Source organism: Prionailurus viverrinus, chromosome B4, assembly GCF_022837055.1.
Source record: "Prionailurus viverrinus isolate Anna chromosome B4, UM_Priviv_1.0, whole genome shotgun sequence".
NCBI lineage: Eukaryota > Metazoa > Chordata > Mammalia > Carnivora > Felidae > Prionailurus > Prionailurus viverrinus.
In genome coordinates, this window is record NC_062567.1 from 90,402,764 (window position 1) to 90,526,874 (window position 124,111).

At 40.4% G+C, this 124,111-nt stretch overlaps 1 protein-coding gene and 1 long non-coding RNA gene across 3 annotated transcripts; both read right to left on the bottom strand.

Moving 5' to 3' along the window:
* Nucleotides 1–35,204: 35,204 nt before the first annotated feature.
* On the bottom strand, nucleotides 35,205–68,565 carry MDM1 (Mdm1 nuclear protein). 2 transcript variants are annotated; one of them, XM_047868039.1, is made up of 15 exons: nucleotides 68,389–68,565; nucleotides 67,248–67,362; nucleotides 63,332–63,699; nucleotides 61,870–62,004; nucleotides 57,186–57,353; nucleotides 54,892–54,995; nucleotides 54,711–54,810; nucleotides 49,791–49,820; nucleotides 49,274–49,449; nucleotides 47,696–47,995; nucleotides 46,827–46,939; nucleotides 46,628–46,737; nucleotides 39,325–39,577; nucleotides 36,937–36,996; nucleotides 35,205–35,662 (listed from the first exon to the last, which is right to left on the bottom strand). In XM_047868039.1, exons 1-15 carry the CDS (start codon nucleotides 68,404–68,406, stop codon nucleotides 35,550–35,552), a joined length of 2,163 nt encoding a protein of 720 aa, XP_047723995.1. In that variant the 5' UTR covers nucleotides 68,407–68,565; the 3' UTR covers nucleotides 35,205–35,549. The 2 variants fall into 2 exon arrangements, with proteins under 2 accessions (XP_047723995.1, XP_047723997.1); XM_047868041.1 differs by lacking the exon at nucleotides 49,791–49,820 and having other exon boundaries at nucleotides 68,389–68,564.
* A 1,015-nt stretch (nucleotides 68,566–69,580) lies between these two features.
* LOC125171013 (uncharacterized) lies at nucleotides 69,581–73,438 on the bottom strand. The gene is made up of 3 exons (XR_007154165.1): nucleotides 73,322–73,438; nucleotides 73,000–73,204; nucleotides 69,581–69,852 (listed from the first exon to the last, which is right to left on the bottom strand). It is a non-coding gene; the product is annotated as an uncharacterized LOC125171013 (long non-coding RNA).
* Between the last annotated feature and the right edge of the window lie 50,673 nt (nucleotides 73,439–124,111).

A 124,111-nucleotide genomic window follows, 5' to 3' on the forward strand; every position in this document is an offset into this window, starting at 1 on the left:
ATTTGGAACTGCCTTTACAGTACTTCTAAAGTTGGGGTTGGTGTAGTACTACTTGCCAGCTTCATTGTTATTCCTGAATAGGGAATAAATAGCTGTGAAACAAAAACAGAGTGCCAGAAAATTGCAAACCAGTCTTTAACAGCAGCAACATGCGTGTTATTCACTATCTAGTCCTGAGGGACAAACATCACAAAGATAGCGTTGGGACACCTGGGTGGCTCAGTGGGTTGAGCTTCCGGCTTCAGCTCAGGTCATGATTTCATGGTTTGTGAGTTCAAGTCCCACATCAGGTTCCCTGCTGTCAGCCCAAAGCCCACAGAACCGGCTTCAGATCCTCTGTCCCCCTCTCTCTGCCCCTCCCCCACTTTCGCTCTCCAAATAAATAAATAAATAAATATTAAAGTGCTAATGGAGCCAAGATCTTAGTGTTCAGTGAACTTGACCAAAACCCGCTAACGTGAAAATCTGCTCTAGGATTGCTGAACAAGAAGTCTCAAAAACCCTTGTTATTAGGAGAGGTTGTGGATCCAGTATAAAACTGCTCCTGTGAAAAAACAACTGGAGACAAATGGGTGCTAAATAATTTCAGATCATGAAAGGCCTTCTCTTCAGCTGTTCCCTTGTGAATTTTCAAGTGTCTTCCAGCAGTCACCCTAGATAAACAGCAACCCTGGCTTCCCAGACCCAGACAGACATACCCATTGTTCATCTTTGATTTATGCAACAGTTTTCCTGCTCTAATGCCAGGAAGGGCTAACCGGAATCCCTAACCAGAAGGTAGCCTTCTCTGTCTCACTCACTCTACTCTCCCTAGCACCCGGAATAGTGCCTGCCACATAAATATTCACTGCATGATGAAACTATTTCTCAATTCATTGACTGATGCTCAGAAATCCACAATGCATTCTTTTTCTTTTTAAGTTTATTTATTTATTTTTAGAGAGACATAGCACTAGCAAGGTGGGGGGGAGAGAGAGGAAGGAGAGAGAGAATCGCAAGCAAGCTCCACACTGTCAATGCAGAAGCCAGTGCAGGGCTAGAACTCACGAACTGTGAGATCATGACCTGAGCCAAAACCAAGAGCCAGACGCTTGACCAACTGAGCCAACCAGGCACCCCAAAACAATGCATTCTTTTAAAGTATACGTCTCTCTGGGGCGCCTGGGTGGCTCAGTCGGTTAAGCATCCGACTTCAGCTCAGGTCACGATCTCACAGTCTGTGAGTTCGAGCCCCGAGTTGGGCTCTGGGCTGATGGCTCAGAGGCTGGAGCCTGCTTCGGATTCTGTGTCTCCCTCTCTCTCTGCCCCTCCCCCGTTCATGCTCTCTCTCTGTCTCAAAAATAAATAAAAACGTTAAAAAAAAAATAAAGTATACATCTCTCCAGGAGAAATAGAACTTCAGGTGTCTGGTAAAAAGTTGTGTATTCATCATACTCCTCAGTATAACACACATGATCATTGTTCCCTGCAAGTTTCTCTCTCTCTCTCTCTCTCTCTCTCTGTCCCACTGTGTGTGTGTGAGAAAGAGAGACACGGAGACAGAGAGAGAGAGATCTCACCCTCCTAATCCTCCTTCCTTCTGCACCACACAACATCACCACCTCCACACCCGCCATAGGTCATTGGGCTAATGTATTTATACACATTTCTGAATCCTTGTAAAACGTCAAGTGTTGTTGAGCATGCGTAGGTATTTTTATTTTATAGGAATGGTTCTCTTTCTTAATCTTTCACTCAGCACTGTGGTCTTGTAATCTATCCGTGTTGCTATGTGCAGACCCTTTTTCTAACATGCCACTCAGGAGGGTATATCCACACTTTACTTATTTTTCCCCCCCTCAGTGGGCACCTAAACCGTCTCCAATTGCACTCTACAGACACTGCAGCACTAAGCAACCTCATCCAAGTCACGTAATGGTATATTTTTGAGAACATCTTCGGGATAGTTACCCAGGAGTAGGTCTACCTGGTCTTAAAGATAAGTTCATTGCCTTTTTCTAGATACTGCCAAACTGCTCTCCAGAAAGACAGCACTAAGGTTTGTTTTCTTTGGTTTTCTTCGATTTTGAATCCAGCTTTTTTTTTTTTTTTAATTTTTTTTTTAACATTTATTTATTTTTGAGACAGAGAGAGACATAGCATGAACGGGGGAGGGGCAGAGAGAGAGGGAGACACAGAATTGGAAACAGGCTCCAGGCTCTGAGCCATGAGCCATCAGCCCAGAGTCCGACGCGGGGCTCGAACTCACGGACCGCGAGATCGTGACCTGGCTGAAGTCGGACGCTTAACCGACTGCGCCACCCAGGCGCCCCTGAATCCAGCTTTGATTTTGCCAACTTTTGGAAGTTTAAAACGCTATCTCATTATTGTTGTAATTCTTTTTTCACACACTTGGAGCCTCTTGAGTTTCCCCCCCTCTCTGAATTGATTGTTTACATCTGTTGCCCATTGTTCTAGTGGGCTTTGGGGTTTTGTTGTTGATTTCTGGGCGTTCCCTGTATATTTCATACATTATCTTCTTTGCTTGTAGGCATAACAAACTCTCCTCTCAACGTGCATTCTACTAACTTCATTAGTTTGGTTTTTGTTGAATAGAAATTTGATTTGGATGACATCTAAGACATTATTTTTTATTACACGGTTTGCACTTTCCAAGGCTTTGTTTGAAAAGTCTCTCTCCACCTCTAGGTCACAGAGATATTCTTCTGTCTTTTCTTCTATTTATGGTTTTACCTTTTACAATCAGGTCTTTAATGGCTTTTTGTAGATGACGGAAAGTAGGGAATCCAGTTTACTTTCCTCCACGTAGCGAGTCAGTTATCCCAACACAGTTCACTAAATGGCGAGTCCTTTATTATGTACGTATTTCCCATATACAAATAGCTAGCTCTGAGCTCCCTGTTTTGTTCCATTGGTTGGTTGGTTGGTTGGTTGGTTTACTTATTTATTTATTTATTCTTGAGCCAGTTCCATAATATTTTTATTACTGAGGAATATCTTTATATCTGGAAAGGAAATTCTGCTCTCTTTGCTCTTTTTCAAGACTGACGTTGTTATTCATGGGCTTTCATATATTTTTTACATAAATCTTATAATAAATTTGTCCAGTTCCGGAAGGGTGGAGACTCAGAAGAAACTTTGATTGGGCTATCACTTAATTTGAGGAGAATTGGCAACTTTATAAGATGAATTCATTCCATCCAAGAGCGTTTACCTGTTCTCTACTGCTTAAGATCTTCCTTCATATCCTTTGACAGTGTGTCAACATTTTTTTCATTGAGGCCTTGTGTATTATTTTTAACTCCTAGTCACTTTATAGGTGAAGTAAGACGTTAAAGTGTTATTAATCATTTTCCCCTTGGTGTGAATGAGTACCAAGTTGGATTATTGGGATATTCATCTCCTGGGAAAATGAAGAACGTATGCTTTTTTTCACGGTCAGCAGAGAGGAGAGTTAGAGGTAGCCAGCAACAAAGCTAGAGATATTTTACTTCCCCATTATGCTCAGAGCTGACCCTGCCAGTACTTAGGCCAGCTTTCTTCCCTGCCTACTGCACCCTGTGAACACCCGGCCCAAGGGCACTTTTCAACCGTAGCCACCTTTCTCTTCTTCCTAAGGACGAAATCTTGTGAATTCATCTTAAAGGGGAAGACTATACCCCCAGGAATGTGTCATAATATAAATGAGTATATTTTCCTCTCTAGTAAGACCAAGGACTGAAATCAATTTAAATTTTTTTTTTTTCTTTTTCAACGTTTTTATTTATTTTTGGGACAGAGAGAGACAGAGCATGAACGGGGGAGGGGCAGAGAGAGAGGGAGACACAGAATCGGAAACAGGCTCCAGGCTCCGAGCCATCAGCCCAGAGCCTGACGCGGGGCTCGAACTCACGGACCGTGAGATCGTGACCTGGCTGAAGTCAGACGCTTAACTGACTGCGCCACCCAGGCGCCCCGACTGAAATCAATTTAAATGATAGAAGGAAGCAACATTTATTCAAACGCCTCACTACTCCAGCACATATAAACAATTCGGCATCAAAAAAAAAAAATTAAAAAAAAAAAAAAAGGGGGCGCCTGGGTGGCGCAGTCGGTTAAGCGTCCGACTTCAGCCAGGTCACGATCTCGCGGTCCGTGAGTTTGAGCCCCGCGTCAGACTCTGGGCTGATGGCTCGGAGCCTGGAGCCTGTTTCCGAGTCTGTGTCTCCCTCTCTCTCTGCCCCTCCCCCGTTCATGCTCTGTCTCTCTCTGTCCCAAAAATAAGTAAAAAACGTTGAAAAAAAAAAAAATTAAAAAAAAAAAAACAACAATTCGGCATCAGCTCCCTAATGTCTGTCCTCTACTGTGATTGATGTTGTTTTTTTTTTTAATTCATTTTCTTAAAGTTTATTTTTATTTATTTTGAGAGAGAGATAGGGAGCAAGTGGGGGAGAGACGGAGAGAGAGGGAGACACAATCCCAAGCAGGCTCCGCACTGTCACTGCAGAGCCCAATGTAGGGCTCGAATCCATGAACTGTGAGATCACGACCGGAGCTGAAATCAAGAGTCGGATGCCCAACTGACTAGCCACCCAGACACCTCTACTGTCAAATATTTTTAAAATCTATATGTCTCTCCCAGTTGCTCACTTATTATTTTGACTAGTAAATAAGTTTAGAAAATCGTAACTCACACTTAGATGTTGATATTCATAGTTAACTATTATCAGTGAATCTCTTATTCCAATTCTCTAATCAATTTTAGAATTATTAATGCTTCTCACAATCATTTCCACAGGTTGAGTACTATTTTTAAACACAACTTTTAAAAATTTTTATTCAGGGAGCACCTCGGTGACTCACTTGGTTAAGTTTCTGACTTTGGCTCAGTTCATGATCTCACAGTTCATGAGTTGGAGCCCAGTGTTGAGCTCACTGCTGTCAGACAGAGTCCCCTTCGGATCCTCTGTCTCCCTCTTTCTCTGCCATTTCCCCACACACGCTCTCACTCTCTCTCAAAAAAATAATAAAAAATTTAAAAATTAAAAATTAAAATTCTTAGGGGCGCCTGGGTGACGCAGTCGGTTAAGCGTCCGACTTCAGCCAGGTCACGATCTCGCGGTCCGTGAGTTCGAGCCCCGCGTCAGGCTCTGGGCTGATGGCTCAGAGCCTGGAGCCTGTTTCCGATTCTGTGTCTCCCTCTCTCCCTGCCCCTCCCCCGTTCATGCTCTGTCTCTCTCTGTCCCCAAAATAAATAAACCTTGAAAAAAAAAAGGGCAATTCTTAAAAAAAAAAAAAATTAAAAAAAAAAATTAAAATTCTTAGTCACCACTGTATCTTGGTACAGATTTACTAGACTCTCTTAGTCTCTGAAGGAAAATTGTGGGCCAAATAAACTAGATATTTCCTACATTCTCACCACCCTGTTGAAAGTTTTAAAATACATATAACCATAGCTGGGGAGAGTAAGACAGTTCCAATTCTGAGGGGACTTGGTTTTAAAATCTCATAAACATCATCGTGAGAAAATATTCTTTTTCCTTTTTCTTTGTCATTATCCTAATTCAAAAGCTTTGTACATGCTATTAATGGAGTGAAGTATCACTAATTTAGTTTAGTTGGAAAAGATGTCACCCTGAATCGATGGTAAGTCTAAAATACAATGTGTTTTTGAAGAGGTATATTTTGGGGGCACCTGGGTAGCTCAGTTGGTTAAGCATCCAACTTTGGCTCAGGTCATGATCTCACGGTTTGTGGGTTCAAGTCCCGCATCGGGCCCTGTGCTGACAGCTCAGAGCCTGGAGCCTGCTTTGGATTCTGTCTCCCTGTCTCTCTCTGCCCCTGCTCTGCTTGTGCTCTGTCGAAAATAAATAAATAAAAAACATTAAAAAAAAAAAAGCCTAACAAAAAAGAGGTATACTTTTGTTATCACTTCCAAATTCATACAAACAAATCAACTAGGCTAATAATATTTCATTCTATTTAATAAATATCTATTTTGTTGTTTCAATATTTTACCACACAGAGGTTCTTAGACTCATGTTTAATACTTCAAAGAAATACAGTAATAGGTGACATAGTAATTGTGTTGTAGCAGCCTTAGGATTAATCTGAAGTGGGCTTACTTTTGAGAGAAAACATTGAATGTACCTAAATACTGATTAGAGAACTGCAATTTAAGTTGTACTCATGTTAGTTAATTAACCTGATTTTAGAAAAATTAAAGATCGACAGGTACTTGAATGAGTAGGGAGGGAATTAAATATAAGAACTGGATAGAAATAGTGCTTGGTACACATAATCGGCTGACAAAGGGAGGAGTTACAATAAATGATAAAGCCATAGATAAGTGGGATCATTTGTTAGAATACACGGCTTAAACGCAGGAGAATAAGAGGAAATGCCTGGGTGATGTTTGCCAGGAAATAAAACTGCAACAAAGAGCTATTCACAGGGTGCCAGGTTGGTGCTGGATGAGAGAGAAAGGGGCAATATGCTTTATTCACTCATTTAGTCATTCATTCCTTCACCATCAGATCAGCTCCATAAGAGCACAGACTCCCTCTAGCACAACCCTTAGAACATATTGAGCCCTCAATAAATTGTAATCAGATGATCAAGTGAATTACAAGCAAAGGTGACCTGATTATTGTTGCAATATTTATATGTTGACTTTGCAATGCATTAAGCTTCTAGAATAGTGCCTGGCATCCAGCAGGGCACTTAATAATTGTTCTCTTAGTTGAGGGGACAAATGAACATTTATTGGGAAAATAACTCTCAGTACTTTTCTGTTTTCTCATCTTTGCAGCCACCTGCTAGACACCCTAATGTAGGAAAGACAAGCAGTTTTACCCCCTTTACAACTGGGAGAGTAAGATTTGTTTGCGACCTACCCAAAGCCACAGAGTCATCATGGGAAAGCCAGAACTTGAGGTCAGGTTTTCTGATTCAATGGCCACTGTTTTTACTATCTATCTCTTTCTCTTTCCATTCTCTGCAGTCTGGTTTCCTCAAGTTCATTGCTGAAGATGGCTTTGGGCTATACATTTAATAAGACTGACATTTGATATGAATTAACCAACAAAAGTCCCATGGTTGACATAAGGTCAGCTTCGTATAGCAGGAAGGCAACCATTGAGAGTATAGTCTCTCTAGTCGGTCTGCTTAGATCTGAATCTGGCTCTACCTCTTACTAACTGGATAGCCTTAGCTAAATTATCTAAATGTTCTGTAAAAAGAGAGTAATAATAGCACCTACTACATATAGTTTTGACAATCCGTATGAAGTGCTTGGACTTTGTTCAGAAAACATTTGTTATTGATAATAATTATTATTATCCAAAATATGAAACAACCAGGAGAAAGGAATGGAGATAGTCATAAGGTAGCCAAGAGTTGGGAAACAGAGGTTCAGTAACTTCACTAGATGTTTACCTTGCACAGGCCAAGTCTGTCGAATGAATTAATGCACCATTGTTCTTGAATTCAGATTTTAGCATGAGTATCCCTTCTCCTTCATCCACTATGGTCAAGCTGTCCTAAGTCCTTTTTTTTTTTCTTTGAAATATCTCTCAATTTAGGGTCTTTTCATAAACATCTACTGACACTTGTAGTAGAACCACCACAAGTGTGAGTTGTTAAAAACAATTCCAGAAAAAATATTTGTAACATATCTGAATTTCAGAATATGTAAAGAGTTCTTGCAAATAAATAAGAACAACCCTAGAGGTGGGGACAAAGAAAAAGACAAGATCTTGAACAGATGTTTTTCAAAAGAGAATATGCATATAAAAGGGGTAAGACTTCATGAGGCATAGGGAAAGGCAAAATTAAAACCACACACCCACCAGAATGACTACCAATTGTTGGCAAGCATTTAGAGCAAATGGAACTCTCATAAGCCACATGAAGAGGTATAAGTTGCTACAATCACTTTATTTTTTTACTGAAGTATAGTTGACATGCAATGTTACATTAGCTTCAGATGTACAACAGCAATTCGACAAATCTACATGTTAGGCTATGCGCACCACAAGTGTGGCTCCCATCTGTCACCATACAATGCTGTTACAATACCATTGACTATATTCCCTACACTGTACCTTTTATCTCCATGATTTGTTCATTCCATAACTGGAAGCCTGTACCTTATATGTAATATAATATAATATAATATAATATAATATAACATATAAAAGTATATATCTTTTTGAATTAATGTTTTCATTTTCTTTGGGTAAATACCCAGTGGTGGAATTAGTGGATTATATGGTATTTCCATTTTTAACTTTTTGAGGAAACTCCACACTGTTTTCCACAGTGGTTAAACCAGTTTGCATCCCCACCAACAGTGTCCAAGTGTTCCTTTTTCTTTGCATCCTTGCCGACGTTTGTTCATTTGTTATTGACTTTTTTATACTAGCCATTTTGACATGTATGAAGTGATATCTCATTGTGGGTAAAACCACTTTAGAAAATTGTTTTTGCAATAACTACCAAAGCTGGACAGATAGATGTCTATGACAAATTATTTAGTTTCTAGCTACATACCCAACAGAAGCGAATTTGTTAACAAGAGACATTCACAGAAATATGCATTGTAGCATTCTTTACAACAGCCTGAGCCAAAATCATTAGAATAAAGTATAGTTATATATTGGAATACTACACAGCAATGACAATATACACATAACTACAGGCATGAATCTCACAAATAACTGAGCAAAAAAAAGCCAAATACGGAAAAATATAAACTATGTAACTCCTTTCATATAAAGTTCAAAAGCAGACAAAATTGGTCTATCAAGTTAGAAGTCAGAAGAGTCACCACCTCTGGGGGTGGTTAGACACTGAACTAGGATGAAAGGGCACGTCTGGGGGTGCTAGTAATGATTTGTTTCTTTATCTGGCCGATTATTTGGGTGTGTTTATCTGGTGCAAATGTATTGAGCTATGTATTTATTATTTATTCATTTTCTATATATATTTTATAGTCTAATAAAAATGTTCTTCATGTCATTATTCCTCAAAGTCAGCTAACCTTTTCACTTGTGGCCTTGTTCACATTTTCCCTAATTGGGGCAATAATTTCCAGGGCTTCCTCTGCTCAGTTGTGTACTTCCTTGGGTATACAGCCTGGAGTAAAATGAAAAAAAAGAGGAATATAAGAATATAAGTACTCTACATAACTTCCAATAAATTATATGACTATTCAAACTCAACAGGAAGGTTTTTAATAGGGAAACTCCTCCTTACTTTAGAAACAAAGAGAGGATGGCAAGGAAGAAGAAGTGACCCAATGACAATGACTACCCAAAGTCACCACTGATCTGCTCTTTCCACATCAGTGGTGGAGCCACCCTGAGGGCACTCTAGATGAAAAACCTCTATGGCAACCACACACCTCTTTACTAGCTCTGTTTTCCTCTTGCTCTGCCAGCCCTGGTCACACTTATGTTGACCTCCATGCTGTTCAGGCTCTCCAATGCCTCCTCTATAGAAGCACAACCTCACTAGAAGCACCCCATGCTCTGGACCTTCCATCCTGCCCCCAACCTTTTATATATATATATATATATATATATATATATATATATATATATAAAATCTACCTAGCCTAAGTTGCTACTACCTAAGCTACCTAAAGTAGCACCAAGTAAATGAGACTATCATAACCAACTAATCCATACCTAGGTATAAATAACTAAGAAATTCTAAATGCAGACAGGCATTTTTGCAGGATTTTTTTTTCCACATCTTAGCTCAAAGGAATGACTAATGAGAAATTTGGGGAAAATGACAGGCTTATAGAGGAAAAATTGGATAAATATCTCTTGGTAACTCTTTGTCTCTTTCACATATGTTGGGCTAGGTCTTACCTAGCCCTGACCCTGTGACTTTCTCCTAACATTAAAACTTCTGTGACCTCTTTGGAAATATTTGTGGTTGGTTACACTCACTGTAATTGAGAAAAAGTAGAGAGTGGTTTTATAAGTTTTGCATAGAATCCCAGAATATATGTTATTTGGTACCAGGTTGACTTCGGGGACCAACAACATAATTACTACCAGGTAGCCATTAATTAACTCCCCAGGGATGTCCGGAAAACCTCTCCCAGGGACTCCTCTGAGGACATGTTCTCATATCATGTTTGCCAGTGGGATTCCCCTGTATCACCCTGGTGGTTTAGTATTCTCGACAATGACTTACAAAATGAAAAGGATTGAGGGAAAGAAGTGGAAGCTAGCATCATTTTACCTCAAGAGCCACAAATGCTTCCTTCTTTCATTTTTTGTACCCACAGATAGAACCAAAACTCTACCTTGATCTTTTGAAGTAATCCACTTTCCTAGATGTCTACCTTTGTCACATTGTGTTGCTAGGTCATTTATTTCATGAATTGGTGAAACTCCAGTCACGCTGGCAAGAGCTTTGTTCATCAAAATAAATTAAAAGTTCTGGCATTCTGGTAGAAGTTCTATCCTAAAGTCCTAATCAGTCCACAAAGTGCCTTTCCATGATTTTACCAAATTCCCCACAAGTCAGTCTCTCACAAGAGCATTTGCTGCGGGAATTCTATGTGCCCGGCCCTCTGCTAGTCTTTATTATGCAGGAGAGAAGAAACATAGGGAAAGTTCATCATTTTATAATTGAACTAGTGAGACAAATGCAACAAAAAAGCGATTAGGGAGCATTGAAGTAACAAAAGGTATTGACCTTAAGTATAATAGAGATTCGGGTCAGAGTGAGAAACAGGTACATATACAGATTTCTTGTTTAAGGTCCCTCTGTGTTTAGAACACTGCCATCTTCATTTTTCTGTTTCTATTAGAAAAAGAAATTTGTCTTTCAGGGTCCCAAATGAAGCTAAATATTATCAGTGTCTGTTCACAATTCTGCTCTGAGAAACACTAATACAAGGTTTCAGAATACAATATAACATTACTTTGGAGTAACGGCCTTCTAGGCCAGCAGAAAGTCAGCCAAAAACACAGGCTCTCCCTTGATTGACCAGGTCCTGAACACTGAGAGAATAATCCAGAATCATTTGAAATTGGCAGAGAGTGGAAGCAGTGTAAGAACTGTATACTTCTTTGAGTTGTTATCAACACAGAATTAATAGAAAGTTAAAAGCCCTTGGTAGCAAGACCACCTACATTTGTCAAAATTCAAAGAACTGTACTCCTAAAAAGGATGAATAATATTATGTGTAAATTATACCTCAATAAACCTAATGAGGAGGAAGAAAGAAAGAAAGAAAAAAAGAAAGAAAGAAAGAAATGAAGAGTTTGGCTAGTATTTGTTTCTTGTGTCCTAAAATATCCACCTAATTGTGATTGAAAAATTAAAATGGGCCTTACCCAGAGAAGGTACTAATCCCCAATTTTGCCAGTTTTAAAATAAGAGTTTTCTCCTAAGTAGAACTGCTCAATAACGGATGGAATGGACTGTGTTATAAGAGAACAAACTTCCTATCTATCACTAGAATTTGGCATTGCTTATGTAGAACTTCCCCTGCTGGGTGATTTACATAGCCCATTTATGATCCTACCATAATGCTCCAAGGGGGAGCACGTTACAAATGAGCCTCAGAGGGTGTGTGTGCCTATCACTTACAGCTGTGTCCTTCAGGTGTCCGTGACAAGGCTCCCTCCTGGTGAGGCCTCCACCAGCCACCATGGCAACTGCCAATACTTCCTAATACATATATTCACTATTTTCTTTTTGTCTTAGTCACCAATTGCCGTATAACAAATTGCCCTCAAAATGTAGCAGCTTAAAACAAAAACATTTGTTATCTAATATAATTTCTAGGCATCTGGCTCTGGGTCACTCGTGATGTTATAGTCCAGATGGCCAGGGCTGCAGTCATAGGAAAGGTTGGCGGGGCCCAGAGGATCCACTTCTAAGAAGGCTCATTCATGTGGCTGCTGTTGGAGGCCTTGTCTCATTACTATATGAGGTTCTCCAGAAGGCTGTTCGTGATACGGTCTCTAACATCTCCCAGAATGTGAGATCTAAGACAGAGAAGTGGGGAGTCACAGTGCTTCTCACGACCTAGTCTCCAAAGTCACACACCATCACTTATGACTTACCCTATTCATTTGAAATGAGCTGCTAAGTCCAGCCTACACACGAGGAAAAGGAAATTAAGCTCAATCTCCTGGAGGGGGGAATATCAAAGGATTTGTAGACATATTTAAAATCATTACATCTTCCATGATATATTTTCCTCCATGGCATTCATTACCATCTGACATAACACATTTTATTTATTTGTTATCGTCTGCCTTATAGCACTGGCATATAATCTCCAAGGGACTTTTCTCTGTTTTATTTACCGTTGAGTTCTCAAAACAGTGCCTGGAACACAGTAAGCGCTCAATAAATATTTGATGAATAGGCTGATAAAGGAATAAATCAATGAAACAAAACTGAAGACATCAGCAGAGGCTAGACTGTGGAAGATCCCTTAGACCATGTCGAGGAGTTTGGACTTTGCCCTAGAAACGTGGGAAACTATCAAAGAGTTTTAAACAGGTCATGTCATGTCCTGGATGTTACAGAGTGATTCTTGCATCGGTTGTGGTGTTTGAACTCCATTCCTCTCAGGTCCTTTCTGACTCAGAGTGTGGCCCAAATTGCCATGACAGCTCTCCTCAGCTTCACTGCTGGAGATGGGCCCACCCGCAGAGATCCACCTACTGTTGAAGTAGTCTCACGATATGGAAATTACGTGTTATAAGTAATTGACAAACTTTAGTCTCATGATAATGGAAATTGCGCGTTATAAGTAATAGACAAACTTTAGTCTCACAATATGGAAATTACGTGTTATAAGTAATTGACAAATAATTTCTGGCAAATTATTATTGACTGACTTCTAAAAGTCTAAGACTTTTACAATATAATCATGTTATTGTTCGACGTTACAAAAAATTTTAGAGTAGGAGAATTCACAAATATAGACTCTGCAAATAATGAGGATGGGCTGTACGTATATTCAGGAGAAGGAATAGTCATTCTCGAAATCAGTGCTGTGGAAGACTATCAGTAAAAGGGAAAAGCAAATAATTGTGGCACATTCCACATAGCATTCAAGTAAAATGAAGACTGAAGTCTCAAGAGTCCCCTGGATGTTGCGAATACAAAGTGGCTGGTATTTCTTAGAGCACTTTCACCGGAGTAGTTGAGACAAGGATCTGGTTGCTATGACTTGGGAAATAATTAGGGGGTGGAGAAATGGAGACAAGGAAGATGCAACTGTTTTAGGAAACTTGGTCGTGCACATCAGACTGGAGAATATTCACCATTGCAATGTATGTTCTGTGAGGGTAGGAGTTTTCTTCTCTGCCGTTCATTGTCGCTTCCTCAGCATTTAGGACAGCACCTGAGACACTGGCGCTCAATATAGTTCTGTTCCCGATAGGCTTGGTCCGATAGAGCTGGGAGGGACCTTTGAGATCATGTGCCCCACCTGCTGACTTTACAAAGAAGAAAACTGAGGCCAAAGAGACTGAACAATTTGCCTACAGTCCCATGGCTAGCCAGTGGCAGAATTATAGCCAGAAATCCGAGACTCTTTAGCCTTATTTCAGTGTACTTTTTTTGGCTATACTATGGAGCCAAAAATAGGAGAATGGAAAGGAGAGGGAGCAAAAGTATTTGGCCTCATTATTACAACAGGGATTTCAGCACATGGAGAGGCTGGGAAGTTCTCTTCAGTGAAGAAAGCCAACTGCAAAACAATGTGTATAGCGTGATTCCACTTTTGTAAAATATGAACAATCTAGCCAGCATACCCTTTTTGACAAAATGGGGAGTACTAGACTGTTAAAATGGTTTTCTCTGCAGGGTGGGATTACAAGGGACCGTCACTTCTAACAGTACGTATTTCTGCAGTGTTTGGGTTTTATCCAAGGTATACATTATCTTTGTTAAGAGAAAAATGAAAGAAATACTTTTAACGCCTACGAGAAAAATCCGCTGCTGTTAGAACAGTACAACGTTGGCTACGTAGAAGATTAGTGGACCTCTGGCCAACGAAGAGAACAAGTTTTGTGAGGACGCCTGCCTGGAACCGTCGCTTGAGTTTTCTTCAAACAGCAGAGGGATCTAGAAGGAGAATGGGAGAAGATAGAATTTCTATGCAAAGGGGGAGAAAGAGAGGTGGGGGAAAAGAGATAGGGAGGCATTCCCACTATGGCAAGGGGGCCGAGGTATGCTAAAAACAAACCACAGATAATCTAGGAATTAATAACATGGGCACCTACTGAGAAAGAAAATGACTCAGAGGTTTGCAGTATCAAGCACAGAGGGTTTCCTGCCCGCTCCCACATCTTGCTCCGCTCACATTCACACATGCACGCACAAACAGCTCGGGCACACTCCCGCTGTCTGCACCGTTTATAAATTACCAAACCCGCAGAGCTAACTTCATCATCAAGGCTGCTTGAGGAGCCAATGAAGTGATGCATGCAAAAAGTAAAGCACAGCGGCAGACTCATCAGCACAGCTGTTATCATGGTGGCTGAATCAAAAGGCGATCCTCGGAATGCATACACCTTGGGGAAATGCACAGATTGCTTTTCTGGACACGTACGCTTTCTCTTAATTAAGCACCGTTGTACAGCATTGTCTGGAAGTGGGAAATGTTGGGTGTATCCTGACTGAAGATGATGCTGGAAAGTCTCCCAACAGGCAATTCTACTTTTTGAGGACCTGGTAGACAAGAGAGGATTTAGGGGGCTTTTTTGGCCAAAGTTCAGGGAAGCACTCTCTTTTCTTTTCCAGGCTGTAAAGTAAGAGGATCTTTTTAAAAGTCGGTGAGCAAAAAATTTAAAGCTCTGAAAGACAGGCATCAAGCGTAAGACTTTCAACTTAGATAGCACTTGGGAGTGATTAAATATTCCCTGAGTTGGCTTCTCAGCGCTCCTCCAGGGAGGCTCCTTTTCAGGAACTATTTCAAACATCCAAGCAGAGCAGGAGATCAACACCTCCCTCGGCCCCAGCCCCAATACTGGATGAGTAAGCAAACGGACCAATGGAAAACAACGGAAAGTCAGAATTAGAACCAAATTCTTACAAGGATTTGGTGCATGACAAAGGTGGCTTCTCAAGTAAAAATGGACTAGTTAATAAAATTGCTGGGGCAATCGGGTACTCACCTTCAAAAAGACAAGGTTAGATCCATAACTAACATAACACTCATCAGAATATCACCAAATAAAAATATATACATGGGTGGAAAACAGAAGAAACTACAGAAATATGACATGAAAACACAGGCGGAACATCAGAGTAAGAAAGGCTTGCTAACGGTGACTCAAAATCCAGAGGTTATGAGAGAGAATAATGATGCCTTCAACTCTATAACCAACAAAAGCCCTCTGAATGGCAAAAGAATAGCAATAATAATGATGACAAGGGCAAAATCAAAAGATAAGTGACAGATTTAGATATGTGTCCCTCATAGGCAACATAATCTCCCCACTACATTTTTTTTTTCACAGAAAGGAAATACAGTGCCCTTAGACGTATGAAAAGATATCAACTTTGGTCATAAAAAGAAAAACAACAACTGTAAATCAGAACTACATTAGAAAACCATCTCTCGCCTATCAGATTGGTAAAAATCCAAGAGTGTGATAACATACGCTATAGGCCGGGCAGTGGAGAAAGAGGTGCTTATGTAATGCTGGTGGGAGAGTCCTATAAGGGACAATTTGACAATAACCATCAAAAATGCATTTGGCTTTCAACCTACCAATCCCACTTCTGGGAAGTTATCCTGCAGATATAGCTGCATGGAAAAGAAATGCCATTTTTACAGGTCTATTCACTGCCATGTTGTGTATAATTACAAGATCTCAAAAATTTTAATATCCATTTAGAGTATCTTAATGCTCTGAAGGCCCATTAATTGGGACTAATTAGATAAATCACAGTTCAGCCACACAATGGAATACTACACAATGTAAAGAGTAAAAAGTGAAATTTGCACGGAGTACTCAATAAGTCCTAGAGATCTAATGCACCATAGAGCGACTATAGACAACAATTCTGTGTTAGAATTATCAACTTGCTAAGAGACTACATCTTAACTATTTCAACCACTAAAAGGAAATGATGATTATGCGACATGATAGAGATGCTAATTATTGCTACAATGGCAACCATATTATAATATCGAGATGAATCAAATCAACATGTTGTACCTCTTACATTTACACAATGACATATGTCGAATATATTTCAGTGAAAAATAAAAACACATGCAATGAAAAAAAAGAGTAGAAAGTAAATGTTTTCCACGTATTAATATAGAAAGATTACCATGTGTAATATTGCAATATAATTAGAAATATATATTTGGTCCCTGGCACAGATCTCATAACACCCTTGTAATTTCCTGAGTGATAAGGGTGGTAGGACCATCTCTTCTTATATCATTTGGTTTTTGTCCCTGATTCCTGACAGAAGACCTTCTAAGACCCTTGGAATCTCCAGTGATGAGTCCTTTTTTGAATGCTAATGAGTTGACTCCCGGTGGGTCCCTTGGTAGCTTCAGGATTGCATGCTGGTGACACAGAAACCAGACCAAGGGATGATTAGAGGATTGAAATGTTCAACCCCATCTCCCAAACCTTCAGGGAGGAGAGAGGGACTACACATTGTGAAACTCACCAATGGCCAAAGACTTAATCAATCATGCCTATGTAATAGAGCCTCCACAAAAACTCTAAACAAAGGGGTTTGGATAACTTCCAGGTTAGTGAATGTGTCCATGTGCTGGGCGGAGTGGCATATCCCAGACTCCATGGGGACAGCTTCTGTCTTCTGTCCCAATCTGCCAGATAGTGCCTTATGTAACCCTTTATCTGGATGTTCATTTATATTCTTTATAATAAACCATAATAATAAGCAAAGTGTTTCCTTGGGTTCTGTCAACCATTATAGCAAATTATGGAACCTGAGGAAGACTACACAGCCACTATATATCTCCAAAAGAGGGAATCGAGGCTATCTTGTGCACGAAAGCTGAACAAAGCAGGACTCTCTATAGTCAAGGGATGCAGCTTGTAGATTCAGTCCAGCTGAATCAATCAGTCCATTATTGGTTACTTTTTCTGAAAGGCAATATGTCATGGTGGTAAAGACTGAGATGTCCAAAATCAGTTGGGTTTGGATTGAGCCCCAAGTATACCATTTATACCGGATGTGAACTTGGCCAAGTTACTTAATTTCTGTAAACCTCAATTTCCTCATCTGCAAAATGCAGGTGATAACAGGGAAGATTATCCACCTATGAGCACTTGGCACAATACCTGGCACATAGTAAGGGCTTAGTAAGTGGTTACCATGAATATTATTATTTGGCCAGGGTAAAAGAGGCCTGTTGTTCCGTATCTCAGCAGGCAAAATGTCATGCAGAGTCATTACAGTTTTGAAGGAGGGATAGCAAATATTTTCACTACCTCTCTTTCCTTTTATGTTTCAGTTCAGCTCATTTAAATTAAGAGGCCCTCATTTGTACAGTTCTTATGGGAGACAAGTGTGTAAAGATATGAGTGTGAGTGCGGCAAGACTTCCAAATGAACCCACCCTATGTTCCAGATGTAGAGGGCCACCCCTTACAGCGGGAAACAAGCCACTTCTAGCGATTTAATCATGTGTGGGAGAAAATCTCAACTCTACTTGGACGTCTTTGATTGAAGTCAGCAAACCTTTCAAAAGCAGTTAAATCATTTGGCTTCAGAAAATCTTTTCAATACAGGTGCAAATAGCAGTTTGGCCTTTTTTCCCCCTACTTTATTGTGATATTGTTGACATATAACATACGTAAGTTTAGGGCGTACAATGTGATGACTTAATATACATATATATTGTGAAATAATTACCATGATAATGTTAGTCAACACCTTCACCCCTTCACATAATTACCATTGTGTGTGTGTGTGGTGATAACAGTTAAGATCTACTCTCTTAACAACTTTCAGGTATATAATACGGCATTGACAACTGTAGTCATCATGCTTTACATTAAATTCCCAGAACTTATTCATCTTACAGCTGGAAGTTTGTACCCTTTGACCTTACATCTCCCCATCTGCTTCCCCCCCCCCCCAGGCCCCTGGCCACCATCCTACTTTCCATGAGTTCTGCCTTTTTAAAAAAATTTTTTTTCAACGTTTATTTATTTTTGGGACAGAGAGAGACAGAGCATGAACGGGGGAGGGGCAGAGAGAGAGGGAGACACAGAATCGGAAGCAGGCTCCAGGCTCTGAGCCATCAGCCCAGAGCCTGACGCAGGGCTCAAACTCACAGATCGCGAGATCGTGACCTGGCTGAAGTCGGACGCTTAACCAACTGCGCCACCCAGGCACCCCAGTTCTGCCTTTTTAGATTCCATACATAACTGAGATTACACAACATTTGTCTTTCTCCACTGACTTACTTCACTTAGCATAACGCCCTCAGGGTCTATTCATGTTGTTGCAAATGCCCAGATTTCATTCTTTTTACGGCTAAATAGTATTTACTATATATAATAGTATATGCTATATATATATATATATATATATACACACACACACGCACAGACACACTACATTTTCTTTATCCATTCATCTATTGATGGACACTTGGCTTGTTTCCATGTCTTGGCTTTTGTCAGTAACGTTGCAATGAACATGGAGTTGCAGTACCTCTTTGAATAGTGTTTTCATCAGGGCACCTGGGTGGCTCAGTCTGTTAAGCTTCCAACTCTTGATGTCGGCTCAAGTCATGATCTTAAGTTTCATGGGTTGGAGCCTGCCATTAGTGCAGAGCCTGCTTGGAATTCTGTCTCCCTCTCTCTCTGCCCCTCCCCTGCTTGCTCTCTCTCTCTCTATCTCTCTCTCAAAATAAAGAAATAAACATTTAAAAAATCTTTTTGAAATAGTGTTTTCATCTTGGAATATTTACTCAGAAGTGGAATAGCTGGGTCTTATGGTGGTTGTATTTTAATTTTTTGAAGAAACTCCATACTGCTTTCCATAGTGGCTACACCAATTTACATTCCCAGAAACAGTGCACAAAGTTTGCCTTTTCTCCACATCCTCCCCATCACCTGTCATCTCTTGTCTTTTATTAATCACTTTCTGGCAGATATGAGCAGTTTGGGTTCAGCTCTTGTTCACCATTTTCATGGTGACAGAAATATGTATACCCTATGAGAAGATTCAGTAAATACTGTATTTGGTGACTAAGAACTGAGCTACTACCCAAAGAAATCATTTCACTGCCACATCAGTGCAGGGGTGTTTATCTGTTATCTTCTGAGACATTGTGAGCTCTAAAAGGCTGGTGCTTATCTGGGAATCTCATTTAGGGAAATCTAGCCTATTTAAGTCCAGCGCTATTTCTATGGGCATTTTGCAGTATCACAAAGAGGAATCAAAGTTAGTAAGACCTTTGCTGGAACCAATGCACTTGATGCCTAGTTTCACAAGCAGTTTGGCAACTCTGCATTTTCAAAAATCAACAGCATTTGCAATTAATGTCCATGCAAAGATGTTTACCAAGTCCTTAGTGAGACTGGCTGAAATATCAGAGAAGATGAGGGGATGCTCTTTGATCTGGACAGGCAGGATAGAAAAGGCAACAGAATGAAATAGAGAGCTAGCTTCCTACTTAGGCACTGAGGCCCCAAACTGGGTCAGTCTCATTTCAATCTGCTCCTCTGCCTCTACTAATTTTGAGAACCTCAGGAAATGTTTGAACCTCTTGCACCTTGGGGGTCCTCCTCTGAGGAATGAGGACATTTATCTTATAGGTAATAAGTAGCATTTAACTTATAAGTAATGAGATCATTCACGTAGAACATTTAATACAATGCTTAAAGCTGCTGTATACAAGTTGATAAATTTTCAAATGGAAGTAATAATAATTCTTATTCCACACGGTTATTGTTGTATTAAATGAATTAACATACTACCTCGGACGCAGCAATTTCTTACTTGATGTGTCACCGAAGGCAAGGGAAACAAAAGCAAAAATGGGACCATTGGGACCTTATCAAGATGAAAAGCTTCTTTGAATATATACATATATACACAAAACACTTAGACTAGAACTAGGGGCATTGTAAGAGTTCAACAAGTATAAGTGCCTGAGACAACAAAGCCTCCTCCTATTGCTATGATTATTGTCCAGTCCTATTTTGGGAAAGAAGAGATGTTCATCAGGAATCAAGATTTAATTTAATCAATAGTTTGAGCCATGTGAACTGTTAATATTTGATGATTCGGGACCTGCAGATATGGTGATTTCTTAAAGTTCAACCTAATAATTTAAAGCCTTTTTAAATTTATTTATTTTTTTTTAATTTTTTTTTTCAACGTTTATTTATTTTTGGGACAGAGAGAGACAGAGCATGAACCGGGGAGGGGCAGAGAGAGAGGGAGACACAGAATCGGAAACAGGCTCCAGGCTCTGAGCCATCAGCCCAGAGCCCGACGCGGGGCTCGAACTCGCGGACCACGAGATCGTGACCTGGCTGAAGTCGGACGCTTAACCGACTGCACCACCCAGGCGCCCCAAGCCTTTTTAAATTTAAACCTTGCTAACTCAAAGAAGCAAGTGGAACTTTCCCCATTGCAACTCAATCTCCCCTGTGATGTTATGGATTGTACTTTTTTTTTAATATGAAATTTATTGCCAAATTGGTTTCCATACAACACCCAGTGCTCATCCCAACAGGTGCCCTCCTCAATGCCCATCACCCACTTTCCCCTCCCTCCCACCCCCCTTCGACCCTCAGTTTATTCTCAGTCTTTAATTAAGAGTCTCTTATGGTTTGTCTCCCTCCCTCCCTCTCTAACTTTTTTTTTTTCCCCTTCCCCTCCTCCATGGTCTTCTGTCAAGTTTCTCAGGATCCACATAAGAGTGAAAACATATGGTATCTGTCTTTCTCTGAGGATTGTACTTTTAAAGACAACCTCCTTAGACTCAGTGTTTCCATTTAGGTCAACATTTTGGCGTTTATGTAGCCACCACCAGATGAACAGTGATAATTAGCCTCAACCAGTTGGGCTTTCCTTGGGCACGGATAAAAGATAACTATATTAAATACCCAGTATAATTATCAAGCTCTAACTACTTAGCAAAAACAAAGAGGTATGCAATTTAGAGTAAGATATTAAGGTATTTGTTAAAAAATAAATACGTGGGTTCACTGTAACACCTTTCTTAGACAAAAGCGGTTGAACTGGTATCTTTGCCTATTTAGAATAAACTCTTTTTCTTCTCTAATGAAAACCTCTTAGTTTTGACTTATATTTCAAAAGTCAAAAAGAATGTATATAGTTTCTCATGATTTTAGAGTCAGAATCTCCCACAGGCCATTTAAGTCTGCCATTTGGCTATCAAATTGAGTTGAAAGAAGTCTGTAAGTGCCCTTTGTCCATTTTTCCATGGCAGTGAAAAGGATTGTTAGAAAATTAGTATTTGGGGGGCGCCTGGGTGGCGCAGTCGGTTAAGCGTCCGACTTCAGCCAGGTCACGATCTCGCGGTCCGTGAGTTCAAGCCCCGCGTCGGGCTCTGGGCTGATGGCTCAGAGCCTGGAGCCTGTTTCCGATTCTGTGACTCCCTCTCTCTCTGCCCCTCCCCCGTTCATGCTCTGTCTCTCTCTGTCCCAAAAATAAATAAATGTTGAAAAAAAAATTAAAAAAAAAAAAAGAAAATTAGTATTTGGATTTCAACTTATCTTAGCCTCAATTTTCTTACTGAGAGAAGGGAGACAACACTCATAAGATGGTTCAGGAACATGAATTAAATCATGTAGTCAAAGGACAAGTCACATAAAATGCATCGATCACTGTTACTTCCCTTCTAATAATAGCTAGAGTTAACTGAACGTTTGCTGTGTGCAGGGCACTAGTTAAGAATCCTTAATGGACCTACTCATTTTATCCTTGTAGGAGGAGCTAAACACAGGCTTGGAGAAATTCAGCCACTTGTCCAAAAGATGACATCAACGTGCCAAAGCAAAGATCTGAATCCAGAAGGTCTAACTACACAGTTTATATGCCTAACCACTGCACCACTCAAAGAGATGCTTTTTCCAAAATATATCACAAGTTGGTGAATACCATTTGTTTTTACTTATCAAAAGTTTACAACTTTTACATTGAAACAGCTTGGAGAAGGGGTTCTCAACTGGTTCATGCAGACATCCCCCAGATGGTACTACAACTTTCTTAAGAGTTCAAGTGGTAAGTATACAGTTCAGACTACAAGATCAGGTGTGCAAAAAAACATAGTTTCATTTATTTTTTGTCTATAATGGGACTTAACTTTCTATCAAGTGGGTGGGTGGTAGAATGGAGTCCAGGTAACTGTAATCAAGAATCCCTTTCACTATGCCTGATGAACCTAGATACAAAAATTCTCAACAAGATACTAGCAAATCAAATTCAACAGTACATTAAAAGGACTATTCACCATGATCAAGTGGGATTCATTCCTGGGCTGCAGGACTGGTTCAATATTTGCAAATCAATCAACATGATATATCACATTAGAAGAAAGGGTAAGAACCATATGATCCTGTCAATAGATGCAGAAAAGGCATTTGACAAAATACAGCGGTCTTTCTCAATAAACACCCTCAAGAAAGTCAGGATAGAAGGAACATAACTTAACATCATAAAAGCCCAATATGAAAAGCCCACAGTCAATATTATCCTCAATGGGGAAAAACTGAGAGCTTTCTTCCTGAGATCAGGAATATGACAGGGATGTCCACTCTCACCACTGCTATCTAACATAGTGTTGGAAGTTCTAGGCTCAGCAATAAGACAAAAAATTGAAATAAAAGACATCCAAATTGGCAAAGAAGTCAAACTTTCACTCTTCACAGATGACATGATACTCTATGTGGAAAACCTGAAAGACTCCCCCAAAAAGCTGCTAGAGCTGATACATTCATCAAAGTCACAGGACACAAAATCAATGTACAGAAATCAGTTGCATATCTATGCACCAATAATTAAGCACCAAAGAGATATCAGGGAATTAATCCCATTTACAATTGCATCAAAAACCATAAAATACCTAGGAATACACCTAACCAAAGAGGTAAAAGATCTGTACGCTGAAAACTATAGAAAACTTATGAAAGAAATTGAAGAAGACACACAAAAATGGAAAAACATTCCATGCTCATGGATTGGAAGAACAAATATTGTTAAAATGTCAATACTACCCAAAGCAATCTACACATTCAATGCAATCCTTATCAAAATAGCACCAGTATTCTTCATAGAGCTAGTACAAACAATCCTAAAATTCGTATGGAACCATAAAGACCCTGAATAGCCAAAGTAGTGTTGAAAAAGAAAACCAAAGCTGAAGACAACACAATCCCAGACTTTAACCTGTATTACAAAGCTGTAATCATTAAGACAGTATGGTTTGGCACAAAAACAGACACATAGATCAATGGAATAGAATACAGAACCCAGAAATGGACCCACAAATATATGGCCAACTAATTTTTGACAAGGCAGGAAAGAGTATCCAATGGAAAAAAGATTGTCTCTTTAGCAAATGGTGCTGGGAGAACTGGACAGCAACATGCAGAAGAATGAATCTGGACCACTTCCTTAAACCATATACAAAAATAAGTTCAAAATGAATGAAAGCCTAAATGTGAGACAGAAAGCCATCAAAATCCTACAGGAGAAAACAGGCAGCAGCCTCTTTGACCTTAGCCACAGCATCTTCTTACTTGACATGTCTCTGAAGGCAAGGGGAAAAAAAGCAAAAATGAACTACTGGGACCTCATCAAGACAAAATCTGCACAGCAAAGGAAACAATCAGCAAAACTAAAAGGCAACTGATGGAATGGGAGAAGATATTTACAAATGACACATCAGATAAAGGGTTAATATCAAAATCTATAAAGAACTTACAAAACTCAACCCCCCACTCAAAAAAAGTAATCCAGTGAAGAAATGGGCAAAAGACATGAATAGACACTTTTCCAAGAAAGCTATCCAGATGGCTAACAGACACATGAAAAGATGCTCAACATCGCTCATCATCAGGGAAATATAAATCAAAACCACAATGAGTTGTCTATCACCTCACACCTATCAGAATGCTAAAATTAACAACTCAGGAAACAACAGATGTTGACGAGAATGTGGAGAAAGGGGAACCCTATTGTACTGTTGGTAGGAATTCAAACTGGTGCGGCCACTCTGGAAAACAGTGTGGAGGTTCCTCAAAAAATTAAAAATAGAACTACCCTATGACCCAGGAATTGTGCTACTAGGAATTTATCCAAAGGATACAAAAATGCTGATTCAAAGGGGCACATGAACCCCAGTGTTTATAGCAGCACTATCAACAATAGCCAAATTATGGAAAGAGCCCAAATATACATCAACTGATGAATGAATTAAGAAGATGTGGTATATCTATCTATCTATCTATCTATAAAATGTAATACTACTCTGTAATGAAAAAGAATGAAATCTTGCCATTTGCAACAACATGGATGGAACTAGATGGTATTATGCTAAGTGAAATAAATCAGTAAGAGAAAGACAGGTATCATATGATTTCACTCATATGTGGAATTTGAGAAACTTAACAGATGATCATAAGGGAAGGGAAGGAAAAATAAGATAAAAACAGAGAGGGAGGAAAACCACAAGAGACTCTTAAATACAGAGAAAAAACTGAGGGTTGGTGGGAGTGGGCTAAATGGGTGATGGGCATTAAGGAGAGCACTTGTTGGGATGAGCACTGAATGTTATATGTAAATGATGAATCACTGGGTTCTACTCCTAAGGTCAAGACTATACTGTATGCTAACTTGAGAATAAAAAAAAAAAATCCTTCTCATTTCTCTATCATATCTGGGGGCATCTCCACATTCTTGCCCACCAATGGGAGCAAGGAGGAAACTTGTCCTCTGCTGTCACCTGTCTACCTCTTCCATGCTGAGATGTACATCTTCCTGCCTGATTGTTGATCATCAAACCCACAGGTATGACTCCATTTCAATTACTTCTGAGCCACTCGCAAAAGTACGGGTCAAATTTGAGTGGTCTTCCATGCCCATCTGTGGCCATGGAAAATTCTGGGATACTGTCTTACATCCTTTCTGCTAAGATAAGCCACAAGTCATGCAGCAAAAGCCATTTGTACCTTTTTCCAGATGTAGGGTAGGCATGTGATAGATTTCCAAAGCCTTGCCACCTCTCTAGACTCAACCTGGGAAGTGAAGCAGAGCTCACCTTTATCCTCAATAGTTCCCAAACCAGTGATGCGCTGGTAAATGTTTACCAATCAGTTCTCCAAGGGGGGGAAGTCTTGATTTGTCTCTGTTTACCAATTTCTGTGCTGTAGAGATTCCCACCATGGCCAATTTCAAGCTCCTAGTGAAAGAACACTGAAGGGGGAGTTGGAAAGAGATGCCACTAGTGACTTCCACAAGCAGGTACTGTGGTTCAGTACACCATTGCCTCACCTGAACTGAAATGCCTGTAATCCTCACTCATTCAATCAGCCCATGTCTCCATCCAGAAGAGTCTCAAGGAAGGATCTTTTGTCAGCAGCCCACCAACATCAGTCCTGTCTCCCTCTCATTTCCACCCCTAGTCTGACCACTTTGAGTCTCCTGCAGGCTAGAAACACTGGCAATGCCTGACTCCCAAGTCATCCAACTTTTACCTTTCAAAAACAAAATCCTAAAGCTTAACTTTCTATTTCACTACTTACTCAGTGACAACCTTTTTATAGGTAATACCAACTTGTGTTCCAGTGCTAAACTGGAAGAGAGAAACCGTTTAAAAGAAAATGCCAGACTGGGGAATGGGGATAAGAAAGATATATAATGACTGTATAGACATAATAGCTCACTACATTATAAAGAATTCACTCCCTCTCTCACCTCCCAAACCCCTACCTGCACTGGGTGCCAAGGATTATTTTCTGGGTGGCAAAGGCGTGGCATATATTTCAGAGCATGAAACACAATTTTATTTATTTTTCCCTATAATGAAAATTATTATTTTTAGGATGACACCTTGGCCAATTTATTAAAATTTAAGATATATATACTCTGTAATCCCATAATTGTATATTTCTGACATATACCTATTATAGGCTGAATTATGTCTGCCTCCCACCACAAATTCATATGTTGAAGTTCTTACCCTCCAGTACCTCAAAATGTGACTGTATTTGGAGACAGGATCTTCTTTCTTTCTTTCTTTCTTTGTATTTTTCTTTCTTTTTTTCTTTCTTCCTTTCTTTCTAGAGGGAGAGAGATCATGAGTGGGGGAGAGGGGCAAAGGAAGAGAGAGCAAAAATCTTAAGGAGTCTCCATGCTCCGACCTTGGTATCATGACCTGAGCTGAAATCAAGAGTTGGATGCTCAACTGACTGAACCAACCAGGCACCCCTGGATACAGGGTCTTTAAAGAAGTAATTAAGGTAATATGAGATCATCTGGGTGGGCCCTAATCCAATATTACTGTGTGCTTATAAGAAGAGATTAGGACGCATAGGGAAGATCCTGTGAAGACACGGAGAAGAAAGCCATCTACAAGCCAAGGAGAGAGGCCTCGGAAGAAACCAATCCTGCCAGTGTCTTAATCTCAGACTTCTAGTCTCAGTCTGGGAGAAGATAAATTTCTGTTCTTTAAGCCACCTGGTCGCTGGTGCTGTGTTATGGCAGCCCTAGCGAGTTAATATGATACCCTAGAAAAATACTTGCACATTTTCACAAGGCAGGTATTTGTGGAGCAGTACTCAGACCTTTAGGACTTGCCTGCAAGGATTCCGAGTGACGGAGGACAGGAGAACACAGTGCTGCAACAGACACTATGAGTGAGCATCCTCTACCCACCACCCAAGCCTTTAGCGCACCTCTGCTGATTTCCAACGGCAGCACCTGCTCTCCTCGGCTTGCCTGTCACTTCCACGACATGTGTTGCCAGGGCACTGAGGCCATTGACGTTTGTTCACTTCCCTCCTCATCCCAGCATCCTTCACCCAGTGACTGATGGGAGTTCCCTCAAGCCTCAGTGCTGAGATACAAGCTCCCAGAGTTTTCCCAGCTGTGTTAAGCTCAAGTTACTCAGCATGGTAGCTGGTTTAATAATACAGCCCTTTACTGGATGCTTCTGTGATTAATCTCCAGGGTAGACGCATTGCTGTAGTTGCAGCTTTCAATATGAAAAGCATCCTCTCTCTTTTCTCTTTTTTCGAACTTCTCTTTCAAGTCCCATTCAGGTGGGTGGTAAAATGCTGTCTGCAGAGAGCATGCTTGAGGTCCAAAGTTACCAACGCACCGTGGTACATCTATTAGGGTTGGCTCTCCCAGCCTCAGGCCACTGCCCAACTTCCTGTCTCACTAGCTCGTTAAAATTTCTGAAAATACTAAATTAAAAGTATTTTTATTCCTCCCCATGTCCTTCATCTGCCTTAAAATAGAGCAGTTTTGGAAAATGAGATAGAAAATAAGTGATGGTTGCAATTATTGAACTCTAACTCTGTGCCAGCATTAAGTTGCTTCACATGCATGAAATTATTTCATTTGCACAAGAAACATTTAAGACACCTTATTATTATCCCTATTATTAAGGATAATATCCCTCACTACCCCTGTTTATGATCCCTATTTAACATACTATCAACTAGAACTCAGAGAAATTAGGTAACCGGCCCAGGATAACACGGCTAACAAGAGGTAGAACCAAGATTCAGCCATCCTATTATCTGACCCCAGAGAGAAAGCTCTGTTTACAATGAACATTGATGGGTGTTTCTTTTTTCCAGCTTCTCTGGTCTTCAGCTTGCTAAATAAAATCTATTGTAGAAAGGCTTGGGGAGACTGATTCCTTTGCCCAGAGAAAAATGTGGTAACATACTCTACCACATTTGACCATATGTCATTGCCATTTCTGGATGAGATGCCTTGCAGAAGCCAAGGAAAAGATGCATTCTCTAGAATCAGTGCCCTGGACCCATGGAAAACCAGAAGACAAAGATAGGACAAATGTTCTTTTTTTTTTTTTTTTTTTTTTTTTTTGAGAGAGAGAGAGTGCACGGGGAGGGGCAGAGGGAGAGAGAGAGAGGGAGAGAGAGAGAATCTCAGGCAGGCTCTACACTCAGCACAGAGCCTGACGCAGGGCTTGATCCCATAACCGTGAGATCACCACCCGAGCCAAAATCAAGAGACAGACGTTCAACCGACTGAGCCACCTAGGCGTCCCAGAGCCAATGTTCTTTAAAGCAGATTCGTTCAGCAGAGAGAAAACCATACAAGATTTGTTATATTTTTATTTTACTCTTCATGAACCAAAACGAATGGCAATAAATAACACGGCAGTGTGCTGGTGTTATCATTAACACACATGCAAACACACGCTTGTGTACACACACAGACCACACATACCATATTTTCCAGTAACTGAGATGGACTTTTTTGCTGTTAGCAACTAGGAACGAGAGTTTAACAAAGGGCATCTGGCAGAGGAAAAGGGAAAACTCGCTGGATGGCTACGCTGCCCTTAAGAGAAAAGCAAGTGGAAATTCGTTGCCCAATAAATTTGAAAATTTGAAAATCCATAAAGCATACGTGGAAAATTATCTTTCTCCTTATATGGAATTAACAAAAAACAAATAGCTAAATGTCTAGTAGATTATTTTGTAAATTGTAAACCATGACATGTTTAAATGGATTATTACCTAAAAAGACACTAAGATTAATGTGTGTAATTTAATCTGTGTAGCTTTTGCATGCATTTTAATGAATGAATGAATGAACATATTCACTTGTATTTGTAAAAGAGGAAGAGTTATCAGATATTTTCCTAGAAGCTTCTCCAATCACATGTATTCAGTTTCTACATTTTATTTTTATTATATTATTTAAGTAATGATTAAAGAACTGTACATGTTGAATATTAGTCTCTGGTACCCTGTATTTTTATATTTCTTCCAATTATAAAAATAAATCTGAATAAAATATCTTTTCCTGGCCCCCACATTTTGATTCTGAATGAGGAAAGAAAGTGACAACTTCTTAGGTCATTGATCCATGATGTTTTAAAGTCTTAGCAGCTATCCTTCATAGTAATTCATTTTAAATGATCAGGCTAGGGTGTTTGTAATGCCAGAGTATGCTAATTTGCAAAGCACTCTGGATATTTCATCTTCACAAAATTACAAGTCATACCTTACGATGTTGTTTGTTCTTTATGGAACCAAAAAGTGTGTGCTGTCATACAAACCTATTTTCCACTTTTTTCTCTTTGTCCAGAAAGTTCACTGTTTTGACCTGAATAATTTTTTTAACAAGAACATCAAATGCTAAGGTACTCATTGTGGGCAAAATCTTCCTGAGTAACATGCCCAAGCTCTGACTGTAATTGAATTTATGAGTGTAAAGCTCCTACGTTTTCCCATAATGTGTGGCATTTAGGTTAGTTTATATTTTCTTCTTGAAATTACAAAACTCTGAGTTTTATATCATCGATCTCTAAATAAAAAAAAAATAACTCATAGCAAACATAGGAAATCTTTGATATTGGCCGGGTGTATTCATTTACGGACCAACCTTGCCTATCTTTCCTTTCATCAGTAATTATCGTGGGTCCTTTGTCTCTGCATTGTTTGACTCATACCTGATAACATCTCCAATTCATGGTTACACTAATACAGTTTGCATAGCTCAGGTAATTGATTCCACCTTCCAGAATTGCTGAGTCACAAGACTGTAGTCAGTCTTTTTTGCTTTACCACATAACGGAAATAGACAAATCATTCTAGCATCTCTGCGCTAAACTGCCTCTGTGTGAACTGAATGTAGGTCATCACAGATAGGGCTTTGATGCCAAATGCCACAATTTCAGGATACACTGCCCCCTCCTTTCTAGATTTAAACCTAACCTCTCTAAAACACGCCTGTCTACCCCCCACCCCCATTACTTTAAGGAAAATTTGCCTTCAACACAACAGAACGTTTTGAACATCTTAATAGGGGATGTGAAACATCTTTAGAGACCTTAAGCCATGGAATCTTAAATCTTGCAGATGAGGAACACAGGGTCAAAGAAGTTTAACTGGCTTGCTTGCTCAAGCTAGAGTTGGAATTTAACCATAGGTTGCCATAACGCCATAGCCAGTTTAGTTTATGGCTAAACTACCCGACTATCAGAATCATTTGGAAGATTATATATTCTCTCAGGACCTTTCTCTGGGTAGTTCCACGGACAGAACATGGATAGTCTGCCTCTACAATCTATAATCTGCTATTTGTTGTTTATTTTTATTTTCTACGTGGACTTCAGCCAAGAAAGGAAACAAACCAAAGTATTTTTATTTTTTATTCGAGTATAGTTAACATAGTGTTATATTAGTTTCAGCTGTATAATGACTCAACAATTCTACACATTTCTCAGTCCTCATCATGATAAGTGTATTCTTTTTTTTAATTTTTTTAATGTTTATTTATTTTTGAGAGACAGAGCGTGAGCGGGGGAGGAGCAGAGAGAGAGGGAGACACAGAATCCAAAGCAAGCTCCATCCAGACTCTGAGCTGTCAGCACAGAGCCCGATGCGGGGCTTAAACTCACGGACCGTGAGATCATGACCTGAGCCAAAGTCGGAGGCTTAACTGAGCCACCCAGGTGCCCCAAGATAAGTGTATTCTTAATCTGCTTTCTCTCTTTCGCCCCGCCCTCCCCCCCCCCCCCACTACCTTCCCTCTAGCAACCACCGGTTTGTTCTCTGTATTTAAGACTGTTTTCTTGTTTATCTCTTTTTCTTCTATTTGTTTTGTTTCTTGAATTCTACATATAAGTGAAATCATGTGGTATTTGTCTTTATTAACTAAGGAAGGTGTGAATGGTTTATAGCCACTTCTCTTGGGCTGCCTCTTCTCCTTTCTGAAGTAGACTGCTTTCTATCAGGCAAATGATATGGAAAGAAAATCAGAGACTGGTGTAGTGGTTGCAGTGGTGGGCTTGAAACTGCCTGCAGTGGTGGGCTTGAAACTGCCTCCAGTGGGTAAGTGGGGAGGAAGTCCTAATTTATAGCATTTGCTAATTTCCATGGTATAAATACTCCCCCAGAGCCAATTCAAACGAACAACCTGCTCACAGTATTTCTGAATATTTAACAATTGGCCCCAAAGCCAGCTCCAACGTACTAGTGGGTGTATAATAATGGGGGGAAAACTGAACAATTTTCCGATATTACCTAGATTGTCCATTATGCGATTCAAATTGGTGTAATCTCCCTGAACATCACTCTATATGTTGGCCTCATGCTCTGACTTCCAAAGGCACCTCAGTTCTCATCTCTCACTCAGTTTCCAAGGACACACTCTGATATGGGTTTGGAGCATAATGAAACCATGGATGGGACTAGTGGATGGAGCATTTAGGGAAAGAGAGGTGAGACCACCTTTAGGATGACTACTGTTTCCCTCCTACCTGCCTTATTAAGCAAGGGTAGTACTATGGGGGAGCTGCCCTCTGCTTGAGAGAGGCTGCCATCCTTAGTGAGCTTTGCAGGGTCAAGTGGGAAATGAAACATGAAATAGGGTAATAGGAAGCTTGGCTCTCAACCTGAGAGGAAGAAAAATGGCTGGGTCTTTCTATGCGTCTACTTACCCTAGGAGAAAGACCCGTACAGTCAAATCAGAGTGCAGGATCACCATTAGCATGAAGTCTACTGGAACAGAGCTGAAGATAATACCCCCAGCCTGCTTTTCATCCATGAGGTAAGCTAGAGGAGCAGGCTGGCTTCTCACATGACCAGGCCTGGCGGAGCACAACTCTAGTCCAATGATAGAGACTGTGCTTTTGCCTGGAGCAGCCTTTGCACAACTGACTCATCTTGGGAACGTGAGTAATGGTGCCAGTTGGACAAAGACTGAGCTCTGAGCACACCAACATGACTATCACCAATTCATGTAAAAGTAGCAAAAACATATTCCAAGAACAAATGTAAATGATTCTAGGATCACTTTCCATTTTAGATGATTTGTCCCTTTTATAAGCTTCCAGAAGTCAGGATAAATATTTTGGGGGTGTCTACAACTAAAGGTAGATACTCCACCCTTGAGCATCCTGGGTAGCCGACCACACCCCTGCTCCATAAAAGGGCAAACTTGCTTTGCATATTGACTCACTTTCATTCTGGTTGAATCCATTTGTACAATAATTCAATGCCCTCATACCTTTTTCCTGACCAGAAAGGTAGACACTTCATTGATCTTCTACGATGGAAAAGGTAACTCCTAAATGAGTCAATCAGAGAGAGAAGTGATCACAGTAGGACTCAAAATTTTAACATAAACTCTCTAAAGTAGGCAGTACGGGTAGATTTCAAGTAAGAATGCCTAGATTTAATTAACCAGATATGAGGTCTTGGCCCAGTCATTTTACCTAATGGCATTTTCCCATCTGAAAAATGAAGATATTTGTGCTTAAATGTCATGGTAGCATTTCCTACCATGTACTAAGCATATTTCTCATGTTCTTTATCCTTAACCCTCAAAATCAGCTTTCAAAAGTTCTTAATATGGAGTTCAGACTCTTTTCAAAGAGATCCAGAAGTGATACCAGAAATGAACATCCAAAGCCTACCATATATGCATATTTGTGCATTTTTATCTGGGTTCTCAACCAGGGACGCATGAGAATCTCAGCATCTGGGGTGAAGCTGGGAGAAGGAACAGAGGCACAGGTGTGTGCATTTTGGAAAAACCTTCCATTGCGATTCTGATGTTTGCTCCCCAGTCTAGCTTGTACCAGTTTTGACAAAAAGGCCAAACCACCAGTTTAACATATTGATTTGCATGTATACTCAAAGTAGAAGTTATATGAAGGATGAACAAAAACCGAATTACCTATTTTCCAGAGAAATGAAAGCATATATCCACACAAAGACTTGTAACTATTAATAGCAACTTTATTCATTATGGTCCCAAACTGCAAACAATCCAAAAGTCCACCAGGGGTGAAGGGATTAAAAGGGAACATAAACATCAAAACATAGAAGACTTCCAAAAACACTCTGAGTGAAAGCAATATAAAAGATGGCTCCATGTATACACAGTTCTTGCAAACCATCCTGACACAGCAGATTAGCGATCACCTTGGGATCAGAGGTGGAAGGAAGGATTGAACTGCAGAGGGAAATGAAATTTTTAGGACGATGGAACCGTAATAACGTATCTTGGTTGTAGGGTGGTTTCACAGATGTATGTGTTCTTTCCAAACTCATTGAGCTGTAAATTCTTAATGATCGCTGTTTATTGTACATAAAAGTATGCCAAAATAAAATTGATTTAAAAATTGAATTAACAATGCCAACTCCTAAATGTCAGCACATCTCATGGAATATTTCTCACGTAACTAAAACTACTTACCCACCAACTCAAATGCCTATCCTTTAAGCTGTCTTCAGTACAAGTGGTGAAACAGGACTAATCTCTCAACACTATTCTCTCCCCAGGGCCACTGCGTAGGGCTTTTAAGAGGCAATCAGCAGTATACTACAATGCTAAATTGTCACCCAGAGTGGGGTAATGAACTCAGCCTCATCAGAACCATACCTTAATCCATCTAACATCTGACAGAGCAAGTTCATGTGGTGTGACTTATTCCAACAGATGTACCCATATTTTACAATGTGTACCTTGGGTAAGATGCACTGTGTTAGATACACATTCCCTGCAAGCTAGCTGTCATTCCTTTCTTTACCGTAGATCAGTGATCAGTCATTGAAAATTCTATCCTAACCAACCAAACTAACCAACTTTAGAGGAAGAGGATGATGATACCCCTAAGCTTCAAGAGACACAGTATGTTCCAACTTTATTTTACAGCTAATATGCCTCAGTACGTGTATAGAATCCAAATGATTGTGTTCTAAAATCCAATTACACATTAATTTCTAACTTTTATTTCCATCTTCAGTGCCTTAAAAACTTTATCAACCAACAAAAGTCAGTGAGATGTAGGCAAACATGTGTATGCCCAATTATTTATAACCTGATAATGTAAGATCTTTAATAAACTTATTGTGAATCAAGGATTTGCAAAAGCACTTTTGACCAAAGTAAGTACTTTTTTTTTTTTTTTTAAATTTTTTTTTTCGACATTTATTTATTTTTTGGGACAGAGAGAGACAGAGCATGAACGGGGGAGGGGCAGAGAGAGAGGGAGACACAGAATCGGAAACAGGCTCCAGGCTCTGAGCCATCATCAGCCCAGAGCCCGACGCGGGGCTCGAACTCACGGACCGCGAGATCGTGACCTGGCTGAAGTCGGACGCTTAACCGACTGCGCCACCCAGGCGCCCCCAAGTAAGTACTTTAAAACAAACTGCTCATTTGTTTTCTAACCAACAGGCATGAATATTCCATATATTTTACCTTCGGTACCTTGTATGTATGTAGTCTTGTACACATCACATGTCATATTTATGAAATTCATATTTTTTAGGAAGTTAGATATATTATGATTTGCAAGATTAAGTAAAGACTAGGAAAACAGAACATGTCCTATGAATGAAGGAATAGTCAAAAAGTATGTGTTAAATTTTTGAAAATGAGTCTGCCTTGGAAATCTTGTATTTTTCCTATATTCATTCAAAATTATTGTGAACAGTTTTGTTGCATTCTGACAGCTGGAAAAGAAGTAAAACATTTAGTTAACTTGTTATGAGTAAAACGTTTCTAAAAGGTAATTGTTTATTACTAATTGTTTATTACGTGTAATAACTTTCTGGAGAAGCCAAACACTTGAAACACTTCAAACAAAAAGAATTAAAATACTTGATCAATTTTTATTTCAAAATGTCTACAAAGTATTAACTCTCCATTATACAAATAATTTTTCAAAATTGAGACATTATTCAAATGTAAGCCAAAGTCCTTATACAAAAAGAATACACACAAAGATCAAAAATATACATATTCTCTCAGCAAACTTTGTTACATAAATAAGAAAAATATATACAGCTCATATTTTCAATTTAAAGTACAATTGCCTTAACACTGCAACCACATACAGAAGGTACTAAAATAAAAAGAAATACTACAGCAAAAGTTACGGGAAGAACAAATTCATCTTATGACATCTACAGATTATAAAGATACACAGAGCCAATAATCAAGGAACATACACTTCACATTTAGATCTTAATTTTTACTTCACTTTATTTTTTAGAATATCCTCTGGATAGGTAAAATTCACAATTTTACCAGCTACCCTTAATACAAAAGTTAGAACATGTGAAGAAACCTATGTCTTTGTACTTTGGGATAGGTGTCAAAAGAATTCTTTAGGTTGAATTTGTATGAACGAGTGTTAACATTTTCCAAGAAAACTGAATTGGCTATTGAAAACTCAAACAATTCTTTTTAAGTAGGAAATGTGGGGAAAAAATCCAAATACTTTAAAAGTCTTAACATAGTAAAGCAATAAGGAAAAATTATGCTAATGGTTCCCTAGATTGTTAGGCAACTCAACTAGATATATGGTAATTATGTTTTGCCCCAGAAATTCTCCTTCCTTTTCTGAGCTCGTGCCAGAGTTTGAAAAGCCTGGAGACTAGAAGCTGCGGAGCGAGCAGAAATCTCAGATAATCTGTCTTCATCTGCAATGAAAAAAGCATAATCAGAAAGTATCTCTAATATAAACACAATGTTTTATAACGTGAACAGAAAATTAAAAGCATCAGGCTTTGTGATGTCAATATTGACTCTGTCAGAAAAAATTATTAAAATAAAAGATCTTAACATTTTCAAGAGAGTTCACCACAATTTCCCAAGTTTACCATATTGAGAAATCAAACACTTTCGTGTCAAATGAGCATTGTTTCCTTCCTGAAATCCCACAATGACATTATCTAAACACATGGCCTGTGATTTCAGTATTACTTGGAAACAATTCATCATCATACTGTCTTGCCCTACTTTAAAAAGCACAGCTCTTCTGAGCAAAAAGCTTTTTCAAGCTTTTTAAAAACAAAATGCCATGCCTTAATACAGTACTTAATGTTCACATTTCCTAAATAATCTCACTTCATGTTTGACTTTAATATGCTACCCTTCATTAGGACAGAAATTCCTCGTTCTGAGTAAGCAAATATGTTACAAGATTATTTGTAAACGCTATTCTTCCACTAAGAAGAAAACAGAACTGGATTCGAAGTGTCCGGATATTTATATTTCAAAACGTAATAACTTGATTTCTGGCTCACTGAATTCTGAAAAAAGTCCCAAGTTTGTTAAGAGGAGAGAAAATCTTCAATGTGAAAATCTTCAGTCAGTTCCTATGTGAACTTATATAAAGTATTCATTCAAATTTATTTTCAAATCCAAAATTTATAAATTCAATAATTTCATACATCCTAGAATGAGTTAAAATAGTAACTTTGATTGCTCACATCAGGAATTCAAAATTCCTGTTACTGCTATTAAAAGCAAATGAATTTTTCAGAATGAATACAACACAAGAAAAAAAGCCCATTTGCCCTAATCATATTTTTTTTTGATAATTGATAATTGAAAATTGAGCATTTGGAAAAAATGATACATATAATGCTAGACTGGATTCCTGAGCCCACAGCCAGCCAGGATGGAAAAAAAGAAAGAGTATTGACCTCAGGTATGATGCAAGGCACACTCTCTTATCATCTGTTTGCCCTAAAAATTTTTTTTCAAGACTTAAGTCCCAGTTTACTCATTTGTAAATGGGGATAACTTTATCCCCCCCTCACAGGGTTTCATGGATCTAATGATATAATATCTGCAGAAGTACTTTGTAAACTATAAAGTGCTAACCCAATGTTAAAATCATGATCTACTATAAACTACCATATAATAAAACCTCATACTTGGATCTGATGTTATTTCACTATTGAAATACCTTCATCATTAAAGACTTCATGCTGAGGCAGCTGGAAATTGTTCATCCTTGCTTTTCCCACTTAAAAAAAAAAAAGGCAGAAAAATCATCCTTCAGAGCCATGTAACAGTATATTTTGTTTATAGGAAAACCTTAGTGAAAGATGGTCAAAACTTTTATTAATTTTATATCTTTGATAGAAATTATTATCAATGGGCCATTCACTAATTTATAACGTGCTTAGCAAATATGTAAACAAGCAATGGGAAAACTTCTAGAATTCTTTTCAATAATAATATTGATCTATTCTAACTTTAAAGAAATGCAGTAGGCTTCTGTTTAAAGATGGGAGATGGGACAACACACATTTACAAGAACGACATTAAACCCACAGGACAAGAAAAATGAAGATAAGAAAACAACAAAATTTTGGAAACGGGAAAGCAGACAGAAAAGCAGTGAGTATATGAGACACCGGCAGGGCTCAGTTGGTTAAGTGTATGACTCTTGATTTTGGCTCAGGTCATGGTCTTACAATCGTGAGACTGAGCCCTGAGTCAGGCTCTCAGGCTGTGTGAAGCCGTTTAAGATTCTCTCTCTCTCCCTCTTTCCCCTGCTTCCATGCTCTCTCTCCCTCTCAAAAAAAAAAAAAAAAGCTTAGAAAAGCAGTGTGTTTGTTACCATCATACCTAAGCTGAATCCTAAGTCAGCAGAAGAAAGAATCCAAGAAGCAACCAATTTGTTCTCCTAACCTAGCTCAAGTTTAGGAGTACTAAGTACCCCTGAAAGTTGGAGTGAAGATAAGCCTGAACCAGGAAACTGGTTGAAGTCTTTTACAAAACAATTAGTCTGCCAAATCCTTCTTTATATTTCCACAGCTGGGTAACTGACCTTTCTCACAAGAGAGGAATGGAGGTTTCCTCTCTAAAGGTTTATCAGAGCTGCTCTGACTGAAGAACACCAGGTTCAACTGAGGGCGAGGGTAACCATATTCAAAACAGGAAAATTATATATATCATTTATCTTTTCAAAAAGATAAAACATGACATCCATAAAATAAGAACAGAATGCTACATAAAAGGAATATACAGTTAAAAAATTCTTAGAAATTAAAAAATATAGCAAAAATTTCTTAAAACGCAGAAGGGGTGAAAAATAAATAGTAACCCTCTCAAATTAAAATAAAAAGACAGAGATGGAAAATAGGAAAGGTAAGATAAGAAAATAAGATCATGTTCAACATGGCCAACATTGGAATAAGAGGAGTGTCAGAAAAACAGGAATCAGAACACGGAGGGGAAGAAATTACTGATGAAATAATTGAAGAAAGTGAGGAACCAGGCTCCCCGACTGAAAAAGTTGAGTACTAGCAAAACGAAGACACCTGCTTTAAAATTTCAGAGCATTAAGGGTAAAAGGAAGATCCCCAAAGATGCCAGGGGGCAAAAAATCCATATACAATGATCAAAAATAAAAAGAGCACTGGGGCACCTGGGTGGCACTGTTGATTGAGTGTCCGACTTCAGCTCAGGTCATGATCTCATGGTCTGTGGGTTCAAGCCCCACCTTGGGCTCTGTGCTGACAGCTCAGAGCCTGGAGCCTGTTTTGGATTCTGTGTCTCCCTCTCTCTTTGCCCCTTCCCCACTAACTCTCTCTCTCTCTCTCTCTCTCTCTCTCTCTCTCTCTCTCGCTCTCTCTCTCTTTCAAAAATAAATAAACATTTAAAAAAATTTTTTAATAAAATAAAATAAGAGCATTAAGACTTTTCAACAGTAAAAGTGGAAGCTAGAAAAGAGCAGAGCAATGCCTAATAAAACTAAAGGAAACCAATTCATGACCTTGAATTCTCATCTAGGCAATGTTTGGCAATGTCTGAAGACATGTTCAGTTGTCACACCAGGGGAAGCGGTGCTACTGGCATCTAGTAGGTTGCCTATTGTGGAAAGGACAGAACTTGGAGGAAACCTCACGCTGCCACAAAAGTACTGGGGTTGCCACACAGCTCAGTGTTCCAAAGATGAGATGGAACTTTTCCTATTTAAATTTTTTTTTAACGTTTATTTATTTTTGAGACAGAGAGAGACACAGCATGAATGAAGGAGGGTCAGAGAGAGGGAGACCCAGAATCCGAAGCAGGCTCCAGGCTCTAAGCTGTCAGCACAGAGCCGGACGCGGGGCTTGAACTCACGGACGGCGAGATCATGACCTGAGCTGAAGTCGGCCGCTTAACCGACTGAGCCACCCAGGCGCCCCAGGACTTTTCCTATTTAAAGAAATGTGTTACATTAACTAAAAAACCCTGGATAATAAACACAAGTTATTAACATACAGTACATACTTAAGCCTTTGTACCCATCAGGATAACATTTTTGTTTTAAAAGACAAAAAATAAAAACCAAAATAATTACCATTATGTTGAAATTCTGGATCTCTGAGAGAGCCCTGAATTCGACGAGAGGGATGCCAGTAGGATGGAGCACAGGGTGGGGAAGGAGACTGCCCAGGTGTGTTTGCTGGATATTCCCGAATTTTTGAAACTGGAAGAGCTACCTCAGCACGTCTGGGGATACTGATTTCAGAATCTTCCCTCAAAGGCAAGGGATCAACTGTTTTTATACCAGCAGCTGGAGAAGTCAGGAGGGCTATAGCACGACTTTCTTTCTAAGTGATTAAAAAAAAAAAAAAAAAGATACATATATGTGTCTGTATATATATAAGTAAAATCTTTAAATACACAAAAAATATAACCACAAAAGCAGTAGGAGAAATTATGAAAAAATTCTATGTAACCTCCATGTGAGGAAGATTTTACATGCCTAACAAACAATATTGGTAAATATATTTAGCTATATAAAAATATATAAACATTAAAAAAATTTTAATCACAAATTTGAGGAACATATACAACCTATATATTGACAATGAATGACCATTGCTACATAGATATTTCTTTAAAAGTAGTAAGAAAAAGACAATCAAAAAGTAGAAAAGGGATATACATAAGCAATTCATATAGACAAATTACAAATAGCGAAAATACCCTACCTCACTAGTAATCAAATAATTTCAAACTAAAAGCACCAAGGCACTAATTTTTCACTTACCAAATTACAAAGATTAAATTTTTTTTGTCAAAAACACACTATAATACTGATGCTGACAAGACTATGGAAACACCGGCACTCTCCTAGAGTCCTGGGAGTATAATCTTCCCAGGTTGCTGGCAAAACATAGAAAAAGCCTTAAAATTTTGTGTTCTTTGGTCACACAATAATACTTGGAGAGTATTTATACAAAAAGAGATAAAATGAACAAAAATGCAGTTGAAGGATGGATTTCTTTCCAGCACTTTTTCAAAACAGAAAAATTAATAACTATAGGCATCTAATTTTTTAAAAATTGCTTTCAATAATAAACAGCCTGCATAACTATACGTTGCATATCCCGTTGCTATTAAAAATTAGATCACAATATTTAATGATATGTAAATATGTTAATTCATTGCCAAGTGAGAAAAAATAGATTAATCTTACCTACAGCATAATAAACAAATACACTATACACCTAAAGAACTCAAAAATTCAATATGGCTGCCCTGAACAGTAGATGGAACACCACTGATTTCCTTTTTTAGCTGGTATCTTCTATTTTCCACAATGATAATGTATCACTATCTTAAAAGTCCTTGTAGAATTTTCCTTATTAGAAGAATGCGAACCAGTAAAATCAAACACAGTTCCAAACTTTCCTAATTATTTCTTGTAAATGTGGCCTTTATTTACTAACTTTGGATTTATTGATGCAATATTCAAAACAATGCTTGCTGACCTTTGGTATCTTTTTCTGTAATTAGAGAGCTTACTGCTTCAAAGTGGAGAGGCCTGGGGTCTTATCCAACAAACATACATGTTTTTCACATCAAGATCTAAAATAAAACCACAAATCTTCCTCTTGCTTCCCTTTTTAACTATAAGTATCACTTAGGAAAAATGTTCTTCTGATTTACTTTTTCTTTTTCTACATATATACACAGAATCTGAGATCTCTGTCAAATTGGTATCACTATTGCTTAAAAGGCCTGAATGAAATCTCTCTTACAATATTTGTAACATGGGGTTCCCAGGTATAATTTAATGGACTTTGCAATCTGTTTTTGAGGCTAAAGTCTTCTCAATGGCCTCCTTCCTCCTCCACCCCATACAGCCCATTCTGCACTGAATAGCCAGAGTGATTTTATCATGTAAACCAGATATTTGCTGTGTGGCTTTACACCCTCCCAGGGCTTCCCCGGGCCATCAGAATCATGCCCCCACTCCTCACCCACCCTCCCTTCCCAATCTCATTTCTTACCTCTCCTCCTCCCTCTTAGGACCCAGTCACACTGGTCTTCAAAACTCTCACTGTTACACACTTGTACTTACTGTTCCTTCAAACAGGAAAACAATCTCTGCTCATCTCTGCCTGGGCACATACCTCATTAGTCAGTTCTTAGTTAAATTGTCACCTCCGCAGAGGTGCCTGTCCTGATAGTAAAGCAACCTCACCCATGACTTGGAGGTTACTTGTGGTTTTATTTAACTCACAACATTGATACTACCTAAAATTATCTTTTTAAAAAATTATCTATCTCTCAGAATGAAAATGTAAGCTCCATGAGGGCAGGGATTTTGTCTTGATTACCAAAGAACCCCCAGATCCCAGAATGGTACGTGACACATAGAGCACATTAAATATCAAATTGAGTGAGTGAAAGTGAAATTCCTGATATTTCCCCACAAAGATGGTTTCTGTCCAGAGTTCTCCTACTCAGTGCAGGGCATCCCCCATCAATCCTACAAGGTAAGGCAGAAACCTAGAAGTCATTCATGGTTTCTCATCCACCATTATCCAACCCAGCACCAAGCCTTGACTTTGCTCCCCTTATTCACAATTCTTCAGTTTCATCCACTTCTGTCAATGTCCACCCTCCTCAGTCCAAGCTATCAACTTGTCCTACCTAGACTACCACAGTGACCTTCTAAGGGTAACTAGTCTACTCTTGCTTTCCATGGCAGCCAAAAGGTCTTTAAAATATTTCAATGACTTCCCATTGCTCTCAAGATAATGATAAAAATTCTCAATGTTGCTATTTTTGCCAGATTCATCTTGACCTACTCCCTGCCACACACTATACTTACCTTTGTTTCTTAGAACCCTATGTTCTTTCTCACCACAGGATATTGGCATATGCTATACTTCTCCTCCCCACCCTTTTTACCTGGTCAACTCTTCCTCTTCCTCAGTTTCTCAACCCAATTATGACTTCTTTTAAGAAGCATCCTTGATTTCCAAGAAGCTTCCTGACTTCCAGGACTAGGCCAATTCCTTTCAAAATAGCACTATATACTGCTTTGAAACTCTTAATTAGTTTTAATTTTACTTTTTTGGGGGGTATGATTCTTTGATTACTGTGTATCTCTTTCGCCAGACTGTAGGTTCCATAAGATCATGAACTATGTCTATTTTTTTTTAACTTTATTTATTTTGGAGGGGTCGGTGGGGAGTGGCAGAGAGAGAAGGAGAGAGAGAATCCAAAGCAGGCTCCATGCTGTCAATGCAGAGCCTGACGTGGGGCTCAATCTCATGACTGAGAGATCATGACCTGAACCAAAATCAAGAGCTGGTTGCTTAACCAACTGAGCGCCCCATGTCTATTTTTGTTCACTATCTTTATTGCATGTGGGTAAACAGATAAGTAACATCTGCTGCATGAATGAATAAAGTGAGCTAACACACACTTAGCTTTTTAATATCATTTATAAGATGTTAAAATGGTCCTTGACAATTAAACCGATACCATGAGAATTCTCCTCTGAATTTTGTGAGACAGTGTTATTTAGGAGTTAAAAACGTGGGCTCTGGGGCGCCTGGGTGGCGCAGTCGGTTAAGCGTCCGACTTCAGCCAGGTCACGATCTCACAGTCCGTGAGTTCGAGCCCCGCGTCAGGCTCTGGGCTGATGGCTCGGAGCCTGGAGCCTGTTTCCGATTCTGTGTCTCCCTCTCTCTCTGCCCCTCCCCGTTCATGCTCTGTCTCTCTCTGTCCCCAAAATAAATAAACGTTGAAAAAAAAAAAAATTAAAAAAAAAAAAAAAAACGTGGGCTCTGAGGACAGACTGCCTGGGACTAAATTCTGCCCCACCAATTGGCAGCTGTGTTTCCCCAGTTTCATCTAAATGAGAATAACAATACCAACCTCCCGGAGTCATTATGAAGACTTAAGTTAATATATGTACAGTACTTAGCACAGGGCCTAGAACATAGTTAACCACTCAGTTAATGCTAGCTATTATGATCATCCCCCATGTTTTTAAGTTACCCAAATTGCTGCTGCCCCATAACCTTCCCACAATTAAATGTCACTAAAAGTTAATATTAAAAAAATTTCTGGATATTATAAACATATTCTGAATCTTATAATTAAAAAGATGTACAATGATATTGAGGGAAATTGAATACTGGAAAGGATTTATTGGAAACTGTATTGTGTGTATGATGAGGTAGAAATTGGCATTAAAGAGCAGTATCATTCTATTTCATTAACTATTCAATAATTAATTCCACAATAAATGAAAATGTTACATATAAATCCAGATGCCAATATGGATTAAGGCTACTCTTTTTAGCTGAGGGTAGTCAACTCTGTGTGGGCAAAGCTGCCTAGAAGCTCACACCTTCCAGGTAGCAACCTGGATCCTGGGATGAGAGGGAGTGCTGGGGGTGCAGAGCAGCCCATGGGGGCAAGAGATTCTTAATATCTGATTCTGATCAGTCCTCTGTATTCCTTTTGTCATAAACCAACGTATACACATTGGTTTAGATTCTGTCATTCTAATAATACTCAGTCAACGCCTATTTAACGGGTACCTGCTATGAGGTGACTTCGGTACTGGGCTTTGGGGACAACTGGGCTCTGATCCCCTTTCCTACCTCTCCCCAACACCTAAAAAGTTTCCCCTGGGCCACACCTCTGAAAATTCATGAACAGCCATCAGCAAAATCCCCTGGAGAAATGCAACCTCTTCTCTAAATGTTCTCTATCCTACTTCAGCCACTTACTCCCACGATTATATGTTAAGCCTTGTCATTACTGCTAACTGCAACCTCTCCACAATTCCAATTTCTGACTACCACCTCCTGACTTTAAAACTACTCCCTCTAGGTACTCCAATTTCAACAAGTCCTTAAGTTGGCCAAGACCTTCCATTGATCCTGTCACCTCTACACTGTGCCTTACCTTCCCAAGTCCTATTTTTCCTGCTCTAACCAACTCAACTTCCATGGCCAATCATTATAATCACTCCCCTACATGTACCTTAACTCCCTGACCCCCTTTCTCATTTTGTCTTACTCCCTTGACAAAACATGAACCCCAGTTAAATTCAACTCTCTAACTTATCCTGCACCTCTGTAACCAAACATGGCTGGAGAAAAACACACAACCCATCACGACTGCTCTTACGTCAAATCTGTGACCACTAGCCTAAAATGGGCCCTTTATGTTGCCCTGCGTTATCTCACATTTCCCTGGCCCACTCCCTCTCCCACTCTCTGAAAAGACTACTTCATGATTTCTTTTCTTTACTCAAACCTCCAACCTCTTCATCCCCAGCCTCGTTCTTGGCGAGGATCTTTCTTCATGTGCCACCAGGAAAAAATCCGAAGAGACTTTCCCGAAGCTCCCAGCACATCTCCCTATTTTATTAGCAGTGCTCACATATTCTGCCTCCTCTGTAACAATGAAGGAGATGTCACAGTGCCTACAATCAACCCTTCCACTTCTCCCCCAGATCCCATGGAACATCTCAAGTGGTGCTCGGCACTGAGTGCACAGGGGCAAAGTTGCTGGCTGGGCCTGCATCATTTTTCTCTCTCTTTAAAACCATTCTTGTCAACACATAAATGTGCTGTTATCTCCTTCATCTTGACCTCACTCCCAGCTGCCATTTGTTACTCTGCTCCCCTTCACGGAAAAGACTCTTAAAAGAGTTGTCTGTGATGACTGCCTCCAATTCATCTCCTCTCCTTTCTCTTGCACTCACTTGCATTTAGGCAATTATCCCTCCCCACCATCAAAACTGCCCTTTGTCAAAGTCACCAATAACATCCATGTTGCTAAATCCAATCATCAGTTCTCATATCTTATTGATCCATCAGTAGCACTGACACTCCCTCCTCCTTGACACCTTCCAGATACCACAGTCTTCTATTTCACCACCTCACTGGCTATTCCTTATCATTCTCTTTGCTGGTTACCCCTCAACTTCCCAATATCAAAAAACCAGGGCTGACACCTGTCTACACATACTCTTCCCTCTCTATACCCACCTCCCCTGATGACCTCCCCGGTCTCAAGCCCTCACATACCTGTGCACCTGTACAATAGACACTCAAATCTGTATCCGCAGCCCAACCTGTCCTCCACACCTCAAACTCAGAAAGTCAACTCCCTATTCAACGTGTCTACTTGTACCTGTAATAAGCTTCTCAATGTAACATGTCCAAAACAGAATTCTTCATCTTCCCTGACAAACCTTTTCCTTACACTGTCCTCCCCATCTCAGGTAAACAGCAACTTCATCCTTACTGCACAGGCCAAAAATCTTGAATCCTTGATTTCTGTCTTTCTCCCATGCCACATCTTAACCATCAGCAAATGTTGTCAACTATACCTTCAATGCACATCCAGAATCAGACTTCATCACACGACCTCCACCGCTACCCATATGAACCAAACGACCATCACCTCTTGCCTGGATATTGTAATTGACTCCTATGTAGGCTCAGGCCCCTGCTCTTGCATTCCTACTGTCTGTTCCCAAACAGTAGCCAGAGTAACAAGGAAAAACCTAAGTCAAAACATATCACTTCTCTGCCCCTCCAAAGACTTCCGATTTCATTCAGAATAAAATTCAAAGTCTTTGCTATGAACTACAAGGCCCTACACAGTTTAGTCCCCCCATGATGCCTCCTAACTTATTGCCCACACTCTCCCTGTCTGCCTCTCTGCTCCAGCCACACTCACTTTCTGGCCAGTCCTCAAGAAATCAGGCACCTGATCACCTCAGGGACTTTGCACTTGCGTTCCTTTTGGCTAGAATGCCTGCCTACATATGCATATGGGTCCATCTCTCACCACCTTCAGATTCTGCTCAAATGTCACCCTCTCAGCAAGAACTTCCCTGGCTACTTTGTATTCACTTCCCCTGCTTTACTCTTCTCTTTAGTACTTACCACTGTCTAAAATACTCTGTATTTTACCTAGTTATCCTGTTTATTGTCTCTCTCCTCCACTAGAATAGAAGTTCAATAAGGGTCAGAATTTGCACCTGCTTCTTTCACTGTTATATCTCCAGTGCTAAAACAGTGCCTGGAACATACTTGAAATACAACTGCCACCCAGTAGATGCTCAATAAAAAGTACTGTTTCTCTTCTCTCTCTTCTTGCTGAGTCACATTTGACAAGATTTAAAAACACATCAGAAGTAGAATGCCACTACCAGAAAAAAATAATTCAAGGCCTTTGCCTTAATAAAAGCACATTAATAGCATCACCTCCACATACAATGCACAGAATTTTCTAAAATCTGAACCTATCGTTCATTCATTCGTTACAGGTGACTAAAATAATCGCTTCCTAAAAAGATATTTTTCCCCCAAGATATAAATATTTACCTTCCTAAAATCATTCTTTGAAGTTTCTAAGCCATCCTGAGAGGACACTCGTTTCCTTTGTTCTGGGACTGGAGGCTTCACTTTAGATGGAGACACTAGAACAGCACCACCTAGAAAAATGCAGAAGACGACAAGTCTCAAACTAAATTCTCATGCAGAAAAAGCAGGTAAGATAAGAACTACAGCGTTTGCCCATTACCAACAGCTGGAGTGGTGAGATCATGATGAGTCCTCTGGATTCCACCAAGTTCTCTCAGCTTTGGAGTAGGAAGCCTGCCTCCTTTTCCAGAAGATACAGAAGAAGAATCTGACCTACAAATCCAAACAATCTGCTATGATGCATTTCCCCCCAGCAAACAGGATTAAAAATATTTTATCATTATTATGCAATAATAAAACAAAATTTATAGGGTCATCTGTTTCTAAAAACACATGCCGTTAAGAGGGACTGAATATCGGAAAAGACGGAAGGTCACTGCAAGTCAGCAGCAATAGACCAGAGAATTCTTCCATTAAATCATCTCCTAAGTTTCCCATTAGTTGCAAAACTCATGACAGAATGATAAGGGATTTGGATGATGGACAAAAAGCACCATTATCAGTGGTAGAGAACCACTCCCCAAAGCAATGAACACATAAATCAGCAACAATTAGCTATTTGCAGATATCACTTATTTTAACATTACAAAACATTATCTTTCTTTTTTGGTGAAACATTTGATATTAAAGAATATCAGCTATTTTCTTAAATCACAAAGAAAGCCATTCCCTCAGACACATTAACAAATCTGCCAAATCATAATTAGTGGGACATAAATGAAAACAACCTTAACTGCTTCCTCCCCAAGTAGCTCAGTGTTCAAGTGTTCAACTACCAATTACTGGTGACTCAAATACCTGAGTGAATCAAATTATAAATTGAAATGTCTGCTTTGTGACATTAAAGTAACATCTGCTCTTTATTAGTCATAAAACCAAGAGTGTAAACCACTGTACTTGGTGACAAAACAAAAAAATATTAACCGTGTGCATAATGCTTCCATACACTGATTAATTTAAAACTCTCACCCTTCTTTTATCTTTTCTGCCTTAGATTTTTCCGGTACTGCGACCTTCTCCAGCTCTCCGTTATGAACCTGCCTGTCCTTTTCTGTTTCTTCCTCCTCCTCCTCTCTCGGCTGTTTCTGCACCCCTTCATCTGTGTTCTCTGCGTCCCACGCCAGGCGCCTTCTAACGGGCAGGGTGGGAGCATCTGACACGCCCAATTTCTCTGTGGTAGTTTTCTGCGGCTGCTCTTCCAAGGCAGGCTTTTTCTCTTCCAGTGTTGTAGGAGGACATTTCTGCAAAGTCTTATGGCTTGTAGGATCTCTGCAGAACAAAAGTGTCAAACTGGAGTTTGAGGTTTCTAAGTTTATACTCATTTCAGTGAGTCTGTCATTCCCCTCCAGCGTTCACAACTTTATGTCCCACAGGTACTACCTTGCCCAGATAACTGAAGAAAGAAACCTAATTAAGAGTTCATTTGACAGTATCATAAACTAAAGCTACAATTTGGACTTTCTATTAAAATACTCCATGGGCACCTGGGTGGCTCAGTCGGCTGAGTGTCCGACTTCTGCTCAGGTCACGATCTCATAGTTCATGAGTTTGAGCCCTGCATCGGACTCTCTGCTGTCCATGCAGAACCTGCTTCAGATCCTTTGTCTCCCTCACTCTGCCCCTCCCCCGCTTGTGCACGCTCTCCCTCAAAAATAAAAATAAAAACATTTAAAAAGTAAACAAACTTTAAAAATAAAGTACAATACTCCAAAATAAAATCTACATATCTTCTCTTATTTCCACCTTCACACACGCGTGTCTGTCCCGCTGCTGACAACAGTCACATGTGTTCCCTTGACTGGCATTTACACACACAAGCAAGGACTGCACATGGTCTAACTTGTTCGGTTACTCAGTTACAGTTTATGCACAAATTCAAGTGTATTTGTAGATCAAGCAAACTGATTCCAATTTTATACTTCAGATTGATAAGTGTTTTCAAGACATTCTTACAGAATGGATTTTGTAATCAATTTTTAAAGAGGATGTCACATAATTAGAACTTACAGTTCAATTTGGCATAATAATTATATTACTATAATAACTAAAAATGATTTTATTTGCCAAAAATCAATGTGCTATTTCTTTTATAAATAGTTAAATAATTTTCACTTTAAAACCCAAAAGAGCAGAGACTTTGCCCATAGAATCAGGGCCTAAGTGTCGTATTAACCACAGAAATCCATTAACGAATGATTATAGGATGTACTACTAGCTTATGTTGTCTAGGTTTTTATTGTTGTTGGTACCTTTCCTTCCTGTTACTTTCTAAAGTTCTTTTCCATCTACTGTATAATCATCCCTATTCTACTCTTGTTAAAAAATATTATAAAATCCAGCCTTTCAGATTTACATTATGTATTATTTACACACAGCTTTACTTCTCACAGAGAAAAAACTAGTAATAATGAAATGTAATAAATGGCTGGCATATCTCCATTTAACCGGAAGACAAATTTTGAGGGGTCATGTCATTTACCTATAGAATTCCATGATCTACCTAAGCTACAATATACCTTCTCACCATCCACAAAGAACATATCTTACCCGGCAAGATCTAGAGCTCTAATGTTACTACTAATGGTTCCTTCTGAGCTTGTGGTTGAGGAGACATCCCAACAGCAGTTGTTATCAGACAGAAGCTGATTCAGATGGTCCCGAGAAAAATGTGTTCCTTGAACTCGTTTCCTATAAAATTCAGCCTTCTCTCGGAGTTCTTTAACCTATGCAGGACAGTTGAGACACTGTGTATTACTTTAAATACTCCTTTGCAAATACCACCATGTAGCTTACCAAAGATACTGCACAAATACAGCCAGAGACCAAGGAGAAAGGAAGGCAAAAAAAAAAAAAAAGCCACAAACGTTCATCAGACTGTGTGCATTTTAAGCAGAAATTAAAACAGTCAAGCTAAAGCACAATGCAGTTATTTTATTTCAGACCAGCAGGCAGGAAGAATTTGCAGCAGCTAAGAAAAATATTGACACCTAATTCTTATTTCAACTGAAATTACACAAGTACTCTATGCATTATTACAGGTTTTAAAAACTCAAAAGCAACCAACCTCCGCATACCACATGGCATTTAGAGAACCCTAGGAGAGGAATACAGAAACATACTTAATGACAGGTTAATGCCATAGTTGAATATTAATGGGAATCAATGAAATACCTTATTATTCTTCCTTCTAAATATATAACAAACTTGTCAATCAATATTTTTATTATTTTTGGTAATATTTAATTCACTAAGTAAGATATCTTAATATTACCATGAAAACCAGCCACATTCTTGCATGGCTGAAATGCTATCAATAACAGGTAACCTAATTATTATTCCTACTTCCCCACCTCTGGAAGGGTAGTGACATGCCAGGAACCCCTACCCTGTCTTTATTTCCTGGCTTTATACAACAGCTGCTCCTACTATAGAAGCCGGCAGTGAGAGAATTATGAAGCTTCCCTCTCCAAATTCCTGAAAATTCCCTTGGCATCAGCAAAACCTCAACTTTTAAAAAATGTATTACATAAAAGAATATCCCACAAAATAATAATTATAATATATTCATCAAACTGACAATACAAAAATATGTTCTGATGGACTATAAGGTAATGTGAATTCCCTACAATGCAAATAACATCTGTTCAAATGGAGAGGAGCCTTCTATACTCTTCGAAACCCTTTCATGTTATACGTCATACTGCCACCTGCTGGCTTCCCTAAATTCAATTCCACAATGAAAAAAAATTAAGCTGCAGCTTAAAATTCTTTAAAATAATCTTTATTTACTCTTCAAAAACTCAATAATTTTTCCTATCATAAAGATGGAATTATAGCATTAAAAGGATATGCAGATACCGTCCGCTATAATCTTTCACTTACAGGCAAAAAAGCAAATAATGAAACTTTGCATTGCAAAAAAAAAAAAGTAACCAAAGAAACACATCCTCAGTTCCTCAGGGAGACACTACTGAATGCAAAGGGATGAAAGTGTTACATCTGTAGGGAAGTAGCCAAAGCAAAGGACAGCACCTGTCACGGTGGCATAAGAAACCATATAATCCCAGCAGAGTCTCACTGTTCTAATGAACCAAACCTGAAACATTCCTAAAGGATAACTGAAAATATATTTTCTTCACTGCCAAGAAAAACTGAGCCATGTTCATTTATCATTTCTGTTAATTCCTAAACTTTAAAGAAAATTACTAGTTTTTGCATTTAACATGTAGAACTGAGACATACAGTTTTTGTCTGTTGAACTACTAACCAGGTGTGTTGCTGTTTTGTTTCTTTGTTTTTAAAGTAGGCTCCACGCCCAAGGTGGGGCTTGAACTTAAGACCCCCAGATCAAGTGTTGCATGCTCTACCAACTGAGTCAGCCAGGCCCCCCCCCCCGCCACCAGGGTGTTGTGAATACACAGAGGCCTTGTTATAAAGTGCCCTGATATAATCCAGATTTTATTTCTACTAAGTCCTCTCATGCTTCAAATGTTTCACAGCTGCTCCAGCACCTACATGATACAATCTTCAAGCTTTAGTACAATTTCCTCCTCTGTCTTCAAAGCTCTTCATGCACATCCCCATTAGTACTTATTTCATTCTAGAAATAAGTGGAGTTAATTTCTCTTATCATTCTCCCCCATTAATCTATAAACTCCACAATGTGAGGGAATGTGCAGCATTCAAACATTGATTCCACAACTTGATCTGAGTGTGGACTAAGTGCTCGGCTGGAGCTGGATGGCTGGTAGCCAAAGATAAACAAGAAAGTCCCTGCAGCACTCAGTGTGCTCACAGTTTGATAGAGAAAGCGGACCTCCTCGTCCTGTATGATACGTTATCATCATAATATTGGTATGGTCTATGCTATAATACACAAAAGAGATATAAGTGGAAGAAGTGGTTCAAAAGGGGCTCCATCGGTCCTGCACTGAGTGCGGGGTGGGCTGGGAAGGAGCAGCAGAGAAGGCTGAATTCCATCCCTGCGGGAGGGCCTACTGCTTGATGAACGGGAGGATGGACAAATAGCCCCTCCATGTGCACGGTGACCCAGTTTTGTTTGTCAACCAGATTTTTTTTTAAAAAACAGATACTATGGAAATTCTGTATAACTTTATTCAGTTCTATTTTTCACTGACATTCAAAACGCAGTAATTGAAATTTACTTTGTCAGCAACCTTTATTAATAATCTTCGTGCTAATGTTATAGTGTTTTACAAATACATAACTTTAAACTTCTATGATCCTAAACTAAGATGAAAAAATAGAAAGCTGATCTTTCCTAAAGCAAGTTGTTCTACAAGAAAGAGAAAAAAACTAATGGTACGAACTTAATACCTACAACCAACAAGCAGAGCCACTAAAAAGGATATGAACTTAATTAAACTCAATTAAAACAACACACATATCCCTTTCCAGGTCAAGAAACACCATCAGCATCTAGGATATAAATGCTGTAAGTAGAATGTTTTCATTTCTGAATTTCTTTTCCCAAAGTAAGAATTCAACTAAGTTGTTTAAAATTTATATACCAAAAATTCAAGTTCAAAAAACTGAGAGTATAAAAAATTTTTCCCCAAAATCATCCCCCTCAAAATGAGTCATCTTAGGCCTAGCTGTCCTTACAATGTTTGTCAAATTATAGAACATCTCTCAAATGTACAACTTTATCTTGAAATAAAGCCCCATTTGTGAAAGACACATTAGAAAAGAACATCTCAGCTAATGTAAGTTTGGATGATTAAAAGATCACCTAACAAGAAACGAGAAATGTAACACGGATTCAGTAGTTATTGTAAGGATGAGACCTAACAATTGCAACTGTTGGTTATTATTAAAAACCATCTTTTAAGTGAGCATTTCAAAAAGCAACAGTGCCAGTGGTTATATAATGGAGATAATAAATATACAACCACTGGACAAATAAAACCAAACACCCTAATGTTATATGAATAGGTACTTGGATCTTAAGATAAAATACCGAGGCACTAGACTATAAATAGATTCAAAAAGTTTAATATTTCAAACAACACAGGAGGAAATGAAAACGATATATGAACTAGAAAACTATAACAGGACTCAAAGTTACCATTCTAATGATAATAAATTCACTGATGTCCAAATGCGTTTGAAGAGTGTGAATAATATTCCTCCATGAAACATTAGTAGAAGTGGGAAAATGAAGGAGTACCTTATGCTTAGATATCTCATAAGCAGCCACATAAGTAAATGTCTTCAGGTTAAAAATAAAATCTAAGATTTAAGTAAAACATGGCCCATATTAAATATCTATGACCTGATCAACTGAAATGGTTATCAACATCAGTGATAAGATTTAGCTAAATGTCATATTCTTTTCTAACTCCGATTCACTTTTTGAATTTTTTTGCCCACACAGGTTAGGCAAAACGGTATCACTGATTTAAACATTAACAACCACCATTAACAATAAGCTTTTTTAAAAAGCCCAAAAGTCACCTTCCCAAGATGTTATAATAGGAAACCTTGAAATGACAGCTCTTAAGTTAATGTCAACAAAAATGTCGTTTTCCATCAGGGCAGGACAGGGACTACCACCTTATCGTGACTCCAGACAAAACAATCCTCTTGGTCCACTACATTTTTAGATCTGAGGCCTAAATACCAACTCATCTTAATTTAAAGAAGTATCAGAGACTGAGAGATAATCTTTCTAAAACAAGGAGCCTCTCATGAGCCCAACCTAGTGAAGTCCCTAAATACAATAGGTCAGTGGCCTACACCTATTAATTGGCCACACTAGCCCTCTATGGCCACACTCTGTGCTCTGCTTTTGCCCCCAGCTTTTCCTCATTCCCCATCAGAGCTCCTGGCCAAGGTCTGGCACGACCATAAACTGTTCAAGGGTTTCACAGACTCAATTCTTTGCTCCATCATGCCTGCTCTCGATTCTTATATTTTTAACTTTATTTCACTAGGATATGAATATCCCCAGCAATATCTGGAACAGCTTCAAGATTTGCCTTTTACTCTGCCTGGATTGCTGAGCCACTCTCCAGTAGGGAAGGAGACAGCACGAGGAGCAGCCACGGTGGAAGGAACCAAGTGGTCTCCCAAAACAACATGCGGGGTACAGGAGTCTCACCAGGACGCCGGTCTGGGAGGTGCCAGCGCAAAGAGCCAGCAGCTCAAAGTGCCAACGCCTTCTTCCAGAGGCTCATTACATATAACCATTAGCCATGGTTTCAAGTACGGGGCTGAATAAAAGATTCATTCCCCACCCAAATGATCTCTCTCTTCCCAATGATGGGAGAGGGGGGTGTTTACTGAAGTCTACACTATTTTACTTCTGCTTGTTCACACAGAAAAAAACAGGAAACCATCAAGATGTGGTTTAAAAGATGGTAATTGTACAATAACCAGAAAAGCTCCACAGTTCATCCTTTGACTGTAAGAAGCTAGTGCTGAACAGGCACTTCCCAATTCTAGGATTACCCTTTCCCTCAAACCTTCATTTCGGTCCTCAGAATTGCTCCCATATGTCAGGGTACCCCAACACTATAACGCAAACCTCTCTCAGCACAGGCCACCCCTCCCAGATACTGATGGACTCTAATAGTACAAACTGCCAGTGGACGCCACAGTCAAACTAATCTTGAAAATTTATCTTCAGTTGAGAGAGTAGAGGTCTGGATCTTATTTTCAAAACTACAACGCAACAATTCTACAAACATAATGAAATACTGGATTATAAAAAAAAAACATTTTAAAGACTTTAATGATAAAAATCTCCAGTTGAAAAAGGAGCTATTTGATATTAAAAAAAAACGGTAAACACACTGATAAATTATATCCTAACATACAACTTTAAGTTCCTGATACTTCCAATGCTACTATTATATATCTTTCAACTGTAGTCTCTATTACTAAATGAAACTCATTGTGGCATTAAACTGGGATACAGGCTCAAAGAAAACATGGGCATACTGAGCTTATGTATACTCACCTGATCTGGTATGTTTTCCTTCACACGGGTCCAAGCCCCGGCTTTGTATAAATACTGGGCTGGGCTCAGAAATTTTGCCCTATATTCAGAATTCACCTTCCTAACAGAAATGAAAGGAGAGTAAATATTTCACCATGTTGATCTTCTAAATACCATGACATTTTTCTTATAAAATACATACCCAAGCCTTTGATGTCTCCAAGGAGTAAGCTTCTTTTTAGGCTGGTTTGACTCTTTTGATTCCATCTCTGCTTCTAATTTTAAAGGATCATCTGTTTTATTACACTAAAATGGAAATAATTTAAACATTTTATGCTTAAAATATGTTATACATTAGAGCAAAAACATAAATGTTATAAAGTATAATTGGGTACTGTATTACAATTCTGTTTGTGGAAGTAAGTTTTAACTGCTAAAGATAACCTGGAAATCACAAGCAATCAATAAACAAGTTTTGAAACTACTGGATCCGGTTGGGTTTTTCAAGTATAGCTCAGGTTTGGTTCATTTATAACAATAAAATTTATATCCTTGGCTACAAAAAATTTTTCTAATTAACAAATAAACATGTAAATGAATAAACTTGACGTTACCACCTATTAAACAATGTTTTTACATTTGCCTTTGATATTCTAAGTCCACATTTTATTGCGTTGCAGTAATTAAATATAAGGTTCCAGTGAGTAAGTTACCAACCACATTGTTTTACTGAATAACTTAACCCTTTTTTTTAAAATGTTTGTTTATTAATTTATTTTGAGAGGGAGAGTGGGCGTGGGAGTACAGAGAGAGAGAGAGAGAGGATCCCAAGCAAGCTCCACACACGTGCAGGGCCCGATGTGGGACTTGAACGCGACAAACTGTGAGATCATAACCTGTGAGCTAAAATCAAGAGTCAGATACTCAAGTGACTGACCCACCCATGCACCCCACAATCTCCCCATTATGGTAGATCCAAAAATATGTATATATGTGTGTGTATGGAAACAAATATATGTATAAACCAATTTACTTTTAGTCATAGAATTTCTATGTTTAGAACCCACAAGGTATTAGTTCTAGCATTCCAGAAGATTTAAAAATAGGACTTCTATCCCATTTACCTATAATTTACAATCATTTTAACCTGAATCTGTAACTTAAATAGCTACAGTTCAAATAGAGGCAAGTGTTTGTATGTGCTGATTATGGGGTGCATGGGTGGGTCAGTCACTTGAGTATCTGACTCTTGATTTTAGCTCGCAGGTTATGATCTCACAGTGTATCGCGTTCAAGTCCCACATCGGGCTCTGCACGTGTGTGGAGCTTGCATGGGATTCTCTCTCTCTCTCTCTCTCTCTCTCTCTCTCTCTCTCTCTCTGCTACTCCCACACCCACTCTCCCTCTCAAAATAAATAATAAACAAACATTAAAAAAAAAAGGGTTAAGTTATTCAGTAAAACAATGTGGTTGGTAACTTACTCACTGGAACCTTATATTTAATTACTGCAACGCAATAAAATGTGGACTTAGAATATCAAAGGCAAATGTAAAAACATTGTTTAATAGGTGGTAACGTCAAGTTTATTCATTTACATGTTTATTTGTTAATTAGAAAAATTTTTTGTAGCCAAGGATATAAATTTTATTGTTATAAATGAACCAAACCTGAGCTATACTTGAAAAACCCAACCGGATCCAGTAGTTTCAAAACTTGTTTATTGATTGCTTGTGATTTCCAGGTTATCTTTAGCAGTTAAAACTTACTTCCACAAACAGAATTGTAATACAGTATCCAATTTAGGCTGGCTGTAATTTGGCATGCTAAAGCTTTGGTTTAAAATACATGTATCTAGGGGTGCCTGGGTGGGTGACTCATTTGGTCGGACCAGGGGTGCCTGGTCCGACTTTAGCTTGGGTTATGAGCTCACAGTTCATGACTTCAAGCCCCACATTAGGCTCTGTGCTGACAGCTCAGAGCCTGGATCTTACTTGGGATCCTCTCTCCCGTTCTCTCTGCTCCTCCCCCGCTCACTCTCTTTCTATTTCTCTCTCTCAAAATAAATAAATAAACTTTAAATAAAACAAACAAAATACATGTAAGTATGCATGTTTCTGTTTGACTCCCATTATTTAACTTAAAGTGTGTGTTTCTATCACTACTGCTACTCCTATAGCTCACATCACTGTAAGGCTAATCATTTGCTATTAGACATAGCAGACTTACCTTCTGTGTTGTTAAGCACTTGTCACATATTACATTTATTTAGTTACAACTCTGTCTCCTGTGTGGGGTTTAGTGCGGTCATCGTTGTATTTTCAGTACTTACCCAATGCCTGGCCCCCACTAAGTGCTTAGTGAACATGTGGCACTTAATGGACAAACAAATGAATAAACTAGCTGAAACCCAAATTCTCAGGTGGTATTCAGTAAAAGATAATGAGTAGAGTCTAAAATCATAAGCCTTTTATTTTGTTTAAAGAGTTGACGAATACCTTCTTTTCAGGAGATACTGTTTCAAAATTTCCATTCTCTTTCAAATCATTTCTTAATTTTGGTTCTTTCACTGGAGATAAACCCTTGAAATTTCTTCTGTATTCAGTTTCATGGATGACTGAGTTACCTTTGAATTGTGGAACAAATTTGCTTTTATTGTGGAAAACCTTAAAACAAAAATTACTGTAGTTTAGTTTTCTTGTTGGTTAAATACACAAAACTTAGTTTCTGAACTGCTTTAAAATTTCATATATAAAATTGAATTATAGGATGTCAAAAAAGTGAAATTATAAGACTCTTTATAATTTCGTATTATTTCATATATCTAATTAACATCCAAAAAACAACAAAAGCAAAAATAGACAAACTAAAAAGTTTCCATACAGCAAAGAAAACAATAGGGTGAAGAGGCAATCTTGGAATGGGAGAAGATACCTGCAAATAGTACATCTGATAGGGGTTAATATTCAAAATATATAAGGAACTGAAGCACCTTGCTAGCAAGAGAACAATCTGATTTTGAAAATGGGCAAAGGGATACATACATCAATGGAACAGAATATAAAGCTCCAAAATAACCCTATGCATCTACAATTATTTACAACAAAAAAGCCAAGAATATACACTTGGGAAAGTATAATCACTTCAATAAATGGTGTTTGAAAACTGGACAGTCACTTGCAAGAGGATGAAACTGGACCCTGGAACTTCTGCACTATTTAATCGGTACCCTGCTCCTCCTAATCGCCTCCATTGTGGCAGCCTCCAAGAGTTACAGCCAGAGTGGACTGGTAGCTGGAGCGATCTTCGGTTTTGTGGCCACCTTCCTCTGCCTGGCGAGCATATGGCTGTCCTACAAGAACTCATGTGGGACCCAGTCAACAGATGCCGCTGTCTGAGGACACCCTACAGCCAGGCCCAAGGCAGGCCCTGAGACGGGAATGTCGGGGGGCCGGCACCCAGGAGGGGCTTCTGAACTTCTGCTCCTGTGCCAAAGCCCTGCCCACGCTGCTGGGCACAAGAGGGGCCTTCGACATCCTCCTGGGCTCCTGAGCCACTCTCGGCCTCTCTTTCTGGTCTTCCTTGGAGAACAGTCCTCCCCGCCTGGGAACAAAAAGCAGTCTCCAGGGAAATCTAGTCTCTTCCTCCTGCTTTTAGAAGCAACCATCTCAGGGACTGATGACCCCACTTACCTACCACAGTCCGGGGGGTGGGTCTGAATACTCCTGCCTAAATCTGCTTCTACTCCACATTCCTCAGGGGAATGAAGCTGTTCTAAGTCCTCTTATAAAAACAAAGCCATGTCCAGGGCACCAGGGTGGCTCAGTCGGTTAAGTGTCCGGCTTCGGCTTAGGTCATGATCTCATGGTTCATGAGTTTGAGCCCTGTGTCGGGCTCTGTGCTGACAGCTCAGAGCCTGGAACCTGCTTTGGATGCTGTAGCTCCCTCTCTCTCTGCCCTCTCCTGCTCACACTCTGTCTCTTTCTCAAAAATAAATAAATATTAAAAAAAATAAAAACAAACAAACAAACAAACAAAAAATGGGCAGAGGAATTGAATGCATATTTTTCCAAAGACATACAGATGGGCTAGCAAGTACATGAAAAGGTGTTCGATATCACTCATCATCAGCCAAACATAAATCAAAACCACAAGACATCACCTCACACCTGTTAGAATAGCTATTATCCAAAATACAAAAGATAGTGTTGGCAAGGATGTGGAGAAAAGAGAACCCTTGTACACTGTTGGTAGGAATGTAAATTAGTACAGTCATTATGGAAAACAATATGGAGATTCCTAAAGAAATTAAAAATAGAACTACCATATGATCTAACAATTCTACTTCTGGGTGGATTTCCAAAGGAAATGAAATCCGTATCTCAAAGAAATATCTGCACTCCCATGTTCCTTGCAGCATTATTCGCATTAGTCAAGATATGGAATCAACCTAAGGGTTCACCAATAGGAATGGATAAAGAATGGTAGAATGGATAAAGAAAATGATACACACACACACACACACACACACACACACACACACACACACACAAGAATATCATTTAGCCTTCAAAAAGGAAATTCTGTCACTTGCAACAAAATGGATGAACCTGAAGAACATATGCTAAGTCTAAGCCAGGCACAGAAAGACAAATACTGCAGATTTCACTTATATGTGGAATCTAAGTAAGTGGAACTCATAGAAGCAGAGAGTAGAATAATGGTTGCCAGAACTAGGGGGTGGGAGAAATAGGGAGATACTGGTCAAAGGGTACAAAGTTCCAGTTTGCAGAATTAATAAGCTCTGGAGATGTAAGGTGCAACAGGATGACTAGAGTTAATACTACTAAGAGTTAATACCTGAAATTTGCTAAGGGGATAAGAGCTTACAACACACATACAAAAAGCTAACTACGTGAGGTGTTAATGTGTTAATTAGCTTGATTTTGTTAATCATTTCACAATGTACAGGTACATCAAAACATTATTTACATACTGTAAATATATAATTTTTGTCAATTATACCTCAATAAAGCTGGGAAAAAACCCAAATATCAACTTTCTACACTCACTACTATGTTGTGAATAATAGTTACTATAATAAAAATAATGTTTAAGCCAAAAAAATAATGAGCCATATCTTTTCTCCCCAGTTTCCTACTCCTCCCTCCCATCAGTTTGATAATGGGATAAGTACAACTGGCATATTTAAGTGAACATAGACATTCACTTTATAAGGCAATTCTGTTGTCAGCTCTACCAGTTTTTTTTTTCCTTCCTTGGCATGATTTTTTTTTCTTCCTCCAAAAAAACAGAAGATTCTTAACATTGTGAATATCTGATGTGTTCTTTTGTTCTGTTTTTTTTTTCCTTTGCTTATTTTTAGCTCAATGCAAGGGGAAAAAATCAGGTTATAATGATGTTTCTGTTTTTAAATGTTTCCCTTTATCCTTAGTATTTTATAATAGGGTTTCTATTTTATGGTATATTATCACTGATTACAAAGAAAGCAAAAGGAAAAGATGTGGACCACAAATAAGGTATATTATAGCTTTGCAATGCTGAATAACACATCTTCATACAGATCAAATCCAGAGTATCTTTTCCCGAGTATAGCCTCAAGGACTTTTCTGCCAAAAATTATTCAGACTCCTTTACATATTAATATAATACATCTTTTTAGAAAACAGGTGTTTGATAAAATAGAGCTGAATAGCTCCTTCAGAAGTTCCCTATCAACAAGCATTGAAAATTTCTGTCACAGGACTCTTTAATCCACAGACCCTGAAAATTATATACTTTGAATTGACAAAGAGCATTTACTTTCCCCCCAAATTCTCTGAAACTCCCACTAATGAAAGCAGTAAAACTGCTAGTGAAGGTTTGCTAATGATTTATTTTATATTATACTTTGGTCCTATAAAAAGGGCTTTTCTATACAATGTCTCCACTGAAATATATAAAAGCTGTCAATGGGGCTTTGATTTGAATTAGCTTTAGCTTAAAGATGAAATGTTCTACAAAAACTGAACAGCTACAATTTTCAGGGAGTGATTTTGTAGATACACACACTTACCATCCAAGAACACTTGTGAGCCAACAAAAGAAGTACTGATCCTCTACTGGGTTCATGAAGGGGACATATGTTGCCTTAGCTATTTTATATGCTTCTAAAATGTTCTACAAATTTCACAGTTTTTTTTAGAAACCTGAATAACAAGTAAGCCCAAAGCTGCCACAATTTTTAGGATCACTAGAATTATGACATTAGTGGAAGAGGACTGATATTATTGTCTTGTTGAATCTACCCTCTCAGTCCTGAGGGGTATATAAAGTTTACAAACGAATGTTGAGATACAGGAGAAAATGAGCCATAAGGGTGTATGAAGGGATGTGTATGTGTTCATAAAGAAAATGCAAAGATCTAGGAGAAGAAAAGTCTAGGCTGTCCTGGGCCTCTGAAGATATTCTAAATGCAAGTATTTCCTTACCCAGGCCCAGAAGGATGGTTAAGAATATAAATGAGAGTTAAGAGCCTAAAAACTGTCTAGAGGATGACAGTAGTAAAATATTGAGTGTTTATTAGTAATGGTGGGCGAGCACCAAAAAACGGTACAAGATACAAAGAAATCTAGGAGCACACTTAGGTACCATCATAGCTTTTGAAGTTTATAAATGTCATCAACATGACAATTTCTATTACTGCTCACTTGATACAAAAACAAGATTATGTATCTTGTATTATTTTTAACATATTTTGTATTTTCTTGAAATATTCAGGGTAGTTAAGCCTTTCTTATCAGACAGAAAACATGCAACATATTAGTCAACAAAACACAGTATTTTAGAATAAAAGCAATTTAATATTTTTTTATTAAATAAACAAAATCTCGCAGCATGCAATAACTTACCAGTCCTCATGCTTCATTACCCTGTCTCATATTTAGCGTACGTGATGGATCTGGCAACAGTGACCATCAGTGGCCTAGGATAGTGTCATGTTACTACTATAGATCGAAGTAACAGAAGGATGTTAGAAAAACTCTTATTTTCACTTTTCTAGAACCTACCTCCAGGCTCACTGAAGAAGTACCTAATTTCTTTTAGCCCTTAGTTCTGTGTAAATCTGCATTACTAGATCAGAGGATGATACTTAAAAATATATTACATCCATTCAACTACCTGATTGGCTGTAAAAACTGGAGCGGCTTCTTTAGGGGTCTTCCAAACAAACTGCCTTTGATATTCAGAATTTCTCAAGATATCATGTGAAGGAACAACAGTCAGTCCTGCTTTCTTCCGAAGAACTCTATTCAACTGTTAGGGAAAGAAAAACCCCACCCACAGTCATTAAAAGTTTCTGTTCAAACTTTTTCTTTTACTGTGGTAAAAACAAAAACCAAAAAGACATTATAACATATTTCGTATAACATGAAATCTACCCTCTTAACAAATTTTTAAGTATACGGTATTGTTAATTACATGCACACCGTTGTACAGCAAACTCTTTTTAATTGATGATCTCTCTTTTAAACTATTTAAAATTTCTTTCTGAATATTGTCAATGAATCATTGTGCATCCCAGAAAAAGACAGCACCTCTCAGTCTCTTCCTACCAATTTTTCACAATTAAATCTATGACTAAGAAACAGCAGCACCTTGCCTTATTCACACATTGCCTCTGCGACACCCCTTCCCTTGCCCACCACTTACACATCACCTTCCTTGATTCTACTGTACCCCCTGGTTTTCGCAACGAGCCACAGATTCTTCACCAACGCTTCTGAATGCCTCTCCGTGGTTCCAGTCCACAGTGGACACGAAATGGGGAAGAGGTAGTGGACTGGAGAAAAATGTGGGAGGCAGTGAGATGTCTGCACAGGTCCCCAAAGCCTATGCTTATGTGCTTGCAGGGATGTTCCACAGGCCAGGTGTGACATAGGAGAGCAGAACTCCAAGATCTTTGAGATCCTGCCAGAACTGCCCTTCCTTTTGCATTCTGTCAATTGAGATGTTGTTTGTGTCCACAATAAGAAATTGAAAAGGGCCTAGGTAGAAGTCAGCTCACCACCCCTGCCAGAGGTAATGGCTTACTACTCCCCTTCTCTGTCTCAATTTGATCTCTCCCTTAGGACTCTGGTGCTGATATTTGATGAATAAAATCCAGAGGCAGGCTGCCCATCCAATGAAGAGATATCTTAGTATAACCAGTACAAACTGGCAACTATTAAGAATAGAACTCATAAGAGGCACCTGGGTGGCTCAGTCGGTTGGGTGTCCGACTTCAGCTCAGGTCATGATCTCACAGCTCATGGGTTTGAGCCCCGCATCAGGCTCTGTGCTGACAGTTCAGAGCCTGGAGCCTGCTTCGGATTCTGTGTCTCCCTCTCTCTCTCTCTACCCTCCTCCGCTCATGCTCTGTCTCTCTCTGTCTCAAAAATAAATGAACATTAAAAAGAAAATTAAAAAAAAAAAAAAGAATAGAACTCATAATAACTAAAGTCAACAGCCTCTTAACTATTCTATAAGATATTAAACAATAAAACAATGGAAAAATTTTAAGCATAAAATGTAGTATTAGTGAAATGATGACATTTACAAAGAATTCTACGCTTTTGAAAAGAAACACTGTGAATATACCTACCCCATTATCTACATTTTCTGAAAGCAGCTTGGTAGAATGCTCGAGTTCCTCATTTTCATTAACCGGTATATGACCTTCTATTACATCCTCATTATTTTCCACAATATCTGAAGCCCCTTCAGCTCTGGAGTCTGTAGAGTGAGACCTGGTTCTTTTGGGAACCCTGGAGGCTGCTAGTGCAAGAACTCTTTCTTGGTTAACATCTTCTTTTTGTTCTGCTTCTTGTAATTCTGTTTCTGCGGCTTCAGGTTTTGGTGATACAATACCATTCTCTGAGATGGCTCCATTCCACTCAAGAGATTTTGAAATTTGTGGATCATGATAAGGGACTCTTCTTTTTGAAATAAAACTTGGCTCTTTGGTGATTCCTACAAAATATAGTATACAGAAATTGCCATAAAGCTCTACCATAGCATAAAGTTACAAACACAACTTTTAATAACACTTAAGAGAGGAGAAATGGAACTGAAAAATCCCAGGTGAGATACACACAATGTCCTTAAAGTTGCAAGATTAAAAAAAAAAAAAAATAGGTATAGTTTGTTCTTCAACATAAAATCTTTAATTTTGCTTTTAAAAAGTATTAACGTTTTTTTGACATAAAAAAAATTAAAAATTGGGGTCACAATGTTCGAGTTACCCCAACACAAGTCACTAGAATCGCAACGTGACGGGCCTGGCAAAGCCAGCAGGACACGTTGCCTCCGTTTCTAATTACTTTCCTGTGCTACTTAACAGAACAATGGGCCCTGGTACTGTCAAAATTTGGAACTTTTCACAAAGCTTCTCTTATGCACAGTAGACCAAGGTGAGAAGGGATGAGATGTCATTATGCTGGATCTTGGTTCTACATTTGCTTTGATTTCCTGAGAATTAAAGAGAATGAACCCTTTTAACAAGAGCTAAGATACTATTTCTCTATATTTCTGTCTGGCAAGCAAATGTCCAAAAAACTTAACCTTCTACCCAAGTAAGAGGAGCTCTGTGGAATGACAGCCACTGAGACACTGTCCTAGTTTGGGGCCATTCTTTAAATAGAAAGAAGACTTAGCAGGGTGGGGAAGAAAGAGTAAGACTAGAGGGAAGGAGAGGAAAGGTGGACTGAAAATCTGGCATGAGTTCTTTAGCCTCTGTCAAGGATGATTTGGCCATGGAACCCAGGGTCCCCTCCCTTACAAGACTTCCTTAGATTAGTGGTCTTCAAACTGGGTGCATATGTGTCTGGAGGCATATGGAGACATTCTAGGGGATAAGCAGAAATGGGCCGCGTAAGGGAATCATTTTGCAGATCTTAACTCTGTATGCACTATTATCCCAACGTTGGTCTGCCTGAGATTTGCACCTGCTGTCTGCAGTCTTCGTTCCCACCCCCGCCTTCCCACTTCACAAAAGGAAGACACACCTCTCAGCCAGCCCCAAGGAATAAAAAATTCTCGTAGGTGGGAAAGACAAAGGGACAATTCAAAAAAGTATAACTACCAAGAGAGAGTACCTGACAGCAAAGCAAAGAAGGCAGAGATGACAAATAACAAAAGAACAGTGCCTTATTTCACCCATCTTCACACTTTTCCCATCTAACTATCTTAGAATTAAAACTCGGGGGTAAGAGGGTTGTCATGCGAAATGAATACATGTTAACACATGTTAACACATTTATAGGGATTGAAAAATAAAGTTAGACTTTGTTCTCACAGCAAATAATTCTAATTTGCCTGATTAGTTTGCCAATGAGGACTAACTTTACCACTTATATGATGAACATTTACCGTAAAGTGAATCAGCTATATTGGCTGCTCCAAAGTTTTAACAGAACGTAAGTGAAACATATGCATGATATTCCATATGCCAGAAATCACATCCTTTGATTTCACTTTGTTACAAACTGAGTTTGTTACACTTATGATTAAAAAAATTAAATGTCAACTTAAAAATGTGAGGGCCACCTAGATGGCTCAGTTGGTTAAGCACCGACTTTGGCTCAGGTCATGAACTCACGGTTCACAAGTTCGAGCCCCACATAGGGCTCTCTGCTGTCAGCACAGAGCCCACTTTGGATCCTCTGTCCCACTCTCTCTCTGCCCCTCCCTGCTCGCACACATGCACTTGCTCATGCCCTCTCTCGCTCTCTCTCTCAGAAATAAATAAACATTAAAAAAATGTGAAAGGATGCAAAGACTTTCTAAATACTTTTAAGGGATATGAAAGCAAAAATTTGAAGACCATTGCTCTAGACTTCTCTCTGTTTCAACATAGAGAGGCTTCTCGTAGAAGAGCAAAATGAAAGGGGAAGATTCTCAAGTGGTCTGCCATAATCTCTGAGCACCAGCAAAAATACACTAAGGGGAAAAAATACACTGTTAACAGAACACCCAGCCAGTCCTAGGTAAAATGGCTGTTATTCCTCCCACCTGCCTTTCTGAAGTTCTCATTCTGCCCCTCCCCCTAATCTAATTATTTCCCATTCACATATCTCCCCTAGACCATTCCTGCTTTCATAATGTACCATACTCTAAAGTGGCTTTGCTCCCAGTCTTGTCTCAACATACCCACCCTCAAATGTAACTGATCTAAGCTACAATGTTATGGGCACAACAGTCTGGTTAACCAATTCCACAGTATCATAACAGGCCATCAGTGGGATATATATACTTTAAGATTTATTTTGTATGAATCTAATAGAGCCTCAAATTTGTAGAATTTCGAGTCATTTGGAGGACTGAGCACCATCTTGCCCAAGAAGCAGAGACATCCAGTGTTTGAAGTCAGGCTCTGGGCAAAGGATCCTGATGCTTCAGAGGAACCGAGAGCCACTGACTCTAGCCCACTTTTCCCTTTTTTCTCCAAATCTAATCCCAGAAACCCTCTCCTCATTTTACTAATTTCCCAGGCTTGGGAAAATTATGCTTATTTCTCATACATCTTTTCTTTTCTTGGCTTCAAATATCTAATATTTGAGGGACATACATACCATGCATAAAGCATGCTCACATGTGAGGCCCCAAGCACTCATCTGTATATATGCACCTGCCCCTTAACAAGGAATATCTCATTTAATCCCTCCCAGCAATCTTGTGCAATGGGCTTCCTAAACCCCACCTGGTAAAACAGGGCAAATTTTCCCAAGATCAAAGCTAATGGAGGTCCAAACTCACGTTCATTCATTCAAATACTGGTTTGCATAAGCACTGGAGGAGGTGTCATCTACTAGGCAGTAAGACAACCAGAGCCCTTGCTCTTCGAGATTTCTATTCTAGTGAGGGCCAGTGAAACAGGCAGGTAGGATAAAGTCACTCTGTTTCTTTTCCTCTGCACCGTTCTCTGGGAAACCTTGGCCTAGGGCTGACTTCCCTGGGATACCAGGAGGAAACATGTGTGATGACAAAAATACAGCCTCTGAACTCATGGGCTTTCAACAAAACAGATTTGATTTCACATCATGGTTTTGCCATTACTAGCTATGAACTTTGGGCAAGCTACTTAATCTAAGTTTCCCTTCCTCAAGACCTTGGGAGAACACCTCCCCAGGCTTGACTGCTCTCAGCCGTCCCATCTCAGCTCAAGTATGACTCCTCAGAAAGGCCTTTCTTGACCACTGAAGCTAAAGTGGCTTCCTTCCAACCCACCCCTCCCCCAAGTTATCTATATGCTAGCCTATAACAACTTGAAGTCCCCTAGTTTATTTATTGAGTTACTTGTTTAATTTTTTTGCCCACAATTAAGGGTCTTTGTCTGATTCAAGGCTATGTCCCTAGAAGCTGGGAATAGTCCTGGCCTATAGCAAGCCCTCAGTAAATAGCTGTTAAACAAATATGTCAACCAGACCAATGGAACAATGCTTCACAAGTCTTAATCATTTTTGCAAACTTAACCCCAAGCTTTATTTAAGTTACAACGACTATTAGTTTGTTCAGCTTACCTAATTGATCCGATCTAAGTCCAGCCCATGGGTACCTTCTCCCCACCGAGGGATTATAGGACTCTGACAAATATGACTTTTTCCACAGAAAGTTTCTCTGGTATTCACTCAGCCCCTGAGATACAAAATAAAATTTAAGTACAACGCAATTAATGGACATTGTTTTAAAAAAAAGACATCAGTAAAATAATTTCGGAACCATGAAAAGAGTTGAAAGCCTGGAGATTGATAAACACAGAAGAGCTCCCTAATAACAACTAATATTTACCCAGCCCTGTGCTAAGCAGTTCACACGTCTTCTATCCTTTAATCCTCACAACCACTTGAGGCAGATGCTGGCAGGAATCCGACTCCCTGAGCAGCTACCTTTTTGCTGGTTGTCTGATTCCAAAGCCTGAGCTCTTGTCTGATAACAGGTGACAATCTAAATCCCCATCGCTATAATTATCCTTACTGAGTACGCCGGCAATGAGTACACAGTATCAGGTATTAGGCCTAGTACCTCTCGCAATGTTGTAAAGTCAACCAAAGACGAATTCCCATCCCGTTCTGGATACAAGCCCTTAAGATAAAAGAATAAAACAGGGTTTGTGGAAGGCTGTGGTCAACTGTTATGCTGATGGGTGCCTGACCCTGACACCTACCACCTACCTGAAACTTACGCACAACTATGAAAACTGTATATTTCTTACACCCTATCTTTACCTAGCCAGGGTCCCACTTCTCGATCCTTTAAAAGACATAGGCACTTTAAAGTTTTAAAGGGCAGGTAGGGGGCGGAGGGTAAAAGGCTGAGATGTGAGATGGGCTACAGGTGTCCCAATCTGAAGCCACCTTAGATCCCATTACAAAGCGCCCTCCTTCCATCACCACTCCCCTGTGCCCTCCAAAATCAATCTCTCTCAACACCACCAAACGCCTCCATACTGCAACTCGGAAATGTGTGTGAGCGGAAAGGGAGCTAGGTGGAGGAGACAAGCATCCCTCAGGATCTTGGCAAGCAGGCTCGGGAGCTGACAGGCATTGCGGGGCCCAGGAGCGCCGCGCAGAAAGCCAGCGCGGCCCCCGCGCCGGCCCCCGCCCAGCCACGGCTCCCCCCCCTCCCCCCAGCAGACTTCGGATCTGGAGACCACGGCCTCACCTTGAAGCGCACCGGCATGTCGCTCGGCGCTAGAGCCCCCGCCACTCCGACAGTTAACGGGACAAAAAGCCCCGAGGGGGCGGGGCGACAACAGTCGGTTCCCTAGCAAAATCCTCAGCCTGGCGTCCCCGACTACGCGCCGGCGCACTCCGCGCTTCCCTCCTTGAGCCCCTACGCTCTGCCTTTCTCCGCCCATTCTGAGGTTTAAGAACCAATAGAGACCCCGAGAACTTCTTGCCGTCATTAAGATTCGACCAATCAGTGCCCGAATGGGGGACGCCCGCCTCCCGTGACAAATCCCGGCGACTAACAGAAATGGCGGGCGAAGACTGGCCAATGAGGCTCCCGGAACCGGGTGGGTGGGGCCCCGCGGGAGCTTCGTCCTGGGGAGAGCTCATCGGCTGCTGGTATTGAGGGTCGTGTGCGGCTGTGGGTGTACCTGCAGGTGGGATTCGTATGTCACCGGCCTCGCTGGGCCGGGTTCGTGACGTCAGAAAACATGAAGGTGTGTTCTTAATTCCAAATCTGTGACGAAACCGAAATGTTTTCTTTTTCTGAAATGAGAATGTTCAGGTCTGTTCTCCTGAATATCAGGTCCTACAACTGACAGCCATGTTACATCACTTACTGTCGCATCAAAAGGGATAGGCTAAAAAGAAGTATTGCTTAGGCAGGCAAAAAAAAAAAAAAAAATTATTTACTCTTGAAAGATAAACTGCTTACTTTCAGTGATGTTTTTGCCTCCCACTACCCCGCCCCCGCAAAAAAAAAAAAAAAAGTATATATAGCTCTTAATATTAGAAAACATTAATGATGCTTGTGAGTCTCAGCTTCTAAAGTTTCAGCGTTGTCTCTCCTCTCATTCATTTAAAAAAATAAAATTGCATCTGATTTCAATAGACTTGCCATCATCATCAGTAAGTATTTTTTGAGATTCTCCCATTGACAGAACACTGTGCTGGGAAAGAAATAAATTGTCCGGACAGTTCTCTAACATACTTGCAGAGAATGAACATATAGTTATTCAATAATGTATAATGTATCATTGTGCTAAATTGTCAAATGGCAGGTATGGTGATAAGGGCTACAGGAGTTGGAGGAGGGAGTTGTCCTTCCTTAAGGGCAGAGATGATGAGAAGAAGCCTCAGGAAGAAATATTCGGACTCACCCTTGGAGATTAGAAGGACTGAAATAAAGAGGAAAACGGGACGATCACAGGGCAGATGTCTGAATGGAATACTGCCCAGTTTCTTCCAGGAACAATGAAAATAGTGCCTTTACTTTTGTCATTTGTTGACTAAAGAAAAGTATACCCTCTTTTAAACTTTCAAATATTAATAGCAATCCTTGATGCTCTAAGCATTTTCTGCAAAGACTTGTCTTCCTGAATCCTAATTGATGTCTCTGTTCTTCTTCATCATCACTGAGATACTTAAAAATTCATTTGAAAGAGCCACCTGATACCTGAAACAAAGAGAATATTAAATTAGCCCCTATGTGGCCATGCATCCAGGGGGCCCTTGATAAATGTTAATTGGTGATGACAGCATCTCTGTCGTGTAAATTGAGAATGGCACAAACAAGACACAGCGGAACATAAACTGAAGGAGGTCCTCTTCAGGAAAACAGTCCAGATTGCACAGAGTAGGAAAAACACAGCTCTGGTTGTATATACAGCTTTGTTAGGACAGAAGGCTGAGGCGAAGTCAATAAAAACAGGCATGTAGAATGTAGCCTGTCTGCTAAACAAGGACCATGGTAACTGCAGTAGGGCTCTGCTGAGAAGGGAATAAAGGACAAGAGCGGCAGATGGGAAAAATAACGGAGTCACAACCGGGGTTGGCTGAGAGGGGCTACAGGGACTCAAAGAAGAAGAGTACTTTGCCTTGTTATTCTTAAATGAAAGCCTCCTCAAGTTTATGAGGCAAAGACGTAGACATGCAAAAAGGGACAACCTTAGTATATGAGCCTATAGCCTGTGTTTTACCAGCTTTTACACTCTCTACTACTGCAAGAAACAGACCCAGCACCTACAAAGTTCCACCCAAGTGTTTGGGGGAGTCCCAGGAGGTGTCTCACATGTGCTTACAGCTACCACATACAGTACGCAGGGCAACACTGCCTCTCATTTCAGTAGCCACACATCTGCATGTGTCACTCTTGCTGCTGGCCACCACAGCCACAAGTGCTGAGTACTCAGCCTCCACTGGGCACAGCATGAAGCCTTCTCCGACTGCCCAGTCCTGCTGGTGATCTGTGACAAGGCACCTCCCTCTCCTTTTTGTGTTACCCTCTATTAAGTGAGTATCAAAGTGTCCTGGAGGGTTTTTCCATTTGTATTTCAGCCTTCCCTCTCTCCAAAGGGAATTCCATGGAGTCTGGGCCAGAAAGTAATCCTCAAGTGATAGGTTTCATTCTGTGTCATTCTATGACATTCTATTCTAGATGAGCTTCTCCCTTCCACAGCCAAGCCTCTCTTCCTAGGACGAGAGTGTCATACCTGGCTCCCTCTTCCCTTTGTTGATGTCTCTGTTTCTCATGCAAATAGATTTCTCTTAATTCTCTGTGAGAGATTAAATTGGTACCACCTCTAATGAAGGACAATTTTGCAGTCCTTTGACCCAGAAATTCTACTTTTATAACTTTATCTTACAAATATACTTGCCCGTATGTGAAAATTATCTATTGAAGGTTTTTTACTGTATTGGAAACAACTTAAATGTCCATCTGCAGGGGACTAGTTAGATGTATTGTGTTTCCTCCAGGGCCCAGAGCGAGAACAGGCTATGCAGCAGGCCCAGATGACAGTGCAGGCCGCTCTGCTCCCTAGGGCTTCCACCCCAGCAGGTCCAGGTGGGTCGGACCCGCTTCTGGTGTCAAGTGTTATATCCATCAGGGTCTGGCTGGGAAAACTGAAACTACCAGAGGCATTTCCAAAAAGAAAGCTTAACATAAACTATTGGTTAATGAGTTACTAGAGAACTTTGAAAAGATAAAAGGAGAAACAGGATAGTAATTCCAGAAAGCAGCTCACACCCCTGAGGTTGGAAAAGCAAAGGGAAATGTTGATGTTACTGAAACACAGAGGTTTGCCCTAGAGGCCTCGGAGTTGACGAGACCTCTGCCCAGCTGGTACTAGTGCCTCTTAGGGAACAAAGTGAAGCTGCCCCTGGGAATGACAGAAAGGGAGGGAAGGAAGGAAGGAAAAGAGCGAGAGAAAGAAAGAGAGAGAGAGAGAGAGAGAGAGAGAGAAAGAAAGAAAGAAAGAAAGAAAGAAAGAAAGAAAGAAAAGAAAAAGTTGGAGACTGAACCAACTACTACCATGGAGAAAACAGTCATCATTAAGGTGCTGCTGAGAGCAAAAAGCGAGTGAAAGCAGGCATTCTGGTCTCTAGTGTCCTCTCTTAGCAGACCTAGAGGGAGTTAGTCAGCAGGATCCAAAGGATCTGCACAGCCCAAAAGGTAAGATTGAAAGTGAAAGACAGTAACTTAGTAACTTCTACCTATCCAACCCTTTAAAAGAAAGAAGCATTTTTTTTTTTAATGAGCTAACATGGAAGGAGTTCAAAAAAAAGGCAAGTTACAGGTGTGTATAGTATACCATCAGTTGGCATAAGAGAAAGACAAAAGAAAGAAAAATGATGTTATCATTCACAGACACTTTTTCCCTCACTCATAAGTCCAACTCCATTAGTAGCAGCTATGAAGATGAAGAACATTTCATACAGCTTATAAATATATGGAGACTTTAAGGTATTGATAGCTACTACAACTATTCTCTTCGCATGAAATAACGCCTTTGACCCTTTCTAGATTTACTTTGATTTACACATATTGCAATAGGTCTGTTTTCTCTTTTAGAGACAAAAATATATCAAAATCCTTTAAAAACAACTTTTATTTGCACTTGAGATATAAATATACTACCCATTAAATTAAAAACAAGAAGTCAATCACTCCACAAACCTAACAATCTCCTATCATTTTCAAAGCAGCAATTGAAACATTGGAGAATTTGTATTTGTATTCAAATTTGTATTTGTGTTGAATCTATATGTGCCTCTAACCATATTTTTATTTTACAAACAAAAATACACTGCATATAAGCAAAATACTATCAAAGGGTTGAAGAAAGAAGATACAAAGAAGAGTAAGATACAGCCCGTTTCAAATCTGATTACAGTTGAATGAAGGAACAGACATACACACAAAGAACACAGGAAATGATAGAAGGATTCAAGAAAGGGGCTAAATGTGAGCACTCTGGTATTCTGAAGATGCTTTTAAATCTAGTGCCAGAAAGTTTGATCCAAGACTGCAGACTAAAGAGCAGACAGGATAACAGAGCTGCTTTTAAGTTCCATCCTGGGAAACACCTGATCGAGAGAACCTTTCACTTTCTCTTTTGTTCTGCCCTAGGTAGCTGAATCCAGGCCAGAACTAACATTTGCTCAAGATTGGGTCTCAAAAAGGTAAGTTACTTGCTCTCTGTTATCTTATTTTCCCTGGCTGCTTTAGAAATCAGAGTAAAGCTGTTTTAGAAACCACCCTACAATCAACACAGTGATGCATCAGCCTATGTTTGCGTATATGTGATTTTTTCTGAAATACCTTGCAACTGAAATTCCAGTTTCCAGGCTTAGTAATGCTCTTGAGCTCTGTAACTTCCTCTTGGGTCATATACGTGGGCTTTCCTTGGTAAATCTTGATCTCAGTCTCTGCCAAAAAGCAATCAGTCAGACAGCCGCTTTCTTTGGCATTTTTCCATAAGTTTTAACTGCTTTTTCCTCACATGAATGAATTTCTGATTACACGACTGAAAAGAAAAATGACAAAATTAAATCAATGGATTCTGTTTCAGAAGCAAAATTGCTGATACTTCACATTAGTTTCAGTAAGAATTAAATAAACAGGGTGTGTGATTAAGACTTACCGATGAGCCAAGTGCAATTTATCCTCCAGACTTTTCGCCGTGGGATGCCTTTGTTGACAAAGAAGTGTCTGGCTTTTGAATCAATGGGGCACCTTTTGGAGGGACTCCAGGTTCTCTTGACAACATGAACTTTTTTTCCTTTTTTTTTTTTTTTTTTTTTTTTTTTTGGTGAGCCTGAGGGACTTCTAGCCATACAAGGCCATGACTGAATAAAGAAAGTAATTCTTAGTAAGGCATAAGTCACTGCAAGCCTCACATACCATAATAACATGTTGTGCCTCCACTGAACAAGACACAGAGAACAAAATTTGAAGGCACATAATTCTTTTCATTTTAACGCCTTCACTGTTGATGATTTTGTTATCAAAAAATTGCCTTCCCTTTTCGTCAGTGATTATTGTCCTAAGTCACCATCGCTAGGAAAGTATCCACAAGGACACAGATTTTTCTGGAATCACTAACTCTGTAGATTTGGAAGCATTAATTCTCTGACCACTTAAAACCAGGTGTCGTGTCTTAAGGTCAGACCAGAGGACACTATCCACTGTCTTCCTGAGAACCTTCTAAATCTCTACCCTACTCCAAAATAAATTTTGAAATATTGTTTTATCATGTAGTATATAGGCACCTTAATAACTTCAGGTCAAGACCAAACGCCTGCCATTATTCCTACTGAAATCACTGTTCTATTAGTAATGCTATATCAAATACCAATAAGGGACTAAGAATTTTTCAGAACATAAATCAGTTTTCCTCTCCTTAGTGACTTAATAATTGTTGATTCCCTTAAAACATTCATTTGGGTTTTGCTGGAGCAATGAGTTCATAAAATCTTAGTACTATGTGGTTCATTCTCTCAGCTTCCAGTAATTGAATTAATAATGTTTGACAGTATAGTGATATGCCAATTGTAAAATACTGCACAATGAATTTAAAGAAATTGTTTCAATATCACGGAGCACAACTTACAGAATAAGTTTCAGGAATCCTTTTCACTTGAGTTAATCATAGCTGTGGCAGATACTGAGGCTGACACTCCAAATCCATTCCAGCCTCCTTCTCATGCACTGCAGAAGCTAGAAAGCTAAAGTCCCTTTGACACTAGACCCCTTTGCAGCTGATGGTCAGGTGTAACTTACATTTTGCTGATGAGAAGCACTTGCATAAATTGAATTAGATGGGAGAAAGAAAGACAAAGCATAAGCAACTGTTGTGGTTATGGTGGTAGCAGCAGTAAGTTATGGCAGTAGCAGCAATAGCATGGTTATGAAAAGGTAGCTCTATCAGCAGCTTCCTGGTCACCACAGCAGTGATTGATTTCTGGAGCCAGGGCTTAGAGAGGTGGCTTATTATTAACTTAGCATTGAATTTCCTGGTTCTACAACTTCCTGACATTAGTGAGTCTATCTGTCTCTTCTAGAATTTACTCCTCTGCATTCCCAAGGATTCTGTAAGCCACTTTGTGTCAGTCATCTATTGCTACAATAATACTGTATAACAAACACCTCCAAAAGGAGTGGCTTAAAACAATAACCATTTAGTATTGCTCTTGACTCTATGGGTCAGTTGGCCAGTTCTAGTAGCCTAGGTTGAGCTTGGCTGACCTCACTGAGCTTGCTCAGTGGTTATTTGGTGGGTAAACTAGAAGCTGGCTGGTCTCCAACAACCTCAAGTAGGAAAACTCATCATTGCTCCCTCACCTTCCAGCAGGCCAGCCTGGATTATTCTCATGGGATAGGAGGGTACCAAGAGGGAGAGCAAAGTGTGCAAGGCCTCTTGAGGATTCGGTTTAGAAGCAGCACACCACCACTTATCCCTTCTACCACATTCCATTGGCCAAAGCAAGCCAAACAGCCAACCCAGATTTAAGACTAGGGAAACAGGGGTGGCTCAGTCGGTTAAGCATCTGACTCTTGGTCTTGGCTCAGGTCGTGATCTCACGGTTTGTGAGTTCAAGCCCCACATCGGGCTTCGCACTGACAGTGCAAGGTTGGGATTCTCTCTCTCCTTCTCTCTCTGCCTCTCCTCTGCTCCTGCTCTGTTTCTCTCTCAAAATACATAAACTTAAAAAAAAAAAAAAAAGAGTAGGGAAACAGAGTCAACCCTTGATGGGAGGAGTTACAAAGTCACATTATAGAGGAGGAATGAAAATTTAGTTCTATTTTTTCAGTAAATCTGCCTCAACACTGAATACCCTGAAAATACCGTCTCTGCTTTAAATATCTGAATTAGTTATGTTCTCTGCAGTTTAACTCTGACCAATACAATGGTGGGTTATATATTTGCATTTATCTCTATTCCCTCTCAAAACACTATAAAATGACAGTAAATGGATAAACCAGGTATAAATTGGTGAGGTCAAAGAGAATGGCAGAGGAGACAACTGCAAAATAGAGATGTGGACAAATATTGGTGACATGGAAACAGAGTCGTACAGGCTGGGCTCTGTGAGAAAGAGATGGACCCTGAGATGAAGTTGAAGGTGTTGAATGTTTATTACTGAAGGCCCTTGGGATCAACATCTGTGGAAGGGAGGGCAAGGGAGCAGGACTGGGTAGAAGTCAGGTTTAAAGCAGCCCTGACAACCTCAACTAACCCCATGGGGAGTCCAGAACTAAAAGAGCCTGTGAGACATGCCCTGTGCTGGGCTATTTAATGGGCTTCCCTAGAAAGAACATGACCTTGGGTAAGGCAGCTCCCTCCAGTGGAGGTCACAGTATAGCACACAGACAGGAGGCAACTATCCTTCCCTAAAGTGCAACATGGACAAGTGCATCACCATAAGCATGTTCCTACTAAGCAATCAATGTTCCTAACAAACAACACGTATTTGAAGCCATAGGCAAAAATATCTCTGTTCCTATTGGGAGCCAGTCTCAATGCAGCTGTTAGAGTTTTAGTCCCCAAATCTTCAAGAGTGAAGGAGGGTCCCTGTCAGCACTGGTACCCTTAGTTCTGGTTCAGAACTCCCACAGACAAAACACTGGGCCTGAATCTCACTGTACCTTTTCCCTTCCCTAGGCTGTCTCCTCTATCTTACCCTGTTGTGGTTCACTTTGCACCTGCATTAGGACATCCACAGCCTTGTGCTTCCAGAGAATCTGGTGGTGTTGGTGCCATGCTAATGGTTAGGAAAGCCAGATACAGGGGCCAGCAGGACATTCTGCTTGTGAATTTCCCAGGCAAAGGAAGGATGGGAGTTGGAGCTGGAGAGGAGCACAGGAATCCTGACCTTAGAGGGGAGCGAGGGGAAAAGGAACTGGACCTGAGGAATTGGCCTAGAACTTGCCTTTTTACCTCAAGGTGTATAAAACCCACATTCAAAAATATTGTCACCCATAACCAGTAAAGAAACAATTAGGAATCAAAAATCTCCCAAAAAACAAGAGTCCAGGGGCAGTTGGCCTTCCAGGGGAATTCTACCAAACATTTAAGGAAGAGTTAACACCTATTCTCTTGAAGCTATTCCAAAAATTAGAAATAGAAGGAAAACTTCCAAACTCTTTCTATGAAGCCAGCATTACCTTGATTCCAAAACCAGACAGAGACCCCCACTAAAAAGAACTATAGGGGCGCCTGGGTGGCGCAGTCGGTTAAGCGTCCGACTTCAGCCAGGTCACGATCTCACTGTCCGTGAGTTCGAGCCCCGCGTCGGGCTCTGGGCTGATGGCTCAGAGCCTGGAGCCTGTTTCCGATTCTGTGTCTCCCTCTCTCTCTGCCCCTCCCCCGTTCATGCTCTGTCTCTCTCTGTCCCAAAAATAAATAAACGTTGAAAAAAAAAATAAAAAGAACTATAGACCAATTTCCCTGATGAACATGGATGCAAAAATCCTCAGCAAGAGATTACCCAACTGGATCCAACAATACATTAAAAAAAATATTCACCACAACCAAGTGGGATTTATACCTGGAATACAGGACTGGTTCAATATTCTCAAAACAATAAATGTGACTCATCACGTCAATAAAAGAAAGGACACGAACCATATGATCCTCTCAATACATGCAGAGAAAGCGTTTGACAAAATACAGCATCCTTTCTTGATAAAAACCCTCAAGAAAATAGGGACAGAAGGATCATACCTCGAGATCATAAAAGCCATATATGAAAGACCCAATGCTAATATCATCCTCAATGGGGAAAAACTGAGAGCTTTCCCCCTAAGGTCAGGAACAAGACAGGGATGTCCACTCTCACCACTGTTATTTAACGTAGTATTGTAAGTCTTAGCCTCAGCGATCAGACAACACAAAGAAATAAAAGGCATCCAAATTGGCCAGGAGGAGGTCAAACTTTCACTCTTTGCAGATGACATGATACTCTATATGGAAAACCCAAGATTCCACCAAAAAACTGCTAGAACTGATTCATGAATTCAGCAAAGTTGCAGGATATAAAATCAATGCACAGAAATCAGTTGCATTCCTATACAACAACAATGAAGCAACAGAAAGAGGAATCAAGGGATCGATCTTATTTACAAGTGCACCAAAAAACATAAAATACCTAGGAATAAATCTAACCAAAGAGGTGAAAAATCTATACACTGAAAACTATAGAAAGCTTATGAAAGAAATTGAAGAAGACACACAAAAATGGAAAGATTCCATGCTCCTGGATAGGAAGAACAAATATTGTTAAAATGTCCATACTACCCAAAGCAATCTACATATTCAATGCAATCCCTATCAAAATAACACCATCATTCTTCACAGAGCTACAACAAATAATCCTAAAATTTGTATGGAACCAGAAAAGACCCCAAATAGCCAAAGCAATCTTGAAAAAGAAAACCAAAGCAGGAGGCATCACAATCCCAGACTTCAAGCTGTATTACAAAGCTGTAATGATCAAGACAGTATGGTAGTGGCACAAAAACAGACACTCAGATCAATGGAACAGAATAGAGAACCCAGAAATGGACCCACCAATGTGTGGCCAACTAATCTTTGACAAAGCAGGAAAGAATATCCAATGGAATAAAGACAGTCTCTTTAGCAAGTGGTGCTGGGAAAACTGGACAGCGACCTGCAGAAGAATGAACCTGAACCACTTTCTTACACCATACACAAAAATAAACTCAAAATGGATAAAAGGCCTCGATGTAAGACAGGAAGCCATCAAAATCCTCGAGGAGAAAGCAGGCAAAAAAACCTCTTTGATCTTGGCTGCAGCAACTTCTTACTCAACACATCTCCAGAGGCAAGGGAAACAACAGCAAAAATGAACTATTGGGACCTCATCAAAATAAAAAGTTTCTGCACAGCAAAGGAAACAATCAGCAAAACTAAAAGGCAACTGACAGAATGGGAGAAGATATTTGCAAATGATATATCAGATAAAGGGTTAGTATACAAAATCTATAAAGAACTTATTAAACTCGACACCAAAAAACAAATAATCCAGTGAAGAAATGGGCAAGAGACATGAATAGACACTTCTCCAAAGAAGACATCCAGATGGCCAACTGACACATGAAAAGATGCTTGACATCATTCATCATCAGGGAGTTACAAATCAAAACCACAATGAGATACCACCTTAACACCTGTCAGAATGGCTAACATTAACAACTCAAGCAACAACAGACATTGGTGAGGATGCAGAGAAAGAGGATCTCCTTTGCACTGCTGGTGGGACTGCAAACTGGTACAGCCTCTCTGGAAAACAGTATGGAGGTTTCTCAAAAAATGAAAAATAGAACTATCCTATGACCCAGCAATTGCACTATTATATATTATTACACAATTAATTATATATTAAAAATATATAAGTAAATATATATTATAAATTATACATATAATATATATACATATATAATGGAGTATTACTCGGCAATCAAAAAGAATGAAATCTTGTCGTTTGCAACCACGTGGATGGAAATAGAGGGTATTTATGCTAAGTGAAATTAGTCAGAGAAAGACAAATATCATATGACTTCACTCATATGAGGACTTTAGGACACAGAATAGATGAACATAAGGGAAGGGAAGCAAAAAGAATGTAAAAACAGGGAGGGGGACAAAACATAAGAGACTCTTAAATATGGAGAACAAACATAAGGTTACTGGAGGGGTTTTAGGAGGGGGGATGGGCTAAATGGGTAAGGGGCATTAAGGAATCTACTCCTGAAATCATTGTTGCAGTATATGCTAACTAATTTGGATGTAAATTAAAAAAAATAAATTAAAACAAATTAAAAAGTAATATGTGAAAAAAAATATTGTCAACACTAGTGAACCAAGAAGAGAAAAAAATATTGACTCCCTAAAATTAATTCCAGTTACAGTCATTTATAAACTGGCTGCTACCATTTATGCCTGATTACCATACGGCACAATAGCAAGTGTACATGTCATGAAGTATGTGTTCAGTAAATTGATTGGAAAGCTAAACTTTCCACTATATGGACAGCTGTTAGGGTTTGTTACTTCTTCTTGGTGATCCCATAACACTGGAGGGCACATGAGCCAGAGGGCAACTCCATTCTCTTGTGATGAGAGAAAACTCTGGAACAAATCCATGTTTCAAGTCAATGTAACATAAGCTGCTTTGTTATTTGAATCATGATGTTCTCTTGAACATGGGCTTTTATTGTTAAGAAAACAAGTGTCCATTTCCAATATATGCTTCAGCTTAGCCCAGTGCAGTGAAATATGTGCAAATGCTTCGTGAATTGAGAAACATTACAGAAATGTTAGTAGTTCCTGGTATTAGGTGTTAAGAATGATCTCCTTTTGTACCATTTTTGGGTTTTTTTTGTTTTTTTTTTTTTTAACGTTTATTTGTTTTTGAGACAGAGAGAGACAGATCATGAACGAGGGAGGGTCAGAGAGAGAGGGAGACACAGAATCTGAAACAGGCTCCAGGCTCTGAGCAGTCAGCACAGAGCCTGACGCGGGGCTCAAACTCACGGACAGTGAGATCGTGACCTGAGCTGAAGTTGGACGCTTAACTGACTGAGCCACCCAGGCACCCCCTTTTGTACCATTTTGTACCACTCTTCATCTTTGTTTTTCCTAAACAGTGGAACTCACGCAGCCTAACATTACTAATTAGTCTCTAATTTATTATGAACAATACCTTTTCTTGTTACTTATTTTTTACTATTACTTATTACTATTGTTATTGTCTAATATTTGTTGAGTGCTTGTTACATGTCCTAAGCCTATATATGTTGTGCCAGAATGGTTTCATCAGGAAAACAGGGCCACTGTAAATGGTATAGGAATAAGGGGCTTCATATAGAAATGACAGCTTACAGGGGGGGTGCTTGGGTGGTTTAGTCAGTTAAGCATCCGACTTCGGCTCAGGTCATGATCTCCTGGTTCATGGGTTCAAGCCCTGCTTTGGGCTCTGTGCTGACAGCTCAGAGCCTGGCGCCTCCTTCAGATTCTGTGTCTTCCTCTCTCGGCCCTTTCACCACTCACACTCTGTCTCTCTTTCAAAAATAAGATAAACATTTTTAAAAAATTTTTAAAGAAATGACAGCTTACATAAATATGAGAAGACCTGGAGGGTTTAAGGTCTAGAAGGTGGCAGCCAGAGCAGTGGAGAGTCACTGATGTGTGAGTCTAGGGCACTAGAGTGTGGATGGAGAGACTCAGCTCCTGGGGTATGTCCAAAATTCCTGCCATAGCTATGGAGTGAGGGCTCACAGAGAGGGCTGTGAGGCCTTGATGAGCCGTAGCAACTATTATTCCAGAAACATTGGTCTCCCTTCACTTTTGCCCTCCAAGTCTTGCGTAAGTCACAAACTCAAAGTCTCTTTCACAAACTCCAATCTGGAACCACGTAGGAAAGGAAATTCTGGGAAAGGTTGTTCCCAACCTTAGATAGGAGTAATGCTGATGGTGTCAAGTTACCATCAGGCAGTGCAGCACACAGACAACTCTAATATCTAGGAAACAAGTGTTACTGTTAACATTTTTTTTTTGGCAGTTAAAATGCTGAGATGTTCAATAACTTGCCTGAGGTCACATGTTAATAGGTGGCAGAGCTAAAACTCAAACCCAGGTCTGTCTGATTCTCTTGATCATACTTTTAACAACTGTTGTTTAGTGGCCCTTCAAAATCTATAAATACTGATTATCTGTCATAATATTTAACATTATTTCCTATCTCCATGAGTACCAGAGGCAGAGGTTTCAACTATTCTAGAACACTGTGGTTAAGAGATACAGATATCAGAACTAAAGTGATGTGTCAGGGATGCAAGTCTCCTTTGGGGCCAAGCTGGGACATTTCTGCTGCCCGAGGTATCAGGTGTTCCACAGCTTAGGAGCTACACCATTGAGAAGTCTCATTTCTTCCTCTGGTTGGAGAAAAATTAATCCCTGCACTCCTTAATTCTCCCATCTTTTCTATATACTGTGCCCAACACAATGACACCTTGAACCCTCCTTTTGGGAGAGAGGGAAGAATATGTTTTCCACTACCCCAAGCTGAGTGAGAAGAGTTTCAAGGGAACATTTGAAGAGCTCGACAAATGTTTCTTGGACTTTGTGAAACAGAATGGCTATTATCTAATTCCAGCCTGGGGACAATGGTGAAAGATTCCAGGTAGAATTGCTGGTTTATGGCAGAATGACAAGAGGTGAGTGCATTAGGAACAACTACACTTCTGCCCACAGGAGGGCAAAAAAAAAAAAAAAAAAAAAGTTTCCTTGTGGGCCAAGTTGGACAGCTGGGAGGGAGCTCCAACCTATGAGTATAGCCTGGAGGGGAAATGTGACCCGCAGGTGGACTGTCAGAGGTCCAGGTGCTGAGGGTGGGATCTTGGTGGCTCTTGAGGTGGAGCCCCGCCCACATCAGGAGAGCTGCAGTCAGAGGCCCTTAGTGGGCACACCTCCAAAACATCCCTCAGGGGGAAGAGCCAGCAATTGTGCACCTGCCACCGCAGAGGAAATCATCAGATTACAGGCTACACAAGCCACAAAAAGTCTTTTTCATTAATCTCCTCTCCTCTGAGCCTGGCCCTGCAAAATAGGGAAGAGGAGACAGACAAAGTAAAACAAGCAAGCAGAGAAGTCAAGTATGTGTGTCTCTCCAGCTGGGCACATTTGGGGGGAGAAGGGGCAGAAGAAAAGGAAAATAGAACTGGGTTGGAGTTTTATACTACAAGGGAACTTTACAAACCCCAACCAGAGGCTGTTCTTGTGACTATAAGTAACCAAGGGATTTTTTTCCCTATCTATGAGTAACTGAAAAAGTTTGGATGCCAAGACTGTATGCAAGAATGGGATCTAACAGGGACAAACAGGAAAGAATGAAGTTGGTTTCGGCATGACCCTATTAGGTCCAGCTTGTAAGTAAAATGATTATACCAATATAATAGGAACAACGGGACAACATAAAAGAACTCTTAGCAACTAAAAATATTATAGCAGAATCTTAAAATGCCATATGGGAGTTATAAAATAAAGTTGAAGCCATCTCCTGGAAATTAAATCAAAAAGAAAGAAAAGACAATAAAAATCAATAGTCATTGAGGAGGTCCAAAAGCTGACATTATAATTGGAGTTTGTAGAAGACAAAAAACAGGAAAAAAATGTAGAGAGAGAAATTTTTTAAAATTTTTTCAAGAAATCTTCCCAGAACTGAAATGAGTTTCTAAAATAAAATCATATGCATTAATTATTCAGCAAATATCTGAAAACGCCTTTTATGTGCTAGGCCCTATTCTAGAACTACAGCAAGGATGAAAACAAAGTCCTTACCAAGAGCTTGCATCCTACTAGGAGAGACAGGTCAAGGACAAATAGTGACATGTGTCAGATGGTGATAGGTGTCATTAAGGAAAATAAACCTGGATAAAGGAATATGGAATAATGAGATGGTGAGATTTTAGGCCAGGTAGTCAGGGAAGGCCTCTCTGGTAAGGTGGCAATTGAGCAGAGGGAGTGAGAGATACAGACATGCTGGAAACGTAAGCCCAGCAAAAGCAGTTTCCTTGTTGGCCTTGTTTACTAATGTATCCCAACTATCATAGTCACATTTGTTAAATGAATGAATCAAGGCATAGGGGAAAGGCATATGTGAAGGCCGTGAGACAAAAAAAAAATCCTTGGCTTGTTCAAGAATGCCTGTGTGGCTGGAGCAGTGGAAGCTTGTGGGGAAATGGTAGGTGATGACCTTGTAGGTCATGGCAAGGACTTTGGATTTTATTCCAAGACAGATGAAAATCCACTGCAGCGTTCTGGACGCTGCTGTTAAAGAACTACCCTTGTTTCTTGAGGAATGTAGACTGTAAGGAGGTGAGACAGGAGCAGGGGGACCACGCTGGTGCAAGCAAATGTTATCAGTGGCTTAGAGTAAGGGTGGTATGAGTGGAGATAGTGAGAAATTATCATATTATTGATAAATCTCAAAGACAGAGTATACAAGACTTGCTGATGAATTAATTAGATGCCGTATATGAGAGAAAGAGAAAAGTGAAGGATGAAACCAAAGTTTTTAGCCTAAACAATGAGAAGGATAGAAGGGGAAACTTAGTTGCAAGGTGTGCATGTGAGGACCAGAGGCAAAGGAAATGAGGGGTCATTTCAGACTTAATAATTGTGAGATGCCTACAAGATATACAAGTGGAGATGTCACATGTATCTCTTTGCTAAATAAATAAATTTAGGGGGAAATGCATATTCAAGTTGATCCTCCTGAATACAACGCATCTATCTCAAGGGCCAGACAAGTAACCAGACTTTAAAGTCCATTTCTAACCCTGAGACCTGACAGTACAATAGTCCTCTCCTCACAGCTGAAGTAAAAGCCATTGAAATTCCCCTTTTGTGACTCCTACAGGATCTTTCCTTCCCCACATATATTGCTTGCATTTTCCACATTGCCTTCTCCCCCTTTCCTCTAGCTTCTTGAGGAATAGGTCTCTCTTATTTTGGAAAAAAAGACAAAAAGAAATACAAACCTTTATTTGACTACCTTGTTCTTTCTTCCTCATTTCCCTGAAAAACTTGGTTGCTTCCCCCTCTGGTCTCTGATAAAGCTTTCTCTCCTTAACCGTGATTTCCTTCTCCATATCCCTCTCCAAACCAGTCCTTTCAAGGCCGAGCTCATAGCCTGTTCTCTGATCTGTGTACCCTGGCTGGGACTCTGCACCATTCCCTGTGGTTGACTTCTCATGGGGCCTCCCCCAGGACTCATTTTTGGCCATCTGCTCTCCTATATGCATTCTTTCTCCCTCAGAAAGCTCATCATTCCCATAACTGCGATGAACACCCCTGTGTGGATGACTCCCAACTGTTCATCTCAGTCTTTGCTTTCTATCAGAGTTTGGACTTCTAAGAGTATCTAAGCAAAGTGGTGGTCTGGCATAAGCACTGGAATCAGATGACTTGTGTTTAGCTATATAAACTTGGGGTTATATTTACCTCTCATCCTTTATAAAATGGGAATAAGATTAGTACCTATCTCACACAGTTTCCATGAGGATTAAATGAGTTTATATGTGTAAAACACATAGTGCCTGACACATAGTAAATATCATTATTGGAGATCACACTATCACTATCAGTTAAACAACACCAATTCTTCCTTTGCTTCTCTCACTCTCTAATGGGTTCTCAAGTTTTCCTGTGATATCTCTAGTTCTCAGACACACAGATTTAACATTATTCCATGAAGTGCCAAATATATGTCATTTTTATATGTTTTAGATTTTAAGATTCTAAAAGGTTGTAATGTTTCCTAAACATCAGTGTCCCTGATTCACCCCTTCCCCTTCCCTACCACATGTCTAGGAAAGCAGTGACAAAGACCAGGAAGCCATGATGATAACACAAAAATAAATAATAGTAATATACACTGTGCTATATACCAATTAGTCATATAAGGAGCTTTTTTACATATATCAATTTGTTTAATCTTCACAATAATTCTATAAAGCAGAAATATTATCTCTATTTTGCAACTGAGGAAACTGAGGCACAGAGAGGTAAAGTAACTTGACCATGATTGATTACTGACACTTGCAAATACGTGAAGGAATGTAAGATGCAATTTAGGAAGACTATACTGTAAAGGCTACATGGAAGACCCAAAGAAATCCTAAGAATCACTCTCACATCAGTGATACAAAATAACTGTATTTCTGGGTTGTGTGGGGGAAAGAATAAGTAGGGATCAGATTTTTTTTAAAAGATGTGATTTGTGGGGGACCTGGGTAGCTCAGTCCGTTAAGCATCTGACTTCAGCTTATGTCATGATCTCATGGTTCGTGAGGTTCGAGCCCCGCGTCAGGCTCTGTGCTGATAGCTCAGAGCCTGGAGCCTGCTTCAAATTCTGTGTTTCCCTCATTCTCTGCCCCTCCTCACTCACACTCTGTCTCTCTCCTTCAAAAAAACTTTTTAAAGTTTTTTTTTTAAACAAGATGGGATTTGTGATTTCTTCATTTCTCTGATTCTAAATGAATCACAGAAGAGGCCCAAACAAGCATCCGGTCCCACCCCTGTTCCCCCCATCCCCATGTTATAAGACTGCCCAACCACAACCATCAGTCCATGAAAGAAGCATCGATATAAATTGGCAACTGCTCTGCCCTAGAAGGAGACACACATTACATGCTGTGCCTCAGAGTCACGTGCTTCTCCTCTTTGCCTGCCACAAGGAACAGTTTGGGATATACACAAATAGGGAAGTGCTATAGGAGCTAACTTGTGACTATTTGGAAATCAGTCAAGTATTCCCTACCAATAGCAGCTCGTCAGCACCTACCTGAAGCCTAGGTCTTCACCCTTCAGAAGAGAGCGTGACCAGGCTGGAGCCGATGGCTGGCCTAGCAAGCTGCATTCTGACACGGGAAGCAAAACCCCCGAAGCTGGGCTGTCCCACCAACACTCAACACTTGCCATGTGTGAAGGAGAGACTTCACTTGCTCCTTCACTTGCTTGACTGCAGCTCAAGACTAATGTGGTGAGCTAAAGAGTTGAACAAATCAGTCACTTTTCCTGTTGCAGAAGTAGGAATTCGTACCTCCTGGCTTTTTGTTAGAGGAGGAGGGAAAAGTGTGGCTTGTTACCTGAGAAAATTCTGCCCAGTGAGAGGCTGGCCCTTCAGAGAATCTTCCCTAGATGCCACACAGAGTCTTGCAAACCTGGCTCAAAAGTTCTTGAAATAGTTATCTTTGTTTGCAGTAGTGGTTAGAAAAATGAAATGAGAAGAAACCTCGTAATATAATATTTTATACCACCTCATTGGTATTCAAATATGTTTTCCTAAGCTCAGATGATTTCCATATGGGGGAAGACTTCAGATTTAATTTTGTTAAAGATAATTAACATCACTTGGAGACAGTAGTTATCTATATGTCATTCTACCCCCAGCAAAATATTTATGTGTAAGGATGTTTCAGCTGCCGCACGTATTCTTGACTGGCATTCAAGTGCATTATTAGCTATCTTGCCCCTAGCATCTATTCTGCCTTAATGACTTCTATCCTCCAACACTGCTGAAAGTGACTGGAGGCAGTACAGATTCCAAAGGCAGCCTGCCAGATGAAGCAGAGAAGCTGCAGGAAGCATACATTGAAAGAAAAGTGAGTGCAGTTCCCCCGAGATAGGTGTACGTTAATGTAACCATGGTTTTTAATCCCCTCATATACTCTCTTTGTAACTATACCTGCCTTGAATAGTATGTTCAAAAGAAAAATGATAATAGCTAACAGCTGGACTCTTTCTAGCACGTTCTTATCAAGTACCTTCTAGTTTGCAGCCTCTCAGAACAAAGAGGGTCTCTGTTGCTTAAGCCCAGAAGCTTGATTTATAAACTTAGCATAATGAACGCTGTCAAAATGTTATTACCAATTGGTTTGTACCAGAATATATGCGTGGAGCAGCTATTGTGTACAAGGATGACTTATTTTAATGCACTACAACTTTCCCTTTGTTAACTTTCTCTTAGCCCTGGGAATTGTAATGTCTCCTTTGTTTGTAGTTAGATAGCTGCCATTTAGCCAGCTGCCCTAAGATATCCATCTCCATCTGATTTTTTTGGAGCTACAATTCCCATATTAAAGTGGAATCCAGGGGCGCCTGGGTGGCTCAGTCGGTTGAGCGTCTGACTTCGGCTCAGGTCATGATCTCACGGCTCGTGAGTTCGAGCTCTGCGTCGGGCTGTGTGCTGACAGCTCAGAGCCTGGAGCCTGCTTCGGATTCTGCGTCTCCTCCTGTCTCTGCCCCTCCCGTGCTCATGCTCTGTCTCTCAATAGTAAATAAACATTAAAAAAATTTTTTTAACATAATAAAAATAAAAAATAAGAAATAAAAAAATAAAGTGGAATCCATTTCTTTTATCCCCCTTGAATTGATGAACAGAAAAATGATGAACACCACATTAGTCTTTTTTAATAGAATAAAAATAAAAAATAAGAAATAAAAAAAAGTGGAATCCATTTCTTTTATCCCCCTTGAATGATGAACAGAAAAAACAGAATGATGAACAATAACTGTCTACAACTGATCTAACACCTGTGTGTTCTCTCTCATAAGAGCCAGTGCCCAAGTTAAATCTCGAGCTGTGTGTAATAATTACATTACATTCCTCTGGAACCCACGAATGTCAAAGCATTTGCTCCACAAGACAGCCTGGAACCAAGGTGTAATCAAGCCTTTCACTGGTCCCATTGGACTGGGCTATGAATCATCTCCCTTTCTTACCCAACTGACACAGATAAATAGCAACTGAACAGCATTTTGTCTCCCGAAGAGTATAATTTCCTTAAATTAACATAAGGTACTAGTTGTTGTATTCACTTGCAGCTTTTGTAAGGCCAGACATATCTCAGGAAGGCCTAACTAATCTCAGGAAGCAACCCACACGTGGAAAAAGCCTATTACCGAGTTGAAATCCTCTTAAGGAGATGGAGTAGGCAGAATCGTCCTCACGATCACCTGTCTGGGAAATTTGAGCTGATGGCACCTGAACAGCACTGCAGCTCCAAGCAAGAACACCACCTTTTATTCTCAGGTTCATTTTATTGCCTAAATAATTCTGTCACCTGCCTTCTCCCTAGGGGCTGAGCTAGTAAGAGATTGTTACATCTATCAGCAAGTCCGTCTGGTTCACTGAAATTCATCTCACAAATAGTAGCTGGTCAAAAGATGAGAAAGTAGCACAAAGTGGTCTAATTTGTGTAAGTCCCTCCCCCACCCCCAACACACACAAATTTGAGGGGGGGAGCACTAGCTTCGCTTTCACTGGAGCAGCAACCTGTAAAGTACAGGATCCTTTCAGAGCATTCAGATATGTCCTCAATCAGGGCCGATATTTATCCCAGTTCTTGGTATTTTATTCAAGTTAAACTTGCAATGATTCAGTCTTCCACTGAAAGTTACTTTTCTCCTAAATCTTCATAACCTGGAGTGAGTACAAATTGTTTAGGCATATACAAAAGGTAATGATGCATTCATAAAATAAAGAGCAGGCAAAAAAATTTTTTCCTTGTAGATTTCTGCTAAATATTTTAAGAATCAGTGGGGATTGTGATACTTATTCACTTTTTAACCATGGGTCAGATTGGCTGCACTCTGTCCACCCCCCTAGTCTGTGGCCAGAATGGAGTTTCCCAAACTTGGTGTCATAGTGGTCAAGAACCCATGTTCTGCAGCCACCTGGGTTCGAATCGTGACTCTGCTATAGGGAAAAGAATGGCCTGGAGGTGATAAGAGTGTCTCCATCATGAGCTGGGTGTGAGAATTCCTTTGGTTAATGTAAGTGAAATATTTAAATAGCAACTAGCTAATCATAAATGCTACATATTAGCTTGATTATATTCCACAGAACATTAGTTGCAAGAGACGTTCCTGGGGAAATGAGAGTCTGTGTTCAAAGAAGATTGGAAATACTTCACGCTAACGTATTTCATGAAATCTATGAAGCTATCCTATCAATTAGGTACCACTAAGAAAGACAAAGCAGGACACAGGCTCTCCTGGGGATTTGGCAGTTCTGATTTCAGTTTTATTGCTTTCTTGGCACGTGGTAGGTAATCCTTTTATACCTATCTCAGTAACAAAATACACCCCCAACCCCTGGATATCTTCCTTTAAGTTCGATCAAGCACTTGGTTGTTTCTTTGCAAGAAAATATGGAATGGTTAATCCTGAAAGAATGAAGCTTTGTCTCTCTAACTGCTCTGGCTCCATACCTTTTGGCATATACAGCTGAGCAGGTCTCAACTGCTGCCTGCCAACAGCCATGGTAAAATGCCCCTGTCCAAGAGGTGTCCTACCTTCAGAGATGATAAAATGTGGGAGGAAAGTACTGCTTAGAATTGATGAAATATCTACGGACCCCTTTAGGAGATTCCCAATGCATATTAGCATGTTGAAGGTGGGAGGAAGCCCCACAGTAAAGAAACCATCTTCCCTGATTTAGCCAACGTATTGGACCATACAACCTTCTTTACAGGTTAACACATATCAACATGTTAGAGTGTGCTGAAATAGAACCTGACAAATCTGAGCATTACAGAGTAGTTAGAGGAGATTTTTGCAGCTCCTTTATGATCAAGCAGCAACAAAGAGAAGGAAGACTGGCTTCATGGGGTTCAGGACATGCTATCCCCAAATATGGGATCTTAGCATATTGAATATTTTAACCTGGAGGAGTTTGAGAAAGGGTCATTCTGAGCTCCCCTGCTCCCAACTCTTCCCCTGAGACAGGTCATGAAATCCTTATCCTCCCTATACCCGGACGAGAGAAGCATCCTTATCTCCAAAGACAAAGGGATGTCCAGGAGAATCCTAACAAACAGGCCTTGCTAAGTTTCCCCCAGGTTAGTTCACTTACCTCATATTTTTTAACCCATCATGTTTCTATACCACTTCCCACTCTCGTCAAACCCAGAATAAAGATACACAGGTCTAGCTGTTATCTTCAGGTCTTCCTTTCCTTATGAAGGCCTCTACATCACGTAAAACCTGTATTCAATACATCTGTGTGCTTCTTTCCTGTTAATCTTTGTCAGCTTAATTTTCAGACCCAGCCAGGGACTCTAAGAGAGTTAAGGAAAACTTCTTTCTCTTCTACAGCCCTGTTTGGGATCAAAGACGGAAAAGTAGCCCCAGAGAATTCCTAGAGACTAGTGCTGAGTCAGTCTCTCCATACTTTTGAGGAAAATACTTGCATTGATCTCAGCCCAGGGTACTCATCATGATGAGACTAATTCCTTAGACCTGGTCAAATTCTAGTTTCATAACAAACATTATTGAGGTCTCAATGTAACAAGCCCTGAGCTCAGCAGCAGAGCTACGAAACCAAACGATTGTGGAAGTTCCCTTTCACAATCTGTAAAAAGGTAATAGTAACAACACAATAATAGTGTTATTGTCCATATGCAATGAACGAATGTATGTAAAGCACTTAATTACAGTGCCCATTACAGATTGTTGCAAGGTTCTTTCCAGTGAGGAAGATGGAAAGTAAATGTAAGAAATGCTGAAGAAGCAAGGGCCACCACCACTCCCCTGTCCCATAGAAGGCAGATTCCCATAGAGGCCAGGAAGCAAATGGCTTACTGTCCTCTGATTTACTTTAAATGCATTCCGTTCTAGTTCCCTTGTGCCTGCAAAAGGACAAGAACCAAATGAGACTTCAGCCTACTTGGCGTCTGGTTATCTGCCCCTTGCAAATACTGGGTTATGGCAGAGCCAAGCAACGGCTTGTTCTGACTTCAGCCTGGCATCTGGGATGAGAACCAGCAGTGAGAAGATCTGTTAGCAGGGGGGGAGAGAGAAGGTGCGTACGACCAGAGGAAGGTAGGCTAAACTCGGGGCTTTCACTTCCAGCCCCAGAGTGGCAACCCAGGTGCAGGATGGTGGCACCACGGGTACTGCCCGACAGCCCCCACTGCCCCTCTCAACTGGGGGCCACTGGGAAAGAACCCTGTGACACATCCAGGCCCACTTGCACTGGAGTTGCAACCAGACTAGGGGCAGAGATTTTAAAGACAGGGATACTTGTCCTCAAGGGGACCCACTTCACAGCCAAGCTTCCAGTTCTTCCTCCCTGTCAGAGAGGCACGGCCAGCCACTCCTCCACTTTTGTAGTGCTTGTGGGTCCTCCCAGCTACTGGGGGTAAGATGTCAGCCTGCTTAGAAGCTTAGCCTCCTGCTGGGACAGAGAAACCGAAGTGAAGAGAGGATATTGTAAACAGGGTTATTCGGAGGATGGGAAAACTATTAAATCAGCTTACTTTCTTTTCCTATGTTTCATCCTAAGCGACTCAAAAGGAGGGGAGGGAAAAAGGGGGACCATTCAACCCTGAAAAAAGTGACTACTGGCAGAAAGTTGCAAGAGCTTTGGTTCTGAATGTTCTCTTCAAAGGGAGATACTGTTTTCTGTTACTGTAGGGTCAGTTCTCACTGTATTAGTTTGATAACTAAAAGCTACTTGGTAACCTGGAAAAACTTATTTAAAATACTCACTAGGGATTTCATATGCTTCATTGCTCCAGACTAAGTGTTGTAATAAGAAGGCTTGTCTTCATGTGCCAAATCTCTCTCAAAAGAATAAAGAATATCAGATTATTAAAAATCTAATTGAACTCGTTTATAAAATGTTAACTAATAGAGACAACCCTGTACAATATCCATCCAATACCCCACAGATGGGTAACTAGTGTTGTTTGATTTCGCTCCTCTTCAAGAATTACAGCTAGTTGGGGCGCCTGGGTGGCGCAGTCGGTTAAGCGTCCGACTTCAGCCAGGTCACGATCTCGCGGTCCGTGGGTTCGAGCCCCGCGTCGGGCTCTGGGCTGATGGCTCAGAGCCTGGAGCCTGTTTCCGATTCTGTGTCTCCCTCTCTCTCTGCTCCTCCCCCGTTCATGCTCTGTCTCTCTCTGTCCCAAAAATAAATAAAAAAACGTTGAAAAAAAAAATTAAAAAAAAAAAAAGCTCATGCGTGTTACCTGCACAAAAGGCACCATGAATATTTAAAAAAAAAAAAAAAAAAGAATTACAGCTAGAGCTATCTATTTATGGTGACTTCTTCGTAATTGGAGCAAAACACCACACAGACATGGAAACTTCAGCAATTGGCAGTAGTAACAAAACTGATAACTTTAAGTTGGTTTGGCTTCTCCATAGAGACATTAATTGGGATAAGGAACAACTTGTTGAATCAACAAAGACTGTCCCCACCTGCAAGGTGGAAAGGAAAAGCAAGGTAGAAGAGAACAAAGGAATAGAAAAAAATGCTGTCCAGACTCACACCCATAAGAATGAGTGGGGGACAGAGGCGCCTGGGTGGCTCAGTTGGTTGAGCATCTGGCTTCAGCTCAGGTCATAGTCTCATAGCTCGTGAGTTTGAGCCCCACATCGGGCTCTGTGCTGACAGCTCAGAGCCTGGAGCCTGCTTCAGATTCTGTGTCCCCCTCTCTCTCTGCTCCTCTTCTGCTCTCTCTCTCTCTCTCTCTCTCTCTCAAAAATAAATAAACATCAAAAAAAAAAGAGAATGGGGGGATAAGAAGGAAGGTGGAGGTAGAGATATAGGGATGCACTCAAGGAAAAGTTTAGTAGAGAAGACGTTTGCAAAACAGCGAAGAACTTCAAGATTGTACGGGAAGGGAGTTAATCTTTCTTTTGTGTGTGTGTGTGTGTGTGTGTGGCAGTCGCTACAACAGCCTGGAAGATGGAGAGAGCCACAGAGAAAAAGATGGCATATATCATTGGTTTCCATGGCAATGACTAACAGTGTCAACCATCAGAGCATCATGACCTCAGAATAGGAATGAGGATACAATAACTAATAATAGCATATACTCACATATCCCTTTTAAATCACTCCCCAAGCACTGAGTATTTTTCACTAATTTTCACAACACCTGTGATGTGGAGAGTATTCTGCATTTTCAGAGATTAAGAAACCAAAACAGGAGAAGTTTAAATGAACACTGTGCCTGAAAAGTAGTATCGCTGCTAGTCTTTCACCAGACACTGTAAAGTCACAGCATAATTGATATGAAAGACTGTTTCATTGGTTTCAGGACAAGTAATGTATTTTGAGCTAATTATTTTTGGAAAGTGTACTAGCATTGCATGGAGGAAAAACCATTCCTAACAACCATTCATAGGTTTCTTCTTTGCTTACAAAACAAGAAGCAGAAATTTCAACCATTTCAACAGCTCAGTGTTGCTTTCCAAACTTCTTGCATCAAAGATTGCTAGTCTATCTTCCCCTTATTGCAACTGGCACTCTTTCAGGCTTTTTATATTTTTTTCTGGGCTTCGTTTCACTTTAGTCTTCTGTCTCTCTCTCTCTCTCGCCTTCATTCATTTCTCCCTTAACCCGCTTCAAACACACTTTTAATGCCAGGCATGACACCATGACCATATCACTATAAATTCTTAGTAGAACTAATTAACATGGAGAGCAAGTTTGTATAACAGTGGAGAAGACTTTGGAGGTGGACGAACTGGGTTCTAATTCTGCCTCTGCTGCCCACCAGCAGGGTGACCTTAGGCCAACCACTTCCCTGACCTTAAAATATGATAATGGTATGTACTTCACAGAGTTGTTGTGAGAACAAAATTGAATAATGTGTCTATATCACTTCACAATGATTATTCCTGGGGCTTTGAAAACCCAGGGGTCTCCCTAGGTGACTGTCCTTCCACTTTCTCATACCCGATTTCACATTTCCTGCGTTGGCTCTCAAGCCTTTTGACACTTACTTTTAGGGGGCTCTCTCTATTAATATCATGAGGACAGGGAGAATACTGCTCAGAAAAGCTGTGTTCACACTCAGTATCTATGAGGACCTCAGGAAGTAGCTGAGGGACTATAGATCCGGAGACCAAAGTTTTCCTCCTGTGTGCCCTCTTACAAATTGTGTGATCTTGGGCAAGCGACTTCACTTCTCAGACCTTCATTTTCCTCTTCTGCAAAATGTCATCAATATTTCATAGAAGGTCATAGGGATCTTGTGAAGGTTAAATGTGATTATGAATATGAAAATTGCCTTGTACAGGAGCATAACACAATAGATGCTCGATAAAGTATGAACTGAATGTGACTATGGATTTAAAATATTCCCTACCATTCTCACATTCCTCAAATTTAACAATCCTGGGATATCCTATAATGCAGTTGCTAAAATCATGTAGTGGAAGAATGTTTATTGACATGAAACAATGCTCATCATCTATTACTAAGTGAAAAGTATTTATATAATTTTTGGTTTTTTGCTTTTAAACACACACAACATACCCCCCCCCCCCCACACACACACACACAAAGGGGCTGTGAGGATTTTTACCAAATTGTTAACAATGATTCTCTCTCGGTGATGGTTGTGTGGTGTGTGCGTGGTTTTCTCTGTTTTCCAAGTGTTCTGGATTAAGCGTGAACCCCTTTCCTCTTAGGAAGAAAAAGTAAAAGTAAAATTTAAAAAGGAAACTATGGCAACTTTTAAAAAGTATTATATTCTTGGGTACATAAAGCATGACCATGGAAGAAAAGCAGTAAAAGCAGCAGGGAATGTAGAGAGAGGAAGAAGCTGCCAAGAGCTGAGGGGGAAGGGAGAGGGAGGAAAAGAGGTCAGGGAGAGGACATGTGTTAAGTCAGGGCTAAGACTCAGAAAGAGCCTTGTCTTCTTCCAAACATTTGTTTCTGGGACCGCCAAAAAGCCTGTGGGGATGCAGGGCCGTGTCCCAGCCAGACAAGCCACCACATTCAAATTCCATCATGGAACGGGGAGTCAGTGGGCTTCAGAGCCCTGGTGCCTACCTTTTCTCTCTTGGGTCCATAGAAAGGGTGATATCCTTGCGTGCTTACATAAAAGCTAAAGGATGACCCAGATGGCCTCTAATGTGGCTGTCAAGCCTAGGAGACTTTGGTTTACTAGCTCAAATGAGCAATAAACCAAAAGCTGTTGCCACTAGGTGGCATGCCCCAAATACTATTTCACTTTGAAACTGGCAAAAAAGTTGAACCAGACACCGTCTTAAGTCCAAAGCGTTGTTAGAGGCAACAAGGTGAAGACCATTTAAGGTTTTCAGTTTCTCCCTGTTAAAAACAAACAACAACAACAACAAATAAGAACAATCACCACCTTCACAACACTCCTCTCCAGAATAATAAATTCAATGTATTTCTCATGGACACATCTGAGAGTCTCCTCGGAAGACTCCCCTCCCCATTCTTGCCCCCATCAGGGTCTATAACCATCCTTAGCCAACCAAAATAAATAAGCGCCCCTACAATACTCCAAAAGTGAAAATAGGTCTCTGGAATCATCATTGAATAATGTCCAACCATAGATGTCAGGTTAGCGTTAGATGAAGGAAGACAAGAAAGGTCCTAATGTGGGTCTATTAGAGTTGAGGGAAGATAAGAATGGTATTCAGTCAATCTTTCATTCAAAATGAATACACTCCTTTTGACCTAATAAGCTTCTTTACTGAACATCAGCACTACTGCCAGGACCTCTATATTTAGCTAGAGTTATCAGTCATTTACACCTTGCTGCCTTTTCTTCTAAAAGTTCGATGCTATTGGATATTCTGTGAAAATAGGATTATGCTCAGATGACTAAAGAGAGGGATCATTTTGGAGCACATGAAAAGAGCACCCAGAAAGGATGGGACAGGTTGGGATCTTGAACTTGAGGACTCTATATGTGGCTGTTGAAGATCACTGAACTCTGGGCATTTTTGAGTGAAAAGAGGAGAGTGGAGAAATAATTAAAGGGAAGTGATGAAAGAAAGGGATGTGGCAAGACATACTTTGCATAATGTGCAGATTTGCCTAGGACTATCTGGATCATAAAGCCCTAGTGACGAAATGTGAAGAAACATGGGCAGTTTGTTATTTTCTGATTATATAACTCTAACAGGAAACTGCCCCAATTCCCTGTTATTTAAGTAAATTAACTATCTGAGACATGACAATAAATACAAGGACAGACCTTTTTAAAGCAAACACCCTGTGTATTCACACGAGTGGGTACTACCCCTTTCAAAGTGGAGGCCTTAGGAAGCTGATCACTCATTTTAATGATACACACCATTTGGGGAGTTCCTCTTTTTGAATTGATTTTGGCAACCGACACATATCTTTTGAAAAGCCACAGTACTGACAAAACATCAGTCTTTTTGAAGATGGATTTCACTTGTTGATAGAACCAAAAGTCATTTGGAGCTAAATCTGGCAAAAAGAAAGGATAGTCACTAAGAATATTCTATTTCTGGTCCGAAATGAGATGACTTTGAAGTATTGATTGGAAGTAGGTGCTCTGGTTTTAAGCTGAGCCCCAATTCCCATTCCACTATTTCATTAGCTTTGTGAATATAAGCAAGTGATGAAATCATTATGTGCCTCAGCTTCTTCATCTATAAAAGGTAGATGATACTAGGACCTACCTGACAATATTACTATGTGATTAAATGAGATAATGCCTGTAAAATACTTCCACGGTGCTGATACACGCTGTTTATTTTTTTTTTTTAACATTTATTTTTGAGACAGAGAGAGACAGAGCGTGAACAGGGGAGGGGCAGAGAGAGAGGGAGACACAGAATCTGAAACAGGCTCCAGGCTCTGAGTTGTCAGCACAGAGCCCGACGCGGGGCTCGAACTCACAGACCATGAGATCATGACCTGAGCCGAAATCGGACGCTTAACCGACTGAGCCACCCAGGCACCCCACGCTGTTTATTAAATAAAGAGTAGGATTGGCTGTAGTGGCAATGGCTATAACAGAAGTAGTGGCAGCCACAGTGAGATGTGGCTTATGAACACGAAGAGGCAATTTAAAAAGTATACAGCCTCCCAGAGTAACAACTTTTAATAACCACACTAATTTGCATGTGTGTTCTGAAATATTTTTTAATCTCCTTTTTTGCTTATTAGCCAATCCTTATTTAAACTCAGGTGGTACATATTTCCAAAGAGCTCCTCCAGTCAATGGAGAATATTTAAATAGGCAGTCTCTGCATCAGTGATTTTAAATTATTATACCAATACATTAGACTGAATTAAGATGCTCTATTTCCTAGACATGTCAAATTGTATGTGTTTTGTTAATTCACAATAAAGACGTACAAGGCTAGTGTAAATCGTTTTAAAAACTAGTAGGGGCGCCTGGGTGGCTCAGTCGGTTACGCGTCCGACTTCAGCTCAGGTCATGATCTCACGGTCCGTGAGTTCGAGCCCCATGTCTGGCTCTGTGCTGACAGCTCAGAGCCTGGAGCCTGTTTCAGATTCTGTGTCTCCCTCTCTCTCTGACCCTCCCGCATTCATGCTCTGTCTCTCTCTGTCTCAAAAATAAATAAACGTTAAAAAAAGTTTTTAAAAACTAGTAAAACAGATATAATCAGCTGATCAAATAATTATTGACCATGAATTTTGGACTGCATGGGCTGGCCACTGTTCTTGCCACCAGAGATTTAGGGATGAGCCAAACAGACATACCAGACTGGCCGGAAGTTCTTGGATTCTTAAAACTACTTGTAGCTAAAAACGAACAAAAACCCAGAAAAACACTTCCAGCCAAGGCCCCCTCACACACACGCATAAACCACACACACACACACACACATACACACAGGGCATCATTTCTGGAAGAACACCCAAGACAATAGTGATTGCCTCTGGAGAGCAACCATTTTATACCATTTTGTACTGAGTTACCACGTATGTGCATTATCTTTTCAAAAAGTAAAGAGAAACTAAAAATTTAAACTTTTATATAAACCAAGAAATTTAGTAGTTTTTATCTATTATTCTATCTTTGTGCATCCCTCTTAACCCAGAAAATTAAATCATTCACAGCAATATAGTATTGCTATTGATCCCCAACCCATTAATTACTCCTAATTTCCCTTGTAAGCACACAATAACAGCTGTGCAGTCTATCAGTCCACGTACCCCAGTGACGGCCTGTTGAAATGCTTTGCTAAATGAATTTGGTGTGGCAGGGTTATCAGGATCTCACCGTCTGGCTGGGTAACCATTCTGTAGCTAGGCAGCAGGGTCTGCAACCCACACAGCGGAGCCGTCCGGCATCCGTCATCCATCAGCAGCATGTCTCCCAGAGGCACTAAGCAGTGACCTTCCTCTGTGGATGCTGAGGCTCATTTTCCTTTTTGGAGCTCATTGCTCTGTGCTTGATTCCAGAGAGCAGTAATGTCCTTCCGCTTTAACCTTGTCAAGAAATCCATCAATCAGTCTATCAGCAAATATTTATTAATCATCTCCCATGTTCAAGGCACCATGATAGATGCTTTGGGGGGATGTCAAGAAATACAAAATGTGGTTTCTAACCTATAAGAGTTTATTGTCTAGTTCCAGAGATAGAACATGTAACAATTCAAAACGTAAAACCATAAAGGGTAGAATATTAAAGGTGACAAATTAAGAGGTGAAGGGGGAATGGGAACTAACATTTATCAAATGTCTATACACTGTGCAAGGTGCTTCATATATGGTTTTCACTTAATCATACTGCCAGGCCTGCTTTTAACGCCATTTTATAGACTTAAAGATGAAGAAAGTTGCCTAAGATCACACAGATAGACAATGGCAGCCCTTGGATTAAAACTTCAGTAAATGTAATTCCAAGGCTCTGCTTTGCTGACTCCAAAGTTTTGCTGTTCCCTGCGTATACTATACTTCCCCATAGAAAGTCAGGGTTCTAGGAATTAATTGGAATGAGTTATCACTTGAAGTGATAACATTAGTTACCATGAATAGGGTGTGAAATCTGAGGAAAGCTTTCAAAGGGTTAAAAAGCCAAAGATGGGTAGAATGTTGTAAGGTAAGGGGGGAGGAAGTGTATTTCCATTTGTAAGAAAGGCCTGTACTGTGGTGTAGACATGGAAAAGCCCAAGCTGGTGAGAAGAGCATTAAGTACCTGTCCCCTGTCACCTGCTCTTCAACACACATATACAACATGGTCCTGGACATGTAGGTGTGTCGGGAATCAGCCAGTTTATAAATATGTGAGCTCTTTTGGGGAGGCTGTACCCCTGGGAATATACTGGGAATGGCATTGACCTGCAGCCTCTTAAAACCTTATAGTCTCCTTAGAGATTCTTGATGTATGTCAGGGACCCATCATACAAGACCAGCAATTTTACTTGATAAGTAATGAGTATATTAACACAAACATGTAGATATTTTTGGAGTAGATTCCAACATTGACATTATTTTTTTAAATATGAGGCATTTTAAAGTAATGCCTAGCTTATAGTGGGAAGCATTATGAGCTTTGGGCACTGGCACAGACCGCTGGTAATAATAGGTTACTGTCCTCCGCCATTGGGAGTTTCTCAGGGTAGAGGCTGAGAAGTGCTAGTATGGACAAGACACATACATGGCATAGCACATGATATGTGGAGGCAAAGGCAAAGGAAAGGAGGTCCAAAATGCTACTCCCAGTCTCCATGTTCTGGTCTCCCTTGTCATCCATACTCTTATGTTGTTTTTATTTCTTGTGCTAATTAGAAAATCTGTCATTAGGACACTCCATGCATTGCTTTGTCCTGATAAGTCATCCTTGACTTTGTTCTTTGTCTTAACCCCACATCTGATCCATCAACAAATCCTGTTGCATTTACATTGGAAACGTATCCGGAATCCACAGTGTCACCACCTCTACTCCCAGTACCCTGGCCCAAAGCTCACCTTCACTCCCCTGCATTGTCTCAGGAGCCTCCTAACTGGTTTCCCCATTTCAGCCCTTGCCCCCAGAGTCCACCCTCAACAGCAGCCAGAGGGATCATGTTACAGCCTACATCAAATTATGAGTGCTCTGATCAAAACCCCCACTGACATCCTTTCCCCCTCAGACTACAAGCCCAAGGCCTCCAAATGGCCTATAAGGCCCATACAGTCCTTTCCAGCCACCTCCTCTGTTCTCCCTGCCCTCACCATTCCCCAGCCACACTTGCCTCTTCAATGTTTCTGAGCAAGCCGAGCCCCTTCTTCCTCAGGGCTCTTGTACTTTCTATTCCCTCTCCCTGGGATACCCTTCCCCCAGACATCTGCATGGCGTTCCCCCACTCCCCTCCAGATGTCCACACAAATGTCACTTTTTCATTGAGTCCTGTCCTGCCTTTGCAAAGCCCTTACACGCCCTGCTAGCATATCTGACACACCATGTATTATACTTGTTCACTGCCTACCTACCTCCACCAAAGTGTCTGTTCCACAAGGGCAAGGATTCCTATCACTTCATTTATTCCCCACACCTTGAACAGTGCCTGATACTTAGTTGGTAGGCAAGAAATAATAGCTGAATGAATGAATTTGGTAATCTTTGGCTCAGAAAAGTTTTTTTTTTTTTAATAAAGCAAAGATCAAACTAAACTGCCTGCCAAGAGGCAAAGAGAAATTGCATTTAAATAAAATTTAAAGCAAGTTGCATAATTTGTATAGCATAATTTTACTGTTTAAATGATATATTTGGGTACATATTATAGAACACTATATGCGAGCAGTTTGATAAATATACCATACATAGGCCATGTGATATACTCCTATGTGAATGTTTGTAATTGCAGGAACAAAGTTCTGGAGAAATACATACCAAACCACTGGAGAGTGGGAATGAGGTTTGAGGGAGCAAGAGAAGACTAGCTTTACTTTTACCCTTCTCCATTAGTCGAATGTTTTATAACAAAAATATATTATTTTATAATTGAAAAGGATCTGAAAAGACTGGATATCAGTCTTATTTCTATTGAAAACTTTCCATTTTCATTTTTAGCTTCTCACAGAATGATTTCCTTTGGATTTAGGGCCTGTGATAATTTACATGATTGTAAGTCTCTCAGGAATTCTTTCGTAACTACTATAGAAAATATTACAAGTGTTGGTGCCATCCAGAAAGCAAAGGATTATGATGCCTTTTTACCCCCTTTGGGTTGCATTTTTTTTAAAGATAACTTGTTCTAATTGGCATAGTTGTGAAATGAGAAATATTACATACAAGATTGCCGCAATCCACATTTTCTGCCTATCTTTATGCCCCACATGTTCTTAAGATTTCTATCACCTCAGTATCTACAATTTCCACATCTGTAGTATAACAGCGTGGTGCAATAGTCCTTTGCAATGCTGCACACCAACAGAAAGAGGCCGTGCCCTGCCGCAGTTTCGCAGTTTCGCAACACGCAGGGTCTTTCTGCCTCAGTTGGGCAGATGACCAGAAAGGCGAGACAGGATTTTTAAGGTCTCCACGCAGGGACCGGGCCTGTCAGAACTGCAGTGGCTCCACACAGTCAGCAAGGGACACTGTGTGTGCCACAGTTTGCCTGCGTCCCTCTGGCTCGTGTTTGTTGTTGAGTTGAGCAATCTGGGCTGTTCACAGGGCAACGGAGACTCCACTACCTAGCACATCTGGGTTCCCACTGCAGCGCTACGGAAGAGTTACTTCTGCCTCTCAGTAACCACGCCCTTTCCCAGGCCCCGCCCGCAGGAAGTCAGGCAGCGAGGGAGGAGGCATCCCAAGTTGTGGGAACCCCACCAACTCCAGTACTACTGACAAGATCTACTCCACCCCTCACTCGAGAAAAGGGCTCAGAACCAGCTTTAATCCTCTCCCCCATCCCCCAGCCCTCTTGCCCTGAATGGCTGACTTGGATGATGTTTACACTCATGTTTTCATACTTAAGGAGGTTTTGAGGGCAGGGATCAACTCAGTCATCACTCAGACTACACACAAGAAGCCTCATGCTCAACTTCAATGAATCAGGTCATGCAAATGGTGGGGGAGGGGGGGAATAGATAGTATTTTATACATATGTGGAGAGAGTGCAGAAGAGGGAGAGAGAGCTAGAGATTTTTTTTTTTTTTAATGGTAGCAGTGATTGCCAAGTACTTGGCTTCATTTGCTGCTACAGTGGTAGCCTTGGTACACCCTTTCTTAAAGGTAATTTGACAACATGTATCAAAACCTTAAAGATGGCTCATATCTACAGTAATTCCATTTCAGAAATTGAATCTAAGGAATACAAGATGTACATGCAAGAGTATTCTTTGGTAGGTTCCATCCATAGGCATGGAATACTTTAATATTTTAGAAGGTAGAAGGGTTTTTTTAAGGGCATGAGGTGGTGTTCATGATAAATGAAAAAGCCCCTATATTTATGTAAAAATGTACATATCCTATGTAAAAATATACATGAGAGAGGGAGCACTCCTTTCTCTTGAACTACCCTCTACCCTTGGCTACTGAGCCAGCACTCTCTCTTATTTTTTCAAATGTTTATTTATTTGAGAGAGAGAGAGAGAGAGAGTACATGCAGGGGAGGGGCAGAGAGGGGGGTACAGAGGTTCCAAAGTGGGCTCAGAGCTGGCAGCACAGAGCCTGATGCAGGGCTCAAACCCTTGAACATGAGATCATGACCTGAGCAGAAGTTGGATGCTTAACCAACTGAGCCACCCAGGTGCCCCCCCCCTTTTTTTTTAGTCTTTATTTATGCACTCTCTTCTAATTTTCTTCCTAGTCACTGGCCACTCCCTCAGTTTCCTATGTGAGTCCTCCCCCTCCTCTTTCCAATGGATACATATTGGAGGGCCTCGGGTCTCAGTCCTCAGACTTCCTGTCCATCTTTACTTAACTCCCTAGACAGGTCCCATCTCTTTTCCATCCTCTTAATGCAGATGATCCTCAGATCAGAATCCCCAGTGCCATCCTGTCCCAGAGCTCCCACCATGTCTCCAACTGCCTACTCAAAATCTTCACTGAAATTTTCACTCAGGCTTCTCATATCCAAAACTGAGTTCCTGATTTCCACAACCACATCTCCCTTACACACAGGCCTGCTTCTTGGTTGTTCTCCGCCACTGTAAATGGATCATTTCACTGAAAATGGAATTGGACACCATCCTTTTCATGCCTGCCTTCCTTACATCCAACCCATCAGCAAATTTGTTGTTTCTATATTCAAAATGTATGCCAAATCCAACAACTTTTCATTGTGTCCACCACTCACCCCTCAGCCCAGGACGCTGGCATCTTTCCCCTAGACTTCTATATCAGCCTCTCAACTGGTCTCTCTGCATCCACATTATGTGCCTACAATCCATTCTGCACACAACAACCAGTGATCATTTTTTAAGAAATAAGTAAATCAGATCAGAAGGCAAGAAATCCATAACCAAAATGTTAAAGTGATCCAGGAATGATGAGATTATAAGCTGTTCTTGTTTTTTGTCTGTTTCTCTGTTGTCAAAGTTCCAACAATAAACATGTTTCACTTTACTAGCAATAAATCAAAATGTGTGTGTTTTTTGAAAAAACAAAATTATATCAGGTCTCAGCCTGGAATGTCAGGAGTTTATCTCCCATGAATCAGTTCTGGCCGACCAGGACTGAACAACCTACAGAGCAGTAATGAACGCTCAGCTTCCAAAGGTGGCAATGGAGCAACAGAGGACCGTCCTCAACTAAAGTGGCAGACACACAACACTCGTGATGCCTCTCCGCCCCCCCCCCCCCACACACACCAAGTGCAAGGCAGACTTCACTAAATGATTGTTACCATTGCCAGCTGAGCTTAGATGGAGACTCAGAATCCTTCTCAACACTTCAGTTAGGATTAATACTGAAGAGGAAATGTATTAGTCATTTGTAACAAGCATTCTGTCTGAAGATTGAGAAATTATTATGCTTTCTCTTAAGTAAGCATAATGCACTAAACATTTTCCAATCAGTTTTATATCTAAAACCTCATGTATCTTTGCAAAACCCCATAAGGTGAGTAGGGAAGATATTTTTATCCCCCTTTTAATGGAAATGAGAGCCACAGGGGTGAGAGTCACACAGCAGAGCTCTGGTCACCTCATTGCCGCTCCTGTGTGCTTTTCCATGGTTCCTATAAACCTCTGCAGGCTATGATAAAGGTGAGAACCACACACCAGACCCTGATGCAGGAGAAAGGGAGGTGGGGGCCAGCGTTAGCTCCAAATTTGAGCAGAGATGGACTGTTGCTAGATAATGAGTAATTCATTACTATTAACAACTTGGAAAGTAAATAGCGGTGAAATAGGTGAAGTTCACAAATTTCACGACAAAAGCCATCATCCTCTTCAGGGGCAGGGCCTCTGAAAGGCCAACATGTTTGTTGGTTACCATAGCAACCATGACTGGACAGTCTTCCATTTGACCTATTCTGAAGTAGCTTTTTATTCGGGGCTCCCAAGCCTGCAAAGAACAGATTGCTCAAGTGGCTTTAGCATCTTTTCACACTTTCTTGTCACCTTCTCTACAGTCGTACGCAGGTTCAATGACCAAGAAAAAGAAAGCATTCACATGACTGCCATGAAATAGAATACAAATTCCCACTGCTGTTCCATCTGTCTGAAGTAAGCAGCTTGCACCATCAGCCACTAAGCAATTCTGATTGCCATCAGAGATAGTGTGACCCCTGTCCTTGGCAAGCCAATTAATAGAATTTCCATGGTAGGAAATAAGTAGAGAAAACTGTTCCCAAAGGAATAGTCATGGCACTCTAAAACAGAAAAGACTAGTGAGAAGATGGAACTGTTTGTAATGTGGTCCTGCGTGTGGCAAATGGGGTTCATCTTCTCTTCAAGCTTCCCTTCCATTCCCTTCCCCCACACATACCTCCCATTAACTGCTCCACCTCTCCCCACCCTCCTTCCACACTCCCACAATCAGACACCCAGAGGCTAGACCCTTATAATCTCTTCCCACATTTTTGCCTTTTTAACTCTAGTTTTAAGATGAATTGCTGCATATCTGAGCAATTACAAGTGAGAGGGGCCATCGGTGAGCCAAGGCATTTTTTCTTCCTGATATCACAATAAGAATGCCCCTAGTATAGACTGGTTCTGCAGGGGTGAAGTGGAGGCAGGGAACTCTAGAGCACTGGGGTTGTGCTCTCAGCCCCACCTATTCCACACACCCCACCCTTCCACCCCGACACTATGGGTTTCCAGAATCCAAAGCTCTGTTTCACTTTGCTGCAAGAATGGCCTTACTCTCCCCAAACCTCTGCCCTTGCTGCTGGCAAATGAGAGCCTAAGACTTTCAGGTGGTCTGGGTAAAAGGGATCATGCAAAGTGATGTTGTTGAAAGAATGGCCGCTGAAGTCAAAACACCAGGATTGGAACATAGTGCTGGCCCCCTTCCACTTGTTCATCAAATGTGTGGACTCTAATTTCCTCTATGCGATAATAATTGCCATAAAGTATTATGCACTCATGTGATATTAATACAGCACTAGCATGGAATACCATCTATGCCAATTATAGACGCTAGAGAAGTCAAGTGAGATGAGAAAAACAAAGTGCAGTTTAGCTGAATAAAAGAAATCAGTAAATTGCTTACAGGGTGTGCCTAAGTGCCATGCAACCCAGTAACAATTAGGTGTTCTATTAAATACGTGCCAGGCTAAGTCTGTTGTAAATTTAATTCAATTGTGATCATTGGATTTATGCAAGGCCATTTGCTCACAATCAAAAACAAAACAAAACAAAAAGGACCCTTCCATCTCCATCTCCCCTCCAGGGAGAGGGGAAATGACATCCCTAATGTGCCCCATGTTATCGTCTCCTGAGCCAGCTGTTCAATGTTCAGTCACACTTTCTGTTTTACTCTGTGCTACTTACACACCTCCTACCTCCGTCCATCCCATGGATTCCTAGGTTTGGGCAGAGGGAAATAGGCTCCTCAGGGACACCTAACAGCATGGCTTCCCTAAGGGGAGCTGACAGGCTGGGTCAGAATGGCTGGCATTTCTTAGTGAGAAGGACAAGACAAACAAGACTCAAGCAGCAAGTACACGGGCGAGAAGGAGGTTGTTTGCAGGAAGAAGCACCAGTGGAATGAGCCAGAAGCTGTGGTCAGTTGCAGGGATTCCTGAAGGATAAACACCAAAGTGACAGGAGTCAGAAGCCAGGAGGAAGGTATTCCCAAAAGAAGGCCACCATGACAGGGCTGGGAAGCAGTGGGACTTTCCATCAGCTCAGCTTTCTGGAGCTCTCCCTTGTTGAGGGGGCTTCTTCTCCTGTCCTTACAATGCCTGAATCCTCATAGCAAGACTCTCAACTAGATCCCAAACAGGTCTGAGAAAAATGAACCAGGCTGGACAAAATGGCAGGGTTCAAGGGAAAGCCATGACTCCACTTTTCACATTAAAATTATAAAAAACAAAACATGTTCCCCCAGGTCACCAAATCGATGTCAGATCTACCGTCATCCTAAAAATGGCAGCTCTGGACCCTGCTTCAGAAGTGAGGTTTCTCATCTGGGTCAAACACTAGAGGCTAGATATCAAGACATAAGGGAACATGATAACAAGGGGAGTATAGTTATGTGTATTGACTTATAGGATCCTAAAACAATAGGCTTGGAAGGAATCTGATACTCCACACCCAATAGGGAGAATATGGGTCACAGAGGACAAATCCATGCACAAGAACTCGCCATGTGAATTACCCTATCCCATCCCACCCCATGCCTCCCCCCCACCCCCAAATATACAAATACTGTAGTTACACTCTGCCAATGCAGGGAGGCATATCCTCGTGTCATGTCAGCTCAAAACTTTCAGTGGGTTCCCATTGTTCTTGGAATGAAATCCAAACCCCCAAACAGGGTCTTCAAGGCCTGGCATGATAGGGGCCCTACTTGCCTGACAAACCTCATCATTTTGTGTTGCTTCCCACCTTAGTCACTCTGACTCAGCCACTCTGGGCTGCTTTCCATTCCTTTTCCCTGCCTCAGAGCCTCCGTACCTGCTGTTTCTTCCACCTAGACTCTGACACCACCTCTCTTCACGAATGGCTCTTTCTCATCCTCAGATCCCAGTTTCACACATACCTCCCAAGAAGTCCTTCCACTCACAAAGTCATCCAGCAGATACTGAGAACCTGCAGTGGGCCAGGTGCAGCAGTGAACTGCAAAGCCCCTGCCCTCCTGGAGCTCACATTCAAGTGGTGGTGGGGACACAGACAATAAACAAAGCAGGAAATAGTGTACATACTCCATCAGGTGTGGTAAGTACTATGGAGAAAATAAAGCATACTTAGGAGTTAGGGGGAAAGAAAGGGGGTAGGAGGGAAGTATGATTTTATTTAAAGATCTTTTCCAATATTCTCTCTCTTAGCTTCTATTCCCTTCATAATGCCCGTCACAATGTGTAACTTTTTAATGTATGGATCTGTTTTTGTTTTTAATCTAAAATGTGAACACCCACTAGAATGTAAACTCCATGATGGCAGAAGGGAGAATTTGCTGCCTTATTTTCCGTGTATGCCAGCACTTGTGCTTGGCCTGGTGGGTGCTTGATAGATTTATTGAAAAATGGGGGGAGAAAGGAAAACAGATAAAGAGTCGGAACTATGGGGAAGAGCCAAGGAATCAGAGAACCAGGAAAAAGATAAGGTGAGTGGGAAGGTGGTCTCAGTGGATATTACCCTCTGGTGGACTTTAACTGATTCGTGAGTGTGTGTGTATTGATGGAAGGGTGGGAAATGTGAGTAGAGGTTGGCTTGGGTTCATCCAAAGGATTTGACATGGAATAAAAAGAACAAACTTAAAGCTACCTCACTCCCCTAAGAAGAAGAAAAAGATGTGCAGAGTGATTGCTCAGCCAAGTGGAGTGAGAGGAAAGTTTGCACTTTGAAAATGGAACTGAGACACTGCCCTTGGAAGACAGTGACAAAAGGGGCAAATATTGGCCCTATATCCTTGGTGCTGCTGTCTTTGGGAGGTACATGTTCTTTGAAGGTTTTTAATGGGTGAAATGAAGTGACTTTAGTGAGGGTGAATGAAATGGATGATGGCAATATAAACTAATAAATAATGCTACAAAGGCAATCAGGCAACACAATTAAAAACTTCAAATGCCCGGTGACCTCCAAATTTTATTTTGGGTGTTGAAAGGAAATAATTCAAAATATAGAAAATTTTTATGCCCCAAAATATCCAAAGATGTTTTTTAATTACTAACAAATTGTACAGGCAAAATTACCTTAAATGTCCTGCAAAAGAAGATAACCAGAGTACCTCCACTTGATGGAAGAGTGTGCAGTCATTAAAAATGAAGTTTATGAAGACTGGTTTAAATTGAAAATATTTCATATACTGTTAAGAAAAACCATAAGAATAAAATATTTATATGATATGGATTCTAACATAATTTACATGATTATATATATGTAGAATGGAAAACAATATGATTAAAGCAAAGGTTAGGAGGAAAAGTTTCTAAAATATAAACAATTAAGGTTAAATTCACCTCCACAAATATTTATTGAGCTGTGTGACATAAAGTAGGCACAGTGCTGTGCACTGGGAATAAAGAGAGACCCTTACAGATAGGACTAAACATACTGTATGGTGAGCTATGTGGCGGAAGAAATCTATGGGTTTTTTTGAAGCAAACGGGAGGACCTCCAAACTCAGATTTGGTAGGGAAATGGGGAAGGACAATCAAGAATGGTGTTTTAGTGGGGGAAAGTAAGATCTAAATTCTGAATCAGACAAAGAAAAGAGGAAAAGACAGATAAACACAGACAAGGAAACAAAAAGATAAAGAATAGAACCAAGAAAGGTGGAGAGAGTTCTAAGCAAAGTCAACAGCTTGTGAAAAAGACCAGAGACAGCAGGAGAAAGTGCAACTCATTTAAAGATTTGAAGGAAATTCCAATGAAGGAAATTTGGCACAAGTGTAATATGATAGGGACTCAGAGGAATAGGAAGCAAAAGACATAAGCAGAGCCAGACCTGTTGAGTGGTTTGGATACGGAGGGCAATGGGAAGCCTTTGAATTGTTTTAGGATCTGTGTTTTAGAAATCTCTCTCCCCGGCTCTGCGTCTAGATTGGAGGATGACTAGGCTGAAGGGAAGGTGGTCAGGTTTAAAAGCTGTTTCAGTAATCCAGGAGAAAGAGAAGGATGGATTGGTGTTTGAGTAAAGGGATTATGGGTAATTTTTTTACCTTCATGTTTTTTTCTAGTGTTTCCAACTTTTACTTAATGAACATGTGTTATTTTCATAATGAGGAAATTTTTGTAAGATGTTTTAAGGAAGAGGAACTTTATAGTATTCTGCTGGGAAGTCCTTCTGAGCTTTTGGGACTATCTGCTAAGCCCAGGGCCTCTGTGTTTGTATAAGAATCCACACCCACGTGCCAAGCCATAATACCCTGGGAACCACCCACAGTCTCTACACTGAGAAAGTGGAGTTTACCATAGGCCAGCGACTCAAGGTATACTTGGCAGAAGTAACAGAAAAGAGACAGAGGGCTTCCAGCTGATATATAAAACCCAAGTGCTCACTCATCAAGTTATTTATATATTCATTCACAACTATTGAGCACCTACTATGTGTCAGTCACTGTTCTAGACACTGGGGATACAGATATGAACAAAATGACAAAGTTCCAGTTACCTGTTCTAGGGGGCAAGACAGATCATCTACAAATAAAAATCTAGCCATGTACCGTATCTCATGGGAACGCACCTTGTGCTGTGCTCACTGCTACTTATTGACAAGAACTGTTTAGGAAACTTTGAAAAATAATTGCAGGTTGGCTGATTCATATTCATCTAAATGTGGCACCTGTCACACAGACCTATGTTGCTACAGTGTTTTTGACTGGGTTGAGGAACACTCTTTCCTAGAACTGTGTTTTCAAGTATCCATCTCATATGCATGCACGTACATTTACAAACATAAAAAATTTCTCCAAGCCTCTCCAGCCACTGGGTACAAATGAAGTTACAATAACAATAATAATTCAGATTTTATTCACGTGTCCTCCTATCATACAAGGAGGGATCTCGGCAATCTGTTCTCCCATGCTTATATTTGGGAGCATCCAAGGGCATCTCATGCGTGTTCATAAGCAGACTTCTTATGTTCTTGCATCCCAGCCTCATCAGTGATGTTTGGAATAGCATCTCACCCCTGCCCTTCATAAGAATTCTGCTTCCATGCCCAGGAAGCAATTTACAGAGATCCCCAAACTGCAACTGTGGAGGCAGGAAACTCTTTTCAATCAGAAAACAAAACAAAACAAAACAAAACAAAAAAACCACATACTCCTTTTGTCTAACTCTAGGGAAAGACCCAAACCGAGCCCATATTAATTGTTCAGGATTCTGCAAGCACTAGCTCTGGAGGTGATTAGCAATGTTTGGGTGTTCCCTGAGTAGCATTTTCTCACTTGGACCTTGAAATAACATTGCCTCTGGCCCTTTGTCTCAGAGTTCCTTGTAAAACAACAGCCCCTTTTGGTTTGCAGTCCACTCTACACTGACCCCAAACCTAGTCCACAGGCTGGACTGGGCCTTGTGCCTCCTCCACACACTCTTCTCAACTCAAAGCCCCAAACATAAACCTCCCTTTCAGGCCAGGCAACTTGGCCGGGGCCCCCTAGGGTCACCAGATGGACCCAAACATGGCTAAATCTCAACTGAATGCAGGTGATTTGGAGAAAAGTCAGTTCAAACAGATTAAGCATGATTTAGGGGAGTATTAGGGCAGAAAAGTCCATCCTATACCACTGAGAAAGGAGGAATTAACAGAGACGAGAACAGTCTAGAGTCAGTATATGCCACTGAGGACACTGTGCATCAGGATGCAGATGTCCCAGCGCAAGTCAGGAACCTACTGTCCTTCCTACCCCCTTGCTGTTTGGCCCACTACTTCTCACACATGACCCTCTAGATGAGAAGCCCTGCTGTGGAGGATAGAAGGCCTCAGGGAGGGGAAGAAGGGAAGACAGATAGATATTGCCAGGAACTATTTCTGAATTTCAGTTCTGGGGCTGTAATCCAAATTGTGTTTGATTGCAACCTTTGCCCTGAAGAGGTTCAGGGTTTTTTTCAGATGGTAGTTTTTGGCCCCTACTCAGCACTAGAAGGTCATTTCAGGAAACTGCTGTCACTTCCAAGGCCACTAATTGAAGTTAGTTATCTATACAGAGAGACCCCCATCCCCCTGCCCCCGAAACAAGCTGGAAATCCTGAAGGGAGCACCCAAAGACAGAAACATACATCTCAAAGGCCAGCTCAAATGCCACTTCCTCCATGAAGCACACGTGGAGCTCCTACCTCCCAGATCCAAACTCCTTATAATCAGTTTCTTCTTCCTATAAAGTTCTCCAAGACTTCGGGCTCTCCTCACCCCCCAGCATAGAGGTTTGAATGCCAGTTTCTTCGACTAGAGGTGAAATTCCCCATGGCAGATGCCAGACGTCACCCTAGTAGCCCCAGCAGCACCACCACACAAAGCCCCTCCTGTAACAGACACGTAGTAAGTAATTACTGAGCCAAGTAGGTTTCCAGGGGCTCACTTATAAAGGCCGTTTTCCTTCGGCCTTGATGTGGTAGGCCCCACGTCATAGAGAATTCTTATCCAGTCTATTCTATTCCTTAGGAACACAAACCACAGAGGCTGGGATTCCTTGGCTCAGCACAAGAGGTCCCCAGTCTTTCTGTGACTCCGGCAAAAGTGGCTGAGGATTTTCTGGCACTGCCTTTTTTCGGAGTCCCCGTTGGCATGCATTATGGGTATTGTCAGGATGTTTTCCCGAAAGAGATAATGACCTACCCAGGGCTGATCCCCAGCCAGGCCACACCTCTATAACATCAAGACCTGCATCTGTTCTGATTGGTCAGAGCCTGTCCCTGGCCTGTCCCCCACGTCCCTAGAGTCCAGTTGTCCTGGATTCCCCCCACCTCCTGTGCATATCCTGCTCCCTCTTCCCTCCATCAGGCAGACCCATAGTCATCCTTCAGAGTCTAGCTGAGGGTCACCTCCTGTGTGGAATCCTCTGGTCTCTCCTCCTGGCAGAGTGGGAGTGTGGCCTTGCCCCAGCACTCTACATACAGCACTCACCATACAGCACTTATTCCATGCTGAAATTGCTGTGTGTTTCCACCTCCCGCACCAATTTGAGCTTACATTTCACTCATCGTAGCAGATCCAACAGTGCACATTGCCTGGCCGGAGATGTAGTGGCTCAGCAAATGTTTCTTGAATTAATGAACAGCATGACCCTTGCAAATATTTTCCAAGAGAGAAAGCAAGGAGATCCCCTAAGGCACTCAGAGTTCTTACTGTTTTGTTATGTGCAGGTTCGTGCCTTGCTTTTTAAATTTAAAAATAATAATGCCGCAGGTTTATTGGGCACTTGCTAAGTGCATAATCATGTTAAAATCCTAAACAGCCATCTGAGGCGGAGGTTATTATTGCATAGGTTTACAGCTGAAAAAATGGAAATTGAGGGAAGTTAACAAGTATATCCATATTCATACAACTGGTAAGTGGGAGTCTGTTAGTTTTCAAAGCCTCCTCTCTCAGCCACCAGGCCTTCCACGCAGCCTTTCTACAGAACACGAATTACAATATGAATACTTTATCATTAAGCTATTTTAATGTCTTTATTATATAAAGACTAAAATTCGACGTATGGTTATACTACCTTGCTACTCAACGTGTGGTATACTCACAGCAATACGAGTATTATATACCAACACGAGTGGTATATTGGGAACTTGTTAGAAGTGCAGGATCTCAGAAACCCTGGATCTACTGACTCAAAGTCTGCATTTCAACAAGGTTCTTCATCATGTATATGCACATTAAAGTTTGAGAAGCACTAGTTTAGATCAGGAGTCAACGAAGAATAGCCATGGGCAAAACCCAGCCCAGTCCCTGTTTTGTTTTGTTTTGTTGTTTTTTGTTTGTATGGACCATGAACTAAGAATGGTCTTCACATTTTTAAATAGTTGAAAAATTTTTCAGAAGTAAATTTTTGACCCGTGAAAATTATGTAAAATTCATATTTCAATGTCCATAAAAAAGTTTAATTGAAACACGTTCATTTGTTTACTTACTGCCTGTTGTTGCTTTTAAACTACAGTGGCTGGCAGGCTTGAGTAGTTATGGAAGATGTATGGCCCACAAAGATATTTACTATCTGGTCCTTTAGAGAAAAAGTTTGATGATCTCTTTCCGATTCCGTCCCCCACCTGCAGCCACCAGCTCATAATGGGCATGGAGGGAAAGGCAGGCGACACTTGGGAGGACTAAGGAAGAAAGAGTGTCCCCAGGCAGAGGCAGAGCTCAGCTGAAGCAAGGGTACTCTGGTGACTGATGGAAGGGGATTTGCCATGGAGCAGAAGTCCGGAGGGAGGAGGAGTGAGCTGAGCACATAGTATGGTGAGATGGGGGAGGGGGGGCGGTGAGGAAGAGGAAGCACAGAACAGTGAAAAGACCAGAGTATAGGAGAACACAGGCCACATAGGGAGGGAGCTCCTCAAAGGTGCAAGGGTGGCCAAGGCCAAGAATGAGAGGTCAGGTGGTGTTCTCAGCCTCAAGATTCCCCACAGAGCCCAGTTACAGTTGTTTTGAGACTGTGGCAAGTTGAAGGGTCAGGTGGTGTCCTAGTTGTTGAAATTGGCAGACTTTTCCTGGAGTTTCCAGACTGTGAGGGTGAAAGGTATCCCTAACAAATCCTAAACTTGATGTGAATAGGGACGAAATTAACTAGCTCTTTGCACCTTTATCTTGAGACAGAATCAGTTTTTTGCTTAAAGAGCTTGTTACATATGCAGACTCTCAGGCTCACCCAGAAGGTGCCTGATCCAGTGGGAATCTGTATTTTACAAGCATCCCAGATGATTAAATGCTTTGAGAAACTGCTTCAGTGAATGAAAGAACTCTGGAAGGAACCAGCTTGAATAGATCATGCCTCTAAAAGGAATCATTTATATGGGTAAGAGGCTGCCTTCTAGTTTGCAGTGGTGTGTAGGCCTTCAGGAAGAAGCAGTGGCATTAGAGAGGAATTGATGGGCTCTATCTGCTAATACCAATGAGCAAGTGGTGGGGGAATGTCGAAGTCATCTGGAAACTCAAGGAAAGGCTGGGGATTGAAGCTAAGGGTTCTAATCCAGAGGATAACACCGATGGCCGTTTGATAGCCAGAGAATAGAAATACCTGCCTCTCCATGAAAAGATGCTCAACGTTGCTCCTCATCAGGGAAATACAAATCAAAACCACACTCAGATATCACCTCACTCCAGTCAGAGTGGCCAAAATGAACAAATCAGGAGACTATAGATGATGGAGAGGATGTGGAGAAAAGGGAACCCTCTTGCACTGTTGCTGGGAATGCAAATTGGTGCAGCCACTCTGGAAAACAGTGTGGAGGTTCCTCAGAAAATTAAAAATAGACCTACCCTATGACCCAGCAATAGCACTGCTAGGAATTTACCCAAGGGATACAGGAGTGCTGATGCATAGGGGCACTTGTACCCCAATGTTTATAGCAGCACTCTCAACAATAGCCAAATTATGGAAAGAGCCTAAATGTCCATCAACTGATGAATGGATAAAGAAATTGTGGTTTATATACACAATGGAGTACTACGTGGCAATGAGAAAGAATGAAATATGGCCCTTTGTAGCAACGTGGATGGAACTGGAGAGTGTTATGCTAAGTGAAATAAGCCATACAGAGAAAGACAGATACCATATGTTTTCACTCTTATGTGGATCCTGAGAAACTTAACAGAAACCTATGGGGGAGGGGAAGGAAAAAAAAAAAAAGGAGATTAGAGTGGGAGAGAGCCAAAGCATAAGAGACTCCTAAAAACTGAGAATAAACTGAGGGTTGATGGGGGGTGGGAGGGACGGGAGGGTGGGTGATGGGTATTGAGGAGGGCACCTCTTGGAATGAGCACTGGGTGTTGTATGGAAACCAATTTGACAATAAACTTCATATATTGAAAAAAAAAAAAAAAAGAAAGAAATACCTGCCTCTCCCTAATGACATGAGCATCTCAAGCGATACTGGATAGGCTCAGGGTAACCATAGGCAGGTGGCAGATTTAATATGTATTTATGTTGTTTTCTGACCTTTGTTAGATTTCACCCCCACTCCTACCATTTCTATGGTCTCATATGACTGCACGGTATATATGTTTTCTCAGGTGCTAGATGGGGACTCTGTGCCAATTAAATTAAGATATTGGCCCTCAAGGAATCTCTGACACCAGGGTAGATATGCAGGGTAGATAAGCTGTGAACAGCTAATTTTTCACAAATTACAAAAATAAAAATATCAGGTAGCATGAATACAAGGCATTGTCTCATATATCAATACTTCAGTTCCCTAAAATAGACAGGTAGGGAGAAGGATAGGATGGGAAATTAGTGCTTATTTTAATTTGCTTTGAAGCCACTATGGAAGATCAGTTGTCTTCTCTGTTTTTGTGTTTAAGGAAACCATGCTGGAAGCAACTGCATTTGAGGCACAGCATGAAACATCTGTCCTGTTTTGGCTTCTCATTGAGATGTTGGTTCAGCTTTTGCAGGCAGCACCTTGCTGCCTTGAGACAAAAAACATTCCCAGGCTCTTTAAGCTATTATGTAAGGTTTCCATGAGGAACTGAGTGCATTTAAACAGACTCTCCAGCCCACCCAGGAATATAGGTCTGACCCTTAAAGATAGTAAGTCAGGGAGTCAGATCCAAGAAAGGCTGACACTCCCTGTCCAGTTATTTTTAAACCCCAGAGGCTACTTCTGCATGTGATATCACTTATGTAACTTCTCTTTGCAAGGACCCCTATGTGCCCCAGCCCACCCTCCACACCCACCCCGCCCCGTAGCATCAGCACAATGACACATGTGCAGCTCCACCCAGCTGTGAATTTGCCAACAGTTTAAGAATGTGGACGTTGTGTAAATAAACACACAAAAATGAAATTGGCTTTTGTGCAACCAGCTTTCAGAAGTTACATTTTGTTCTTTTAGGTTTAAAATTTCAGTCCAATGGGATAAGAAAATAGCCCAAACTATATTACAAATCCAACTAAGAATTTCCATCACCAGAAATAGCATTATGTTACTTTTGGATAAAAGATTTTTAATTTATACTGCAGCTCCCATGTAAGGATATGACTATTAATCTAGAATAATCTTACTAGTTTCTATATGCTGGATTTATAAATGAGTTTATGATTAAGACCATATATTAAAACTTTTAAATAAATTCTAACAGTAATTAGTGACCATCCATTCTCTAAAAGGTGGACACTAATGGGATTTTGCTTCAAGGAATCTGGCCTATTAAATATGACATTAAAAATTCATCTATTTAGGGGCGCCTGGGTGGCGCAGTCGGTTAAGCGTCCGACTTCAGCCAGGTCACGATCTCGCGGTCCGGGAGTTCGAGCCCCGCGTCAGGCTCTGGGCTGATGGCTCAGAGCCTGGAGCCAGTTTCCGATTCTGTGTCTCCCTCTCTCTCTGCCCCTCCCCCGTTCATGCTCTGTCTCTCTCTGTCCCAAAAATAAATAAACGTTGAAAAAAAAAATTAAAAAAAAAATTCATCTATTTAAAAAGCTTCAAATGTCAATGAAGGAACAAAGCTGTCAAATGCTAGGAACATTTCATTAGGAAAACAACCTCAAACACTGATGGGATTTGCTGAAGTTGGGGACTCAGACAAGCTTTACCTGCTAGTGAAGCAGCTATTGATATTGTTTACTGATGTTTTTATTGTTTCCCACTAAAAGAGCAGGAAAACAGAAATATGGTGTCCTGAGGTTGAAATTTCTCCTTTTCTGCAGTTCTACTAGCCCAGTCCTATTATAAATAAAACCTGTATAGAACTAAATTAACATCAGCTTATGGAAAATCATGACATCAATACTATAGTTAATTTGATTAGCATAACTAGGCTAAGAGAAGAATACAATAGATAACATGTATAGTAATTTAGAAGGGTCGTTTTAGCAATTTCTTTTAATCTTCCTACTACTAAGTGTTTTAGTAGGGCTCCTTTTGGCTGCAAGTAAGAGAATGTCCCAATAACAGCAGTATAAAAAATAAGGTGTCCAGTTTCTGTTGCCACATAATAAACCATCCCCAAACTTAGTGACTTAAAAATAACATTTATTTTCCTCCTGAATCTGTAGTTTGGGAAGGACTTGGTAGAGGGAAGCTTGTCTCTTCTCGTTGACATCAGCTAGGGCAGCTTGAAGACTGAGGGCTGGAATCATCTGCAGACTGGTTCACTCACATGTTTGTTCATCCTTGATGGGGAGAGTGAAAGAGCTGGAGCCTGATAACAGCTGAGGCTCCTCAGGCATCATTATCTCAATGTGGTCTCTTACATGGTTTCTCCAGCATGGCAGCTTTGGTGTAGACTGACTTCTGATATGTCAACTCATGGCTCCCAAGTCACACATGAGAAGAGGAATAATAAGGCAGAAACTGTATCACCTTTTATGACCTAACCTGAGAATCATGCAGTATCCCTCCCACTGCATTCTATTTGCTGGAAGCAACTCACTAAGTCTGGCCTATATTCAGGAGAAGGATCTTTTAATGAGAGAAATGTCAAAGAATTTGTAGCCATGTCCTAAGACCACTACATAGGGATTTGCTTTTCATATACAATGCTAGAGGGAGGCAGTTCTGTATAATGTGGGGCTCCATGATATGATAAAAACGAAGGTTTCTTCTATAATTCTACTCTACCATTTTAGTACATTGGTGTATTATCTCAAAGTTGCTGGGTGACTGTTGTAGATTCAGGCATCACAACAATGGTCAAGACCAAAAGAAGTGGAAGGTGTAGTACCAGCAGCTTCTGGCCTCTTTGATCAGGAAATAAAAGATCCTTCCCAGAACCCTCCACTCCAGAATTCCACTTCTGCTGCATTGGCTGGAACTCTGTCAAAAGGCCACCCCTTGCTTCAGAGGAAGTTAAGAACAGTGAATATTTAGCTTCTCCATTCTATTGTAGCAGTAGGGCAGAGAAATCTAGAAATGGGCATTGGGTCAGCCAAGCCATGCTTCTGCCCTGATAAACCTCCATATCAGACCCATAAAATCACAAGTGGGAGGAGTTTCAAAGAGTCCCTTCTCCTCCCTCAGCCGATGTTAACAATGAAATGACCCAAATATGGTTAGCGAAGGGAGACTGCTACAGCTAATGAATGGAATCATTTACAGCTATATATTTGCAAATAGAATCAAAAGCTAGATAGTGAATTCAATGAATCCTTTATACAGTTTAAACAGGAAGCAGAACTAGGTCACCACAGAAACATTTGTCAATAAGATAGGGAGGACGTGGAGGAGAGGAGATCACTGACTTGTGATAAGATGTTAAAATTGCCTAGCAGATTACCTTAGGTTCAGAGGCCCAGGGCCCAGAAATAATTTGGGGACAGGGAATAATGAAACTATTAACTTATAGCCCTAACCCAAATTTTATATCTTACTTTATAGAACATTCCTTTTTTTTTTTTTTAGGCTTCTGTTGTTCACTAGTGAGTAGAAACAGGAAAAATACTCAGTTGATGTATTTTCTTTAACCCATCTGCAACAAATATTCAAATTTAAGCTTTAAAGTTTTATAACATTTAGCTAAAGAAAAAAAATCAAAATTCCTTTCTTTCCTCCCTGTAAGCACAGAGCTCCCCAGGTCTGTTGTCTCATGGTATCATCTCAAACAAGTTAAAGAAATCACACTGCAACAGGCATTTTCTGAACCCTTTACTCATACAAGCATTAGCAAATGACCCCAACAATACCTAAGACTGAAAAATGAGACAACTGGATTTATTGATGCTGATGGTGTAGAGAGCTCTTTCCCAGGCAGATTAACAGACATTCATGAAAACACATGTGCTTGAGGGGAGATATGAGTATGAAAAAAGTATGTGCCAGGGGCACCTGTGTAGGTCAACTGGTTGAGCGTCTGACTCTTGTTTTCGGCTCAGGTCATGATCTCATGGTTTCCTGGGTTCCAGCCCAGCATCTGGCCCATGCTGGCATTGCAGAGCCTGCTTAGGATTCTGTCTCGTGCTCTCTGCCCCTCCCCACTCACACTGTCTCTATCTCTCTCAAAAATAAATTTTAAAAATTAAAAAAAAAAAAAACAAGAAAAAAGTATGTGCCCACAGTGAGAATCCCAGTAAATCCCAGGCCACAGTTTGCAGTAAGTATAAGGAAATAAATGAGTGGTTAAGTCTCAGAGAAAATGGAATGGGGAATAGGAAAACATTTCCTTTATAATGAAAGAACTCTAACATAAGCAAAGTAAATAATTTCTCCAAACTGATATGGCACATATTAAACAGAAAAAAAAAAGTCTAGGCATTCTCAAGCATTCCTGTTTATATTTGGGACAGAAAGTCATGCAGGTCTGCCACAGCAACTTCTGACTCAACGCGTCTCCGGAGGCAAGGGAAACCAAAACAAAAATGAACTATTGGGACCTCATCAAAATAGAAAGCTTCTGCACAGCGAAGGGACCATCAGCAAAACTAAAAGGCAACTGACGGAATGGGAGAAGGTATTTGCAAACAACATATCAGATGAAGGGTTATTATCCAAAATCTATAGAGAACTTACTAAACTCAACACCCAGAAAACAAATAATCCAGTGAAGAAATGGGCAAAAGACATGAATAGACACTTCTCCAAAGAAGACATCCAGATGGCTAACAGAAACATGAAAAAATGCTCAACATCACTCATCATTAGGGAAATACAAATCAAAGCCATAATGAGATACCACCTTACACCTGTCAGAATGGCTAAAATGAACAACTCAGGCAACAACAGATGTTGGTGAGGATGCGGGGAGAGAGAGGATCTCTTTTGCACTGCTGGTGGGAATGCAAACTGGTACAGCCTCTCTGGAAAACAGTATGGAGGTTCCTCAAAAAATTAAAAACAGAACTACCCTACAACCCAGCAATTGCACTACTAGCTATTTATCCAAGGGATACAGGTATGCTGTTTCAAAGGGACACATGCACCCCAATGTTTATAGCAGCACATACTTTATAGCCAAAGTATGGAAAGAGCCCAAATGTCCATCGATGGATGAATGGATAAAGAAGATGAGGTATATATACATAATGGATTATTGCTGGGCAATCAAAAATAATGAAATCTTGCCATTTGCAACTATGTGGATGGACTAGAGGGTATCATGCTAAGCAAAATTAGTCAGAGAAAGAAAATATCATATGACTTCACTCATATGAGGACTTTAAGATACAGAACACATGAACAGAAGGGAAGGGAAGCAAAAAGAATATAAAAACAGGGAGGGGGACAAAACATAAGAGACTCTTAAATATGGAGACCAAACAGAGGGTTACTGGAGGAGTTGTGGGAGGGGAGATGGGCTAAATGGGTAAGGGGCATTAAGGAATCTACTCCTGAAATCATTGTAATACTATATGTTAACTAACTTAAATTAAAATTATAAATTATAATTAAAAAATAAATTTTTTTTGTAAATTAAAAATTTTTGTAAATTAAAAAAATAAAAATTAAAGTAAAAAGATATGAAAATACACAAAAAAAGTCATGTAGGTCTTTGTTCTAAACAACTAATCTGATCTAACATGAAATAGACATTTTTTTAAGGTTTATGCATTTTTCAGAGATAAAGACAGAGCATAAGTGGGGGAGGGCAGAGAGAAGGAGATACAGAATCTGAAGCAGGCTCCACGCTCTGAGCTATCAGCACAGAGCCCGACACAGGGCATGAATTCACAGACCTCAAGATCATGACATGAGCTGAAGTCAGACACTTAACCAACTGAGCCACCCAGGCACCCCGAAATAGACATTTCTTAAACAAAATCATAAAACATATGTATGGGAGTTACCAGTCTTTTTTATCACTTATAAGGTAATATTCTGTTTTCAATGTTTCTATCATCTGTACAATTTTAATTTTTTTTTAACGTTTATTTATTTTTGAGACAGAGAGAGACAGAGCATGAACGGGGGAGGGGCAGAGAGAATGGGAGACACAGAATCGGAAGCAGGCTCCAGGCTCTGAGCCATCAGCCCAGAGCCCCATGTGGGGCTCAAACTCACGGACGGTGAGATCGTGACTTGAGCTAAAGTCAGACGTTAACGGACTGAGCCACCCAGGCGCCCCATCATCTGTACAATTTAATTAGGAAGTAAAGAATCAGCTTATAGAGATCATGAGCCCACATGCCTCTTACTCATATTTCAAATTATAATCCTATTGCAATGATTTTTGATCCTCAAAGAGTGCAACAAAATAATAGATTGAACTTTTTCTTGTTAAAAAAAATACCAATTTAGAGACCTACTATAAGATACTTCAGATAGTCTCAAGCCAAGTAGCAAAATTCTAAAGTGCAGAAACTATCATAAACTTACTTTGTAACTCTCACAAGCTACTGCCAACAGTTCTAGGCCCAGAATAAGTGTTTAGTTCATACTCACAAAATTTCATTGAATGTTCAACATCTCACAAACACACACACACACACACACACACACACACACACACACACATATACACACACATATATATATATTCTTTGTGTATGAAAATATTTCTGAGATCAAACATTTTCCACACTAAGTAGAAATTCCCATTGGGTTGTAAGTGAAAAGATTTATTAGATATTACTCAATTAGGTGACAATATTAATAGCCCCCATTAAACACTAATTTGCTCTTTATTCTGCAAAGACTAACACAGATGTAAAACAGGGGTTGGCCACCCTCAGAACATATGTCTAAGACAACAAGAAAGCTGAGAATAATTTGGAACATGAGCCGGTTGTCCTTTCTATACCTCCCTTTCCACTGCCAATTCTGCCACCGATGGAATTTAGCACTTTCCTATAGCATGTTCAACATCCTCGATGCTAGTAGTTTTGGGGTGTGTGTAGGATATGCACGCGCACCCACACGTTAGATCAATAAGCGTTTGTCAAGTGTCTGCTCCCAGGCATCATGCTGGTGTTACAGATACAGTTGCGAAAGGTGCAGCATTGGGAGTCCGGCTGTCTAAATTCACACCATCTCATCATTCACTAGTTATATGGCCTCAGGCAAGTCCCTTAGCCTCTAAGCCCCCAGCTTCTTTGTCTGCAAAATGAGGGTGCTAATAATGCCTACCTCGTGAATCCCTTGTAAATATTAAATAACTCATACACAGAGCATGGCACCTACTGACTGCAACAAACTTAGCTAGCATCATCATCATTGCATGGTCCCTCACTCTTTACCCATCAGTAAACTAGAAGGAAAAGACACATACACAGATTATTCCAATTTTTGTGCTAGGGTAAGTGGAACTCATAAGAGAGGCATTTATCTCAACTTGGAATTCAAGAAAGGTCCCTGAGCTGAGAGTTGAAAGATGAGTAGATTTAGCCAGATGAAGAAATGTTCCGGAGAGAAAAGCTTCAGCAAAATCACAGGGAGCATGTTGTGGCAGGAAGTGGATATGGTTTGCTGTTATTAAATGAAGCTCAAGGTGGGGAGTGGTCAAAATGAGGCTCATGAGGAAGGTGAGGACCAGGTCATGAGAAGTCTTATATACCATGTAAACACGACTACATTTCTTTACATAAACCAAACTTCCTAAGCTACGTTATATAAAGTACTGCTATTCATAGATATTTCATGAGATGTTCTTTGACATTCCTCAAAATAATAGCTTCACTATGACTTATGTCTGAAAGAATCCTCACTTTTACCCCCCGTGAGTGATTCACGATGCATACATTAGCATATTGAAGACTCTGAGAAGTCCTGCAACAAAGGGACCTCTTTATCTTATGTTAGCCTGATTTTTTTTTAAGTTTATTTATTTATTTTTGAGAGTGAAAGAAAGCATGAGTGGAGGAGGGACAGGGAGAGAGGGAGAGAGAGACTCCCAAGCAGGCTCCACACGGTCAGCACAGAGCCCAATACAGGGCCTGATCCCATGACACGTGAGATCATGACCTGAGCCAAAGTAGGACGCCTAATCGACTGAGCCACCCAGATGCCCCGTCGTGTTAGCCCAATGTTTTTGAAATTGATTTTATTGTAGGACGTTATTTTTACAGAATGCTGGGAGAGGTTTTCCCAGGTTTTAATCAAAGAATGAACTATATAGTTCAGCTTCGTAAAATCCCTCTAGATACAGGGATACATTCAAAAGGAGCACTACTGGAGAGCATGAATGAGATGATGGTGCTCCAGGATGGAGGAGATGGACAGATTCAATAAGTATTCAGGAGGTAAAATCTTTAAGTTTTCCTGATGGAGTGGAGTGAGGGAGACAGCTGGGCAGAATGACCTAGCTTTCTGGCTTGAGCCAAAAGAATAGTAGTGCCACTTACTTCAAAAGGAATACAGAAAAATATGATGCAGGCAAAGGAATGAGGCATGGATCAGGTAAAGAACTTAGCTTTGAGACTTCCCAGTGAAATTATATGTAGTAATTAAGTCAACAAACCATTCATTATTCAGCCCCAATCCAAACCCGGATCATCTGACAAATAATTCCCTGGTCGTCCTAGTCAAAATGTCAAAGTCAATTCAAGATTTCATAATGTGCTAATTTGAACAGGCAGGTTTACCGATAATAAGATCAGAATTTAGTCATATTAAAAAGCTCAGGGTTTTCTTAATGCATTTCCAAAAGTAACCCCACCTCAGGACCTCTGTATTTGCTGTTGCCTCTGCTTCCCATTCTCTTCCACCTGGCTCTTCCCCTGACTGGCTCCTTTCCACGTTCAGGTCTCAGCTAGAAATGTCACCTCCGTAGGGAACCCTTCTCTGACCACCTCATCTCCTCTGTGATTTATTATCCCAACACCCTGTGTTATTTCCTTCATATGCTTGTCATTAGCTGAAATTATCTTGCTTATTTAGTTGTTTACTCATTATTTTTTGCATCTTCCCTTCTGGATTATAAACTTCATGAGTGCAGGGACGTATGTCTGCCTTATTCATCGCTCCTTCCCCATTTCTAGAACAATGTTTGGCACAGA

Bases quoted from the DNA above. Each gene is read 5' to 3' on its own strand.
- MDM1 (XM_047868039.1), bottom strand. The intron at 49,450-49,790 runs GTTGGTTGCTTT...TGTCCTGCATAG, and splicing joins ATGCCATGTGGTATGCGGAG to GTTAAAGAACTCCGAGAGAA. The intron at 46,940-47,695 runs GTGAGAGTTTTA...TTGGATTTGTAG, and splicing joins GCAGAAAAGATAAAAGAAGG to GTCAGATTCTTCTTCTGTAT.